The following is a 101,428-nucleotide window of genomic DNA, read 5'->3' as shown; positions in this document are numbered from 1 at the left end:
TTCAGTTGGGGGTCCAGAGGAAAGTTACTTGGGCCAGATCCCCAAAGAGAGTCTTCTCTCTTCCGTACGTTTGGAATACTGTGTACAGTTCTGTTGCCACATCTCAAAAAGGATATTGGCAGAGTCAGAAGAGGTTCAGAAAATGTCCACCAAGAGGTGACCTTGTAGACAAGCATAAAATTAGCAACTGGATAGTTTTTTTCCTCCCTGTTATACAACACTAGATTCCCTTCCTTCCTTGGACGCAGATTACCACCCTAGCCCCTGCACAAAGTGGATCTTGCCATCCCATCATCTTACCCCTTTCCAGTCCAAGGGGCTCATCTTCCCATCGCCATCCCAACCATTTTAGCTGATTCTTCCCCTTGCTTTTCCTTCTTCTCTGCTGCAAACACTGTCATGCCCCCTTATCCCACCCTCCCCTCAAGACTGTAAGCCGCTCTCAAACTTGGTACCGGGGTGCTTTGAAAATTAGATAGCCAACACGGTGCTTATTCAGATGTTTTGAATGCCTCTCAGTGGTCTCATGTGTTGGTAGTTTTACTGGCTGCTCCTGAGCTCATCAGGGGTTTAAGAATGAGATTGGCAACAGCAAGGGTGGCAAACTCTGAGCCTGTATCTATCTGCCTGTCAAATTGCAGAAAGTGGGCTTCCAATCTCTGCCACTTTTTTCTTCTCATCTACTACGCAAGCGAAGTGTCCATGTGCATTCTCTGGATCTGTGTTGGAACTGAACCACACAGGACCAAACAGCACCATTCATTAGCATAGCTGTCAACTTTCCCCTTTTTTTAAGGGAAATTCCCTTATTGCAAATACGATTCCTCGCAGGAAAAGGGAAAAGTTGACAGCTATGTTCATTAGTGATTACATTAATTACCCCTAAAGGACGGACCCATTCACACAGTCACTAAACTGCGTGACTGATATGCCACATTCAGTTTAGCCCTCAGTCCCAGGGTCTGATCAATTCCCCCTACATCAAATAATACATTCCCCTGGAAGTAGAAAATCAGAGTGTCAAGGCTGGACTGCGGGCTTCTTTCTTGATGTGTCAGCTTTTTACAATGCAGTGAATTTTCTGGGAGCTTTCAGTAGATGGAGAAGCATTTTTTAAAAAATGCACCTCCCTCTCTACTTTATAAGTGTTGTCGTCGTCGTCTCCCCCCCCCCACACACACACACACAAACAGCCTCACCACAAGATTAGTCTGACAAGCTCAGAAAGGGGAGAAGCCAGCAATGCTTTAAATTGTCACAGGATCAGGAATGCCCGATTCAGGTCGACAGGAAGCTTATAGCAGAGAAAACTGGAAATTTGCAGTGAAAGTATAAGAATCATGACATGTACATACAGGCAAAGAGTCTAAACCTCATTTATTCTGTTTACAAAAAAAGAAAACGTGGTCTGAGGAGCTGCCGAAACATTAGGCATCAAACAGCATCGCAAGGGATTTGGGATTATCTCTCGACAGGAACAGAGACTGCCCACGAGCTCTTGAGCTTCATTCAAAGCCGCTGCAGAGAGGGGAGGAAATGGGGAAAAATTAGGTTGGCAGTACCCAAATTAGCAGGAGATAAGAGCTGCACGGTGTCTAGAAATGGTTGCAGAACAGGAAATCGTTTTTAAGACAAAATGAAGCACAGTATTTAGGGTATGAATATGGAATTACTACAGCCTTTGGGCCCAGGGATACTAGATACATTTAACCATGTTCAGAATGTTGCTATGAGGAGGTTTGGTAAGTGGTCGCAGAGGTGTGCGTGCCTCTTGCTAGGAGCCAGTCATTCCCTCTAAAACCTGCATATTCCTTTCAAGGTTCATATATAAACACCCAAAACCTAGCTAATCTGGAGGGTCTGAGGCAGGGGGACCTTTTATACGCCGAGGGCCACATTCCCTTGTGGGGAGCTTTACGGGGGCCATGGATAAGATGCTCGCTGCCCAGTAGGCTAGAGGCCAAGCAAAGGTCAAGGAGGTTTCTACACACCCTTCTATAGGCATCATTGCAGTTCAGGGATGGCTTTTGGCCAGGAAAACACACTTGAGGGCACAGGCAAGAAGTTAATAAGAAACTTGGCCCAATGGCCCATCTAGCCAAGTGTCTGGTCTCACAGATCATGGCTGGTAGTGGATGTAGCATGCTGAAGAGGTGTGACCTGGGAGGAGCTCTAAAGGGGCTGGATGGCTCCCTGGGCAAGAAGAAGAAAATCTAGTGGCCTTTTCAGCTCCTGTTCCCAAAAGGACCATGTGAGGTGAGCCAAGCCAAGAAAATGTGAGCAGAACAAAGAGTTCTAGGATAATCTCAAAGATGTTATTCATTTAGTTTATTTCCCCATCTTTCATGCTAAGGTCCCAAGGCAGACGATGCCAATTTAAAAACACATGACTCAAACACAGTCCAAAACATGACAATCACAAAAATAGACCCTAAAAATGTGCTCGCAAGTGTGGTGAAGAGGCAAGTCTTGAGCCGAAATCTGCATAGCTGGCCTCGCCTCTGTGGGAAGCGGGTTCCACAACTTAGGGGAACAAAGGAAGCCCCTTTTGTAAGCCGCTACTAACCCCAAAACCTCTGAGGGAGGTGGAACTTCCATGAGGGCCCCCTCTGGTGTTCTTGACAGTCGAGGGGGTTTCTCTGAGGGTGTCCAGACAGTGCAGGGTCCAAAAATGCCACCTTCCCAAAGGTCATGTAGGTAGCTTGGGAGTTTTCCTGTACAGTGGTGCCTCGCAAGACGAAATTAATTCGTTCCGCAAGTTTTTTCTTCATGCGAGTTTTTCGTCTTGCGATGCACGGTTTCCCATAGGAATGCATTGAAAATCAATTAATGCGTTCCTATGGAAACCGACTTCAGACCAGGTCCGCTGTCCCCCGACCTCTTCTGAAGGCTGGCGGGGGGGGGGGGCAAAAGTCTTTGTCCCCCCTGCCTGCCTTCCCCAGGGGCTTTTAAATCGCCCCGGACAGCGGAGAAGTCCCCCGCTGTCCCGGGGTTTTTAAAAAACCTCTCCGCCCCCCCTGCCAGGCTTCGGAGCAGCCTTCGGAAGCCTGGCGCGGGGAGAAGGTCTCTCCGCCCCCCCTGCCAGGCTTCGGAGCAGCCTTCGGAAGCCTGGCGCGGGGAGAAGGTCTCTCCGCCCCCCCGCCAGGCTTCGGAGCAGCCTTCCGAAGCCTGGCGGCGGGAGGAGGTCCGAGGACAGTGGGGAAGACGCGCTGCGCTTCCCCGCTGTCCGGGAGATTTCCCTATGGGCTTTCGTCTTGCGAAGGAAGCCCATAGGGAAATTCGTTTTGCGAAGTGCCTCCAAAACGGAAAACCCTTTCGTCTAGCGGGTTTTTCGTCTTGCGAGGTGTTCGTCTTGCGGGGCACCACTGTACTGTGCCAGCCGCAAACTGCTTCATTTGAAAGCCCATCCAAAGGGAGGTGTGCTTACCTGACCAGGTGTGCTATTTCCCAGTTGGTCTCGGAGGAGATGGGCCCTTCTACTTCCACGCCTTTCTCTGTCACCGTCGTGAGCTCGTACTGAGAGAAAGAAGAGTGATAGGTTAGACCAGGGGTCTGCAACCCGCGACTCCGGAGCCGCATGTGGCTCTTTTACACCTTTGCCGCGGCTCCGGGGCGGATACAGTGGTGCCTCGCAAGACGAAAATAATCCGTTCCGCGAGTCTCTCCGTCTAGCATTTTTTTCGTCTTGCGAAGCAACCCTATTAGCGGCTTAGCGCTATTAGCGGTTTAGCGGCTATTAAAGGCTTAGCGGCTTAGCGGCTAAAAGGCTATTAGCGGCTTAGCGGCTATTAAAGGCTTAGCAGCTAAAAGGCTATTAGCGGCTTAGAAAAAGGGGGGGAAGCGAAAAAAATCGCAAGACTCGCAAGACGTTTCCGTGTTGCGAAGCAAGTCCATAGGGAAAATCGTCTTGCGAAGCGCATCGAAAAACGAAAAACCCTTTCGTCTAGCGGGTTTTTCATCTTGCGAGGCATTCGTCTTGCGGGGCACCACTGTACTAGCGAGGGGAGGAGGCGCATTGTGCGCCCCGACACTCCCCACTGTGGCAGGCGCTGTACTGGCTGTGACGTCGTATGGGGGCGGTGCGTGCGTTAGTCACACACCGTCCCGACGTCACCTTCCCGCCCGCCCGCTACATTGTAATGGGCATGTACGCTGGTCACTGCATTGAAAGGGGGCATGTACGCTGGTCACTGTTTTGAAGGGGAGTGAAGAACACACACACACAAAAAGGTAACTTGTTAATTTAATGTTTATTTCTATGAGGAGGAGTAATTCTGAGGGGTCAAACAAAGAAATAATTTAAAAAATGACAAAAAAGTTATTTTTATAATGATGAGTTTTGCAGCTCCCAGGTTTTTTTTCTTCGGAAATGGGTCCAAGTGGCTCTTTTTGTCTTAAAGGTTGCAGACCCCTGGGTCAGACCCTCTTGCCAGACACATTTGCCTTAAACAGGACCTCCTGATGCCGTCTACCAGCATCAGTTGTGACCTCTGGCCAGGGCTGGTGAGAGATGCAAATCCTGACATCAGGAAGGTCGCAAAGTCCCACCCTTCCATGGTTCTAAAGCCAAGATGCACAGTGGGAGACTTACCCTGTTGAACGAGCGGGCGTCTCTGTAGTAGAGGATTTTCATGCAGCGTTCAAGGAGGGTTCTGGCCTCCTGCTTAGACAGGATGGGCTTATTTTCCAAGGCTTCCCTCATCAGTGGCTGTGACAGAGCGGGAGAAATAAAACGGTCAGCTGTGCAGCCGCAAGCAGTGGGAACTAAGAAGGCCAGAAGAGTCCTGCCCATGGCCCATCAGGCATCCTGGTCTCACAGTGGCCAACCAAAAGCGGCTGGGCACAGACCGGATCTTTGGCACCTCTTAACATGAGACCGTGCGCCTCCTCCACCTGAGAGGCTTACCTGCGCCACGTAAGAACCGTATCCCGTCGCCAGAGAAGCGGCTTCATACGCCACCCCGAGCATGTCAACGTAACCTAGGAAACTGAGAGGGGGGGAGGCTTTAGTAGTAGTAGTAGTAGTAGTAGTAATAATAATAATAATAATAATAATAATAATAAAATTTATTTATACCCCACCCTCCCCAGCCAAGACTGGGCTCAGGGTGGCTAACACCAGGTATAAAAACAATTGATTACAATACAACTTAAAAACAAGATTAAGTACAACATTAAAATGCAGCCTCATTTCAGTAGAAACTCAAAAACTTTTTGGGGATGAAAACGTCAAGTCTTCACCAAGGCCAACTATCCAGACTGGTCCTACGTGGGCCAGAAAAAAGCCAGGGAAGTCCCCAAGTAGGAGTTCCATCAGAGAAGGAAAAAGGAAAGAGGGGAAGGGGATCAAGTTGATTCCAAGCCAAAGGCCAGGCAGAACAACTCTGTCTTACAGGCCCTGTGGAAATAAATCAGATCCAGCAGGGCCCTGGTCTCATGAGACAGAGTGTTCCACCAGGCTGAGGCCATCACTGAAAAGGCCCTGGCTCTGGTTGAGGCTAATCTGACTTCCTTAGGGCCCGGGACCTCTAGGGTGCTGCTATTTATGGACCTTAAGGTCCTCCGCGACGCATATGTATTGAGATATCAATAAATAAGTAAATAAACAAAACCAAAAAAAGGAAAATCGGAAGAGCCCTCTAGCTGGATCAGGCCATGTAGTCCAGCACCCTCTTGTCACAGCAGCCACCCAACTGCCTAAGTGGGAAAACGACAAGCAGGACTCCGGCACAAGAGCCTTCTCCCCTCCTGTGGTTTCCAGCAACTGGTGTTCAGAAGCATTCCTGCTTCTGGCTGGGAGGCAAGAGCAGAGCCAACATGAATAGTAGCCATTAAAAGCTTCATCTTCCAGGATGAACCCTCTCCACATAAAAAGGCAGGCAGGCAGGCAGGCAGGCAGGCAGGCAGGCAGGCAGGCAGGCAGGCAGGCAGGCAGGCAAGTAGGGCACTTTAGCCAGAAGTCTCATCCCATCCTATCTGAATGCTGATTCCAACAGCGCTCCCAACCTTTCTGCCCATCGCACCCCAGGATGACTTACCTTTCTCCGTTGCTGAAGCCGCCTATCACCACGGTGTTCCAGAGGGGGTTCATCTTGGACCGGCGGCTGTACATGGCTCGGGTGAGCCAGGAGTGAATGGCCTTGGGGCTGTAGTTGTGGCCGTCTCCCAGGAGCTCTTCGTCGATCCTGCAGGGCGGAAGCCAGATTAGATGCGGCACCTGGTGCTCTACAGCAAGGAGTGGGGACCCCCCATTTTGACGCCTGAATCCAGCAATAACCCAGACACACAGTCACAGACTACATAAGGGCCAGCTAAGGAACCAGGCCAAGTTCATGTCGGCGCACTATGCCAATCATTTGGGGATCCTTTTTCAGTCCGCAGTCACCCAGAAAGTCTTCCAAGCTCTTCTTTCTTGGTTCAGCTCATCTGCTGGTGAATTCCCATGCGGGAACAAACACCTCATCCATTCCTGTTCTTCTTAAAGTACCGTAATTTTCGCCCTATAGGACACACTTTTCCCCCTCCAAAAATGAAGGGGAAATGTGTGTGCATCCTATGGGGCGAATGCAGGCTTCAGGAAGCTATCCGCAAGCCTTGGGAGCCTGGTGGGAGTTCCCGCCGGGCTCCCAAGGCTTGCGGATAGCAGCCTGTTCTGGGGGCTGGGAAAGCTCGGGGGGGGGGTTCTTTATTCCCCCCCTCAAAAAAAAACTAGGTGCGCCCTATGGGCCAGTGTGCCCTATAGGGTGAAAAATACAGTATTTGTTGAAGAATTAACATTACAGTGGTACCTCTAGTTCCGAACTTAATTCGTTCTGGAGGTCTGTTCTTAACCTGAAACTGTTCTTAATTAGAGGCGTGCTTTTGCTAATGGGGCCTCTTGCTGCTGCTGCTGCACCACCGGCACAAGATTTCCGTTCTCATCCTGGGGCAAAGTTCTCAAACCGAGGTAACTCTTCCAGGTTAGCGGAGTTTGTAACCCAAAGCGTTTGTAACCTGAGGCGTTTGTAACTCGAGGCACAACTGTACAACTTATGCAACTACTGGTTTAAGAAAAACAAAGTAAAACTATATACACGGAATCATTCCATCTCTCTGCTTTTCAACCATCCGGACAAAGTAACAGCCACTATCAGAGCACGTCTAATATAGAAGTCTGTTGCTAAGGAAACCCGGCTGCTGGGAGGCAAAACTATGCAAGAATCATTTCAAGCCTATTTTTAGATTACGCTAACAGTTCAGGGCTCGGAGCTGGCTGCTGGATATCGGAGGGACACAGAGACTAGCAGACAGAAGCCCCCAGAATAACCTCCCGGACCCCCAGGGCCAGAGCTGGGACCCTCATAGGTGCCTCTGCCAGTCCAGCAGTGCAGGAGGTGCACCAGGAGGCAGGCTATGGGACAGAGGAGGAGGAGGAGTGTCTGTCTTCAGGTTTGTTCTTTAAGGTTCTACATTTCTCCAGGAGAGGGCAGAGCCTGGTGGAGGTGAATTAGAGGCTTAAAAGGCCTCCATCTGCTCCCAGCTCTTGTTGGGGGAAACTGCTCCCTGCCGTTGGTTTGGAGAACTTCAGACTTACACCATCTGCTCAATGACTTGCTTGAGGTACTGGAAGTCAGCGTAGTCGCCCGAAGCCCCCAGCACGGTGCTGTCGTTGACCTTCATAATCCTGGAGATGTTGCGGAAGCGGGCGAGCGACCCATAGGAGCCCAGCATGTCGGCCGCAATCATCACCCCACCGTTGAACTTCACCCCCAGGACTGAGGTGCCTGTCACCATGGGGCTCCTTTGAGGGGAAAAAGCATCAGAGGGTCAGCTTGCAGCTCCCCCTTCTCTGCGGGGGATAACTTGAGCTGGAAGAAATGGCAAAGCAGCCCCACATCTCCTGCCGTGTTCGAGTGCCTCTTCCTACTTGACTCCTTATCGGGGGAAAGGGCTGCAGCTCAGTGGTATCTGCTAGGCATGTAGAAGTTCCCAGATTTAATTCCTGGCATCCTCTGGCAGGGCTGGGAATGTCCCCTGCCTGAAACTCTGGAGAGCTGCTGCCAGTCAGTGTGGACAGCACTGAACTAAATGGAGCGACTTGGTATAAGTCAGCCTCCTGCGCTAGCATTTTGTGCTCTCCCCCTTTGAGGCAGTCAAATCTAACCCCACAAAATGCTGCTTGTTCACACAACACCTATTTCCCACTCTGCCCCCGCCGCCCTCGGACAGACACACCACCCCAGGCAGAGCTAACAAGTCCCTCCTAACAAATAATACCGAACTGATGTAGATGATGTTGTAAGAGGGTATTATTTTCTATTAGGCTTCTTAGCTGCTTATTACCTGGAAGTCTCCAAGTGACTAACAACACATGTAACTCACAATAAAGGTAAAGGGACCCCTGACCATTAGGTCCAGTCACGGCCGACTCTGGGGTTGTGGCGCACATCTCACTTTACTGGCCGAGGGAGCCGGCGTACAGCTTCCGGGTCATGTGGCCAGCAGGACTAAGCCGCTTCTGGCGAACCAGAGCAGCGCACGGAAACGCCGTTTACCTTCCCGCCGGAGTGGTACCTATTTATCTACTTGCACTTTGACGTGCTTTCGAACTGCTAGGTTGGCAGGAGCAGGGACCGTGCAATGGGAGCTCACCTCGTCGCGGGGATTCGAACTGCCGACCTTCTGATCGGCAAGTCCTAGGTTCTGTGGTTTAACCCACAGCGCCAATCGCGTCCCACCGGGTCACAATACCTATACCTAAAACCTTCACAAATAAAACTCACAATACCTGTACCTAAAACCTTCAAAATAGCTGCAGCATATCTCTATACCCTCATCCCCGCCAGATCATGATATGGTCTGTGAATTTGGTCCATTTATTTAGATGCTGATGGGCTAAATGGGGAAATCGGGATATAATTGAACCCTTGTTCCTTGGTTGGGGTGTGTGCTGGGAGTTGGAGTCCAGCAACGTCGGGATGGGGCCACAGAGGCCCCCACCTCTGAAATAAGTAAATGCCCATTTAAACAAGATATAATTTGTCTAATTTAGCCATTCTTCTCCCCTAACCCTCCCTCCTGCCCACCCCCAACCCAGAGACGTCATCAACCTGATGTGACGTCAGCAAGGTGACATCACAGGCGCATTTTCTCTCCCCCTCCCCCTTTGAGGCCTAACTGGGGGCGCTCAGCCTCCATCCCCCCCCCAGCCCCCTTACAGAGTCCTGGTGACGCCCTCGGCCTGGACCCCGGGTGCGTTTCCCGGGCAGGGCGGTGAGTAAAGCGCCCCCGGAGCGGGACCCCCGGCCCAAAACGGCGGCAGCGAGAAGGGCGACGGAACCTCCATCTTTCCCCGAAGAGCCGCAGCTTAGTCACTGAGCAGGAAGCGGCGCCGGCATTCTGCGCATGCGCGGCGCTCGGGGATGCGTTTTTTGTCCTCGGCGGCGAGCCGTACAAGAAGCCGAAGACCGTGAGGAGCCGCCATTTTGGGCGTGGCGGAACTGATGCATCTCTTTTAACTTTTTAAAAAGGTAATATAGCATACGTCCTAGCAAACGCAGACCGCCGAGAGTTACGAAAGTACTTTTTAATATTGGGAAGTTGTGGTGCGAAGGGAGCCGCAGGGGCGGATATAATTTAAAAGGGCATTTCCCCCTTCCCCGGTGTCGCCATCTTGAGTGTTGCTCAAAACTTAGCTAGAGCCCGTAGAGTAGAGCAAGCAGGCCTAGAGTGACAAACTCCGTCGCGGACTTTATGAGCACTTCCGCTATCTCCAAGGGAACTAGTTTCCCGCGCTTCCATCATAGAGATGCGAACGGCTAGAGCGACCACTGCTCTCTACGCTCACATTTTGCCGGAAGTTTCAGCTACACGTGTCGCTCTAGCCTTTTGAAACCTCTATGGGCACGAGTTTCTGAAGCTTTCTTTCCTCGAGGGGGCGCTCTTTCCCTGTGACTTGAATGGAGAGGCGCCATCTTGAGTGTGGCATCAGTTAATGCCACACCTCTTTTACCCATTTCTGTAGTATTTAAGTGTATATTCTGTAATTATTATTATTCCAAGAATTTGCTCATGTAATAGTAATGAATATATACATTCATTCTCTCTCTCTCTCTAATATTATGTCATTCCTTGCATTATACACCTTTTTATTTATTATTTATTATTTATTAGAATACAAATATTTTTTAAGAACATAAGGAAAGGTTCTTTATGTATGCCACTACAGCGGCCCGTGTTTTGTTAGCCCAAAAATGGAAAACAAGCGAGGTCCCAACTAAAGAAGAATGGCAACTTAAACTGATAGAATATGTGCAGCTTGCGGACTTAATATATAGAATAAGAGAACAAGGAGAACATTCGTTTAGAGAAGATTGGAAAATGTTTATTGAATATATGGGGGGGGAATTGTGTACGCTTGAAAACGTTGGCAGCATTAAGATAAATTCAACAGTGTAAACAAGTTTTGATGGATGTGATAAGGGAGTACTGAATGGTTTAGTTTATATAAAATATGCAGGGATTTATGTTATGCAAAATGAACCATGGAAAGAGAAGAAGGGAAGTCATTGATATTTTAAATGAATTTTCTAAATTGTAAAACAGAAAATGTAATAAAAATATCGCGGACGACTCTGGGGTTGCGGCGCTCATCTCACTTTATTGGCCGAAGGAGGTGGTTTACAGCTTCTGGGTCATGTGGCCAGCAGGACTAAGCCGCTTCTGGCGAACCAGAGCAGCGCACGGAAACGCCGTTTACCTTCCCGCCGGAGTGGTACCTATTTATCTACTTGCACATTGAAGTGCTTTCGAACTGCTAGGTTGGCAGGAGCAGGGACTGAGCAACGGGAGCTCACCCCATCGCGGGGATTCGAACCGCCGACCTTCTGATCGGCAAGTCCTAGGCTGTGTGGTTTAGACCCTATATATAGATATAGATATATAGTCCAGTTGGAGCAGGCCACTGATCCACCTAGTCTGACTTCCTGTTCACACCATGGCCAAATGCTCCTAATAACCTAGTAATCAAGGGAGACTGCTTTTGAACCTGGAGGTTCCATGGGTACATCAGAAGATCCCTCTCACCCGATCAGCACAGAGGCCCAAGTAGTTCGGCATCCTCTTCTCACAGTGGGCACAGAGATGCCTCAGTGGGAAACCCTCAGGATTCAACCACAACAGCCCTCTCCCCTCCAGTGTTTTCCTTCAGGTAGGTAAAAAGGTACAGCACCCCTGGACGGTTAAGTCCAGTCAAAGGCAACTATGGGGTTGCAGCGCTCATCTCGCTTTCAGGCTGAGGGAGCCGGCGTTTGTCCACAGACAGCTTTCCGGGTCATGCGGCCAGCAGGACTAAACCGCTACTGGCGCAGAGAAGACCATGACGAGTGCCAGAGTGCACAGAAACACCATTTACCTTCCCGCCGGAGTGGTACCTATTTATCTACTTGCACTGGTGTGCTTTCAGACTGCTAGGTAGGCAGGAGCTGGGACCGAGCAACGGGAGCTCACTGCGTTGCAGGGATTCGAACCACCGACCTTCTGATCGGCAAGCCCAAGAGGCTCAGTGGTTTAGACCACAGCGCCGCCCGCATCCTGTTTTCCTTCAACTGATATTCAGACGCATTCCTGCCTCTGATTGCAGAGGCAGAGTACTGCCATCACGGCTAGTCATCACTGATAACTTGATCCTCCAGGAATTCCTCTAATCCTCTTTCAAACCACCCAAATTGGTAGCCATCACTGCATCCTGAACTGAGGAGGAAGCCATACTAACATTTTGCTTGCCCTTTAAAAAAATATTTTCCAACTCTACAATATCCTTTATGGGGAGAGGTGCCCAGAACTATAGGAACAGAAGATTGATTTAGGGGTGTGTGTGTGGCTATACTGGGTAAAGTCATTTGCCGAGGGATTAGAGGCAATGCCAGGATTATTGGGAAAAGCAGACATTTCTCATAAATTGCGACGTAATTGTAAACTGGAAATTAAAATGTGTCTTGCAGTGGAGTTAAGTGCAAGCTTAACTCTGTCAAAACCAATACAGCTTCCTTCAGTCAAATAGAAAGCAGATTTGTAAGTCAGGAGCATCAATGAGGGAAATAGTTTTATTTCTGTTTTCAGAAATCTAATGTGGGACAAAACATGTGTTCCTCCTTTGCCTCTGCTGGGCTCCCCTCTCTCCCCACACACTGAAAATGAAGTCTCTTCAAATCTCTCCCAGATATGGGAGACTTCCTTTCCTTTTTTAGCCTTTAAAGATAAGAGGTGAATTGTCTTGATGCTTCTATCTGCTTATCCCTCTTTTGGAATGTGAGTGGAATGAAACCATCTTGATTTAATTTTAAGCGTTCCAAATATGCGAAATATACAGTACTTTACTGTAATAAAGAAATGAGGAATAACTTTCTCCTAGTAAAGATGATTGTTTACAACTAAGTTATGCTTATTGGAATGAAAAGGCCCACGTTAGTAACAACCTTTGTTTTTAATGGGGTCTGCTACTCTGAGGAGGACGAACACTGGGTTCAATCTGGAATATTTAAATTGGGTTTTTTGTGTTGCAGAATAAGTGCTTTTCTCCATTTCATCATACTAGAACCGGAAGGTGTTCCAAATGAGATTCTGGACAGACAAGAAGATGTCTTGTTTCGAAATGTTTACTCTTTCTAAATTGTTGTGTCTGATGTAGATTACCTCTATCTTTATACTTTTTGCACCATTTTTCTCTTTCTTTAAGCCTGCAAAGCTTCGAGGTCTTAGAACAAAGGAAGGAAGTCAATATGTGTATATGTACGTAATGATTAGAATGATGATATGGTTTTATTTGTAGGTGTGTGTTTTTGTTTTTTGTTCTTGTGTTTTTTTCTTATTTGTACTGCTTTATTTTGGATTCAATGTTTGTAATTTTTGCTGTAATTTTGCATTGAAAATAAAAGTTTAAAAAAGAAAAAAAAAGATGTCTTGTTTCACAGTCAAAGTCTGGAATTTGCTTACAGATGCATTCTAAATGGCTTTAAAATGGGGGATTAGATAAGTAAACTCACAGAGGATAAGGCTATCAATAGCTGCAAATCAATGGTTGCTTTATTATTAACTCCAGTGTCAGGAGGATGTCCCTGAATACCAGTTGGCTGGGGACTGTGAGTGACAGAGTGTTGTTGCGCTCATGTTCTCTTTGCAAGTTTCCCCTTGGGGCCGCTGTGTTTACGGGATCCTAGACTAGATGGGCCCCCTTTGGCCTGACCCAGCTGCAGCGTTCTGTGATGTCCTTGTGGTCCTTGTCCCAGGTCCAGAGGCAGTCTACCTGGGATGGGTAACTGTGCCCCTGAAGGACCAGGTGCGCAGCCTGGAAGTCATTCTGGACTCACAGCTATCCATGGAGGCGCAGGTCAATTCTGTGTCCAGGGCAGCTCCATCTGGTACGCAGGATGAGACCCTCCCTGCCCGCGGACTGTCTTGCCAGAGTGGTGCATGCTCTGGTTATCTCCCGCTTGGGCTACTGCAACGCACTCTACGTGGGGCTACCTTTGAAGGTGACCTGGAAACTACAACTAATCCAGAACGCGGCAGCTAGACTGGGGACTGGGAGTGGCCGCCAAGACCACATAACACCGGTCTTGAAAGACCTACACTGGCTCCCAGTACGTTTCTGAGCACAATTCAAAGTGTTGGTGCTGACCTTGAAAGCCCTAAACAGCCTCGGTCCAGTATACCTGAAGGAGCGTCTCCCCCTCCATCGTTCTGCCCGGTCACTGAGGTCCAGCTCCGAGGGCTTTCTGGCGGTTCCCTCACTGCGAGAAGCAAAGCTACAGGGCACCAGGCAGAGGGCCTTCTTGGTGGTGGCACCCGCCCTGTGGAACGCCCTCCCACCAGATGTCAAAGAGATAAACAACTACCTAACATTTAGAAGACATCTGAAGGCAGCCCTGTTCAGGGAAGTTTTTAATGTGTGACATTTTAGAGTATTTTAAATCTTTGTTGGAAGCCGCCCAGAGTGGCTGGGGAAACCCAGCTAGATGGGACGGGTACAAATAATAATAATAATAATAATAATAATAATAATAATAATAATAATAATAATTATTATTATTATTATTCCCAACATCTCAGGGGTATTTGGTCACTGTGAGAACAGCATGGTGAACTATGATCCTGCTCCTGTTTGTAGTCCTTTCTGCAACATCTAATACGTGGCCTACTTTTAAGGAGCGTTCACACCTGATAAATAACCATAGCAGAATAATACACCTGTAAACTGAACTGTGGAGGAAGCCACACTAGCAAGATTGTATCTCCACCCCACCTATTTCCCACCTGCTTTTCATTTCACATTTTACAACGCCCATAAAGGCGGCCCGGACACATTCCTTACCTGCAGTTGTGACTTTGTCCTTCCTGTCCAAGCAGGTGGGTAGGGCCTTGTGGAAGCAACTGGAGGAACCTGAATCTAACATTTTGTTTCACTTTCCCCTCTTGACAGGTAGGCAAAGGATACTTCCCCTTCTTCCTTGCACCCCCCCCCAGTCTTTATTATTATTATTATTATTATTATTATTATTTTAAAAGGTCCAACAGCGGTATTGCAGATATCCTGCTTACGGCCATAAGGAGACCAATTCATCTTTCTTTCTGGCTATTAATCAGACAAAAGACTTACATATTTTCTTTAATAGGCACCAGCGAGCCGAATCTGCTTGCTCGCTAGGTTTTTGGATGGCTCTTAGCCAACCACCTCGGCTAAGGCCTGGAAACAGCTTGTCTCTTGGAAGGCATCCAAAGAGAGAAAAAGAGGTACAGATTTCTGCAGCTGGCTCCAACAGCAGGCTGTTTTCCTGGAGGGGGGAACTGGCAAAAGTGCGTCAGCAGAGCTTTGCTGGATCTGACCAGAGGCCCACCTGGTCCAGCAAGCCTATTTTCGCTGGGGCTAATCAGATTTCCACAGGCAAGAGCCCTCCTTCATCAGAACAGAAAACAGCATCCTGGATCAGGCCCATCTAAGTCCCCCATCCTTTTCTAACAGTGGCCAGCCTGCAATCAGGACAAATAGGACTTTTTGCACACCTGTGATGCCCCTGGGTCTGTTTGCGCCTTGCTGTTGAACTTAGAGGCACTCGTAAGCAAGAAGGCAGTGCGATAAGAATTTAAAGTCTTAGATATGTAATAAATGTTCATAAATGTACCAACCAAGCACGTACATACATCAGCACAAGGAAGACTGACCTGAAACCATTTTTGGTTCCCAAACTGACCAAAATGTTTTTTTCTGCAAGGTCAAAGGAAAATGGAAAAGCCTCCCCATTGCCTTTTCCTTCACAAATCCTGTCTTAAGGGTATGTCTGTGTTTGAATACGGTGAGCTCAGGAACTAAGTACCATATTTTTCGCTCTATAACACGCACCCGACCATAACACGCACGTAGTTTTTAGAGGAGGAAAATCCGTAGGCATGCCACCCGTAGGCATTCCCTCCATAACACGCACAGACATTTCCCCTTACTTTTTAGGAGGAGTGTTATGGTGCAAAAAATACGGTATTTATCATTATGTCTGTGTTTGAATAGGGTGAGCCTGTGGCCTGGCTCAGGAACTAAGTATTTATCATTACAAAAGACTAGCCAGGCTCCCCAGGGTATCCAATCAAGTGAGCATTAACAGGTAACCTGTCAGACGAGATAAACAATGCACTCAGATTTCTGCTGTAGACCGCCTTTTCTGTGTTGTAGGTATGATGTATCTGGGGTGGTGGTCTTGGGTTACACCCCTTCTGTGATGTATGTATGATGTATGGAGGGGTGGTCTTGAGCTCCAGGGCAGGGAATTTAAAATGTCTATATAAGGGTGGGCACACCTTTGTTCTGTGTTCCTCCTCCTTTCCTGCGTGTGAGAGGGGAGCACCCTGTTGCAACAGCTCAATAAAGATCAGGCTTACGAGCTGCTTTGCTTCTCAATATTCTCTGCTTGGCCTCTGTTCTTTTCTCCTACCAACAGGGAACTTACGTAAGAACTTTATATGGGCTCTTGGATACCCCATAAGGGAAAAGGGCAGATTATTTTGTTTAGAACAGCAGAGAACTCTCTGCTGTTGGAAGCAGGGTGCCTCTGAACATGACAGAAAACCGCAGAAGGGGAGAGTTGCTGATGCTCTCAGCTCTTGCCAGTGGGCTTCCCACAGGGGCACCCAGGGGCATGCGGTGAACTTTTTCAAAGGAGGACAGTTAGGACCAGAGGCGCCAGCTTGCGAGGGTGATGTCACACATTTGAGCATCGCTCCTCCCTCCCTAGAAGGGTCGTGGGTGGCGCTGTGGGTTAAACCACTGAGCCTCTTGGGCTTGCCGATCAGAAGGTCGGCAGTTTGAATCCCTGTGACGGGGTGAGCTTCCGTTGCTTGGTCCCAGCTCCTGCCAACCTAGCAGTTCGAAAGCACGTCAAAGCGGGAAGGTAAATGGCGTTTCCGTGCACTGCTGTGGTTCGCCAGAAGCGGCTTAGTCCTGCTGGCCACATGACCTGGAAGCTGCACACTGGCTCCCTCGGCCAGTAAAGCGAGATGAGCGCCGCAACCCCAGAGTCGGTCACGCCTGGACCTTATGGTCAGGGGTCCCTTTACCTTTTACCTCCCTCCCTAAGCTGGGCAGAAACATTTAGGAGACTATTCTAGTTCCCAGTGCACTGACTGCACACCAATGGGGACATCGGGTTGGCCACTGTGAGAACAGGATGGTGGACAGCTTATATTATATTATTATTATTATTATTATTATTATTATTATTATTATTATTATTTATATCATTTATACCCCGCCCATCTGACTGGGTTTCCCCAGCCACTCTGGGCGGCTTCCAACAAAATATTAAAATACAGTAATGCATCAAACATTAAAAGCTTCCCTAAACAGGGCTGCCTTCAGATGTCTTCTAAAAGTCTGGTAGTTGTTGTTCTCTTTGACATTTGGTGGGAGGGCGTTCATAGAGCGGGCACCACCACCGAGAAGGCCCTCTGCCTGGTTCCCTGTAACTTGGCTTCTCGCAGGGAGGGAACCGCCAGAAGGACTTCGGTACTGGACCTCAGTGTCCGGGAAGAAAGATGGGGGTGGAGACGCTCCTTTGTGCCTGATCCCGCAGGGCTCTTCAAATGCCCTCTGTGCAGGAAAAAAGATTGCAGCAAACGCTTCAAAATGCCGTCACTGCAGAGAGAAGTGGGGAAAGCATAATGCAGCGTTGTTCTTATTTTGCTGATGCCTGCCCCCCCTCGGGGTCTCTCCCGTTGAACTTTCCCTGCTTCCAATTAGAGGATTGGCCTTCGCCATCCCTAGAAAAGCTGGCAGTGTCGCACGGAGGCATTCTCGTGAGTGATGGCGCCAAACATTTGTGGTTGGTCCGTTTCCGTTCCCCCCTGCACCCCCCCCCCCCGGCCGTCTTACACAGGCAGAAAAGAAAGTGACAGTGCGGTGATATGATTAAGGTTAACGAGCTGCTGATTACCCAGCGCAGAGCATAATTTGGGTGACAAGGTTTCTGGAACGATGCGCTGCAGCAAATCGCTTGTGGGGCTGCGGAAGAATGGGAGCTGGCTGGCTTCCACCCTTTACCCTCCAGGATCGTGGTTCCAAACTGGTGTGGTTTGGTACAGGATTCCCACAGCCTAAAGGGGGAAAAGTTCACTGACGTCTAATTGCTGCAGGGGGAGGTTGTCAATACAGGATGGTTTTGACCTTAAAAGTGCAGGTGCTATATTTTCTGTTCCTTGTTTATTTGTTTGTTTTGCAGCACAATAAAATCTTTAATAACAACTTTTTTAAAAAACCATTTGAACAGGGTGGCGTATCCGAAGAAGAGATTAACATTCCACACTCCGGCGATTCATATACAGTTTGTAAATTAAATGAATTGCAATTGCAACGGTGCTGTGGTCTAAAAAACGAGCCTCTTGGGCTTGCCGATTGGAAGGTCGGCGGTCCAGCTTCTGCCAACCTAGCAGTTTGAAAGCACACCAGTGTGAGTAGATAAATAGATACCATTGCGGCAGGAAGGTAAATGGCATTTCTGTGCACTCTGGCACTCGTCACGGTGTCCTGTTACGCCAGAAGTGATTTAGTCATGTTGGCTCCATGACCCAGAAAAGCTATCTGTGGACAAACGCCGGCTCCCTCAGCGTGAAGCAAGATCAGCACTGCACCCATTAGTCGAATTCGACTAGACTCAACTGTCCAGGGGTCCTTTAGTTTTACCTTTTACCTGCTTCCACGATGGTTTTGTTCGGTCTTCACTGTCAGAGGGAGTATTCCTTTGAATACCAGTTGCTGGGAACTGCAAGTGGCGAGAACATTATTGCTCTCAGGTCCAGTTTGCAGGTTTCAATCTACTTGGCTACTGCAAGAGAAGGATAACAGAATCGTAGAATTGTCCTCAGGGTCATCCATTCCAACCCTCTGCAGTGCAGGAATTGTGGCTAAATAATCTCTGACAGATGGCCATCCAACCCCTGCTTTAAAAACTCTAGATGGACCTTTGTCTCAATCCAGGAGGACTTTTCTCATGTTCTTGGCGTGTAAGTGTATTACAACTGCAACAATTATCAGGTGTCTTGAAAGAGCCAGCAGTTCACTGAACTGTTGTTGTTGTTGTTCAGTTGTTTAGTCGTGTCCGACTCTTCGTGACCCCATGGACCAGAGCACGCCAGGCACTCCTGTCTTCCACTGCCTCCCGCAGTTTGGTCAAACTCATGCTGGTAGCTTCAAGAACACTGTCCCACCATCTCGTCCACTGTCGTCCCCTTCTCCTTGTGCCCTCCATCTTTCCCAACACCAGGGTCTTTCCCAGGGAGTCTTCTCTTCTCATGAGGTGGCCAAAGTCTTGGAGCCTCAGCTTCAGGATCTGTCCTTCCAGGGAGCACTCAGGGCTGATTTCCTTCAGAATGGAGAGGTTTGATCTTCTTGCAGTCCAGGGGACTCTCCATGGGAGTCGCTGAACTACTGGATTGTAAAAGCTGCGCAGTCCACACTCTTGAGGGAGTTTTGGACTTTGGCTTCACCAGGGGTGGAAGAATAGTGTTGGTATTTCCTTCTGATCTGATCAGATCTACAGAGCTCTTGAAACACCTGATTAGGAAACGGACCTGCTGTTTGCTTTGGTTTGTGTACAAGCAAACAGAAGGCCTGAGGACTCCCCCCCCCCACCTCAAAATCAGACATTGACGTTTAAGCTCCTGGATTTTCTTCTGACTCTTGCCAGTCGCCTCCGCAGAGGGAGCAGTCCACACCGTCCAAGGTTTAAGTGTTCCCAGCAGACTGCTTAAGATGGCGTTGCCGCTGCTAAGATTTCTTAGTATACCCTTTTTTTGGTGCTGCCTTACTTTTACTTTACTTTTGGGACGCGGGTGGCGCTGTGGGTAAAAGCCTCAGCGCCTAGGGCTTGCCGATCGAAAGGTCGGCGGTTCGAATCCCCGCGGCGGGGTGCGCTCCCGTTGCGAGGTCCCAGCGCCTGCCAACCTAGCAGTTCGAAAGCACCCCTGGGTGCAAGTAGATAAATAGGGACCGCTTACCAGCGGGAAGGTAAACGGCGTTTCCGTGTGCGGCTCTGGCTCGCCAGATGCAGCTTTGTCACGCTGGCCACGTGACCCGGAAGTGTCTCCGGACAGCGCTGGCCCCCGGCCTCTTGAGTGAGATGGGCGCACAACCCTAGAGTCTGTCAAGACTGGCCCGTACGGGCAGGGGTACCTTTACCTTTTTACTTTTAAAACCGTGCAGGACCAATGACTGCAGAGTATATGAATCCAACTGGTGCAGCCACTGTTGGGATGATCGAAGAACTACATTCCCTACTTCCATCTGTTGTGGGAGCCAGGTTCAAACTTCCTGACTGCCGCTCCAGAGAGAGAGAACAGGCTCCCCTACCGCAGCGGCAGACAATAAACACTTGTTCTTAATTGGTTCTCTCCGGCGACGGGTCTGGCAAATTAGTTAGGGCCAAAGGAGAGGGATGTGTCGTTCTGCAGCGAGCCGTCCGGTTTCCGGGCAGTTGTGTGTATGCGAGGCCCAGGGCAGAAAAGCAGAGCAACTTTCTCCACCACCGTGAAAACACAGGCTGATCCAGATCGAATCATACCTGTTCTTTGCCCATCTCTGCCCTGTCGACCCGGCTGTTCTTTTCCGCCATTCTCCGCTGCTGCCTGGTGTGGAGGAAGGAGCCCTCCGGGCGAACGCTTGGCAGTGGCGGCAGGTGATAAAATGGTCAGCACAAGGGAAGGAGACAGGCCCGACAGGAGCCCAAGGTGAGAGGTGGCGTGCCGTCTTTGCACTGCCGCCCGGAAGGGGAATCGGTGAGGTGAGCTCTGCATCCAGGTGTCAGGAGCGGTAATGCTCAAACCAGACTGTGCAAAGCTTCTCCGCGGCTGTTTCAGCATCACCAACGGTTTGGAAACTGAAGGGAATGTGACGGGTCCAAATCGAGTGATCCAAATGTTCCCTGCTGTTGAGCATTATCTTCTTATTTCCCCCCTCTATGTTGACAGGCAAGTGACCATGGTGACCGGCATTTGTTCTGCTGGCCGTAAAGGGTTGCATGGTGATTCTTGCCAAACTTACCTGCAGCAGATTAGTTTCTGAACTGAGCTGGAAGCACAACTTCGCTTTTACACACACTTTCCACATATTTTAGAGCTAGTAAGAGTAGGAACTTCCCACGGTTAACGAGAGCATCTCCTGTATTTGTGGGCATGATGATGATGATAACAACAACAAAAAAATAACAACATGTATGTATACTCCGCCCATCTGGCTGGATTTTCCCAGCCACTCTGGGCGGCTTCCAACAAAAGATTTAAAATACATTAAAACATCAGACATTAATAATAATAATAATAATAATAATAATAATAATAATAATACTACATTATTTGTATCCCGCCCATCTGTCTAGGTTTCCCCAGCCACTCTGGGCGGCTTCCAACAAAGATTAAAAATACATCAAAACATCAGACATTGAAAGCTTCCCTAAACAGGGCTGCCTTCAGATGTCTTCTAAAAGCCTGGTAGTTGTTCTTCTCTTTGACATCTGGTGGGAGGGCGTTCCACAGGGCAGGTGCCACCACCGAGAAGGCCCTCTGCCTGGTTCCCTGCATCTTCGCTTCTCACAGAGAGGGAACCGCCAGAAGGCGCTCGGAGCTGGACCTCCTTATTTGAAGGAAGCAGAGCAGGGGCTCAGAACAGGAACTCTCACAGAGATGCAACAGGAGTTTTCTCCTCTGGCGGTGGCTAAAGGTGCCTTGCGCCTCAATCAGGAATAATGGACTGCTCCAATTGCACCTGACACATAACAGCGCAAAATTAGGTGTCGCTGGTTTGGTAGGCAGGGAGGCTGGAGAAGAGAATGAGAGGCAGTGGATCCCTTCCTTCATAGTGCTGCTGTTACTTCAGGTAGCACATAGTTGAGGGCTTTACAGGAATAGGAGACACAAAGGAGGTGGAAGTTAAATTTCTTGACTAGACCAGTTTAGGTCTGTGTCGTATTTTGGCAGCATGAAAGCTTTCGAGCTACACAGAACCCTTTTGCAAGGCAGAGCGGAGCAGCCTGCAGCAATCTGAAATGGACATGCAACCAGTTGCAGTTGCTTTGAACTTGTCTAGAAAAACAAGAATAAAAGGTTAGCAGCAAATAATGAAATGATGATAGACTGCTGAGCCTGCGGCATAGCAGACAGAGTCCTGAACCTGGGTTGCAAAGACCTGTGTTCAAATCCCTACCCCGTTATTAAACGAATGAGAAAAGCCCTGGGCAAATCGCTGTCTCTTAGCTTGGCCTCCCTTGCAAGGCTGTTGTGAAGCCAAACTAGACTGCACCATATGTTTGCTGCCCTGAGCTGTTTATTATGAACTGTGAGCAGTGAATAATAAAGATTGCACTTTTATATACTGTATATATCTAAAAAAAAACCTGAAATTAATGACCGGTTGAGCCAGGAAGTGTCAAGAAGAATCTTAAATCTGGTTGCAGTTTAGAGAGGATAATTGCCCAGGCGGCCGTAGCTGGAGACGTCTCTTTAAACTTCGCCTTCCCCCATCAAGGATCTAATCTGATCTCTCCGGCGCCCTCAGATGTGGCTCACGGCAATGTTTTCTTAACTTCTGGGCTCGCTACCCAAAATCAAATCGACATGCTATCCGAAAGGGGTCAGCTGCGGACATGTCTGAAGCGCTGTTTGTTTGTTTGCAGGAGGGTTGCAGAGTTCATACATCGATCTCCAGCGGAAAAGGCTTCGTCTTCGATGGCCTCATCCCTCTTGGGGAAGCGTCTCCCTCACCAGGGCCAGCTGTCCTGAGATACTCTTTGCCCGGACATAAGAAGTTTGGCGGCTCGAGAACTTTTCCTGCAGTCGCCCATGCAGCCATTTTTAAACAGGGGGTCGGGAACTGGCGTCCCCCAAGTCAAACCCGGCTTAATTAAGACAAAATGTCATTCTGGCCTCTTGGAGAGCCGTCAAGAGTCAAGGAAAGGGGGATATGAGGGAACTGAGTGGGGTTCTTCTTCACCCGCCAACCCTTCACTTTTTGACAGGCTGGTCATCCTGACCACACGTCAATCTCCCAGCTGTGGGGATTCGGCAAGGCTTCAGTTTTGACCCAGACAGCAGCCCAGCCAGTTTGTGAGGCTTTGACAGTGTGTTGTTGCAAAATGACAAAAGGGTCCTGTGTCACCCTGAAGACCTTTATTAAGTCTCACAATTTTGACTTTTTTAAAAATAAAAAATGGCCTGCGTTTTTAAAATGGATTATATATATACAAAGTCGGTCACAACTGGACTTAATGGTCAGGGGTCCCTTTATCATATATATATGCATATATGTGCGTGTGTGTGTGTATATATATATATATATATATACACACACACACACATATATATACATGTATATATATTAAACTGTATACCTACATATATGTATACATACATATATGTATACATATGTATGTATTTGCTTTATGTGTGTGTGTGTGTGTGTGTAATATAAATGGGCCAGACAACACAGCTATCTTTATTTCCAGTTTCTAAAAAGATGCTTTCTAGACTTAGCCAAAACAAAGGCTCTTTGAAAACAACACATTTTAAAAATTAAAATGCCCTTTCTTCTGAAAGGCCAAGGCCTGGCCTGGTTGCTAAGGCCGAGGCAGCCTCACTGCCCGGTTGCTAAGGGCTCCTTCCAGCCCCGCCCCCTCGCCCGAAACTCGGCGGCCATTTTTTATCCCCGCCCCGCTCCATTCCCGCCTGATGACGTGCGGACGCTTATGCCACGCCCACCCAGCTCCTGGAAGCGGAGAAAGAAGAGCGGGGGGGGGGCGAAGTGGAGAAGGAGGGGGCGTGGTCGCCCGGGGAGGGAGGGGCGAGCGAGGGGGCCGGGCCTCCCGGAGCGCCAGAGCCAATGGGGAGCGGCGTGGGCGTGGCCCCGGCGCCTGGCTCAGGTAACAGGTTGCGCCCGCCCGGGCAGAGGCGCAGAAGGTGTGAGAGGCGAGCGGGGCAGGTGGGGGCGGCCGAGGAGGAAGCCAGAGGGTGAGTCGGGGGCTGGAAACCCCCCTTTTGGCGCGTGAATAAGGCTCTCTCCTTCCCTTCCCACCCTCCTTTTGAAAGCAGCGGTCCCTGCCGTGCGCCCCACCCCATTGCCTTTTATGGGTATCGCCCCCCACCCCAGTTTCTGCCCTTCCCCAGTTCACTGTCCCCAAGCGAGGACGGCTCTTCCCCCCCCCGCCCAGCCGCTGCTTTTATTTGTGGGAGGGGGTGATTAGGGTGCTGGACCCCCGCTTTCTCATTTATGCCCTCCACCTTAGCTCCTATATCTCCTTTCAGTCCCGGGGGAGTTTGTGGATTATTAATTATTATTATTAATTATTAATTGTTATAAGCCCTCCTGCTTCCAGCTGCTATTGGTGTCCCCCCCCCCTCCCCGCCGCCTTTTAAAGAATTGCTATGTTTCTTTGGAAAGAAAGCCAGGCAGTATGTATCTCTCTTCGCCCAACTGCACTCTCAGTTTTGGGTTTGTACTCCTCTTCAACTTTTTCGGAGCCAGGACCCCCTTTTAAAACCCAAACGTGCATTCGATTGATCCGGGAATCGCTAGTGGCTCCAGATCTGGATAAAAAGATCAGTGCTCTCGGGTACCACGCCTGCCCACCCTCTCCAGTCCTCAGGGGACACTGTTGTCCGTCCCCAACTTTAAGTACCAACCTAACACTGATTTTTATCACTGGGATTTCTGGGTTGCATCCAACTAAGTTCCAGTTTGACCCATTAGAATTCATCGACTTGCGTTAGTCACAGGGGGGGATGGACTTTGGTAATCTGGTGCCTGAAGCAAGGACAAATTTGATGCCTGCCTCTAAATATTTATTATTTTCACAATAATTCCTTTTTTATGTATTGTTGTTTTGCGCCCCCTCGGCTCAGCGCCCTGCGCAGGGGAAGCACCCGGGTTGCCCTAAATCTGGCGCTGTTAGTGGAGCCTGTTAATTTCTAGAGTGGAACTAACATTGAATACAATCCTCTCGGTGCTGTTTCTGGTTTTATACTCCCACCTTCTAGGGGTGTGGTACACCATTTGTGATAAATACTTCCTGTGTGTACACACACACACAGTGAGTTTATGGTCACTGTTCCTGCCCCAGTGAATGCCCCCATAATCTGTCACAGCCTGGCACTTTCTCTCTCTCACACAGACACACACAAAACACAATTGCAATCCTGATTTTCTGCCCTGTGCACACGGAATTCCCCCTACAGCTACACCCCACCCCTGGAATTTTGCTCCCCCTTGTCTCAGATCCCTCCTCCCCTTCCAAGATTGCTGTCCCAGGGCGGGGCTGTGCTTCCTCTATCTTCCATTCTGGCTATATTTTCCCATAGTGGGACACCTTTAAAACACCAACTGAGATAACTCTGGGGAGGACTGCTTTGTTGGCATGCTGCATTCTGAACGGTGTGGACTAGCCTCTTTGTGGGGCTGACTAGCAAGAGCCGGCAGAAATTCCAGGAGCCTAAATGTTGATTCCTGGTTCTGGTGCCTGGGAACTTTGAAATCTTTGCTCGGTTTCCTTCCACGTAAAGTGGGAATAGGGATTGGAAGTGTTCCTTTACATTCTTTGGGATTTGCACCATGTTATTCCATCACATCTTGCGTCAACGTAGCTCTGTTTGCCTGATGGGTTGGTGCAGGATAGCAGGAAAGGAATTGGTGTTTTCTGCTGTCTAACTATAAACGAACCCAGAAGGGCTGGAGAAGGTTATAAGTTAGATGCTCCTTCAGAATACTGTGGAGGGAATCCACTAGTGGGTTTTTCTCTGGTGTAAATCAGGATTGCACTGGGAGCCACAAACCTCATGCGTGAAAGCCGCTCTGAGGCTGCCCTCTTGACCAAGGTTGGTGTACACAAGATGTCAGCCAAAAGCCGTATCTTAGCCTGTCATTACTTTTGAAATACTGTATTCTGCTGCAGCTTTGATCCAAATTGAGGAAAAAGAATAACCTAGCTGGTTTTTTTAAGCTGGTGGTGTATATCCAGCCAAAAAGGGACTTTGATCTTGGAAGGGGGTCTGTTTGTGTTAGCTAAGGCTTCAAACTTTGAACAGTTTTGGGGATGGTTTATTTTGATGCAATGTGTATGGCATTGGTGACCGATGGCTCCAAAAACCACCAACTCTGGATAAGATCCTCCTTTTATTCGCTCTCTGGTCATTGCATTCTTTTACAGCAAGGGAGGCTTTGATTGTGAAGGCAGGCCTGTCTCTCTCTTTTTCTTGCTCCAAGCTTGCTCTTCAATAAATAACCTCCTGTTAATGTTCCCATGCGTGTAAACTAAAGGGTTGCCTTTTTAGAGTCACATTGGTGTTGGTAATTGTTATAAGGTAAAGGTAAAGGGACCCCTGACCATTAGGTCCAGTCGTGGCCGACTCTGGGGTTGCGGCGCTCATCTCGCTTTATTGGCCAAGGGAGCCGGCGTACAGCTTCCGGGTCATGTGGCCAGCATGACTAAGCCGCTTCTGGTGAACCAGAGCAGCGCACGGAAACACTGTTTACCTTCCCGCCGGAGCGGTACCTATTTATCTACTTGCACTGGTGTGCTTTCGAACTGCTAGGTTGGCAGCATTATAAGGTAGGAGGTGCAAAATGAGTACTGTAAAACTAGATCAGGCTTCCTCAACCTTGGCCCTCCAGATGTTTTTTGCCTACAACTCCCATGATCCCTAGCTAGCAGGACCAGTGGTCAGGACAGATGGGAATTGTAGTCTCAAAACATCTGGAGGGCTGAGGTTAAGGAAGCCTGAACTAGATGCTAGAAGAGAGAGATGTGTGCAAGCCTTTGAGCATCACAGAACTCTTTGGGTGGAAGGGAAGAGTAACTGATGCATTTATGCACATAAACCCCTGTGGCTCAGGGGCCTGAAACAAAACGAATTAAGATCAGCCTTGCTGGGGTCTAATCCAGCACCCCACTTTCCACAGTGACTAGAAAGAGGGCCACAAAATCCCCCCCCCCCAATTGCCTGACTGCAGCATCTAGTTTTCAGAGGCAGTGTGTCTTGGAAGATGGCGGTGCCATTCCCAAGCGTTATATGGCTACTGAGAACGGGAGAGTCTTGCTAGATTAGACGAGGATGTCCAAGTTATGGCAATCAGAGGTATACTGTGTCCAGACATGGAGGCTCTATTTAGACTTATCTTCCATTAATTTGCCTCTCTCTTGCGAGGTTTCCTGCCTGGCTCCATAATAACCCCGATTGCAAGCTCCAAATCCCTCTTCTGTTATTATGATGATGATTATTCATTTGTTGCAGCATTTATACCCTGCTTTTTCTCCAGGGATCTAAAGATGATGAACATAGTTCTCCCCTCCATCTCCATTTTATCCTTACCTTGTGAGATAGGTTAGACTGAAATGCAGAGACTTGGCCCAAGGCCACCCAGCGAGCTTTATAGCTGAATAAGGGGATTTGAACCCTAGTTTCCCAGGTCCTAGTCCAACATTCCTAACTGCTGCACCTGGGGGATCAGGGTTCAAATCACCCACGCACTGTCTCTTAGCTTAATCCGTTGGGTCTGCACAAACCTACCTAGAAGGGTTGCTGAGAGGATAAAACCGGGAGATCCTTGCAGGGAAGACTATACATAAAATGAATAAAACAACTTTCTTCCTATCCAAGAAGCAGCAAAGGGTTCTTTTAAAAAAAACCACAACCCCGCAGTTAAAGGCAAAGCTGGTGTTGCTCCTTTGCCCCGGGAGGAAGGGATTAAAAGAGGCCTTTGACTACGTGACCTTTTGGAATGTGAAGGAATCCTATTATAAATCCCTTTGAGGTGGGGGTGGAGGAAGGAAGTGACCCCAGCTATATCAGCAATGCAAAGATTTGCTCTCTCTCTCTCTCTCTCAAAGGATAGGGAACCTGATGCCCTCAAGGTGTTGCTGAACTCTCATTCCTGGCCATTTGGCTGTGCTGGAGATTCGGAATCCCAACAACATTATATATTGTTATTGCATTCAACATTATATATTGTTATTGCATCCATACGCCTCCTTTTTCCAAGGAACTCAAGGTGCTCCTCCTCCCCATTTCATCCTCAACGACAACCCTGTGAGAGGTGGGTTAGGCTAAGAGATTCGTGACTGGCCCCAGGGCACCCAGTGGCTGCATGGGGATTCGAACCCTGGTCCCCCAGGTCACGGTCCAACACTCTAGCCGTTTGTACCACTGGCTCTGGTACACATGGCAGGCCTGAGGTTCCCTGATATATAGAGCAAATCTTTGCATTGCTGATAGATGGGAGTCATTTTCTCTCTCTACTCCCCCCCCCGACTTTTTCTAATTGGAAACAACCCCCCTCACCATGAAGCCCCTCTGTTGCTAAATCCGGCTGTGGTCATGTCCCCCTGCCCTTGTCCCACTCCCAAATTTGCAAAAAAATTAACTGTCTTTTGATTTGGAACAGTTTGGGAAAGTTATAGTGAAATAAAATTCCAGCCTTAAACTGCTAGCGCAGGCACACGTACAGTCAACATTATTGGGTCTTACTTCTGAGTAAGGGTGCATAGGGTCAAGCTCTCTCTCTCTCTCTCTCTCTCTCTCTCTCTCTCTCTCTCTCTCTCACACACACACACACACACACACACACACAGAAAGTGAACTACACTGAAAGTGAACTTGCATTGAAATTGACAATTGCTTTCCCGTAACACTGCCCCTTCTTACGATTAAAATTTAGAACGACCTTCTTGGTGCGATACATCTTTGCATTGGAAAACGCAGCTGCTTTTGTAAAATCTATACAGTGGAACCTTGGTTTCTGAACTTCATCCGTTCAGGGAGTCTGTTCGATTCCTGAATCAGTTTGGGAACCAAAGCGCAGCTTCTGATATAAGTCTGCTGCTTTTTTTCTGGAGGTGCTCAAGAGTACAGAGTACTGGCAATTTTTCTTTCTAGGCAAAAAGCACTGCATAAGACCTCCTGAATTCAGCCAGGCTTCCTTCCATGTAAGTAGGGTTAGGATAGCAGCCTTCGTTCCAAAGTGACTGCAAAATTCGTCTTTTCTCCTATTTTTGTATGTGCTTGTAGGAATTTCGACCACCATCCTCTCTCTCCAGGTATTCAGTTTGAGGTTTCCTCTTACACCTTCAGGGTGTACGTCCTCCTCTCTCCCTTCCATCACCTGATTGAAACTAGAGTAAAGGCTGAAATTCTAGTTTTCCCCATGAATGGAGAACAATATCCCAGTGTCCGGGGGCTGCTGCCTTTAAGTTGCTGGGAGCTGCGGTTTCTCGCATCCATCTGGGAGACCTCATTGCTTAATTGGCTATTTCTGCAAAGAATTTGCCCATTGTCGAATCCTGTTTGGATAAAGTAAGCGGGGGCGGGGGGCGGACTTAGATCTCGCTAAACCGCTGACCTTTTTCCTTTTCCTTTTTTGAATAAAATAAATAAATCCACAAGGGCCAGCCCCCTGGAGATTTCGGCTTCAGCAGGAGCTGCTGTCAAAGGTCAACGGCCGAGAGGGCAAACGAAGGGCGATCGATATCAATTCTTGCCCTGCTGAAAGGAAGGGTTTCTAAAAATATATAAAAACGAACCAGCGTGGCTAGCGAGTTCAAGTTTCTAGGCCTTGTGGCCTTAAAGAAACAGCCCCCTCCGGATCCAGAATCCTAAAATCCTGATGGAATCTTTTATATTAATGTCCTGACACATCACTGGTTTGCTAGATGAGATGGGATGGGGCTGTTCTGTGGGGAATGCAAGTCCAAAGTGTCCTTATACCACCACCTTAGGCATCTTGTATGAGTCATACAATCGGCACACACTCCTTTTAACAAGAGTGGCTGGGGAAACCCAGCCAGATGAGCGAGCTATAAATAATAAATTATTATAATATTATTATTACAGTGGACGCTCAGGTTGTGAACGTGATCCATGCGGGGTGCACGTTCGCAACCCGCAGCCATGTGTCTGTGCACATGCAAGTTGCGATTCGATGCTTCTGTGCATGTGCAAAGCACAATTTAGTGCTTCTGCGCATGCGCGACTGCCGAAACCTGGAAGTAACCCGTTCCAGTACTTCTGGGTTTTGGCAATCCATAACCCCAAAAAGGGACGCGGGTGGCGCTGTGGGTAAAAGCCTCAGTGCCTAGGGCTTGCCGATCGAAAGGTCGGCGGTTCGAATCCCCGCGGCGGGGTGCGCTCCCGTTGCTCGGTCCCAGCGCCTGCCAACCTAGCAGTTCGAAAGCACTCCCGGGTGCAAGTAGATAAATAGGGACCGCTTACTGGCGGGAAGGTAGACGGCGTTCCGTGTGCTGCGCTGGCTCGCCAGATGCAGCTTTGTCACACTGGCCACGTGACATGGAAGTGTCTGCGGACAGCGCTGGCCCCCGGCCTATAGAGTGAGATGGGCGCACAACCCTAGAGTCTGTCAAGACTGGCCCGTACAGGCAGGGGTAGCTTAACCCCAAAAAATGCAACCTGAAGCGTCTGTAACCTGAGGTATGACTGTATTATTAAATAACTTAAATGAAAGCTTGGTATGTTGTGCCTCATGCCTATGGTGTACGTGTAATAATAATAAAAAATAATAATTTATTATTTATACCCTGCCCATCTGGCTGGGTTTCCCCAGCCACTCTGGGCGGCTTCTAACAGAATATTAAAATCCAATTGTCTATTAAACATTAAAAGCTTCCCTAAACAGGGCTGCCTTCAGATGTCTTCTAAAAGCCTGGTAGTTATTGTTCTCTTTGATACCTGGTGGGAGGGCGTTCCACAGGGCGGGTGCCACCACCGAGAAGGCCCTCTGCCTGGTTCCCTGTAACTTCGCTTCTTGCAATGAGGGAACCACCAGAAGGCTCTCGGCGCTGGACCTCAGTGTCCGGGCACACATAGATTGGCAGATAGTCCAAACCCTGGCATACCCACGAAGGGCTGGAAAAGATTTCCTGCCTGAAACCCTGGAGAGCTGCTGCCAGTCCGTGTAGGCAATACTGACCTAGATGGACCTGTTTTCTGACTCCGTAGAAGGCAGCTGCTACCTGCGTCCCTGTATGTAGCATCTATGATTTTTTTTTCTGTACGCATCGTAGAGAATATGTCTGATCATTATGTGAGATTACATCCCACCTGGGGCGTCTCCGAAATCGCTTGCTAAAGACAAGAGCCCCCGTGTGCATCTACCTTGGTGGGTTTATTTTGTTAATCTCTTCAGTGCCAGGCTTGAGCGCTGGCATGAACTGAACCCTGCACCTCCCTTCTGTAATGCGATGCCTTTAAAATTTTAATGTTCCAACTCTCAAGTGGCAGTTTCCACGGCAGGCGATGATAACCTGAGCCCTTTGCGAGTTGTCGAAAATCTGAATAATTCCACTGTTCGCCTGCAACCTTGAGTGACGGGTCTGGTACTTCTGGTTAAGGGCGGTGTCCGAATGTCATACTTTCAGGGTGTCGCCAGCTGAAAAGTTTAGCCAGCTGTCAAGAAACGGAGAGGTGATTGAATTGAGGTCACCTGCTGGTCTTTGCGTTGACCTTGTCACAGATGCGTCATTTGAGAAACCTTGTCCCTGTCGCAAAAGTCCACCTCCGCAAACACCCCTGGTTTAAAATATACCCATTTCACAGATCGGAAGGCAGTGGCACCCAGGGACTGGCATATCCCTGTCTCTGATAATAAAAATGCTGTCCTTATTTCACCTCTGGGGAAGGTGTTGGGGATTACTGCCCTAAAAATAAAATAAAATGTAAAGTTCGCTGACGTTTGCTAGATTTTCCTGCTACTTTCCTTGATATAAAACCTCTTGCGTGGGGTTTGGCTGCATCATTGTGTAAGTGTGTGTACACCTGAGGAAAATATTCAGAACACACCTTCCCTTTCCAGATAGCACATTTCGTCAGTTCTGCCATAATCACAGCCAGATTTGTAATGTTCTTCACCCCATGACAATGCAATCCTATCCATTATCTACTCGGAAGCAAGCCCCACTGAGTTCAATGGGACTTGCTCCCAGGTAAGCCTAGGATCGCAACCTCAGGATTGGCTGCCAAGTTCTCGAGATCCTGGTGGGGAAAAAAATTCCCTTTTATACTGGCTTCACAGTCCAGTGTTTTGGCAAAGAAACTGACTTTATTTTCTTCCCAAACTAATTTCACCCCCTTTCCCTTATCCTACTCCAACCTGTTAGGCTGGTTTTTTTGCTCCTGTCCCCCACCAGGTTCAGGTTTCTGTTGGAAGAAAGTATTTAAAAAAGTCCTCTGTATGTGGTTAAAAAAAACACAACTTGGCTGCTGTTCGTGTCTCCAGGTTGGAACAGTGTGTGACCACAAAATGGTGGGTGGTTTTTTTAAAAGAATTGTTGGTGGTTACAGTATATTATACTTTTTTTATTTTAATATTTGCATATCCTCACCTGTTCCAAGGAGCCCTGAGTCTTTTTTTTTAACAGAAAGAGGCTTTAAATAAATTTAATAATACTGAAACTTAACTACGGAATTACCCATTTTTCGCCCAGAAACCTCCCCCAGCCGCAAATCTGAAATTAAATAGCTTCAGCCTACCTGTTGTGATGAGAAAGCTACTCCCTCCACCAACCTGAATGGCTTTCGGAGAGGTGTAGGCGCTGGTTTTTGGCCATGTTGACAGCTGGTCCCAGACCAGGAAGCTGGGGTTTTGAATGCCCTTTTCCCGGGGGTCAAAGCTCACCTCCTTTCCCCCATTGAAAGCCTCACCTTTGCAAGACACTCTTAATTGTCGGCTAGGAGATTTTGGAGCGGGCGGGGAAGGAGTGTTTTTTTAATGCTTTGATGGTGCACACTCTGATGAACGCTTCAGGGGCATCCGAAAAAGCAGGAAGCAATTTCTGTGCATTGTTTGTTTCTCTTGGGGAGCGTGGCTTATGATTAACGGCGCTCGGGGTTTTGTTCTTTTTTTGCTTTCCTTGCCTGCGGAAGGATAAAACCTGAAATGCACGCCCAGCACATCCTCCTAAACCAAGGCAGGGAACTGTTTTCAGGCTGAAGGGCTGTATTTTGGGTGGCCGTGTGGGTGGGGCTCTTAACTCTTGGTTTGGGATTCCCCTCCAAATGTCTGAGTTCAGTGAGCCGCTGAGGATCCAGGGCACGTCTGCACCAGACATCGGAAGCATAACCTACACACATTTAAAGCCCATGACTCCCTTCCCCAAAGAATTGTGTGAAGAGGCAAAACCGAAATCAAATGACTTCAGCCAACATGGCAAGGTTGCTGTGGTGGTGTTGTAGAAGGAAGCCAGGAACTGTAGCACTGCGAGGGGGGAAACTACAGATCCCAGGGTACACTGGGGGAACCCATGTGCTTTACCTGAAGGAGCGTCTCCACCCCCATCGTCTAGCCCGGACACTGAGGTCCAGCGCCGAGGGCCTTCTGGCGCTTCCCTCATTGCGAGAAGCCAATTTACAGGGAACCAGGCAGAGGGCCTTCTCGGTGGTGGCGCCTTCCCTTTGGAACTCCCTCCCACCAGATGTCAAAGAGAACAGCAACTACCAGACTTTTAGAAGACATCTGAAGGCAGCCCTGTTTAGGGAAGCTTATAATGTTTAATAGGTTATTGTATTTTAGTGTTCTGTTGGAAGCCTCCCAGAGTGGCTGGGGAAACCCAGCCAGATGGGCGGGGTATAAATAATAAATTATTATTATTATTTAAAGTTCTGATGTAAACTTGTCCCTGTCCCCATCTTGGGCAAGCGCTAGGCCAGGGGTCAGCAACCTTTTCCAGCTGTGGGCCGTCCCTCAGACCATGTGGTGTGCCAGACTATATTTTGAAGAAGAAAAAAATGAACGAATTCCTATGCCCCACAAATAACCCAGAGATGCATTTTAAATAAAAGGACACATTCCACTCATGTAAAAACACGCTGATTCCTGGACCGTCCGCGGGCCGGATTGAGAAGGCGATTGGGCCGGATCCGGCCCCCGGGCCTTAGGTTGCCTACTCCTGCGCTAGGCGGTCTCCTAGTTCAAGGGACAGGTTCCAGCCAGGTAAAATCACCTGAGGAACCTGCGGAGGAGCATGGCCTGAGGAGGGCAGTTGTGTTGTTGCCTGAGTCGAGTTAGAGAGGTCTGAGGTCCCTTGCTGCTTTCCTAAACAGGAAAATGGGAAATGGCTACTGCAGCCTACTGTGGAAGGGAGTTCCGCAGTTTAACTACGTGCTCTGTGCCGAAGTACTTTCCTCTCTCTGCCCTGAATCTTCCCACAGTCTTCAGATCCTGTGCCTGGAAAAAGCGAGAGCGACAGCAGGCCCTTCTCCTCCCCGCGTGGCAAGGACGTTCCTGCCGTCCCGATCGCTGCTATTTACCCGGGACGGCGAGTCCTTGCGCAACAGGTGAAGGGCTGCTCTCATGCCTCTGGAATTCCATTCCTTCCGCTGCACCTGCAAGGACGGATCGATGATGCAAGCCCGAGGTGTGGCGGTTTCAGGTTGTTCCCTGAACCGGCCCTCTCTAAGCACCTGCCAGCCTAAAAACCAGCAAACGAAAAAACACACAAGCTGCAAAACCCCAGTCTGAATAACAGAGTTTTGGGAAGGCTGGAACGTTGGTTGCTGGACCTGTGGCAGGGAGTTCCACAGGGCAGAGCCTGTGGAGAGAGCTGGTGTGCAGTAGTCGTTAAAGAGTGCCGGACTTGGACCCGGGAGGAGACCAAGGTTCGAATCCTACTTGGCAACATCACTTTGGGCCGCTGCTTATATCTCAGCCTAACCTGTTGTGAAGATTAAACGGAGGAGGGTGTGCTGCCTTGAATTGCTTTTGAGGTGCGGCGGGGGGGGGGGGGGAGAACAGGTGGGATTTTATTTTATTTTTGAATTTGCATTTTATTTATTTGTTAACATCCTTATATTACATCCGTAAACGTTGTCATATTCCATTACAGGACTTGCTATAATATAATTTCCAACATGTATACAAAAATTATATACAAATTTTATATACCTAGAAAGAAAATGAAACAAAAAAAGAGCAAAGAGAAAAAACAAAAACAATTCCCCCCCCCAAATCATATATATACCAACACACTAGACTTCCTGTCCATCCCGTTGTATATTCCTTTTTTACAAATGAATGTACTCTTATTATTGTACAGTATATTGCTTTACATTTTATCTAATACATTCCTATATCAATATGTGCTCTTAGTCGGGAACAGGCGGGATATAAATGCAGTAATAAAATAAAAAATAAAGTCTCAGCCCCTAGTGAAGGTTGCTCAAATCTTAGGGGCCTGTGGGCGACTGTATTAATTGCCCCATCAGATAATAAAATATAATAATTTATTATTTATACCTCGCCCATCTGGCTGAGTCTCCCTTCTGTTAGAGGATCTCTAACAGTAACAATTATCTTTGTCATAAGAAATAATCGTGTTGTGTTTGGGGTGTGTGTCCCGTGGGCCCAGCGGCTTTTAGTAGTGATGGTTCAGTGGAGCCTCCATGTTCAGTAGCAGCATACCTCAGAACACCAGGTTGCAGGGAGCCGGAGGAGGGCTGTACGTTGCCTTCCTGCCCTGCTCATGGTTTCCCAAATGGCCTCTGTGGGGAGCTGGACTAGACAGACCTTTCTGTAGAATCATAGACTTGTGGAGCTGGAAGGGACCCCAGGGGTCATCTAGTCCAACCCCAGCAATCTCAACTAAAGCATCCCTGGCAGATGGCCATCCAACCTCTGCTTAAAAACCTCCAAGGAAGGAGCGTCCACAGCCTTCCCAGGGAGTTCGTTCCGCTGTCTCAACAGCTCAGGTTCTTGGTTTTAAGTCAAAATCTCATTTCTTGCCATTTAGAACCGTTAGTTCCCGTCCTGCCGACTCGGAAAGCAAGCTTGCTCCATCTACAGATGTTCAAAGATGACTGCTCCCTCTTTTCTTTTGTAGGCTGAATTCAGGCCTCTCGTCTTAAATCCTTACGACTGATTTTCCTTTTTAAAAAAGAAATATGTAATATTTTATTAAGCTTGTTTGTTGTCGTTTAGTCGTGTCCGTCTCTTCGTGACCAGAAGAGACGCCAGGCCCTCCTGTCTTCCAATGCCTCCCTCAGTTTGGTCAAACTCATGCTGGTAGCTTCAAGAACACCATCCAACCATCTCATCCTCTGTCGTCCCCTTCTCCTTGTGCCCTCCATCTTTCCCAACATCAGGGTCTTTTCCAGGGAGTCTTCTCTTCTCATGAGGTGGCCAAAGTCCTGGAGCCTCAGCTTCAGGATCTGTCCTTCCAGTGAGCACTCAGGGCTGATTTCCTTCAGAATGGAGAGGTTTGATCTTCTTGCAGTCCATGGGACTCTCAAGAGTCTCCTCCAGCACCAGAACTCAAAAGCATCCATTCTTTGGCGATCAGCCTTCTTTATGGTCCAGCTCTCACTTCCATCCATCACTATTGGGAAATTATTAAGCTTAAGAATAGACAATACAGTACATTACATACAATACAGTCATACCTCTTGTTACCTTTGCTTCAGGTTAAATCTTTTCAGGTTGCGTCCCACGGCAACCCGGAAGTACAGGAAAGGGTTACTTCCGGGTTTTGCTGCTCGCGAATGCACAGGTGCTCAAAATGATGTCATGCGCAGAAGCAGCGAATCGCGACCCGCGCACGTGCAGACACAGGTTGTGTTCTGCTCACGTTGCGAACGGGGCTCCGGAACAGATCCTGTTCACAACCAGAGGTACCACTGTACATACAATACATAATTTACCTATATACATACGCAATGTGAATACACCCAAGTGTTTGACTTCCAACTATTCTCATTGTGCTATTTTACATTTTGGTGGTCTATACACATTTTTATTATTTAGGTTTCCACTTTTTTCCTCTCTACAATTTTTACTATATATTCCTCTATTTTCTAGATTCATTCTATATCTCTCAGGAGATTTGTCTTGTCCGTGTAGTTTTTAAGATATTCATTGAAAACCACTGATTTTCCAATATGCTTCGACAGCGCAGTCCCGCTAAGGCTTCAGGCTGGCATTGGGAAGAGGAAATTTTTAAGCCTTTCCCACTCAACATCCCACCCCCCCAGCAAATTTTTCCCTCCCCACCCGAGAAAAATGGAGTGTGCTTTTTTCCCATCTATTGCATCTCATCGAAGAATCGTACTCCGTGTATCGTGAACTCTGCTGGAGAGGTTATGCTCTTCTGCGCAAATCTTGTTGCGCTAATGATCTAGAGAGGATTGAAATAATGAGCTGTAGATTATGGGATTGGTCAGGCATCTGTATATATTTCTTCCCCAGGAGGGGGCTGGTTTCCTAGGCTCTGAGCTCCGGGGAATTTCTGGTGGCAGCCGATGGGCTGCAATTTTCCCCCCAGAGGCGCGAATCTGCCACGGCATGTGCAAAGATTTCACTAGGCTTCGCTGTCTTTGCAGGGAGTCCCTGGCATTTGCAAGGGGCTGGACTAGATGACATTTTGAGGTCCCTTTGGACACCAGAATTCTATGGTTGTTCGATTCAGGGAGGGGGACTTCCAGAGAAGTTTGGATCTGCTTTATTATTTTCCCCGTTGCTGGGAAACTGATAGGAAACAGTGACACCGTTGTGTGATTGACACCGTTGTATGTCCACTGAGTATGTTTAGTGGAAGGACAACAGTTCAGCGGCAGACCTCCAGGTTCAATATCCAGGTGAGGCTGGCAGAAGCACCTGCCAAAGCCTGGAGGGCCGCTGCCAGTCAGGGCAAGCAGTGCTGAGCTTGATGGAGCAACGGCCTGACTGCTTGAAAGGCCGCTTCCTATGCCCCTCTTTAAACCAGCCATTTTTGTCCGTAACCACGAGGACTGGAGTCTCGCTTTATTCCTGCCTGAGAAGGGCGTAGCCTCGTGGTGGAACATCTGCTTTGCGTGCAGAAGGCCCTAGTTCAGTCTATCACAAGTTAATAATTATAATAATAATTATAATTTATTATTTATACCCCGCCCATCTGGCTGAGTTTCCTCAGGCACTCTGGGCGGCTTCCAATCAAGTGTTAAAAACAATACAGCATTAAATATTAAAAACTTCCCTAAACAGGGCTGCCTTCAGATGTCTTTTAAAAAGAAGATAGCTGCTTATTTCCTTCACATCTGAAGAGAGGACGTTCCACAGGGCGGGTGCCACCACCGAGAAGACCCTCTGTCTGGTTCCTTGTAACCTCACTTCTCACAAGGAGGGAACCGCCAGAAGGCCCTTGGAGCTGGACCTCAGTGTCCAGGCAGAACGATGGGGGTGGAGACACTCCTTCAGGTATACAGGACTGAGGCCGTTTAGGGCTTTCAAGGTCAGCACCAACACTTTGAATTGTGCTCGGAAACGTCCTGGGAGTCAATGTAGGTCTTTCAAGACCGGTGTTATGTGGTCTCGGCGGCCGCTCCCAGTCCCCAGTCTAGCTGCCGCATTCTGGATTAATAACAGTTACCGGGTCACCTTCAAACGTAGCCCCACATAGAGCCCATTGTAGTAGTCCTAGCGGGAGATAACCAGAGCATGTGCCACTCTGGTGAAACAGTCTGCAGGCAGGGGGGTCTCATCCTGTGTACCAGATGGAGCTGCCCTGGACACAGAATTGACCTGCGCCTCTATGGACAGCTGTGAGTCCAAAATGACTCCCATGTTGCGCACCTGGTCCTTCAGGGGCACAGTTACCCCATTCAGGACCAGGGAGTCATCCACACTAGCCTCTCCCCTGTCCCCCAAAAACACTACTTCTGTCTTGTCAGGATTCAACTTCAATCTGTTAGCCATTAAGCCTGGGAAATGCTCCTAGATCGCTACTTTCCTAAAAAGCCAGTGGACTCTCATTAAAAACAAGTAAATCATGCGGAGCTGAAGTCATGAGTCTGTAGCCGGGGAGGGTCAGAGAGGCTTCGCATTCCTGCGGCTCTCGCTTTCCCAGCGATTCCGAAACCACGGTGGTCACTTGACCAGGTACATCGGCGGGTGGGAGGGTGGAGGTTCATGGGACCCCCCCTTCCCCTCTCCGTTTGCTGGGCCCAGGGAGTAAATGCCAGCCTTGGACGGGTACCTGACTCACCTCCTCTCCTCCTCCCTCCGCTGATACAGAGCTGGCGCCTGCCCAGCGATTGTTGGACGGAAACTGGCAGCCGCGTTCTGCCTGGGTTGCTTGCCATGTTCCAAGCCCTGTCCGTGGCCACGTCGGCTGCGTTTGCAGGAAAGCAACGGCCTCCTCCGTGTCAGATCTCCCGCCGCTGCTGATCCTTCTGATCGGAAAGGTGTGTGCTTGAGCCAAAGAAATGCGGGGTTTATTCTTATTATTTTGGCTCAGATCCTGAGAGCTGCTTGGGAAGTTTGCTCCCCTGCCCTGCCTCCGTAAATCCTGCACACTCGTTTCCCTCTGGTTGGTTGGCCGCTGTGAGAGGAGGATACGGGATTAGACGGGCCTTTGGCCTGATCCAGCAACCTCTTCTTGTCTTCTTGCCATCCCAGCTGATGTGGGGTCCAGATGTCCACAGACTTCCCACCCCCAAGTCTAAAATAAGAATTTAAGCTATTCCAGCCCACCGTGCTTCTTGCAGTAGCCAATCAGATGCCTCCCACACAACCTGTAAGCAGAGCATGATGGGAATATCCCGCCGCTGCTCTTTCTTCCCAATATTTGGGGGTAGACTGCGTCGGGACCTGGAAGTTCCACTTCACCCCCAAATTAATAGGCAGTGACAGATTTTTGGGGTCTTGATTAATCCCTCTTTCCCTTTCTGTTTTTTCAAATGTAAACCAGTGGACCTTGCCGCAGGGAGTTCCACAGATAGGATTCTTCTTTGTGGGTTATTTGTGTGCGTCAGGCGACCTGTAATTCTAGCCGAAGAGACAAAAACTTTATTCACCCTCTCCTGTTTTTCTTCTCCTCAGCATGCGTGATTTTTATAGACCTACATTCCCCCACCCCTTAATTTTCTTTCTATCCCTATCCCCTAAACTGAAATGCCTCCCACATCCCATTTTGAGAGACATGTTATATAATCTGTTTCAATCGTTTAAAAGTGTATAAACCACTTTGGCCGAAAGGCAGCGAATACTGTACTTAATAAATAAATAAGGTAGCTGGCTCATTCTGCTGCATTCAGTTTAATTTATTTCATTTTTAGCCCACCTTTTTCTCCAATGAGCTGTCCTGCCCCTCCTCAATTGATCCCCACAACAATCCTGTGAGGTAGACCAGGCTGGCCGAGGCAGCGACTGGCCTCCAAGGTCACCCCTGCCAGTGATCTTCATGCCAGAGGGAGGATTTGAACCCTGGTCTGTCCCAGCCTGACACTCTTAACCACTATGCCTCCTCTTAGCGCACAAACAGCATCCTTATCATGTCTGAAAACCCTCACCTCTCTCTGCAGCAGAAGCTGTTCCGCATGGGACAGCAAATCTTGTCTCCCAAAGACCTGAATCCCCAAATCTCATTTTCCACACCTCCTCCTCCTTCCTCCCCCCACCCTCAAACCCCTCCTGCTCCTCCTCCTCCTCCTTTCCCGATCTGTGATCAAACCACATGCACACAAACACCTTCCAGCTGATGTTGCAAATTCCGCATCCAGCCACCAGCCAGCTCCATTCGCTCGCCTGCCTTCCACTACCCAGAACACCCCCTTCTTGCCCCGGCTGTTTCTAATTCACTTTGCCCCTGCCTGGAGAAGGAAGAAGACCCCCCTTTGTGCTTGTTTTCCTGGCTCTCTTTGGAAGCCTGCGTCTGGGAGCAGGCAGGACAGCGGAGGGGAGAAAGCAGGCGAGATAATTGTTCCGGCTGACCGTTGGCTCAAGGACATCGCTCTCCCCCAGCCAGCCAGCCGGCCAGCCGCTCTCCTCCCCACGGCTCGCCGGGAAGCTTGCCTGATCTGCGGTGCCTGCGGCAAGGAAGGAACTGGCCGGCGGGGGGGGGGGGGGAAGCGGGGCCGTTTGGCTCTCCCTTTCCCTGCTCCCCGCCTGCCGTGGAACCGATGCCACGATGCAGCCCAGCCACTCCGCCACGTGCCGCCGGCGCCGCTAAACTGCCACCGCATTGCACTGCGCTCAAAATGTCAGGTCTTGCCGCCACCCGGGCGCGAGCGGGTCTGCGGGGCGGCCAGGTTCCCACGGCGTTCGGCCACGGAGGACGCTGGCTGCCTCTTTAGCTGCGTCAAACTTTTTTTTATTTGTTTATTTCTCTTCTCTTCCGCGCACACCCCTGTCCCTTTCTGGATGCACTTCTAACCCCCTCCTCTTTTCGGATTGCTCCGGTCGCAGTGAGTATGCAGCAGTAATCTGGCGGGCTGCAGAAAGCAAGGTGGGTTGGATTGCAGAGCAAGTACCCTTTTGTTTTTCCGCCTTCCCATTCGGCACGGCAGCCTGGCAGCGGGTGATGGACACAACGTTGGCAGCCTTGCAGCGGCCGATGAACACAATGGTACCCCTTCCCACTGCTCCCCCAGCTTCTCTGCTCGCGAGGTTCTGCCGGTCCATTTCCCGCTAACACTGCGTTATTGTCGTTTTGGTTTTTTTTAATTGATGCTCTTGACGGTCCCCGATCGCGCAATGCTCTGATGGAGTTGAAAGGAGCCAGTTTCTGAGTGAGACACTTGCGAAAACAATCGCCTGTATTGTTCCCGGCTTCCCTGATAAACCTCGCAAGCCCCCTCTCCCTTGCAGGCTCCAGCACCCTTTGAAATCCATTTCTGGTTTAAAGGTAGCGGCTTCGTTCGGCTGAGCAAAAAGGGAGCGTGCCGGCTGGTCGGGGAGCTAAGAGTGCGAGGCAGGAAGTTTCCTCTGGGAAACGGCGAGCGAGAGATTTCCTCAAGCTGTGAGCTGTGTTGGCCAGTTTCTCCATCTCTCAGAATGCTTAAGGTAAAAGGTAAAGGTACCCCTGCCCGTACGGGCCAGTCTTGACAGACTCTAGGGTTGTGCGCCCATCTCACTCAAGAGGCCAGGGGCCAGCGCTGTCCGGAGACACTTCCGGGTCACGTGGCCAGCGTGACAAAGCTGCATCTGGGAAGCCAGCGCAGCACACGGAAACGCCGTTTACCTTCCCGCCAGAGCGGTCCCTATTTATCTACTTGCACCCGGGAGTGCTTTCGAACTGCTAGGTTGGCAGGCGCTGGGACCGAGCAACGGGAGCGCACCCCGCCGCGGGGATTCAAACCGCCGACCTTTCAATCAGCAAGCCCTATGCGCTGAGGCTTTTACCCACAGCGCCACCCGCGTCCCTCTCAGAATGCTTAGAACGTGGGAAAACGATGCTGGATCAGGCCAAAGGAGGCCCAATCTCTCCCAGCATCCTGCTTTCACAGGGCCAACCAGATGCCCTGTAGGGAGGCCACAACAACTTGGCATAAGAACCCCCTCTCCCCTCCTATGGTTTCAGAGGCATTGCTGGAGGCAAAGCATAGCCATCATGGCAAGAAGCCATCAGTAGCCTTGTTTTGTTGTTGTTGTTTAGTCGTGTCCGCCTCCTGTCTTCCACTGCCTCCCGCAGTTTGGTCAGACTCATGTTCATAGCTTCGAGAACACTGTCCCACCATCTCATCCTCTGTCGTCCCCTTCTCCTTGTGCCCTCCATCTTTCCCAGCATCAGGGTCTTTTCCAGGGAGTCTTCTCTTCTCCTGAGGTGGCCAAAGTCTTGGAGCCTCAGCTTCAGGATCTGTCCTTCCAGTGAGCACTCAGGGCTGATTTCCTTAAGAATGGAGAGGTTTGATCTTCTTGCAGTCCATGGGACTCTCCAGAGTCTCCTCCAGCACCAGAATTCAAAAGCATCCATTCTTCGGCGATCAGCCTTCTTGATGGTCCAGCTCTCACTTCCATACATCACTTCTGGGAAAACCATGGCTTTAACTATACAGACCTTTGTTGGCAAGGTGATGTCTCTGCTTTTTAAGATACCGTCCGCGAATTTGTCTAATCCTCTTTTAAAGGCATCCAAATTGGTGGAGACATCAGGTGGCATCCTGGCACCTCCACTTGGTTGCAAGGGGCCGGTGGCCAGGTGCGAAATGTGCCTGACGCCTGGCTAATTTCGAACGCTGCTGGACATGGCAGAGGTTGAACAACGGACCTCCTTACTTCAAAAGCATGTGTTCTGCTCCTGAGCGACTTCCTCATGTGCATGCGCTCCCAGGGCACACCTGGCTTGCCCCCAAAGGGCTTGAGCCATTCCTGGGTGTGAGGCAAGCTGCTCAAACCCTCCTGAGGACTAGAAACTTAGGCTGATTTAGAGGCATGGATGCTCCCCGCCCCCTTGAGACGCCCGCTGCTCACCAAGGGTGTACCCACGACAGGCAGGTCTGCCAAGTGTGAATCGGACAACAACCTGCAATTATTTGGCCGGATAGGTGGAGCGATGCTGTCTTTGCGAAAATGTACTCTGGGATGACACCCTCTGAATGGTCCTGCTGTGTAAATAAAAATCCTGGATTGTTCATGCATTCCTGATGGTGAGGTCATTCTGGCAGGGCTCTCATTGGAACATCTGGTTGGCCGCTGCAAGAACAGGATGCTATCCTGAACCCCTTTGGCCTGATCCAGAAACCAGGCTCTTCTGACATTCTCCAAGTCCAGCAGCAGTCTATCCAGATTTCTAGGTTCTTCAGGGCATTTGGCCTGATCCTATATGGATCTTACGTTTTTATTTTAGAATCTCACAGGGTGTGTGTATGTGTGTGGTCTGGCCTCCACCACACTTTCCACCCATTTTACAGACATGGACGACTGAGTCCTTGCAGGTAGTCTCTCTACTGGGATTCGCACCCTGCTCCCCACGTTCTGCTGGCGTTATTCACCCATGCTCTCGGTCTCCTTGCATTCCTGCATGGCGGCAGATTTCTGACGGCAGCCGGGTGTGTTTTTCCACTTGAAACGCTTGCAACCTGCACTCTGCCTTGACCCGATAAGAGCGCTTTGCATATTTATTTGTTTTTCCCTGCTCACTCCCCCATCGTAAAAGGGAGTTGCCGGCCGGGGCATGTTGTGTAGAGGTGAAAGTGCAGCTTTGCTGCTGGTCTCTGAGAGTGGAACTAATCCCTGAATTAATGCAGGGTTTTAAATCTCTGGCCAGGGCTGTAGCTCAGTAGCAAGAAGGTCCCAGGTAAAATCTCTGACATTTCCCGGTAGAGCTGAGACTGTCCCCTACCTGAAACCCTGGCGAGCTGCTGCCAGTCTGAGCAGGCAGTACTGGTCCAGGAGGACCCTGTCTGCCTCTGCTCCTGTTTAAATCCAGCCTTTGGCTCAGAACCATGAGGACACGGATATTTTAATTTGAGGCTCAAGGGTAGAGCGTCTGCCCTGCGCACGAGGCTCCAGGTTCAGTCCCCGATGGCTTTTCCAGGTAGGGCTGGGAGAGGCTGCCTGCCAGCCTGAAGCTGCCAGCCAGTGTGGGCAGTACTGAGCTCGGTGGAGTTGTTTTCAGACTTAGCGCAAGGAAGGCAGGTTCCTAAAAATCTTGAGAGCAGGAGATCAAGCGGAGGAGGATGGCGGCGGAGGAAATAATCTCAAAACCCAGGAAGTCGTCTCTCTCTCTCACCCCCCACCGCCCCCTCTGGGTTCAAATTTCACCTCTACCATGAACCCCCCTCCCCCCCCACGCTCTAATCCACAATAAGAGGACAGTACTTTCCTACCTTTCAGGGTTGTTGTAAGTATTTACATTATTTTCGATTTATTTCCCGCTGTTCACCATAACCGATCTCAGAGCAGGTTACAGAAATTAATAGTGCAATGTTATTTAAAAAATCCTGTTGAGTTGAAGTTGTGGTTATATACAGAGCTAGGATTTTGCAGGATTGGCCCCACTGCTCAGCCTCCTGAGACATCTCCTCCCCAACCGCCTCATTAAAATGTTTGATTATTTTATATTGTTTGCTATTCATTCATTTATTTATCTGTTACATTTACATACCGCCGCTCCAATGATCTCAAGGTGCTGCACGTGGTTCTCGTCCAAACCCCGTTTCACCCTCACGACAACCCTGGGAGGTAGGTTAGGCTAAGACAGCCTTTCTCAACCTGCGGGTCCCCAGGTGTTGTTGAACTACAACTCCCATCACCCCTAGCTAGCAAGGCTAGAGCTTAGGGATGATGGGAGTTGTAGTCCAACAACATCTGGGGACCCACAGGTTGAGAACCGGTGGTCTAAGAGGTGGTGACTGGCTCAACCCCGCTCGTCTGAGCTCTCCCAGGGTTCGGCTTCCTTGGAAAGAAGGGCAGCAGAGGCTGCGGTGCCTTTGGGATGTAGATATTTGTATTTGCGCGCGCGTGTGTGTGTGTATATATATATATATGGGATGCGGGTGGCGCTGTGGGTTAAACCACTGAGCCTAGGACTTGCCAATCAGAAGGTCGGCGGTTCAAATCCCCGCTACAGGGTGAGCTCCCATTGCTCGGTCCCTGCTCCTGCCAACCTAGCAGCTTTGAAAGCGTGTCAAAGTGCAAGTAGATAAATAGGTACCACTCCAGCAGGAAGGTAAACGGCGTTTCCGTGCACTGCTCTGGTTCACCAGAAGCGGCTTAGTCCTGCTGGCCACATGACCCGGAAGCTGTATGCCGGCTCCCTCAGCCAGTAAAGCGAGATGAGCGCCGCAACCCCAGAGTCGGCCACGACTGGACCTAATGGTCAGGGGTCCCTTTATACACACACACACACACACACACACACACACACACATAACCTGAGCCTAAGATGTAGGGGCTCGCAGGTGTTAGCTAGCACAGGAACATCAGAAGCCTGCAGGATCAGGCCATTGCGATAGGTAAAAACAAGTCCTGCATTATTCCAGTATTGCAGAGTCGTTGGGCTACATGACTCGCAGAGTCCCATCCAGCTCTATAATCTAGGATTCTGAGCCTGTGTTCTCTCCCCCCCTTTGCCAGGATCCTTTCAAGGCCCCAGACCCGCAGAAGATGGACCACCACGTGAACGGCACCCTAGCCGAGAAGCCGGGCCCCATGGACTACGGGGTCCAGATCCGCTTCATCAACGACTTGAAGGAGCCCAGCAAGTCGCAGAAGATCCGCCCCAAGCCTTCCAAGCCGGGCTCCTACGGGGTGGCGGTGCGGGTGCAGGGCATCGACGGGCAGCCCTTTGTGGTCCTCAACAGCGGCGAGAAAGGGGGAGACTCCTTCGGGGTGCAGATCAAAGGCGAGAGCAAGTACGGGCCCCCCGCCCGCAGCCCCCAGCGGGAGGACTCCTTCCCCGCTTCCCCCGGGGCTGCATCTTCCAAAGATGCGTCGGGCTCCTTCAGCTCCGATTCAGACCTGCCGGAGAACCCGTACGGTGTCAGGCAGTCCCGGCACGGCTCCCGCTACAGCACCTCGGACGAGGAGCCCGGCCCGCGTCGGACCCCGAAAGCCGGCAGCTTGGAGGGGCGGCCCGTGCCGCAGCACCGCGCCGGCGGCTACCGGACACTGCCGCACAAAAAATCCTTCGGGGAGCAGCTGCGGCGGACTCAGTCGCACGGCTCCTTGCTCGACCCCGAGCTGGACGAGCTTCCCGCGCCCAGCGCCCCGGGGGCCGGTTCCCCGGACACCCCCCAGCCCCTGCCTCCGGGGGGCGCTGTGAGGAGCGCGAGCATGATGAACCTGCCCGGTCGCCGGCAGCCCAGCCCCAGTGAGGACTCTGCAGGCAGCCTGTCCGGCCTGAGACCCGTCCGCAGGCCGGCGGTGGCGAGCTCCCCTGAGCCCGCCGCTCCGGCCGGCGACATCGACACCAAGCCCCTGTCCTCGGTGGACTCTCTGATCCACAAGTTCGACGCGAAGGCGCAGCAGCGGGGGCGGCCGTCCCGGAGGAACCGGCTCTCTCTGGACGAGCGGAAGCGGTCCAAGAGCCTCGACGGAAGGGTGCCTTGCCATGACACGGCCGACGGCCGGGAGCTGGGTCCCGGGGAGCCCCAGGCGGGCTCCGGAGGAGGGGCAGGGGGCTCGGCGGCCGACCCCGGCCCCCCGGGAAGCAGGAGCCTCGGCCGGGCCTCTGGGCGGCCGGTGAACGGGCTGGACAAATCGACACTGACCCGGGAATGGGTCAATAAGAGCCTGGAGGTGCCAGCCTTGGAGAAGCAGGCGAGGAAATCACAGCCAGACCTGCAGGTGATTCTCTTTCCTTGTGTTTTTGCGGGGCTGTCTGTGCCAATTTCTCCTGATGGCAGCCTGCGGGGCCCAGCGTCTTTAGAAACAGAGACCGGGGGGCCCGCCCGGAAGGTAGTCAGATCAGCACGCTTGTCTTGAGAAGGTTGCCGTGATTGTCATCAGTTTGATGCACCTCCGTGGCAGAACAGCTGCCGTGCGTGCAGAAGGTTTAGTTCCTAGTGGCATCTCTGGGTAGCGCTGCGAGGGGCTCATGCCAGAGACCTTGAAAAGCACCTGCGCACCAGCATAGACCTGTAACAAAGGAAATCCCCTGCGTTGCAAAAACTTTAAGCAATAGCAGGCAACACATGGCTAAAATGTTGTAACAAAATATATATAATATAATTATTTATTACCCTGGGCGGCTTCCAATTGAATATTCAAAACAACACAGCATCAGACATTAAAAACTTCCCTAAATAGGGCTGCCATCAGTTGTCTTTTAAAAGTAAAATAGTTGTTTATTGCCTTGACATCTGCTGGGAGGGCGTTCCACAGGGCGGGTGCCACCACCGAGAAGGCCCTCTGTCTGGTTCTCTGTAACCTCACTTCTCGCAATGAGGGAACTGTCAGACGGCCCTCGGAGCTGGACCTCAGTGTCCGGGCAGAACGATGGGGGTGGAGATGCTCCTTCAGATCTACTGGGCTGAGGCTGTTTAGGGCTTTAAAGGTCAGCACCAACACTTTGAATTGTGCTTGGAAACGTACTGGGAGCCAATGTAGGTCTTTCAAGACCAGTGTTATGTGGTCTCGGTGACCGCTCCCAGTCCCCAGTCTAGCTGCTGCATTCTGGATTAGTTGTAGTTCCTGGGTCACCTTCAAAGGTAGCCCCACGTAGAGCGCACTGCAGTAGTCCAAGTGGGAGATAACCAGAGCATGCACCACTCTGGCGAGACAGTTCGTGGGCAGGGAGGGTCTCATCCTGCGTACCAGATGGAGCTGGGAGACAGCTGCCCTGGAGACAGAATGGACCTGCGCCTCCATGGACAGCTGTGAGTCCAGAATGACTCCCAGGCTGCGCTCCTGGTCCTTCAGGGGCACAGTTGCCCCATTCAGGACCAGGGAGTCCTCCACACCTGCCTGCCTCCTGTCCCCCAAAAGCAGTACTTCTGTCTTGTCAGGATACAACCTCAATCTGTTAATTGCCAGCTTCCAATTTAAACGAGAGATATCATCTGCATATTGGTGAACACCCGTTTATAAGGTCCTGGGTTCAATCTTTGGCGTCTCCTGGCAACATGAACATGTCCACTGCCTGAAACCCTTGGGAGCCTCTGCCCATCAGAGTGGTCAGCACTGATCCAGATGGACCAAGGCTGTTTCCTATGCCCTAGTCTAGCCCTGTGTTGTCTACTCTGGCAACAGCTTTTTGAAAACACGGCTTCCCTCCCTCTCAAAAACGCTGGGGTTTAATCTTTGGGGTTTTCCTTCCAGCTGAAGTCCACCCCAGACCTCCTGAAGGACCAGCAAGAGGTGTCTCAGCCCGGAAGCAGCGACCACACCAAGGAGCTCATCTACAGTATTCTGAAGGATGGGTAAGCGTTGGGGCGGGAGCAGAGGAGGGGCTGTGACCAATCGGATGTATGGGAGGGGCATGGAGGCAACTGCGCCTGGTAGATTGCTCCTGAATCTGGAAGCTCCACTTAGTCATCATACCCATTCATTGGCCTGTTCTTCACAAATGGGGGTTTAATCCCTTAAAAAAATACATTTAAAAAAATTGCTATTTTATTTGAAAAGAAATTTCACAGGAGCAAATTAAAATATAATACGATGCACAGATGACTTATTTATTTGTGTCTTGCCAGTGTGTGCCATATTTTAACCCTATCTGGTAAAAGGTAAAGGGTAAAGGGACCCCTGACCATTAGGTCCAGTTGTGGCCGACTCTGGGGTTGCGGCGCTCATCTCATTTTACTGGCCGAGGGAGCCGGCGTACAGCTTCCGGGTCATGTGGCCAGCAGGACTAAGCCGCTTCTGGCCAAGCAGAGCAGCGCACGGAAACGCCGTTTACCTTCCTGCCGGAGCGGTACCTATTGATCTATTTGCACTTTGACATGCTGTTGAACTGCTAGGTTGGCAGGAGCAGGGACCGAGCAACGGGAGCTCACCCCGTCGCGGGGATTCGAACCGCCGACTTTCTGATCGGCAAGCCCAAGAGGCTCAGTGGTTTAGACCACAGCGCCACCCGCGTCCCTAACCCTATCTGGGTCTTCTGTAAAATTTGTTGTAAATGTTTGGATTACATTTTAGGAGCACACAAACACACATGGGGCTCTGCTGGATCCTATTTAGAATAACAGGATCTGACATGCTGGCGGTTTTCATTCTCAGCTGAGCTGGTGGGTTTGATTTGTTTTTTTAATGTTTTTGTCACTTTCAGAAACACGGAAAGCGACGCCGCGGTGAAGAGAAAGACCAACCTTGTCTTCGAGAAGGTCCAAGCGCTATCCGTAAGTACCTGGCGAAGAACAAAAATGTCACATCTGTGGTACAAAATCATTTCCTCCATGGTGTGATTCCTGCCCTCTTTCTGGTCGATGCATCCCAGTTCTGGGGGCGGGGGGGGGGACAAGGATGGACCGCTGAACCCACATCCGTTCCTTCTGGATGCCAATATTCCTGGGCTTAGCTCCAGAACAAGGAGGACTAGGAACTTACCCTTGGATTCTCCAGAGCCCGAGAAGGCTACGGTTTGTTTGACTGTGGAGATTTATTTACTGTGTTCTTGGGAGACCATGCCAAGGCGGTCACGAGGGGATTAAGGGAAAGGATAGGCCTTAAAAGCCTGCCTTTTAAGAAAGGAATAGCTAAGCTCTGCATTAATCCCAATGCACACTATACAAAGAACATAAGCAGAGCCCAGCTTTCTAGATCAGACCAATGGCCCATCTAGCTAGCATCCTGTTCTCACAGTGGCCAGCCACTGTGGGAAACCCGAAAACCGGATTTTCCCAGAGTTTCCATTTGTAACTGCCTTGCACCAAGCGAGAAACATCGTCCCTTGAGACTAATATTGTCTGCTAACCTCTGATGGGCAGGGTCTCTGGCTGAGAAAGGCTTTCTCTGCTATTGGCTGCTAACTAGAGACGCCAGGAATCTAACCTGGAGCCTGTGTGCAATAATAATAATATAATATTAATTTATTATTTATACCCCGCCCACCTGGCTGGGTTTCCCCAGCCACTCTGGGCAGCTTCCAACAAAACACTAAAAGACAATAACCTATTAAACATTAAAAGCTTCCCTAAACAGGGCTGCCTTCAGATGTCTTCTAAAAGTCTGGTTGTTATTTTTTTCTTTGACATCTGGTGGGAGGCAGTTCCATAGGGCAGGCACCACCACCAAGAAGTCCCTCTGTCTGGTTCCCTGTAGCCTCACTTCTTGCAGGGAGGGAACCACCAGAAGGCCCTCGCCGCTGGACCTCAGTGTCCGGGGAGAACAATGGAGGTGGAGACGCTCCTTCAGGTATACTGGACCGAGGCTGTTTAGGGCTTTAAAGGTCAGCACCAACACTTTCAATTGTGCTCGGAAACGTGCTGGGAGCCAGTGTAGGTCTTTCAGGACTGGTGTTATGTGGTCTCGGTGGCCGCTCCCAGTCACCAGTCTAGCTGCCGCATTCTGGATTAGTTGTGGTTTCCAGGTCACCTTCAAAGGTAGCCCCACGTAGAGCACATTGAAGTAGTCCAAGCGGGAGATAACCAGAGCATGCACCACTCTGGCAAGACCATCCGCGGGCAGGGAGGGTCTCATGGTGCAAAGCATGAGCTAAGTGCTAGAGTCCCCACTCTGTTATACCAAACCTCTCCGACCCGATCCCTGGTATCCCCAGCTAGACTGGGAATCTCCCCGCTGCCTGAAACCCTTCTGCCAGCCAGTGTTGGCAATGCTGAGCTAGATAGGCCCAGTGGCTTGTATTAAGTTAGCTTCCTCACCTTTTTAAACCAGCCTTTTATTTGGAATTACGAAGGCTGGAGCCCTAATTTCTTTTGAGAGGCAGGACCCGAACTCAGGACCCCAGTCCCCCCAGCCTTAATAAGACTTCATCTTGTGGTTGTCTAGAGTTGTACACAGTGCTTTTTTTCTGTGGGGACACAGGGTTACACATACCCCTAAACAAATCTAAGTTTGGCCTCATTGAGGGGCAGTATTTTAATATGAGTAGGAAAATGAGAGTACCCCATAACATTTCTTTTAGGGGAAAAAACCACTGGTTGTACCAGCCCTGGAACGACAATTGCTCTCTTTGCTGGGAAAGTGATTATTATTATTATTAATGTATTTTCTCCAGAAAGAAAGAGGATTTTCCTTTTGATATGGGGGGCAGAGCTTTACCATTGCCCTATCCAACCAAAACTAGTCTCCCTTCTCCCCACTTTCCCCATGAGACAGATTAACTCCCGCCTGCCTGTCCTCTGTGGGGCAAAATAGATTTTCTTTTTACAGCAAATGTCTTGCAGAGGAAAAACAATCCCTGTGTCAGCAGGAGTTTGGATGAAACCATTTCAAAGCCCAGAAGCTTTGATCTCTGCTCAGCTTCAGATAGTGATGAATTCCTGCTGTGCATCTTCCGGGGGGGGGGGGGGGGTGGCCTGTTAGCACTTTTTCAAACATGAACCCAAACATCTTTCTTTCTGCAAACTTCAGTTCTTTTTTGAAAGAGCTCTCCCGGCAAATCTTGCTCTCTCTCCTGCCCTCCCTCCAGCCCTCATTTCTTGACAGGGATCTCTTTCTCTCTCTATTGAAACTGACACCTCATGAGGACCGGCTCCTTGAGGGCGGAGGGAGGCCACGAACAGATGACTCTCCGGTTGAAGGGATGTGGAAAGGGCCTCGGGTGCAAGAAGGCTGCTTGCCCAAGCTTTACATTTCAAAGCGGGGTGGGGTGGGGTCATGCTGCTGCCTCGTTCTCGGTCCCAGGGGGGCTGGGGCAGACGATATGATACAATATCTTTATTGTCATTGTCCCATACAGAACAATGAAATTGAAAAATCTACATAAGACATTCAAAAACCCCTAAAAACTCTGAAACCCCATCTTATAATGCAATATACTATAGAGACTAATTATACAGTGGTACCTTGGGTTACATATGGTTCAGGTTTCATACGCTTCAGGTTACAGACTCTGCTAACCCAGAAATAGTACCTTGGGTTAAGAACTTTGCTTCAGGATGAGAACAGAAATTGTGCTCCGGCGGCAGCAGGAGGCCCCATTAGCTAAAGTGGTGCTTCAGGTTAAGAACAGTTTCAGGTTAAGAACAGACCCCCGGAACGAATTAAGTACTTAACCTGAGGTACCACTGTGCTGTGTTAAAAACCAGAATTGCATTTGGGTAGAAAGTGTTTCTCAGGTGGCTAGTCCTGGTCTTTATAACCCTATACCTTCTTCCAGAAGGCAGAAGCTGAAAGAGATCATTTCCGGGGTGCGCACTATCCTGCGCTATCTCTGCAGCTTTCTTATGGCACCTGGAAGCATAGATTTGATCCAAGGTGGGAAGAGTGCACCCAGTTATTCTCTCCGCAGTCTTTACAACTCTGGACAGCACTGTTTTTCCCCTGGCCGTGCAGCTCCCAAACCACACACACAGAGACCATAAGTTAATACACTCTCCACAGTACAATGGTAAAATGCCATCAACAGGTCCTTTGAGAGATTGTTTTTCCGGAGGATTCTCAGAAAATATAGCCTCTGCTGTTCTCTCTTCATCAGGTCTTGGCTGTTTTCTCCCCAGGTTAGGTCATCTCTCAACTCCATTCCCAGAAATCGAAACACCGAGACCTGTTCCACGCACTTCCCCTCAATAATAAGTGGCTGAATATTCAATTTACATTTCCTAAAGTCCACAATAATCTCTTTTGTTTTCTTTTAAGTTAAGGAGTAAGTTGTTTTTCCTGCACCACTCCCCCAACTGCTCAACTTCCTTCCTAAAGGCCGCCTCCCCCTCTCCAGCCGTGACTAAAACAACCACCGTTGTATCATCTGCAAACTTAATGATCTTATTACTGGGGTATTTGGGGGCACAGCCAGCTGTATAGAGCGTAGATAAAAGCGGGCTCAACACGCACGTCCAGGTAATGGGTTTTTTGCGATGGTGGTGTTTTCCCACCAGAATTCCAAGGTGCCGACCGTATTCCATTTCTCCAGCATCTCCCCATCTGATTCCCTTTGCTTCTCTCCCCCCCCCCTTCTTTTCTGGGAAGGCTGCCCCAACGGCGCAGTCGACAGCCTCTCTCCCCCCAGCGGGTGAACTGACACGGAAGGTAGAGGAGCTGCAGCGGAAGTTGGACGAGGAAACCAAGGTGTGTTGGCACTGTTAACGGAGAAACCTGAGGGCTCCCTTGGACAAAAAACAAGGACACCAGCCAGGAATACCAGAGCAAAACAGCAGCCAGTAGGCTTGGTCTTTATTGAAGACTGTCGCAACAGGACTCCCACCTGCCACCAGGTGGAACAGGATGGAAGCCCCAAACAAAAGAGCCCCCAAACTTTTATTAGCTGCTAATCCCCATGTTTATGGGACGCAGGTGGCGCTGTGGGTAAAAGCCTCAGCGCCTAGGGCTTGCTGATCAAAAGGTCGGCGGTTCGAATCCCCGCAGCGGGGTGCGCTCCCGTTGTTCGGTCCCAGCGCCTGCCAACCTAGCAGTTCGAAAGCACCCCCGGGTGCAAGTAGATAAATAGGGACCGCTTACAAGCGGGAAGGTAAACGGCGTTTTCGTGTGCGGCTCTGGCTCGCCAGAGCAGTGATGTCACGCTGGCCACGTGACCCGGAAGTGTCTCCGGACAGCGCTGGCCCCCGGCCTCTGGAGTGAGATGGGCACACAACCCTAGAGTCTGGCAAGACTGTTTGAAACTTTAATAAATGTCTTTTTAAAAAAAAATAGAGTCTGGCAAGACTGGCCCGTATGGGCAGGGGTCCCTTTACCTTTTTAATCCCCATATTACATCCCCCCAAACTACATCACTAATACATCACAGTTACATCATGAAAGGGGAGGTCTGGTGGCAGGAATCTGAGCATCCTGGACCCTGCCCCATGGTTCCCCTTGCCCTCCACCAAACACCCATCAAGTGTAACAAAAAAGATATTTACATTTCCCTCTTTCCCAGCCTAGTTAATCACACCCTTTTGTCTTCATCTGGGTTTGTTGTTTCTGGAATGGCTACATGTCTGGCACTCAGGTATCAGGATGCCAGGGATTATCCCTCAGGCAGAGGGGCTGCTGAGTAGCTGAGCTCACGTGTCTATATGAATTTCTGAAGTTTTCCCAGTGAGCCGGTACATAGATACATTGATCAGTGAATTCTTACATTTGGTATCGTGCAGCAGAGGCCCTTTGAATAGATAGGAAGGAACTGCGATGAGGTGTTTTGTGGGGACAAATCACAAATGTCACAAAAGTGATTGTGCTGGTTTTGGTAGTGGGCTGCGTGTGCCTGATATCTGCTGGAGGGGCAAACCCCCCCCCACCTATACATAAATTCCTGCAACAGCACCTCTTCCCCTTTTGTTGGAACAAGAGCCTCACCTGTATTGTCTTTCCCCTGAGGACACACGGTCCTACTCAAAACAAACAAGAAACAGAACACATGGGGCCATTGTTCTCCTTCCTCACTTGCAGGCAGGAGGTCCCAGATTCAGTCTCCCAGAAAAAAGGAGTGTCTCCTGTTCCCTGTTTAAAATCAGCCCTCGATTCAGAACCATGAGGACCAGAGTCTTGCCCTTATCTTTAGGGAGAGAGGTGCTGTGCCTCCAGGGGCAGAACATCTGCTTTGCATGTAGAAGGTCCCAGGTGTCGTCGGGTATCCCTAGGAATGTCCCCTGCTTCTGCCAGCCAGTGTCGGGCAGCCCTGAGCTGCATGGGCCAAGGGGCTGGCCCAGTACAAGGCAGCTTCCTCTGTTCCCATTTAGTACAGCCATCTCCTTAAAACCACAAGGACTAGAAACTTAACACATATACCGTATTTTTCGCTCCATAAGGCGCACTGGACCATAAGGTGCTCCTAGTTTTTAGAGGGGGAAATCAAGAAAAAAAAATTCCCCCCGCCTCCCAGAGCTTCTGGGGCTGCCGGGGGAAGCCCGGGTCCCACCCCACCCCCCAGCTCTAAAGAGCAAAGAAGCCAAGACAGCGAGCGGGATCCATCCTGCTTGCTGTCTTGGCTTCTGCCATAGCCGCACACAGCCTCTCCTGGCCGTAGGTGCTGCGTGTAGCTAAAGAAGCCAAGACAGCGAGTGGAATGGATCCCGCTCTCTGTTTTGGCTTCCTCTTTAGCCGCGCGCAACCTCTCCGGCCGGGAGAGGCTGCGTGCGGCTAAAGAAGCCATAGCCGTGCATAGCCTCTCCCGGCCAGAGGGGCTGCACGCGGCTATGGCAATACCCCCACCACCCACAAAAGCCCACAGGAGCCGTGCATCCTTTAAGGAGCGCACGGCTCCTGCGGGCTTTTCTACAAGGAGGAAGAAGGGACTGACCGGCCGCACGGAGCTTGTGTGCGGCTCTTGGGGGCTTTTCCTGCCTGCCTCCCCCCCTGCATTCACTCCATAAGACGTGCACACATTTCCCCTTACTTCTTAGGAGGGAAAAAGTGCGTCTTATGGAGCGAAAAATGTGGTATATCTAAAATGCGGCATGTAGGTCGGTAGGTACTTGGCATGCAGAAGGTCCCAAGTTCAATACTCAATATCTCCAGGTAGGCCTGGGAGCATCCCCTGCCTGAAATGCTGGAGAGCTGCTGCCAATCAGTGTAGACAATACTGGGGTTAGGTGCCTGGGGTCTCTGCTCTTCCCTCCCCTCCCCACTGCTCCCCAGTCAGTGGGTCTGCGGCCGCCATCTTTGTCACGCCTTCCCATCCAAGCTGTGGAAGCAGAGGCTTCTGGGTAATGCCGGAACATCTGGAAAAAAAACCTGTAGATGGTTGCATTCTGGGCCTATTAATTTTCTTTCTTTCTTTCACCCCCCCCCCCAAACGCAGCTTCGTCAGAGGTTGGAGCTGTTGCAAAACGGCCACAGGAACGGCGCCCCCCACGACCTGGAGGTCCAGCTGGAGGAATTGGAAGAGGAGTGCCACCGGCTGCGGGTGGCCTTTGAGAAGAAAAGCCAGGAACTGCAGGGCAGCGTACAAGAGTAAGTGCAAATCTGTGGGGGGTTTTGTGGGGGGGAACCCTCCCCCCCAAGTTAACTGCAAGCCCACCCTTCCCTCCAGATCTCAAGACCCCCAGGTCGCACCTGAATCCTGCCCTCCTTCAGGTGGGGATCTTGTCACCTGAACGTCTCCAAGCGACTTACAGCAAAAAAGGATATACCGTACTGTACATAATACTCTTGGGGAAAAGAGGGAGGCGGGGCTGCTGCACAGAGGTAAAAAATTTGCATGTGTTGCCCCTCCCACTTTTGCCTCTGGCCCCGCCCACCACCACCAGGTGGCTCCCAGGAGGAAAGGGTAGAAATATATCACATAGCACCTGGGTGAAAGAGGGGTGGATTTGAGCCTTCAGCCGCAGCGTCCGGATCTGCCGTTTCTGGATCCAGAGGGCTGGGGGAGAGGGAGCAGAGTTGGCTGCGGCCGAATCGCAGCTCTTGCCACTGTCGCCGTCATGCAGCCTCACTGTGCTGGGCCCGGGGGTAGCCCGAGTGACGCGGTCCAGGTCCGGTCCCGAATCCAAGGGTTCCGCGAGGAGTCAGTCCGACAGGACACAAGGCAGGAAACCAGGCAAGGTCAGGTACCGGATCACAGGCAGCTTCTGGCAAACAGCAACATTGCTCCCGCAACCTGGGGCAGGGTCCAGCAGCCTTTTATCTGTCGGGGTAACGGCCAGTCTTGATCTCCCTGCGACTCACCTCCCTGTCTCGCCCGAAGGCGAGCACTCCTCCTGCGAGTACTCAGGTCTCTCCTTCTCTCAGACCTCAGTCTCTGCAGCTCTGGAGACGTCGGTGGGTTCCTAGACCCAGAGGCCGCCTCAGCCTCTCCTGACCCAACCGGTAGTGGAGCAGCTGTAAGTGATGGCCCAGCTGAAGGCAACGAGGTCACCCCCGCATCTGGAGCCAGGGCAGGATCAGGCCCCTGACTCGGCCCAGGTGTTTGTTGCAGGGGAACCTGTGCAGGCTGGGGTTCTTCAGAATGAGGTCCCAGACTAGGTTCAGATGCCACCTGAGGCAAAGGATCTGGTGCGGACTGAGACTCCTCTGGCTCTGAGTCTGAGCCTGAGTCCCGGGCCATCACACTTGCCTGTGTCACTTGCGGTCTCAGTGACACTTGTATTGCAGGCTCTATATAGCTCACGGGGTGAATAAACTTTGTAGGCAAGGACACAGCAGAAGGAATTTGATTTAATCCTCTACTCCAGTGGTCCCCAACCCTACAAAAAGCATTATTCAGACTAGCGGCTTGCACGTCCCACTAAGGAAGATGATAACAGCAACACAATCAAGTTCAAAACTAGCAATGAATTGCGATCCAATGGAAACTTGTTTGGCGTAATTGATTCGACAAAATTGAACTTGATCAAGTCATGCCGGCTTTTCAAAGTCTGATAGTTACCCTCGTACCTACGGGACTGCCTCTCCTGGTATGTCCCTCGGAGGACCTTACGGTCTGCAAACAAAAACATCTTGGAGGTCCTGGGCCACAGGGAGGTTAGGCTGGCCTCAACCAGGGCTTTTTTGGTTGTGGCCCCGACTTGGTGGAATGCTCTGTCACAAGAGACTAGGGCCCTGTGGGACTTGACATCTTTCCGCAGGGCCTGCAAGACAGAGTTGTTCCGCCTGGCCTTTGGCCAGGGCACAGCCTGATTCCCTCCTTTGGTAATCCTCATAGAACTCTAGCCCAATGGTTGCTATTAATTTGATTTTGAATTGATTTTAGAATGAATTGGTTTTAGAATGCATTTCAATCAATTGATTGTGATTTTATGTAAACTGTGTTACTTTCATTGTTGTTAAATAAAACAACAATATTGTTGATTTATTGTTGTTAGGCTTCGGCTGGGGAGGGCGGGATATAAATAAAAAATTATTATTATTATCATCATCATCATCATCATCATCATCATCATCATTGTAATCCTTACAGAACTCTAGCCCAGTGGTTGCCATCAATTTGATTCTGAATTGATTTTTGAATGAATTGATTTTTGAATGCTGTGTTACTTTTATTGTTGTTAGCCGCTCTGAGCCCGGCTTAGGCTGGGGAGGGCGGGATACAAATAAATTATTATTATTATTATTATTATTATTATTATTATTATTATTTATTATTAATGCCTCTAGCCCTACCCGGCACAGTTAAGATGAACTCCCACCCATCCTTCTCTTTCCTCCTTTCTGATTCTTAAGGCTGAAGGACGTGAAAACCATCAAGGAAGAGACAGAAGCCAAGTTGGCCGACTTGGAAGACCAGCTGATGGAGATGCAGGAGGAGCTGGACCGGTTCCGGGAGCCGATGGGAGATTCTCCGGACAGGGATGCTTTGCTGAAAGTAAGTGGCTCCCTGGATGGAGCCTCTGCGTAGCTCCACAACGTGCCGGTGTAATAGCATCACAGAGTTGTAGGGGTATATGGGACCTTGGGGATCATCTAGTCTGACCCCCTGCAATGCAGGAATCACAGCTCAGTAATTCCTGACAGGTGCCCCTGCTCCCAATTTTGGATTTAAAACTTCCAGCATAGGAGAGTTCACCGCGTTCTGAGAGAGTCCATTCCACGATTGAACAGCTGTTGCTGCATGACGTTGTTGTAAATAAAAATTGCCCTTTTCCCTTATGGGGTATCCGAGAGCCCATATAGAGTCCTTACGTGGGTTCCCTATTGGTAGGAGAAAATAACAGAGGCCAAGCAGAGAATATTGAGAAGCAAAGCAGCTCGTAAGCCTGATCTTTATTAATCTGTTGCAACAGGGTGCTCCCCTCACACGCAGGAGAGGAGGAGGAACACAGAAAGATGGTGTGCAAGACATTATAAAGACTTTTGAAAATGCCACCCTGTAGATCAAGACCACCCCCAGAAACATCATGCATACATCACAGAAGGGGTGTGACCTAAGACCACCCCTCAGATACATCACACCTACATCACAGAAAAGGCGGTCTAAACAGAAGTTTGAATGTTGTTTTTCTCCTGTCCTTGTTTATCTCCTGTCTGGCAGGTTACTTGATTGGATTTCCTGGGGAGCCTGGCCAGTCTTTTGTAGTGATAAATACTTAGTTCCTGGGCCAGGTCACAGGCTCACACCCTATTCATATCTTAAATGTGTTCTTAAGACAGGATTTGTGAGGAAAGAGACAATGGGGAGGTTTCCCACTTTGACCTTGCAGAGAAAACATTTGCTCCGTTTAGGAATCAAAATGGTTCTAGGTCGGTCTTCCTGTGCTGATCTATGTATGTGCTTGGTTGGTACATTTATGAACATTTATTATATATCTAAGACCTCAAAATTCCTATCACAACGACAACCTTACATTTTTATGTGTATAGGAAGACGCGCAAAACCACTTTTGTGGTTAAGAGTGTTGGACAAGGGCCAGGTGTGGGGGATCTTTCGCCCTCCAGATGTTGCAGCAGCTGATGGGAGTTGTAGTTGGTCGGCATCTGGAAGGCAAAAGGTTCCCCCAGGCCTGGGGGACCAGAGTTCAAATCCCCTCTCAGCCATGAAGCTCGCTTAGGCGTGATCTTGGACCAATCGTTGTATTTTGCCCTAACCTACTTCACAGGGTTGTTTGTGAGGATGGAATGGGATGTGGTCTGGGGGGATTCCTGAGGGCCAGGTAGATTATCTGTGCCTGAAGTTGCCCACCCCTGTTCTAAGAAAAACTCCCAACTGGGCGCAGGCTTTGTCTTGCAAATTATTTATTTGCTTATTTAGAGCATTTGTACCCTTGTTCTTCATGGGATGCGGGTGGCGCGGTGGTTAAACCACAGAGCCTAGGACTTGCCGATCAGAAGGTCGGCGGTTTGAATCCCCTTGACGGGGTGAGCTCCCGTTGCTCAGTCCCTGCTCCTGCCAACCTAGCAGTTCGAAAGCACGTCAAAGTGCAAGTAGATAAATAGGTACCACTCAGGCAGGAAGGTAAACGGTGTTTCCGTGCACTGCTCTGGTTCGCCAGAAGCGGCTTAGTCATGCTGGCCACATGACCCGGAAGCTGTACGCAGGATCCCTCGGCCAATAAAGCGAGATGAGCGCCGCAACCCCAGAGTTGGCCACAACTGGACCTAATGGTCAGGGGTCCCTTTACCTTCACCCTTGCTCTTCATCCAAAATGGCTAGCAGAGTGGCTTATGTTTGACAGTCCCTTATAATCAAACTTATAATCTTAAAAACAACCACCACCAATCTCTAAACGCTAGTCCAATTCAGTGCCAGAAGGTGCCTGATGGAGCCGGCCTGGCAAGGCTGAGCCGATGGGGTGAGAGCCAGTTCTGCCCTCTTTCCCCAGGAGCTGCTGGAGACCAGAGAGGAGCTGGAGGAGGTTCTGAGGGCCCGGCAGAAGCTGGAGGACCACCTGCGCCAGCGGGAGAGGGAGCTGACAGCCCTGAAGGGGGCCCTGAAGGAGGAGGTGGCCAGTCACGACCGGGAGCTGGACCGGGTGCGGCAGGAGTACCAGCACGACATGGAGCAGCTCCGGCGCAACATGGAGGACATGTCGCAGGTGAGCCTGGCTGAGCACACTTCCCTGCAGGGGCCTCCAAGAATTGCAGCCTAGCTAGCTCTCTGCGAAATGCACGCGAGGGGAGCGTGTGCGTCCACCGGCTGTCGAGCTTTGCCATCTCCAGTTGCAGATGGGAGGCCCACGTAGATGGCTTTCTTTCTGTGAATGAGAACGAAACCCCTCGCATTTAGAAATCTAGCACATCAGGAAAAAGGGGCCTGTCCTCTCCTTGACATGCTAGCTTTCTGTGTGCAGGGATACCAGGCAGGTTATGGGCCCTCACCCACAGTCTCGGTGGCAAGACTTAGACCCTCACCTCTGCTTTGACGTGAACTCTCCACATCGTTTTGCCCAGACACTGAGATCCAGTGCCAAGGGCCTTCTGGTAGTTCCCTCCCTGCAAGAAGCGAGGTTACAGGGAACCAGGCAGAGGGCCTTCTCGGTGGTGGAACCCGCCCTGTGGAACACCCTCCCATCAGATGTGAAGGAAATAAGCACCACCTTCTCTTTAAAAGACATCTGAAGGCAGCCCTGTTCAGGGAAGTTTTTAATATTTAACGCTGTACTGTTTTTAACACTTGATTGGGAGCCACCCAGAGTGGCTGGGGAAACTCAGCCAGATGGGCGGGGTATAAATAAATAAATTATTATTATTATTATTATTATTATTATTATTATTATTATTATTCTGCCAGTCAGAGCCATTTGGTCAGAGTTGGAGATAAGGCAGTTTGTTAGAAAAAATTGGCACAATGGGTCCATCCTTTATAGCCCACGGACCATTGTGCTGATCCAGGCCATCACTTAACTTGACATCTTATCCAGGGACCGGTTCTGCCATTAGGCAGAGGGAGACGACAAAACATCCTTTGTGCCCCAGAATCATCTTCCCGACACCAGTCGCTGCTGACAAACAGGTCCAGTCCTACTATTAGGCAGGATAGCAGCAGGCATCATACTTCCTAGTGTGGAAGACTCCCTGGTCCTGAATGGGGCAACTGTGTCCCTGAAGGACCAGGTGCGCAGCCTGGAAGTCATTTTGGACTCACAGCTGTCCATGGAGGCGCAGGTCAATTCTGTGTCCAGGGCAGCTGTCTACCAGCTCCATCTGGTACGCAGGATGAGATCCTCCCTGCCCGCAGGAAGTGCATGCTCTTGTGCTTATCTCCCGCTTGGACTCCTGCAATGCGCTCTACCTGGGGCTACCTTTGAAGGTGACCCGGAAACTGCAACTAATCTAGAATGCGGCAGCTAGACTGGGGACTTGGATCAGCCGCCGAGACCACATAACACCGGTCTTGAAAGACCTACATTGGCTCCCAGTACGTTTCCGAGCACAATTCAAAGTGTTGGTGCTGACCTTAAAGCCCTAAACGGCCTCGGCCCAGTAGACCTGAAGGAGCGTCTCCACCCCCATCGTTCTGCCCAGACTCTGAGGTCCAGCGCCAAGGGCCTTCTGGTGGTTCCCTCATGCTACAGGGAACTAGGCAGATGGCCTTCTTGGTGGCGGCGCCCACCCTGTGGAACGCCCTCCCATCAGATGTCAAAGAGATAAACAACTACCTGTCATTCAGAAGACATCTGAAGGCAGCCCTGTTCAGGGAAGTTTTTAATGTATGACATATTAGTGTTTTTTTTGGTCTTTGTGGAAGCCGCCTAGAGTGGCTGGGGAAACCCAGCCAGATGAGCGGGGTACAAATAATAAATTATTATTATTATTATTATTATTATTATTATCATCATCATCATCATCATCATCATCATCATCATCTCCCGGGCCGCTCCCCCATCTGTTTGAGTCCAGAGCTGTGCATAGCGCACACATGCGCCGTCCAAGCTATCCTGCCAACTTTGCTAGACGACGCTGCCTTTTGCTGCAAGCTTCAAGCGCCAGCCTGCTTTTGCACGTGGGGGAAATCGTAGCTTTGCTTCTCCTCGTCTCTTGCCAGGATCAGGCCAGCCTGGAGTCGGAGAGGCAGAAGATCAACACCGTGGTGAGGAATCTGCAGAGGGAGTTGCAGGAGAGCGGCGAGGAGGCCGCCCATTGGAAGGAGATGTTCCAGAAGACCAAGGACGAGCTGCGAAGCACCAAGCAGGAGTGAGTCGTCCCGTCCCCGTTCCCCCCCCCCCCCGATTCCTCCCCAAATCTTTAAAAATTGAGCCAATTGATTTTTATGCGCAAGGCAGCGGGTGGGTTGCTGGTGCGTCCTGCGTTTGTGCCTCAGCCTTTTAGGCTTCTGTAGGGAGGGGCAGCCTAGACAGCGCTTTGATTTGAGACAGAGAAACTCTCATCTCCTCGTCAGCACAAAGAAGCCTTTGTCTTTTCTGACCTTTGGTATTTGTCTCAGAGTTGAAAACCCCTGTTCGAAACAATATGTCGTGGAGAACTCTGGGAGGATAGCCAATGCTTTTGAATATCTATCCGTATTCTGCAAATTAAAAAAATACCCAAATATTTTGATACTACACTACACTGAAAGGTTTAAATGTTTCCTTGATTGCCCTTGACTCTTCATGCCACAATCGCCGTCATCGCGTGCCACGCCAGTGTGGCGCACTGCCCCCTAGGTGATCTCACTGCCCCCCATAGGAACATCTGTCCTAGCAGCTTTTAGATCAGCCTTTCTCAACCTGTGGGTCCCCAGATGTTGTTGGACTACAACTCCCATCACCCCTAGCTAGCAAGGCCCCAGCTCACGGATGATGGGAGTTGTAGTCCAACAACATCTGGGGACCCACAGGTTGAGAACCGCCGTTTTAGATGTTTCACTTATCTTCCCTTTAGCGGAAGGGCGGGTGCGAATTTGGCAAATCGCAATTAAATGCCTCCTGTTTCTGTCTCTCCTTCCTTTCACCGCCTCCAGGCTGTTGCAGGTGAAGGTGGAACGCGAGGACTTTGAGGAGGAGCTGAAGGAGCTGAGGGAGCGTTTCGCGGCCGTGCGGCAGGAAGCGGATCAGGCCCGGAACGGCGCTGGCGATTCCGGAGAGGCCAGCGCCCTCAGAAAGGTGCGCTCGGTTCACGGGGGTTCCTAGGGCAGACTCTGGCTTGCAGCAGTGTGGGTGGGCTTATGGGGAATGTTCAAAGGTTCTGTGGGCGGGGCCAGGGGCAGAAGGAGGCGGGGCTTATCACAGAAGCTTTTTGTTTCACTCTAGTGCTGTAGTCTAAACCACAGAGCCTAGGACTTGCTGATCAGAAGGTCGACGGTTTGTATCCCCGCGACGGGGTGAGCTCCCGTTGCTCGGTCCCTGCTCCTGCCAACCTAGCAGTTCGAAAGCACGTCAAAGTGCAAGTAGATAAATAGGTACCGCTCCGGCGGGAAGGTAAATGGCGTTTCCGTGCGCTGCTCTGGTTCGCCAGAAGCGGCTTAGTCCTGCTGGCCACATGACCCGGAAGCTGCACGCCGGCTCCCTCGGCCAATAAAGCGAGATGAGCGCCACAACCCCAGAGTCGTCCGCTACTGGACCTAATGGTCAGGGGTCCTTTTACCTTTACCTAGTACAGTGGTACCTCTGGTTACGTACTTAATTCGTTCCGGAGGTCCGTTCTTAACCTGAAGCACCACTTTAGCTAATGGGGCTTCCCGCTGCCACCGCACGATTTCTGTTCTCATCCTGAGGCAAAGTTCTTAACCCGAGGTACTATTCCTGGGTTAGCGGAGTCTGTAACCTGAAGCGTATGTAACCCGAGGTACCACTGTATTTATTAATTTAATGGTCATACCGATCTCTTGTAGCTCGAGAACTCTTTTCTTCCACGATGGATGCTTGCTATTCTTCCACCCGGCTCTGTGGATTTGTGTGTGTGTGTGCACGGCTTTCTAATTCTCTCCTTTCCCCTCATCCTGGCAGGAGCTGCGTGAGGTCCGGGATCAGCTGAGAGACTTGACGTTGTCCAAGCAGACCCAGGACGACCTCCTCCGCCAGCGGGAGAGGGAGCTGCTGGCCCTGAAAGAGGCTCTGGAGGACGAAGTGGGCGGCCATGACCAGGAAATGGCTGAGCTGAAGCAGCAATTCCAGCAGAACGTCCAGCAGCTACAGAAGGATTATGAAGAGGCCTTCAAGGCAAGGATCCCTGGTGTTTTTTTGCCGGGGTGTGTGTGTGTGTGTGTGTGTGTGTGTGTGTCTTTGCAATCAGCTCCCTGCCCAGAATTCGCACGGTGATGTCAGGTTGATTGACACGCGGCTGATCCCACCCCCCTGTTGAAGTTTGGCCCTTGGGCATGGGGTGGCACATCCATCCTGCCCATCTAGGCCCAGCTCCCCCCACCCATCACATAAGAACATCCCTAAGAAAGTCAGATTATCCTCCACCAGGGCCAGGGCCTTCTCAGTGGTGGCTCCGACCTGGTGGAATGCTCTGTCCCATGAGACTAGGGCCCTGCAGGATTTAACTTCCTTCCGCAGGGCCTGTGAGACAGGATTATTGTGATGGAAATGGTTTACTGAATATTTACAGATCAATTGCAAACAGATAAAATCATTGGCAGGATTATTGTGATAACCTGCAGTTTTATAAGAGTATCTATTTACTCTTAAAATGAGTAAATTAAATGAGTACGGATATGCAGAAGATAGGAAAAAATCAATTTAAGGAACCGCAGAAAGAGGGGGGAGGAGGTCAAATTTTGAAACGTTGAACGGATTGTAAAATTAATGAAATGTATAAATTTGAAAAGTACAGATAAAAAACTTAAATGCCTAACTCTTTTTTTAAAAAAAAAATATATTAACCTATTTGTCTCTTTCCTCCGTCCCCCCACCACCAGGTAAAGGCCTCATTGGAAGGTGAGAAGGAGGCGACCGAGCAGATGAAGAAGGCCGTGGAGTCCACCTTGAGGGAGACGCAGGAGGAGAACGACGACCTTCGGCGGAAAATCCTTGGCCTGGAGACTCAGATCAAGGAGTACAGGCACTTTGCAGACAACTGGCAAGGGACAGAGGCCAGGCTGAAGGAGAAGATTGCTAAACTGGAGGTACCTTTCTTTCTTTTTTTATCTTTTCTTTTTTTAAAATAATTTTTATTGAATGATTTTATGTTACAAAAAACAATACAGCCATACTACCACTAAATATAATTAAGAAATAAAAATTACATGCATCGATATTTGGTTTGTTATTTGTTATTTACCGTCTTATTTCCTCCCAAACATTGCATACAACAACACACATTTGTGCAGACACCCACACACCCGCACACAAAATGATAATAATGAAAGTAAATATTTTCCCCCCTTTTATCTTCCAAAATCTTTTCTTCAGCTTTGACTTCCTGTCAAGTCCCTTTGCATATGTTTTATCTTACATTTGAATGCACACAAAACGATAAACCTTTCTGTATAATTTTTCTAATACATCCCGAAAACATAATAAATCCTTAATTGTTATCCACCTCCTTTTAGTTCCTTTATCACTCGAATGCTAGCACGGAGTCAAAACTATTATTATATTTGTGAACATATCTTCTATAACCATCCCATTTTTCTGCAAATTTTTGCTTTGAGTTTCCTCTGAGTTTACTAGTCAATTGAGCCGTCTCCACCAATTCCTGTAGTTTGATTTGCCAATCTGTTATTTTTGGAGCCTCGTGAGGTATCTTTCTTTCTAGGGGTGCGGGAGAAGATCACAAGGGAGAGTTTGGCGCAGTTTCTCGCAAGCCTCTTAATTTTCCCACCGTGGCGGCGAACTGTATCCCAACCCAGACAAAGGTTTTCCATCATTGAACCCTTGGCTGCCAGTTTGCTTAGCCCCGGTGCAGAGCCCTTCAAAGGGGGGGCCATCAGGTGTCAAACAGATAAATAACTATAGGACCACTGCAAGACACCTGAAGGCAGCCCCGTATAGGGAAGTTCTTAGTGTTTAGTGTTTTATTCTGCTTTTATATTTTGCCGAAAGCTGCCGATCTTGTCCTGCAATGCAACTGTGGCATTATCAGCATCGTGCTGTAACCCGTGGGTAGGCAAACTAAGGCCCAGGGGCCGGATCTGACCCAATCGCCTTCTCAATCTGGCCCACGGATGGTCTGGGAATCAGTGTGTTGTTACATGAGTAGAATGTGTGCTTTTATTTAAAATGCATTTCTGCGTTATTTGTGGGGCATAGGAATTCATTCATTTTCCCCACAAAAATATAGTCCGGCCCCCCACAAGGTCTGAGGGACAGTGGACTGGCCCCCTACTGAAAAAGTTTGCTGACCCCTGCTTAACCATCTGACCTATCCAGGCCGACTATTACAGTGGCACCTTGGTTGTAAAATTTAATCCGTTCCAGGAGTCTGTTTGACTCCTGGAACCGTTCGAAAATCAAGGCGCGGCTTCCGCTTGTCTGCAGGAGCTCCTTGCACTCAATTGGAAGCCGCGTCGGATGTTCGGCTGCTCCCAAAAAACATTTGCAAACCGGAACACTCGCTTCCGCGTTTGCGATGTCGAGTAGCGGATTTGTTTGGGGAGCCAAGCCGTTTGACAACCGAGGCACCGGGCTTTCTGAACTTTGGGTTCTCAGATGTTGTTGGACTACAATTCCCATCGTCCAGGATTTGGGATCAGGACGATCAGAGATTCCAGGAAAGTTGGAGTAAATTTATGGTGCATTTAAAGGATAATTGTAAAACTCTAAAAACACTGGCAGGGTTGAAATACCTCCTACAATGTAAAGATAGACAAGAAGTTTAGTATTAAAATATGCAATTTAAAAGAATAAGGGATAGCTGTTGAAGTGAAGGAGGGAAGTTACAAGCTCGGCAGAGTATATACAGTGGTGCCCCGCAAGACGAATGCCTCGCAAGACGGAAAACCCGCTAGACGAAAGGGTTTTCCGTTTGTGATGCGCTTCGCAAGACAAATTTCCCTATGGGCTTGCTTCGCAAGACGAAAACGTCTTGCGAGTCTCACCATTTTTTCCCCGCTTCCCCCCCCTTTTTCTAAGCCGCTAAGCCGCTAATAGCCTTTTAGCAGCTTAGCCGCTAAACCGCTAATAGCGCTAATCCGCTTAGCCGCTAATGGGGTTGCTTCGCAAGACGAAAAAACCGCTAGACGAAAAGAATCGCGGAACGGATTCTTTTCATCTTGCGAGGCACCACTGTATGTTGTTTGATGTATTGTATAAAACTGTGTTAAGAAAATAATAAAAAATTATTGGGGGGGAATACAATTCCCATCGTCCATAGCCAGCAGGGGCAGCAATCAAAGATGATGGGAGTGGTAGTCCAACGACACCCTAGAACCCAAGGTTGAGAAAGGCTGCCTCAAACTGTAGGTGGACAGGGACCGATCCGACGTGCCCGCGTCCTTAAGTAATAGGGACTTGAAGGAGCAGCCGCAGATCTCTTGAGCTATGTACTACCGCAGTCTCCCTTTTTGACGTGAGTTCCTGCGCTGTTGTCCCCCCGTTCCCAGTCCGACCGCAAGCAGATGGAGGAGTCTCTGGGGGACGCCACCGACCAGGAACAGGAGCTGCTTCTGGTGAAGCGGTCTCTGGAGAGCCGCCTGGAAGACGCCCAGAGGAGCCTCAACCGCCTCTCCCGGGAGCACCAGGACCTGAGTGCCTCTCTCCACGAGGAGCTGGCGCAGAAGGAGCAGCTCAAGCGCGCCAAGACCGAGCTGGAGGAGGAGAAGCGCCTGCTGGACAAGAGCATCGGGAAGCTGACGAAGGAGGTGGGTGCCCCCCACGCTGGCTGGCCGCTGCTAATTAACCAGCAAGCGTCTATAAAAATTATTCGTTGCATGGAGAGATTGGTTTTCTCCCTCCTAACACTAGAGCTCACGGGCATTCAGGGAAGCTGAACGTTGGAAGATTTGGGACTGGTGAACGGAAGGATAACTTGACGCAGCTTGTAGTTGATCTGTGGAACTCCTTTCTGCAGGAGGCAATGAAGCCCACTAACCTTGTGTCTAGTCGTTTAGTTGTGTCCGCCTCTTCGTGACCCCCTGGACCAGAGCACGCCAGGCCCTCCTGTCTTCCACTGCCTCCCGCAGTTTGGTCAGACTCATGTTTGTAGCTTCGAGAACACTGTCCCACCATCTCATCCTCTGTCATTCCCTTCTCCTTGCGCCCTCCATCTTTCCCAACATCAGGGTCTTTCCCAGGGAGTCTTCTCCTGAGGTGGCCAAAGTCTTGGAGCCTCAGCTTCACGATCTGTCCTTCCAGTGAGCACTCAGGGCTGATTTCCTTCAGAATGGAGAGGTTGGATCTTCTTGCAGTCCATGGGACTCTCAAGAGTCTCCTCCAGCACCAGAATTCAAAAGCATCCATTCTTCGGCGATCAGCCTTCTTGATGGTCCAGCTCTCACTTCCATACATTACTACTGGGAAAACCATGGCTTTTACTATACGGACCTTTGTTGGCAAGGTGATTTTCTCTGCTTTTTAAGATGCTGTCTAGGTTTGTCATTGCTTTTCTCCCAAGAAGCAGGCGTCTCTTAATTTCATGGCTGGCTTTAAAAGAGGATGAGAGACATCCATGGAGCAGGAGAGGGATATCAATGGCTCTTGGCCACAATGGCTTTGCTCTGCCTCCACGGATGGAATCAGCAATGCTTGTGAATCCCAGTTGCTGGAATCTGCAGGAAGGGAGCCTTGCTCCCATGCTCAGATCCTTCTTGTGGGTTTTCCTTGAGGGCATCTGGTTGGCTCCTGTGAGAACAGCAGGCTGGACCAGATGGGCCATTGGCTCTTCTTACGTTCTGCTGCCATTTTCTATTTTTGTAGAGGACCTGCTGGAAGCTGCCTAATTCTCATTCTCAGACCATTTCCCACCTAGTTAAATGTTTTCAGCACTGGCTGGCAGCAGATCTCCAGGGTTGCAGGCAAGGGATCTTCCCATCCCTGCATGGAAGATTGTGCCAGGGCCCTTCTTTGTGCAAAGCAGATACTCTACCACGGAGTTAGGGTCTCTAGGGTACCAGGCCTCATGGTCAGACGTAGAAAAGGCTGGTTTAAGCCCTGTTCACTTTGAAATTATCCCATGAAGGCCCAACGAAGCAAATGGCAGTCGCTCATGAGCACCAACTGGCTAGCAGCCATGACCTCACCAACCAACTGTCATTCTCTTTATTTGGCTCCTGTCCTTTTTTGAGAAGGCTCTGTGCTCAGATGACTTCGAAGTGGGTTGTCCCCCAGTGGGGTTAAAGCTGCCTGTCCTCCTGGTGTCCTTGATTTGATCGCTTTTACAGTGGATGCTCAGGTTGTGAACGTGATCCATGCGAGATGCACGTTCACAACCCGCAGCGTTCGCAACTCGCGTCTGTGCACACACGGGTTGTGATTCGGGGCTTCTGTGCATGCGCAAAGCACGATCTAGCGTTTCTGCACATGCGCAACTGCCAAAACCCGAAAGTAACCTGTTCCAGTACTTCCGGGTTTCGGCAGTCCGTAACCTGAAAAAACACAACCTGAAGCGGATGCAACATGAGGTATGGCTGCATATTTTTAAACATGAAATACTTGGGACTCCTAAGGGACGCGGGTGGTGCTGTGGGTTAAACCAAGCCTAGGATTTGCCGATCAGAAGGTCGGTGGTTCGAATCCCCGCAATGACGGGGTGAGCTCCCGTTGCTCGGTCCCTGCTCCTGCCAACCTAGCTGTTCGAAAGCACGTCAAAGTGCAAGTAGATAAATAGGTACCGCTCCAGCGGGAAGGTAAACGGCGTTTCCGTGTGCTGCTCTGGTTCGCCAGAAGCGGCTTAGTCATGCTGGCCACATGACCCGGAAGCTGTACGCCGGCTCCCTTGGCCAATAAAGCGAGATGAGCGCCACAACCCTAGAGTCGGCCATGACTGGACCTAATGGTCAGGGGTCCCTTTACCTTTACTTGGGACTCCTATCAACGTCCTCACCCAGGCACGGGCCTCCTCAGCTTTGGCAGGCCTGCAAAACCAATTCCTCGGTGTGTCTCTGCCTTGCCTTGCCTCATGTTAGGACTCTATGTGGACTGAATTCAGCTCCCTCTCAGGGTCTCTGCTGCAAAGCCGGCTGCCGCAGCACTGCGGAGGGAGGTGGCGTTCCCTCCCAGCCGGCCATGAGAAGACAGCCAGATCATTAGGCAGCAGGCCCTTGCTGCCAGCTCCCATTTTCTGCTGAGGTTTAAGGAGCTGACACCAGTGATCTGGCGGGGCTTTTAACAGAGCAGCAGGATTGTGACAGGGTCCGCGAGGGTGGACAAGGTGATGACAGCAGCAGCCAGCAGATGATGCTTTGGCCTTCGCTGGTTCTGAGAGGGAGAGACGCAGAATCTTGGTCAGGCTGTGCAGAGAGATGCCCAGAGACCCTGTATTTCGTGTGTGTGTTAGAGAGGACCTTAGATGCTCTACCACTGAGCTATGGCTCTTCCACAGCTGTATATATACATGTATTAAAAATGCAAAAGGTTCTCCATCCCTGCTCTGGTCTTAGGAAATAGGAGGCAATTGGGGGAGCCAGCCATCCTCCCACTTCTTGGAGACGGGGGGAAATTGGGAAGGGTGTGAACCATCTTCCTGGTCCTTATGTTGGTAGCTTCGAGAACACTGTCCCACCATCCCATCCTCTGTCGTCCCCTTCTCCTGGTGCCCTCCATCTTTCCCAACATCAGGGTCTTTTCCAGGGAGTCTTCTCTTCTCACGAGGTGGCCAAAGTCTTGGAGCCTCAGCTTCAGGATCTGTCCTTCCAGTGAGCACTCAGGGCTGATTTCCTTCAGAATGGAGAGGTTTGATCTTCTTGCAGTCCATGGGACTCTCAAGAGTCTCCTCCAGCACCAGAATTCAAAAGCATCAATTCTTCTGCGATCAGCCTTCTTTATGGTCCAGCTCTCACTTCCATGCATCACTGCTGGGAAAGCCATAGCTTTAACTATATGGACCTTTGTCGGCAAGGTGATGTCTCTGCTTTTAAAGATGCTGTCTAGGTTTGTCATCGCTTTTCTCCCAAGGAGCAGGTGTCTTTTAATTTCGTGACTGCTGTCACCATCTGCAGTGATCATGGAGCCCATGATTAAAACATGGTTGCAAGAACCAATGATCCCTATATTCTGAACAAAATGCTTGCTTGACCCGGAGGTAGGCTATATGAATTGTGTATTGCTTTGTAACGATTTGTTGGGTCTCTGGACCGTAATAAAGGTTGATGATGATTAAAACATCCTCCTTGAGGTTTCACCTGGAGTCCCTCTCCTCTCCTCCAGCTAGATCAGATGGCTCAAGAGTCCCACAGCGCCCTGTCCAAGCTGCAGACTCAGCTGGAGGAATACAAGGAGAAGTCGCGCAAGGAGATCACGGACTCCCAGAAGCAGGCCAAAGAGAGGAACACCGAGGTGGAGAAGATGCAATACAACCTGGGGCGGTTGCAGGACGAGGTACGATGGGGTGGGAAGAGGGCCCCGCTCCCCTTTTCTCTGCTTTCAAAATCAAGAGGCGAACACAATTCAAGGAAGGGGCTATGGAATGAGCAGGGGGCTGCAAGACCCCAGAGGTAGCAGCGGACACTGGGCTAGGTGGGGCCATTCGTCTCGGCCAGGTGAGCTGTCCGTGGCTGGCTTCTTCCTCCTCTTTCGTCTCCATGAGACTCAGCAGGAGGGACAAGGATGGGGAGGAACTAGAGTTAGCTGGCTCTGCCTTTCATTGCCACTATAATATAATATTATATTATATTATATTATATTATATTATATTATATTATATTATATAATATATAATATATAATATAATATAATATAATATAATATAATATAATATAATATAATATAATATAATATAATATAATATAATATAATATAATAATTTATTATTTATACCCCGCCCATCAGGCTGGGTTTCCCCAGCCCCTCTGGGCGGCTTCCAACACAATATTAAAAGACAGTAATGCATCAAACATTAAAAGCTTCCATAAACAGGGCTGCCTTCAGATGTCATCTAAAAGTCTGGTGGTAGTTGTTCTCTTTGACATCTGGTGGGAGGGTGTTCCACAGGGTGGGCGCCACCACCGAGAAGGCCCTCTGCCTGGTTCCCTGTAACCTCACTTCTCGCAATGAGGGAACCGCCAGAAGGCCCTCGGAGCTGAACCTCAGTGTCCGGGCAGAACGATGGGGGTGGAGACGCTCCTTCAGGTATACAGGACCGAGGCTGTTTAGGGCTTTCAAGGTCAGCACCAACACTTTGAATTGTGTTCGGAAATGTCCTGGGAGCCAATGTAGGTCTTTCAAGACCGGTGTTATGTGGTCTTGGCGGCCGCTCCCAGTCACCAGTCTAGCTGCCACATTCTGGATTAGTTGTAGTTTCCTGGTCACCTTCAAAGGTAGCCCCACGTAGAGCACATTGCAGTAGTCCAAGCGGGAGATAACCACTGGCTCGGCCTACTCTTTGGTCCCCGCGCCTTCCGCCCCACGTTTCCCAGTGGGCTCTGGATGCGCCTCTTGCCCTGATCCATCACCCTTATTCACTCCCGATAGCTGGGGGCAGAACCTCCCTCTGCAGGGGCAGTCTATCTCTGACACTAGATGAGGAGGGCTGCCTCTTTCGTTCCCGCCTTGTGGGTTTCCACCAAGACTGCCTCCGGCAGGAGAGTCAGTGTGGCCGTAGGGCAAGTGTGGACTTCAGCTCCCAGCAGCCCCAGCCGGCAGCCAAGGGTGATGGGAGATGTAGTCCAGCAACACCCAAGGGTCACGGGGGTTTCCCACAGGGGGAAAAGCACCAGGTTGGAGGCAGGGCCTGGGTTCGAATCCCTGACTCCTCCAGAAAGGCATGCTGGTCTACTCCCTCGCAAACCCGCTTCCCGTGACCTCCCTTCCAGGTGATGCGTCTCAAGCAAGCCCTGCAGGACGCCCAAGCTGAGCGTGAGAACGCCGTCCTGGACAAGGAACTGCTGGCCCAACGCCTCCACAACTTGGAGCAGGAGATGGAGTCCAAGCGGAGGTCGCAAGACGATCGATCCCGGCAAGTCAAGGCCCTGGAGGTTTGCATTTCCACCCTCCGCTGCCTTCCTCTTTCCTGAGCTGAGAATCCCAGCAGACCTCCAGACCCATGGCTCCAGCACACATTTAAAGCGGTGCAATGCCTCTTCGTAAACAGCCTTCGGCTTCCCCCAAAGGATTCTGGGAGCTGTGGTTTGGCATGGGTCCTGACAATTGCTGGGAGACGCCCCCTGCCCCCATTTGGCTCCCAGTGGGGCCGAAGAATCGCTCCCCCTTCACAGAGAACTCTGGGAATTGTAGGGGAATAGAAAACTGGAAACAAGGGAGGGTTCCTTTCCTTGTCAAAGCAAGAAAAAATTGCAATTTGTGCCTTCTGGCCTGGGTCCCCCATGCATGCAATGCCTCCTAGCCAACAGCAGGAGGCAGCAGTGCTGCTTTCCAAAAAGTCTCTGTCCGTCCCCCATACAGCGGTTTGGTTAGTCTGTCTCTGCTACAAACACCCCACCCCCAGTACAGAGCAATTTTGGTAAAACCTGATGATTTTTGCATGTGCTTAAAAATAGCAACGCAGCACAGATGTGTTTTCCAGCTCCTCCTGCTGCAACACGTTTGCAAACACTGCATTTTTCCACATAAAGCGCTTTTTTTTTTTGTAAAACAACCACGGCAAAAACCTATTTTCCAAGTTTAAGCAGGCAGAAATTAAACCAAGCATTCTGATGGCTTAGTTTTTTTGCGATCAGAAGGTCGGCGGTTCGAATCCCCGCAATGACGGGGTGAGCTCCCGTTGCTCGGTCCCTGCTCCTGCCCACCTAGCAGTTCGACAGCATGTCAAAGTGCAAGTAGATAAATAGGTACCACTCCGGCGGGAAGGTACCGTATTTTTCGCTCTATAACACGCACCAGACCATAACACGCACGTAGTTTTTAGAGGAGGAAAACAAGAAAAAAATATTCTAAACAAAACAGTGGATGTATGATTTTTGTGGTTCATGCTGTGGCCACAGACATGTGATCTGACGGTGAGTTTGGGGTAGCCCAATGCAAAAATCCTGAGGATCCATGTGGATCCATGCTAAAGTCGCCCTAAAGTCGCAGGGGCGCTGGGGGAGTGAACAGGAAGCAGGAGGAGGAGAACAATCCCTCTCACACACACACACACACACACACACACAGAGTATCAATCCTAAAGTCGCAGGAGAGGCAGGGGCGCTGGGAGTGGGAAGCAAGAGAAGGAGAACGATCCCCCCCCCTCTCTCTCTCACACACACACAGTATCAATCCTAAAGTCGCAGGAGAGCGCAGGGGCGCTGGGAGAGTGAAGGGGAAGCAAGAGGAGAACGATGCCTCACACACACAGACACACACACACACAGAGTATCAATCCTAAAGTCGCAGGGGCGCTGGAAGTAGCAGGGGCGCTGGGAGAGTGAAGGGGAAGCAAGAGAAGGAGAACGATGCCTCACACACAGAGAGACACACAAAGTATCACTCCTAAAGTCGCAGGAGAGCGCTGGGGCGCTGTGAGAGTGAACAGGAAGGAGGAGGAGGAGAACGATAGCTCAAGCACACACACACACACACACACACACAGCCCCTACAGTGGCTGATCCAAAATCGGACAGCAAAAAACTGCAGGCAGGGACACGGGGTTGTTTTAAAGCAACCAGCCCCGATCTGCTTCTCTCCCTCCTCCCGGCTAGGCTGGCTGAAAAGCTTTGCTGCTACTTAGCAGCTCAGTGGAGAAGAGAGAGGGACATAGAGCACGGGGTTGTTTTAAAGCAACCAACCCCGCTCTGCTTCTCTCCCTCCTGCCCGGCTCGGCTCGCTGACAGGAGCCGCTTACACCCGCTTTGCAGTTTCAAAGAGAGCCACGGACTGCTCACAACTGCAGCGGATTCCCCTGCCATCTGTAGGCATTCGCTCCATAACACGCACAGACATTTCCCCTTACTTTCCAGGAGGAAAAAACTGCGTGTTATAGAGCGAAAAATACGGTAAATGGCGTTTCCGTGTGCTGCTCTGGTTCGCCAGAAGTGGCTTAGTCCTGCTGGCCACATGACCCGGAAGCTGTACACCGGCTCCCTTGGCCAGTAAACGAGATGAGCGCCGCAACCCCAGAGTCGTCCACGACTGGACCTAATGGTCAGGGGTCCCTTTACCTTTCCTCCAGGGAGCTCCAGGTGGCTTGTAGAATTCTTACCTCTGCTGATGTTATCTTCTCAGCAGCCCTGTAATGCCAGGCTGAGAGACTGCGGGTTGGCCCAAGGTCAAGATTTGAACCTTGGTCTCCCAGGTGGTAGTCCCACACTCTGGCCACGGCACCCCACTGGCTAGGGTTGTAAGATTTATGACCTGGGAGACCAGGGTTCAAATCTCTGTCCACAGCCAGGAAGCTCACAGGAAGCTAATTATAATAATAATAATAATAATAATAATAATAATTAATAATGAAAATAAAAATTATTATTATTATTTATTTATTTATTTATTTATTTATTTATTTATTTATTTATTTATTTATTTATTTATTTATTTATTTATTTATTTATTTATTTATTTATTTATACCCTGGCCAGAGCTGGGCTCAGGGCAGCTAACACCAGTAAAATTACAATAAAAACATAATAGGGGAGGAAAACCAATTTAAAATACAGGTTAAAATACAATTTAAAAATTAGCTCCTTGGAGGAAAAGTTGGTATATAAATGAGATTATTATTAAAGTCATACTTTCTTTTATTCTGCTCAGGGTTGGGTTCCCCCCCCTGCAAACAACATTTTATTGTGGCCTTTCCCCACACAGTTCCAAAGCTTCAGTGACATTTCTGAAGCCAGCTCAATGCGCCGCCTTTATGTCATTGCCTGAATGATACCTGCACTCACGGGCGGGACAGCAGATAACGTTTGATTAAACGCGTACAATGGCCTTTTCAGGACAAATCGAAACGCCTCGAAGTGGAGCTGGACGAGGAAAGGAACACGGTGGAACTCTTGACGGAGAGGATCAACCGCACGAGAGACCAGGTGGGGGAGATGGTGCCTGTCGACATCTTGGCTGCTTGCAAAACGCGGGCTGCGTCTAAAGCAGCGCTGTGCCACTTTAAACCCCAAGGAATTCTGGGAAGTGTAGTTTGTTGAGGGTGCTGAGAGTTGTTAGAAAATCCCAGGCACCCACAACCTGCGGCCCTCCAGATGTTTTGGCCTACAACTCCCATGATCCCTAGCTAACAGGACCAGTGGTCAGGGATGATGGGAATTGTAGTCCAAAACGTCTGGAGGGCCGAAGGTTGGGGGTGCCTCATGGAACTACACTTCCCAGAGTTCCCTGCGAAGAGGGCTCTGAGAATTGTAACCCTGCGAGGGAATTCGGGGTCTCTCGGCAGCACAGACTACAACTCCCAGAATTCTTTGGGATGCCCGCTCCTGTCCATTGTCAAACTGCCCTTAGGGAGGCTGCAATCACACATCCATTAAAATAGCTTTTATTATACCGCCTTATTATTATTATACAGCCACAGCTCCCCACCCCAAGAAACCCGGGAACTGTAGTTTGCTACAAGCGCCAAACGTTGTTAGGGAAACCCCTGTTCCTTGGCGCATCAATGCAATAAATAGATAAGTATTCAACGACTTGTGAAAATAAAATCTTTGGGTTGTATCAATGCTAACCCTACTCAGGCATATACAAATTGTGCAAAATACGAGCTCAGCATAACAAGGTTTGTCCCAGTCAGATCTTTAACTCCAGAGGAAATCAATTTGCGTAAATAATACAATACAACACTACCACATCACCGATCAGTTGAGAACCACTAAATCTCTTTATAATGGCCCAGTCTTTCTACATGGACAGCACTCAAAAAATTCAGCCACTATTAAAGTAATTTGATCATTCCTGAACCGTTGGTAGCATAGAATTCAGCCTATTGAGTTGTAAGGCCTCTAATAATGATCTTCTGCTGACAACCCTGTCCCCTATCAAAACCTTATGCTCATCATCATCATCGTCATCATCATCATCATCTCTGTCTCCCTCCAGATTGACCAGCTGCGGGCCGAACTCCTCCAAGAGCGCTCCGTGCGGCAGGACCTGGAGTGTGATAAGATCTCGCTGGAAAGACAGGTGAGGCTGCCGCTGGCGTGTTCGGTCAGGTCTGCATCTTCTCTTTGCCGACTCAGCGATCGGAGGCTGAAGGGATCGTCTCACTTTCCTCCTCCCACTGCCACTGCGTATAGTTTTAAAGTTATACAGATAATAACTGGCTGATTCTGCTCCCCCACCACCCAAAGAATGGAGAGTCCACAACTTCCTGAAGGTGCCCGTTCCACTGCCAAACAGCTCTCACTGTCAGGAAGCTGTTCCTGATGTTAGATGGAATCTCCTTTCTTGGAACTTGAAGCCATGGATTCGAGTCCTACCCTCCAGAGCAGGAGAAAACAAGCTTGCTCCATCTTCCATGCAGTAGCCCTTGAGATATTTGAAGGTGGCTCTCATATCTCCTCTCAGGCTCCTCTTTTCCAGGCTTAAACGTACCCATCTCCTTCAACCATTCCTCATAAGGCATCGTTTCCAGGCCTTTGACCATTTTGGGTGCCCTCCTCTGGACACGTTCCAGTTTGTCCGTGTCCTTCTTGAACTGTGGTGCCCAGAACTGGACACAGTACTCCAGGTGAGGTCTGACCAGAGCAGAATACAGTGGCACTATTACTTCCCTTGATCTAGATGCTATACTCCTATTGATGCAGCCCAGAATTGCATTGGCTTTTTTAGCTGCCGCGTCACACTGTTGGCTCATGTCAAGTTTGTGGTCAACCAAGACTCCTAGATCCTTTTCACATGTACTGCTCTCAAGCCAGGTGTCACCCATCTTGTATTTGTGCCTCTCATTTTTTTTGCCCAAGTGCAATACTTTACATTTCTCCCTGTTAAAGTTCATCTTGTTTGTTTTGGCCCAGTTCTCTAATCTGTCAAGGTCGTTTTGAAGTGTGATCCTGTCCTCAACTGTTCAAAGCAGTTGTTGTCCGGAATCGGGTTTGGACCTGGAAACTTCCCCAGCAGTCTCTTTCCCCACCAGATCTGCCTTCGGTGTCTGCAGGAGCCCTGCCTGTCTGGGCTTGTAGCGGGTGGGGGTGGGGTGACAAGACAGGTTATGTAATTTGCACCATTTCTAAATCCAACCCCCCTGAGTCATTTCAATAAATGAGCTGCTGTTGCCGTGCAATTAACGAGGGCGAAAACAGCCCCGGCGACACTCTGCTTGGACACCGGCCACGTGCGGCTCAGAGCGTTCCCCGTAGAGACCTTTATTGTAGAATTGCAGAGCTGGAAGGGACCCCACAAGGTCATTCAGACCAACCCCCTGCAATTGTCCTTTGCAAACAGACTTTCCTCTCCCAGGCCCCCAGGTTCACGAGAAGCTGAGCTACGTCTTGCCTGTGTGTGTGAAGCCTGCTTCTTTCACAACAGGGACGGGACTACAACATCTGCGGTCCTCTGGGCGCCGCCGGACTACAACTCCCAGCAACCCCAGGGGCTGCTGGGAGTTGGAGCCCTGGAGAGCCACAAATTTTAGACTGGCCCATGTGCCATACATTCAGAGCACATTATTTCCACCCAGAGGATCCTGGGAACTTGCAAAGCTACAGTTCCCAGCACCCTCAAACTATAGTTCCCAACATTCCTTTTTGCGGGTGGGGGGGGGGAATGGAAGCTTTCTTACAGCGCCGAAAACCAGCAGTTGCAGGATGGCTCTTGTTTGTTTTTTAAAGCGACAGATCAGAAGCTTTCTTGCATAAACTTCCACTCTGCTCCGGGTTGTATGGGAAGAGGCCTGCAGCCGTAGGATTTTATAGTGTTAGTCATGTTCCGAGGAGGCCCATTGACATTAATAGACATGAGTCACTCAGCCCATTAGTTTCAAATGGGTCTACTCTTGTGTATGACTAATAGTGCCTGCAGAATCATAGAATTGTGCAGTTGGAAGGAACCTCAGGAGCCATTTAGTCCAATCCAGGAATCACAGCTACCATGCAAAGAGTTTTGGTTTTTTTAAGTTCTTGCATTTGAGCCAAAGTATGAAAAAGTAGGGACGCGGGTGGCGCTGTGGGTAAAAGCCTCAGCGCCTAGGGCTTGCTGATCGAAAGGTCGGCGGTTCGAATCCCCGCGGCGGGGTGCGCTCCCATTGCTCGGTCCCAGCGCCTGCCAACCTAGCAGTTCGAAAGCACCCCCGGGTGCAAGTAGATAAATAGGGACCGCTTACCAGCGGGAAGGTAAACGGCATTCCGTGTGCTGCGCTGGCTCGCCAGATGCAGCTTTGTCACGCTGGCCACGTGACCCGGAAGTGTCTGCGGACAGGCTGGCCCCCGGCCTCTTAAGTGAGATGGGCGCACAACCCCAGAGTCTGTCAAGACTGGCCCGTACGGGCAGGGGTACCTTTACCTTTACCTTTATGAAAAAGTTGCAAGGGACGTGGGTGGCGCTGTGAGTTAAACCACAGAGCCTAGGGCTTGCTGATCAGAAGGTTGGCGGTTCAAATCCCCATGACGGGGTGAGCTCCCGTTGCTCGGTCCCTGCTCCTGCCAACCTAGTAGTTCAAAAGCACGTCAAAAGTGCAAGTAGATAAATAGGTACCGCTCCGGCGGGAAGGTAAACGGAGTTTCCGTGCGCTGCTCTGGTTTGCCAGAAGCGGCTTAGTCCTGCTGGCCACATGACCCGGAAGCTGCAAGCCGGCTCCCTCGGCCAATAAAGCAAGATGAGCGCCGCAACCCCAGAGTCGGTCACGACTGGACCTAATGGTCAGGGGTCCCTTTACCTTTTATGAAAAAGTTGCAAGGGGTGCGGCTGGGTGCTTCCGATCCCTTTCCTTCCTGGAATTTTACTGGATTTTAAAATTGCATTTATTAAACCACCCCCTCTCACACCGCGAGATCTGTGGATGGTGGAAGCACAGTGATTAACTTAAGCGACATCAGTTAAAGCCACATTAGATAGCGAAAAGCAAATTGGTGGCAGGCATTGCATGCTCTGAACTGCTTTCTCCACCCTTTATGAGAGTCCCAGGGGCCAAGGGAAGGGGTCTGGGGGCCACATTCACACCTGGGCCTTTTAAAAAAGACATTGCGGGGGATTCGGCTAGAGTTCCTCCAGACTCTATACTTCTACTATTCTATGTGAGGAATAAAACTGAATTTGGGGAGCAAGGAAGGGGATATTTGAGCCTGTTCCTCGCCGCCCCGTTTTCTCGCACTCGGAGCCCTCCCTCTTCGTCCCCGGGGAAGGAAGACAAGGGCGTGAACAGGCTCGTGCCTCGTTTGGCCCTTAATTGGGCCAAATGACCAAACGCTTACTAATTAACGCATTACATTACTCCTAGTTTTAAGCAGCAACAGGACGGGTTTGTTTCGAAACATTGCAGAGCGGTGAGCAAGCCTCTGAGCTCAGCAGAGCGCTTCTTCATTTCTGGATGTTCAGAAAGGGAGGGATCGCCCGGAGAGGCGTTCTGTGGAACAGGGAAGCTTGCCTGCTGCGGTGTCAATTTTTGTAGGGGGTCCTCATTTCACTGCAGTTAATTTAGGATTATTATTCATATTACCATTTCCCTAATAGTCCAGCCTGCCTGCCTGCCTGCTATCCTTTTGCACCAGCCGTGGAGTATTAGCCCAAAACTCAGGTTGCTTTGCGGCCTGAAACAAAGCCTCTTTCCGATAGGCCCCTGCGTTTTTCTCGGCCACCATGAGGACTAGCCTCTTTCCTCTTCCTCTTATAATAACAATAATAATTTATTATTTATACCCCGCCCATCTGGCTGACTTTCCCCAGCCACTCTGGGTGGCTCCCAATCAAGTATTAAAAACAATACAGCGTTAAATATTAAAAACTTTCCTAAACAGGGCTGCCTTCAGATGTCTTTTAAAGATAGGATAGCTGCTTATTGCCTTGACATCTGGTGGGAGGGAGTTCCACAGGGCGGGCGCCACTACCGAGAAGGCCCTCTGCCTGGTTCCCTGTAACCTCACTTCTCGCAGGGAGGGAACCGCCAGAAGGCAATCAGCGCTGGATCTCAGTGTCCGGGCTAAATGATGGGGGTGGAAACGCTCCATCAGGTATACAGGACCGAGGCCGTTTAGGGCTTTCAAGGTCAGCACCAGTACTTTGAATTGTGCTTGGAAACGTACTGGGAGCCAATGCAGATCTCTTAGAACCGGTGTTATGTGGTCCCGGCGGCCGCTCCCAGTCACCAGTCTAGCTGCCGCATTCTGGATTAGTTGTAGTTTCCGGGTCACCTTCAAAGGTAGCCCCACACAGAGCGCGTTGCAGTAGTTCAAGCGGGAGATAACCAGAGCATGTATCACTCTGGCGAGGCAGTCTGTGGGCAGGTAGGGTCTCTTCCTGCGTATCAGATGGAGCTGGTAAACAGCTGCCCTGGACACATAATTGACCTGCGCCTCCATGGACAGCTGTGAGTCCAAAATGACTCACAGGCTGCGCACCTGGTCCTTCAGGGGCACAGTTGCCCCATTCAGGACCCATTAAACAAAAACCGGATTTCTAATGGGATTTGGCAGAGGTCTCTCGGGGCTGCGCTTCCCTGTCTGTGCTACTGTTTGGGAGCTGTGGCCCAAAACATGTCTGAACACAGATGAGAGAGAACAGGAGCTCTTTTTTGCATTCCTCCTGAGGCTTTGCGCTCTCTTTCTCTCATAAAGAAAAGCAGCTAAACACGGCCTCCCACTATCACCCACCTTGGCTGCACTGCAAAGCAAGGGGAAAGCAATTATTACTGTTATGTAACTCTGCTAATCAAAATTCCTGCTTTCTGAAGCGGGGAGGGGAATTTTGTTCAGCCTGGCCCGGGACGTTACATAACCCTGTGCAGCCGGAGTTTGTGTTTGTGTGTGTGTGTGTGTGTGTGTGTGTGTGTTTCTGTGTTTGCTCTCCATCTTTTTGCTTATAACCTCAAGTTGCTGATTCGGCTAGAAGCCGCCTGAAAGAGGCTCCCCCCCCCCAATTTTTTTTATTGATTTTCGCATTTATCACGTAAAAAGAAAAACCTTACAAAAAAACACACAACAACAAAAAATAGCACAAAGAAAAATTATTACTTCAAATTCCTAATTTCATTACATTAATAACTGACTTCCTCAAATCCCCTCTAACTGAATTTCATTATATTGCCTGTTTAGCAGTTCTCCAAATTCTTATTTCTAATAATATTAACTTCTTTCATTTAACTTCTTCTCCTTTATTAATACTGAAATCCAAAATAATTACTGACATATATTCTTATTCTGCTCCTAAGCCTATTTGTTACTTCCAGGAATTTTCTGTTTATCTTACATTACAATATTTAGCTAGCTATTCTTTGAATTTCTTCCAGTCCTCTTGTGTCGCCTCTTCTTTCTGGTCGCGGATTCTTCCAGTCCGATCGGCCAGCTCCGAAAAGTCCAACATCTTCATCTGCCATTCTTCTACTGTTGGTGTCTCTTGCGATTTCCAGTTTTTGGCCAGTAAAAGTCTTGCCGCTGTGGTGGCATACGAAAACAACCTACCATCTATTTTGGGGCAATTCCAATCCTATTATTCCAAGTAGAAAGTCTTCTGGTTTCTTAATTCTGCAAGAGGCTTTTAATGAAACTATTGGTCCAACACAGATCAGAGCACTGTGCTTTCCAGTCCTTTTCTGCCTCAGTTTCCCCATGCATGCAAAGACCTTCTGAAAGGCTGGTCCCCTCATCTCAAAAAGGATATTGTAGAGAGTGTTTTGTCAGAGCAAAGGTGGCAAAAGGTGACTTCCACAGAAGTCCCTTCCAGATTGTTATGTACTGAAGTTCTCACCCTGGGCCAGCAGGGGGATACTGTAGATAGTTTTCACTCAGGTCCACATATGCAAATAAGGGATTGAAAGTGACATTCAGTGATTGGATAGTTACAGAAAGTGGTTACAGTTGTGTTGTAGTGGAGCTCTATATAAGCAGGCTGGCTGAACCCTTCAGTTCAGTTCTGTCCTGGCCTGTGAATAAACAAGAGCTGTTTGAAGAATCGCTGTGTCGTCTGATATGTTCACCCACAACTTAATACAGGTCATGCGGGAACTTGTCCCTGGCCACTGGTCATTTCCTCTCTAAATATCCCCACTTCCAAATCTCTCTTTCCAGAACAAAGACTTGAAAAGCCGCCTCGCCAGCAGCGAAGTCCTTCAGAAGCCCAGCGCCAACGTCTCCCAGCTGGAATCGCGCATTCAAGAGCTTCAGGACAAACTCCAGGCTGAAGAGAGGTAAGTCGCGGAGAGGCAGTGTGGGGTAGCGGTCAGAGTGTCATGGGGGAAACCGGGGCTCAGATACCCTGCTCAGTGATTAATAATAATAATAATAATAATAATAATAATTTATTTATATCCCGCCCTTCCTGGTTCAAAAACCAGGCTACGGGCAGCTAACAACACTTTTAAAACACTTAATTGACCTGCACCTCCATGGACCTCTGTGAGTCCAGAATATCTCCCAGGCTGCGCACCTGGTCCTTCAGGGGCACAGTTGCCCCATTCAGGACCAGGGAATCCCCCACACCCGCCCGCCCCTTGTCCCCCAAGAACATTACTTCTGCTTTGCCAGGATTCAGCCTTAATCTGTTAGCCGCCATCCATCCTCCATCCGCCTCCAGGCACTCACACAGGACCTTCACCGCCTTCACTGGTTCTGATTTAAAAGAGAGGTAGAGGCTGATGGGAGTTGTAGTTCAGCGACACCCCGAGAACCGAAGTTTTCCCCCTTCTGTGCCTCGGACAAGCAACACAGCACCTGCCTTGCTTGCGGAAGACCCCCAGAACCTCCATTGTTGTTGTTGTTTAGCCGTTTAGTTGTACCCCACTCTTCATGACCCCCTGGACCAGAGCACGCCAGGCCCTCCTGTCCTCCACTGCCTCCCGCAGTTTGGTCAGACTCATGCTGGTCGCTTCGAGAACACTGTCCCACCACCTCATCCTCTGTCGTCCCCTTCTCCTTGTGCCCTCCATCTTCCCCAACATCAGGGTCTTTTCCAGGGAGTCTTCTCTTTTCCTGAGGTGGCCAAAGTCTTGGAGCCTCAGCTTCAGGATCTGTCCTTTCAGTGAGCACTCAGGGCTGATTTCCTTCAGAATGGAGAGGTTGGATCTTCTTGCAGTCCATGGGACTCTCAAGAGTCTCCTCCAGCAGCAGAATTCACCTCCATGTTTTGCTGGAAATGTCCCCTGCCTGAAGCCCTGGACAGCCGCTGCCGCTCAGTGGAGGCAGTGCTGAGCTCAGTGACCAGACTCTTCAGAAATCAGCTCCCCCCTTTTTCTTCCCTGTCGCCACAGGGAGAAGAGCGTCCTGGTCTCCTCGAACCGCAAGCTGGAGCGGAAGGTCAAGGAACTGACCATCCAGATCGATGACGAGAGGCAGCATGTCAACGACCAGAAGGACCAGGTGAGCTGGGGTGGGGTGGGCAGGGGGGCTCAGAAGACCCCCAAAGGCATCTCTAGGCAGGACTGTAAAAAGATGTCCCTCTCTGAAATCTTGGACCACCGCAACTAGCCTTTCTTGTTGTTGTTTTTTAAAAAAAATATTTTTATTAGACCATTTCAACATAACAAATTATCAATCCAAATATTCAATTACATTATTTTCTCCCCTCTCTGGTTTCTTTGCACATATTGTTCTCTGTGTATTATAAAATTGTCCCTATTCTTGCCTTATCTATCATGTATTCAACTAATAAGTTTGTGGGTGTTTATTCAAAACCTGCCAAGGAGTCCAGATCTTTTTGTTGTCTTTTTAGATAATTTGTAAAAAGTTCTTCCTTGAAGTCACGATTGTCCTTATCACGCAGTTTGTATGTCAATTTAGCCAGTTCCGCATAGCTCATCAGTTTTTCTTGCCACTCCTCTTTCGTTGGGATTTCCTCATTCTTCCATCCTTGTGCTAACAAGACTCTTGCTGCTGTTGTAGCATACATAAATAAATTCTATGTTTTTCTTGGCAGGTCTTGTCCTACAGTCCCTAACAAAAATGGTTCTGGTTTTTTTTACAAATGTCATTTTAAACATTTTTTTCAGTTCATTATATATCATTTCTTTTCTTTTTTGGGGGGGAGAGGGAAATTGTGTGGGGGGAATAATGTGGATGATGTATTTTTGTTAAAATTGTTATGTTGGAATCCCTAATAAAAATATTATTTAAAAAAAAGAGTTCAGCGAAGGCTGCCTCCCTGGTGTCCATTGGCAGGGAGTTCCAAAGGACAGGTTCTGCTGCAGTGGAAAGTTTAAAGGCAAAAGATCCTGCTGTATGATGATTCCACTCCTTACGGGGGGTTTAAATTAGCCAGCATGTATTTATGAGGTCTCCGCTGGGCCCTTCAGTTGCCAGGGCATCCCAGATCTCCCTGCTGCTACCCCTGAGTCAAACTGAGCAGGCCTTCCTTCCTTCCTCCCATAGCTAAGCCTGAGGGTCAAGGCGTTGAAGAGGCAAGTGGACGAGGCAGAAGAGGAGATAGAGCGGCTGGAAGCTGCACGCAAGAAGGCCCTGCGGGAGCTGGAGGAGCAGCACGAGACCAATGAGCAGCTCCAGAGCCGCATCAAGTCCCTGGAGAAGGACCTCTGGTAAGGAAGGCCGACCCTTTGTGGGTCCTGAAGAAATGGGTCTTGCTTGGGGGCCTCTCCTGGTCTGCCCCGCAGAGGACCTTAAGGTCCATGAACAACCATAGTTTATAAGTCCTGGGCCCTAAGGAAGTCAGACTATCCTCCACCAGGGCCTTCTCAGTGGTGGCTCCGACCTGGTGGAATGCTCTGTCCCATGAGACCAGGGCCCTTCGGGATTTAACCTCCTTCCGCCATGCCTGTAAGACAGAGCTATTCCGCCTGGCCTTTAATTTGAATTCAGCCTGATCTTTTATTTCCCTTCTTTTCCCTCCCCTTTTATGAAGATCACCCGCTCTGACCCCACAGTTAATTCTCCCCTGGCCGCCTCGCTGGCCCAAGTAGGACCAATTCAGCCAGCTAGCCCTGGGGATTATTTAATGCTTATTAGATGGATTTCCCCTAAATTGATTTCTGAACTTTGAATTTTATTGTTATTCATGTTTTTATACTGTATTTTATGCTGCTTTTACAATTAAGTCTTTTAAATTTGTTGCTAGCCACCCTGAGCCCGGTTTCTGAACCGGGAAGGGCGGGGTATAAATAAATTATTATAATATTATTATTATTATTATTATTATTATTATTATTATTATTCTTCTCTTTGGGGCGTCCGGTTGGCCGCTGCAAGAACAGGATGCTGGCCTAGATAGACCCCCTTTGGCCTGGCCCAGGTGCATGGCTCTTTGATGTACCTATGGAACCTCCAGCCCCAGAGGCAGTCTACCTCGATTCCCAGGTTCTTAGGGAATGGAAATCTGGCCCCTGACCTTTCTCTCCCTTCTCCACCAGGCGCAAGGCAGCCCGGTCCACAGCCGAGTCCTCCCTGAAGGACGACCACCTGAGCTCCGATGAGGAGTTTGACAGCGCCTACGGCCCGTCCTCCATCGCCTCGCTTCTGACGGAAGGGAACCTCCAGACCAGCTCCTGTTAGCAACTTCCGGCCGACCCTTTTTGCGGATCCCGTCGGAACGCCTGAACTTTTAAAACACTTCGAAACCCGTCCGAAGTGCCGTCCTCGCGTTTGCCGGTCCCTGGCGGAGCAGCCGGAAGATTCTCCTCCCCGAAATGTTGTGTGCCTGAAGATGGAAACAGACCTCTTTATCGAAGTGAAGGATATATTTTTATGTTAATTCTTTTTCTTTGCTTGCTATGGGGCAGCGAGAGGCCGGTCGTAAAACGGAAATGATGACAGAACTTTCTCTCTCTCTCTCTTTTTAAATCCCCCTCGATCTGGTTCTCAGGGCAACTGGTGAATGATTAAGAAATAGAATCTTCCAGTTTTTTGCTTTTTCTAAACCAAAATTTTAATTTTCTGCATATGTATGTGTACATAGATATATATAGATATAGATATAGATATATAGGGCCTGTGTATGTATGTCAATTCTGCATGTGTTCCAAATTTGGATGTGCAATAATGTTTTATGGAGGGATCTGGGGAGATAGTGGAATGTGTCTGGGGGGAGGTGGGGACCTGGAGCCGCCCCCCCTTTGCGGTACATGTATATATGGGTCTGCAGAAAACAGATCCTCAGGTGGCCTTAACTACTGATTCTGATCGCTGTGCCCTTGACCCTCCTATTGAGTCTTCAAGACCAGGTGCTTGGGATGGGAAGAGATGACTTGTGACTTTTCCGCTGGGCAGCTATCTCCGCTTATAGATTTTTCTCGCCACCGAGACCCTCGAAGCTGATCCCTGCTTCATCTTTGGACATCTGCCCTGCTCCTCTTTCCGGAATTTCCCGTTCACATCCTCGGACGACCTCTCCTAAATGCGTCACCTGAAACTGTCTCGCCCAGGAAGTGAAGATGAATCTTTCAGCAACGGGATTCTGAAACGTCGTTTGGGATTTTCCTCGGATGGCCCAGGGATGGCAACACGAGCAACGGCCTTGACGCAGAAATTGGGCAAGCAGCCATTGAAGCGACGATGGCGAGGTCCATAGGACTTACCTCCATTTTAAGCTTCTTGCTGACTGGAGCAGCGTAAATTAGAACCAGCTTGTGTTACCACCATCCCGGGTAACCAGCCGCCATTTCGCAGAACTGGAGCTCTGTTCCGAACCGTTCCCAAAATGTCGGTCCTTTCATTTTGCAGGGAGAGAGGATCTGGCTGGGGCCACCAAGCGATGGTAGCCGACTTGGTGCCCTGCAGACAGCTCTTTGTCACCTCTGACCCTTGGCCATCCCAGCTGGGGCTGATGGGAGTTGTAGGCCAATAAGATCTGGAGGGAACCGTGTTCCCAGTTTCCATCGGTGAAGCACCAATCCTTGGCTTTCTCTTCAAGGCGTTTTGGGTTCTGCGTTGGGAACGAGGCCAAGACTAAGCCTGAGGAACCCCTTCCAGGGATGGTGAACCTCTGAAGGATGTTGGTGGACTCCAGTTCCCATCGGCCAGGACCGACCCTGCTGGATGGTGGCTGTGTCAGACGACCTTCTTGGCTGCTGATGAGCGCATGAAATCTGCCGTCTCCAGCACGGAAATTTTAAAGAGAGGGAAATCTCCATGGTCTTCTCCATGGTGGGAGCCAGGTGTTGCTGGACTTCCCATCAGCCCCAAATGACAGATTTTGGGAGTCCAGCGAGATCTGGAGAAGCCATGGGTTCCCCGTTCCCTATTTGTATATAAACTATGTCCCATCGTGGCTGTGGGGTTTTCCACTCCTGATTCCTAAAGCAACAGCAAAGCCAGACTCTGGTCTCGCAACCCTGTTGGGACGGCCAGTTCTGAAGATACTCTTCTCGGATCCATGCTGACAGTTTCCTCTGTCAGGGGGACGGAAGAACAGCAATAGCTCTTTTTTCTGATTGCCGTTTGGAGCCCTCGCTTGGCTAAGACGCTACCTAACAGCCGAGGGTACGATATTTCCCCCGCTGCAACCACTGGCTCTGTTGGAGGCACCGCACGCAATCCTTCGCGCGCGACTGTCGGCGTGTTTGCAAAATGCACACCCCTCTGCCACTTTTCTTCCCGGGCCGATCGCTGTGCCGTGTCTTCAGTTGGGGCGTGGCGAAGGAGGAACGTGAGCACCGAACTCCGTGGAAGAACGCCTCCATGACAATTTCAGGTTTTCTGGACTTCTCCTTGGGAAACCTCTGTTTCGCACAAGACTGGGCGTCGGAGGATGCAACTGTTGTCGCTCAGCAGAATACGGCTGCGTTATCAAACCTTAGTAAGGGCTGCTTTTTCCACCCTGTCCCCTTAACACAGTGCGTGGGGAACCTCTGACCCACAGGCCAGATGTGGATGTGGCCTGGCGTGGATCTCCGTTTAGCCCCCGAGGCTGTTTCCGCCCCAAACCGCAGCCACCTGTGACATCAGGTGTGGGGCATGTCGATGTGGCGAGGTCGCAGAAGAGTTCCTTGTAGGGGGAACTTGATTGCACAGCCAATCTATGGGGTGGGGAGGCTGAATCGCCACACTTCACAGCTGCGTTCCCCGTGAGGCAAACGGGACTGCGCAGCCACTTCCTGCAAAAAGCGCTTTTGCCAGACCTCGAGAAAGGCCAAGTTTAGATATCACAAAGGGCTTTGCGCTCCCCAAACTCAGTCAGGCGCCTGGGAAGCACTGCACAAGCAGCTCTGATGGGTTGGGTGTGACTGCCCACCTGTCAAAGCCCGACATCAGGGGAATTGACAGGAGCATTGCCCCACCCATATGTCAGAGCTGGTCTGCTGGGCCAAAAGGATTCCCTACGCCCTCTTTAACAGTACCCAGGTGCCCCAATTTAACCTCTGCAGGCCTTGCACCAAGTGCCTTATCATGGATGTGTCCCAGGAGAAGGGCTCACTCTTAATGTACTCGTTTCACGCGGGAACCGACTGGCTGTGCCATGCTTGGAATGGCACTATCAAAGGCATGATGTGCACCTCTGCCTTTTATACTTCTGCATACACATGTGCCGGCATCGAGGTCTTGCTAGGTCCCATCTTTGCTTGCCTTGTGGCTCCCCCTCTCAAAAGCAGGCGCTGTGCCGTCATCGTCACAATGGCGCTAAAAAACAGGGATTTCAACACGACTTTAAAGTGCTGGTTCCTGGCTGGCCACCCTGTTTTGCACTGAAACGAGCCCTTCTTAAAGGGCTGCGCATTTTGCGGGGAGGGGAAATTACACCTTCAGCAGGGGGGAAAAAAGTGAGGCAAGATGGTTTCCACCACCCCTGGCTGGCACCACCTTGTCCACAACTATTTTGGCAGTCTCTGGAGGCTCATCCCTTCTGCCAGCACAAGTCTTCCAAATACACCCTGGGTCAGAGGAGAGATCTTAGCTTCTTTGCTTCAGTGGTTGCAGAAACGTCCAAGAGGTTTTACTGGGTGTGTTGCCGAAAACACACAAGGCATCTAGTCCTCAAGAAACTCGTCTGCATTGCAGCCAGCATCAAAAGCAGAGCGACCATCTTATTTGTGGAAGATCGCTCCCCTTTCCCCCTCTACTGCTCGACCAATATCTCGGCTGCTGGCTTCCCTGTATTTTTTCCTGCTCATTCCTCCCTCCACCTGCCCCTAAATGCAGCAAGGCATCACCTTTGCCAGAACATTGACAGGTTGCACAAGCTCGGTGGGTCTTGGAGACAGAGGCCGCTGAGCCGTTGTGCCCATGTTTTCCACTTCGTGTTTGACTTACGACACGTTTTCGAGCCGCAGATTCCATTCCCAGTTGGTGGGTCTTTTGTTTTGGAAGTTTTCTCATGCAAATGTCTTTGAACCAATTATTTCTGCAAATCTTTCTCTTGGAAGAGCTTGTGTTTATATTTCGTCGACACCGTCCATGTCTTTGAGCTATAGTCATGGCAAATAGGGGTGGGGATAACGTCTTGTTTGCTCCCCACAACCCTCAACATGGCTTCGGACTGCGGAAGTCGCTGGGCGTCAGGAATTCGGTGGAATGAGTTGATCTGCAGTGTCCACCGGCAGCTGGATCAATGCACAGCCTTGAAATCAGCCTCCTGTGTTGTCAAATTTAGCCATTACATTGCAGATCGGGTGTGGAGACAGTTTGACCATCCAAAAGTTGCTGGAGTACAATTCACATCATCCCAGGCCATCCTCACTAAGGCTAACGGGAGTTCGGGAACATCTGGCGGGCCAAAGGTGTGGCAGATCTTTCAAATGTCATTTGGCCGAGATGGGGAAAAAACTCCTGCCTTGTTTTCGTCCTTTTTATCCAACTTCTGGGCTCAGATGAGTTTCCCGCTTTGCCTCTCCCTCTCTTGAAGGTTGCATGAAGTGATTCAGACCGGTAATCGTCTTGTGAAGGGGTCCGCAGGCCGCTGACCACCCCGCTCAGATTTACGGAGAGCAAAAAAGGAGCAGGGGTCTCTGAGGCCGTTGCATCTTCAGGCCTCAAGCCGCAATAACAAAATAAACCGCCCGGTTCTACCTTCTGGGTACATGAAAACCCAATCCGGATTCAAGCGTTTGGTAGCAGGCGCCGCTGTGTCCGTCAGGGCAAGACGGACGGCATTTTGTTGGAACCTGGTTCTCAAAACTGGATGTCTTGAAAACGCGACCTTGTTTTGTGTGCCCCCCACCCAGCCTGCCCCGTTCCGTTTCCCTGGGGGGCAAAACCTGAGGGTGAGGTTTTTATACCTAGGTCTTTGGAGCTGTGATTCTCTCTCTGTCTCTCTCTCTCTCTCGTTCTTTTTTAAACAGTAATGCAATAATTTAGAAGCGTCTATATTTGGGGGAGGGAGGAAAACCTGATCTTAGAGGATTGTTTCGTAACGAGGGTTCCCTCGTCCCCAGCACAGTGGGTTTGTACAGTTTTAAATGGCTGCTATAATATACGATCTGGGTTGGTTTTTATTATTTGTAATTTTTGATTTCCCTCCAGATTTATTTTCCTTTAATAAAGAACAAAAAAAAAACCCACACCACAATCGCGTAGATTGATTTTTTTCCAAAAAACACCCCCTAAAGTCCTATACGAATTGGACTTTCTGACCACCCCCACTCTCCCACCCCCCAAATTGGTATGTGGTAAAGGCCTTGGGTGAATCTATCCTTTCATCATTAAAATGCCTGATTATAATGGTTTAAATTAAAACATTTAAAGAAAAGTTTAAAAAATAAAATTAAATGTCAACATCTATTTGTCTGGATAGGTTTGCTTAAACCAAAATCGCTTTCAGTCCATGCTGAAAAGAATACGGCAAAGGCTAAACATCAACAGGTAGGGAGTTCCAAAGATCAGAGAGGCTGAGTGGCCATGCATGGGGCAAGGTAAAACTGGTCCCAAGATCATTTAAAACATGGGTAGGCAAACTAAGGCCCCGGGGCTGGATGCGGCCCAATCGACTTCTCAATCCGGCTCACGGACAGTCTGGGAATCAGCGTGTTTTTGCATGAGTAGAATGTGTGCTTTTATTTAAAATGTATCTCTGGGTTATTTGTGGGGCATAGAAATTCGCTCATTATTTTTTTCCAAAATATAGTCCGGCCCCCCCAGAAGGTCTGAGGGACAGTGGACCGGCCCCCGGCTGAAAAAGGTTGCTGACCCCTGATTTAAAACAGAGTTGTGAGTGGAGAAGCGGTGCTGCTTGCAGAGGTTAGATGTTAGCTGCTGTCATCACTAACTATTGGCCATGGTGCCCAGGGATTACAGTGGTACCTCGGGTTAAGAACTTAATCCGTTCTGGAGGTCCGTTCTTAACCTGAAACTGTTCTTAACCTGAAGCACCACTTTAGCTAATGGGGCCTCCTGCTGCCGCCGCACGATTTCTGTTCTCATCCTGAAGCAAAGTTCTTAACCCGAGGTACTATTTCTGGGTTAGCAGAGTCTGTAACCTGAAGTGTCTGTAACCCGAGGTACCACTTTATAGGAACTGGAGTCCAATGTTACAACTACGCCTTGTTTTAACAGATAAGCATCTCTCCCAACTCTGCAATGACTCTGTGATCCCACAGGAGCTCAATTCAATTCAGCTACAGCATTGAAAACAGAAGGGAGGGAGTCATTGACATTGAGTGGTAAGGTGAAGGGTAGACCCCTGACCATTAGGTCCAGTCGTGGCCGACTCTGGGGTTGCGGCACTCATCTCGCTTTATTGGCTGAGGGAGCCGACGTACAGCTTCCGGGTCATATGGCCAGCATGACTAAGCCGCTTCTGGCGAACCAGAGCAGCGCACGGAAACGCTGTTTACCTTCCTGCCGAAGTGGTACCTATTTATCTACTTGCACTGGCGTGCTTTCGAACTGCTAGGTTGGCAGGAGCAGGGACCGAACAATGGGAGCTCACCCCTTCGCAGGGATTCGAACCGCCGACCTTCCCAAAAACCCAGAGGGGAAGAATTGCTGGGCACCTAAAATGACGACAACCGCACTGGTGCCCAACAGTAATCCCCAAGAACATGGGTCTCAAGGCCTGGCGCTGTCCCTTGCCGGTCCCTAAGCTCTGAAGTGACTGGATTTCTCCCTATGTGGCCCTCTGGTTCTTTGCATCGGCCCCCAGACTTACCCTGGTGCATAGGTGTATTAAAACCTCTCACTTTTGCCTTGTTGTTTAGTCGTGTCCGCCTCTTCGTGACCCCCTGGACCAGAGCACGCCAGGCACCCGTCTTCCACTGCCTCCCGCAGTTTGGTCAGACTCATGCTGGTAGCTTCAAGAACACTGTCCCACCATCTCGTCCTCTGTCGTCCCCTTCTCCTTGTGCCCTCCATCTTTCCCAACATCAGGGTCTTTTCCAGGGAGTCTTCTCTTCTCATGAGGTGGCCAAAGTCTTGGAGCCTCAGCTTCAGGATCTGTCCTTCCAATGAGCACTCAGGGCTGATTTCCTTCAGAATGGAGAGGTTTGATCTTCTTGCAGTCCATGGGACTCTCAAGAGTCTCCTCCAGCACCAGAATTCCAAAGCATCCATTCTTCGGCGATCAGCCTTCTTCATGGTCCACCTCTCACTTCCATACATCACTACTGGGAAAACCATAGCTTTAACTATACGGACTTTTGGTGGCAAGGTGATGTCTCTGCTTTTGCCTAGCGGTTGTACAAAGGTAAGCTATGCATTGCCCCTCCCACTTTTGCCTCTGGCCCCGCCCACCTCAGTAGCAAACTTCTGCACCCTTGTCGGCGCTATAACTCACCTGGGCCACCAGGAAGTCCCAATATTTGCGACGTGTCACTTGATCCCTGGCCCACGCAGAGCAGTTCTGCAACCTGGTGCATCTCAGTCATAACGTATTTTGCTGGGGAAATGTCACAGAGATTTGTTGCATAACTCAAAAGAGTGAAGGGAGTTTGCTGGAGAACTGGGCTGGGTGCCTAGGAATGGGTTTCCGGCACGCCCTGAAATTGAATCCTCCTCTTCTGGCCTACATATTGAGCAAAGCTGGGGGAAGCCTGTCTGATAAGCTGATAAGTTTCCCACACCCTCCTGGTGATTATTCTTCCCAGTCCTTTAAAGGAGCAGAACTCCACCCTGTGGTGTGTGGCTCCGGCCTTTGGGAACTTAGGAAGCTGTCTTGTATGCAGTCAGATCATTCATTCATTCATAGCTGTCAACTTACAGATTTGAAAATAAGGGACCAGCAGCCTCGGAAATAAGGGATCAGCAGCCAAAATAAGGGATTTTCCAGGCACAGGTATGTTCGACTTCTGAGCCCCTCCGAGCCAAAGGCAGAAAGCCCAGCCAGCAGCCAAACGAAGCCTCAAGCGGTGGTTCCCACAGCGCAGCAACCCGGCAAAGGGGATGCAGCAAGGGAAACCACCGTCACCTCTCCGCTGGGAAGCGCTGAGCAAAGGCGAGTCCCCAGACAACGCGGCCAATTTGATTGGCACAAGGCATGCAAGCTCCACCCCCCAGTCGTTCTCAGACTCCTTATTGGATGAGCAACACAGTTGGAGCCTCCCTCCTGCCTGGCCGGCAGGGAGGGAGGGAGAGGAGCTGCTTCCTTTGAAACCCGGGAAATTTAAGGGACATCATCAACAAGGGACAGCAGCGGGAGACGGCACTGGGATAAGGGACTGTCCTGCCAAATAAGGGACTGTTGACAGCTATGATCTGGAGATCAAACCCGGGACGTTCTGCATGCAAAGCTTGAGCTACAAATGGTTTCAGATTGGATTGGGGATTGTGGGTTGAGATTCCTGCATTGAACGGGCTTGGGCTAGATCAGGGGTAGGCAAACTAAGGCCCAGGGGCCAGATCCGGCCCAATCGCCTTCTCAATCCGGCCTGCAGACGGTCCAGGAATCAGCCTGTTTTTACATGAATAAAATGTGTCCTTTTATTTAAAATGCATCTCTGGGTTATTTGTGGGGCATAGGAATTCGTTCATATTTTTCCCCCAAAATATAGTCTGGCCCCCCACAAGCTCTGAGGGACAGTGGACCGGCCGTCTGCTGAAAACATTTGTTGACCCCTGGACTAGATGACCCTACTTTACAATTCTATGATTCTCCCAGGGGTCATGGGGAAAGGTTTAGCTAGGCGGCCCATATATTTGCCTAGTGTTGTTATTATTATTATTATTATTATTATTATTATTATTATTATTATTATTATTATTATTTATTAATCTTCATATTAATTTATTGCATCCATACCCCACTTTTTTCTCCAAGGAGCTCAAAGTGGCATGCATGGTTCTCATTTAATCAGCTGAGGCTGAGAGGCAGTGACTGGTGCCAAGGTCACGCAATGAGCTTCGCAGCCGAGTGGAGATTCGAACCCTGGTCTCTCCTCCTGGGACCACAACGCCACGCTGGCTCGTTTGCACGCCCTTGGCTTTGAAAGAGGATTAGACAAATTGATAGAGGGCAGGGCTATATGTGGATACGGCCAAGTTCACCACTGGATGAGGTAGTAACAGTAATAGTAATTTATTATATGTACCCCGCCCATCTGGCTGGGTTTCCCCAGCCACTCTGGGCGGCTTCCAACAAAAATCCATTAAAATGTCACACATTAGAAACTTCCCTAAACAGGCTTGCCTTCAGATGTCTTCTAAATGTCAGGTAGTTGTTTATCTCTTTGACATCTGGTGGGAGGGCGTTCCACAGGGCGGGTGCCACCACCGAGAAGGCCCTCTGCCTGGTTCCCTGTAACTTGGCTTCTCGCAGGGAGGGAATCGCCAGAAGGCCCTCTGAGCTGGACCTCAGTGTCTGGGTGGAACGATGGGGGTGGAGACGCTCCTTCAGGTATACTGGATCGAGGCTGTTTAGGGCTTTCAAGGTCAGCACCAACACTTTGAATTCTGCTCGGAAACGTACTGGGAGCCAATGCAGATCTCTCAGGACCGGTGTTATGTGGTCTCGGCAGCCGCTCCCGGTCACCAGTCTAGCTGCCGCATTCTGGGTTAGTTGCAGTTTCCGTGTCACCTTCAAAGGTAGCCCCACGTAGAGCGCATTGCAATAGTCCAAGCGGGAGATAACTAGAGCATGCCCCACTCTGGCAAGACAGTCCGTGGGCAGGTAGGGTCTCATCCTGCGTACCAGGTGGAGCTGATAAACAGCTGCCCTGGACACAGAGTTGACCTGCGCCTCCATGGAGAGCTGTGAGTCCAAAATGACTCCCAGGCTGCGGACCTGGTTCTTCAGGGGCACAGTTACCCCATTCAGGACCAGGGAGTCCTCCACTCCCACTCACCCCCTGTCCCTCCAAAAAAGTACTTCTATCTTGTCAGGATTCAACCTCAATCCATTAGCCGCCATCCATCCTCCAACCGCCTCCAGACACTCACACAGGACCTTCACTGCCTTCACTGGTTCCGATTTGAAAGAGAGGTAGAGCTGGGTATCATCCGCATATTGATGGACACCCAGCCCAAACCCCCAGATTGTCTCTCCCAGCGGCTGCAGGTATGCTTCTGAACACCAGTTGCTGGAATCGCAAACAGAGACCATTGATATTGTGCTCAGGTCTGGCTTTGGGCTTCTTCCCAATGGGGAATTTGGGAGGTCACTGTGAGAACAGCGTCCTTATGGAACCTGCAGGTCCAGGAGCAGTCTATCACGTTCGCAACCCGAGCGCCCACTGTATTGAGAAGCAAAGCGGCTAGTAAGCCTGATCTATTTTAAAGGAAATAAACTGTTGCAACAGGGTCCCCACTCACCACACGCAGGAGGGAGGAGGAACCCGGAACAATGGTGTGCCAGCCTCTATAAAGATTTTTTAAATTGCCCACCCTGCAGCCCAAGACGACCCCTAAAAAACATCATACATACATCGCAGAAGGAGGCGGTCTACAGCAGAAATTTGAGAGTGTTGCTTCTCTCCTGTCTGCCAGCATCCCTGATAATGCCTTACTTGATTGCATTTTCTGGGTAGCTTGACATTCCTTTGAGATGGTAAATACTTTAGTTCCTGAATCTCTTATGTATATTGATAGTTTGCTCAGCTTAACAGATACTTGCCAGACTGTATCTGAAAAGGGAGGTATAAGCCCCTAGAGTCAAAAGACAATTGGAAAGCTTTTCTCATTTCCTTCCTCCTTGCAGAGAAAATTTTGAAGTCAATTTGGGAGAGTCAAAATGGCTTCAGGATTGCTCTCAGACACTATACTTATGCATGTGTGTTTGCTTTATACGTTTATGAACATTTATTCTGTATTTGAGACCTTAGAATTCTTATAACAACACCCATTGTATTCAATATTCAATCTTGAGTTATTTAACCACTTCACGGTCGCTTCTTTTGTTTCTTAGATTGTGTTTTATGGCGCAGCAAATTGAATTCTATCAGCGATTTGCATTCTGTACAGGACAATTTCTAGAAAATGAAAGAGGCAATTAAAAGGCAATTAAGAACCATCCAGCGTCGCTTAGCACGGCCCATTAACAATGGCTACAATAAGCAGGGAAATCATTAAGGGGTCTGCCAATAACCTCAGCCATTTCCCAACGCTTTAAAATACGCGCTAAGATGCTGGCAAATCATCGTGAGGACTTTGAACATTGCAAGCTGGTGCAGATAAGTCTCAAACTGCAGATGGCAGCCGAAATTGACAGATTTGTCCATTCCTAAGCCGTCCTCCTTCTTAAAAAAATTCCATAGCACTGGGCATATTTTTTTAAAAAATATTTTATTAGTTGAATATAAGAACAACATGTCTGTGTATGAATAGGGTGAGTCTGTGACCTGGCTCAGGAACTAAGTATTTATCATTACAAAAGACTGCCCAGGCTCCCCAGGATATCCAATCAAGTGAGCATTAACAGGTGACCTGCCAGACAGGAGGTAAACAACGCACTCAGATTTCTGTTGTAGACCGCCCTTTCTGTGATGTAGGTATGATGTTCCTGGGGGTGGTCTGGAGTTTGAGGGTGGGCAATTCCAAAAGTCTATATAGGGGAGGACACACCTTTGTTCTGGGTCCTCCTCCTTTCCTGCGTGTAAGGGGAGCACCCTGTTGCAACAGCTCAATAAAGATCAGGCTTACGAACTGCTTTGCTTCTCCATATTCTCTGCTTGGCCTCTGTTATTTTCTACGACCGATGGAGAACCTGCAAAGGACTCTATAAGGGCTCTTGTGTCCCCCATAAGGGAATAAGGGCAGATTTTTGTTTATTACAGTATAAATGCTGAACTCGGAAGCGACAGCATGCTAGGAGCTATCCAGAACGGGTGTCGCCTCATCTGTTCTGCTCAGGCTCTTCTTAGCCCAGGGAAACAAATTTCAACCAGGTCGTTGTTTTGATGGCTTTACAAGGAAGGCTTGGTGGCAGGACACCTGCCTGGCATGCAGAATGTGCTGTGCTTCCGACAGAAACCAGTCCTTTGTTCAGAATCTTGAGGACTAGGGACTTGCGTCGTTTTTAGGGGAAGAGCTCAGTGGCAGGACACCTGCTTGGCAGGCAGAAGGTCCCAGATTTGATCCTCAATGGCCTCTGCAGGTAAGGTCGGGAATGTCTCCTGTCTGAAACCCTGGAGAACTGCTGCCTGTCCGAGCTGGCTGGATGCTGGGGTCTGACTTGGGAAAAGCGGCTTCCTTCATTGCTAAGTCAGGCATTTCTTCAGCGGGTTGCGCTGACATTAGCTGGTGAGAATATTCGCCTCCTTCATTTCCCGGTTCTCGGAGGATTGTGGCTGCTGCTGCTGCAAAGCACAAGAGCGTGCTGAGTGTGTGGGTGTGGGTGTTGTTTTTCCCTGGTCAGTTGGCAACCCAAGAAGGAAAGATGCAGCCAGACATTGCAGCAACAAGGCTGATATCAGATTTCTCGCAGCTCCAGTTTATCACCTCCTCCCAAATGCGGAAGTTGGGGCTTTGCAAAAACCCACCTTTGGAACAAAAAAAAAACGGTTGATCAAACGCCACACCCTTTGACAGAGTAGCCGTGAATTTTCCAGGGCAGGCGGAACTCCATGCCACATGAAAGCATCCCCTGTCACCCAGAGGCACAAGTGCAACTCAGATGAACAGCCAGCACCTGAGGCTCCTTCCAGAAGCTCACGGCTTAGTCAACAGCCCTTTGGGAAGGAATCCAAAAAAAGGATGACTAATCCCCTCCGCTTTTTAACACAAGGGAAATGGAGACAAGCAAGGTGCATACTACATACCATGAGTCAGTGGCACAGAGCCCTGAAGAGACCCCCTGAGGGCATCCAGCTCAAAATGCAAAGCTTCACCTGTGGGATTTCTGACTGTAACACTCCACTACAAAACTTTTTTGAATTCTGCCTGTAATTAAAAGGCACAGAGCCTCTCGGCTGCCTTTTAAGGATGGCAGCCATAGGGAATGTCTGCACATCCTCAGAGGCACTCTTGGTCATGAGGTTTGTTTACTACGGATGACACTTCTCACACACTGGATGGGCTTAAGGGCCGAGTGAGGATTTGAATCTGGGTCTCCCGGAGCCTAACTTGAGATGCTAAACCAGGAGATGGGATCCTGATAGCCTCAACCTCCCCCAACCCCCGCGAAGTATCTGTGGTTTATTTAAAACTATAAGTGCCATGGAAAAAAATAGACAATTGAACATTTCCCCCCCTTTTCTTAGTAAAGGTAGCTCTGCCTTCACATTATTTCTATTGGCTTTTCAGTGAAAATGCCTATTATATAACGTTACCAAACAGAAATGGAATATAACAAGAAATAAACACACACACACACGTTTCCAATTTTTAATTTTGATTCTATGTTGTTTAATAATAATAATAATAATAATAATAATAATAATAATAAAGAAATACAAAAACGAAGCAGCCTCAGGCATATTTCAAAGGGCCGGTTTGGACCCTGGGCAAGAGAACCCTGTGACCTCTCAGGGCAGAAAGGAGAGAGAGAAAAAGGTGTCTCCTAGAAAGAAGAGCTTGGCAGTGTAATAAGAATTTTAAGGTCTTAGATATATATATAATAAATGTTCATAAATGTACCAAGCAAACACGTACATAAATATATAAACCACATGTCTGAAGCAGCACAGGAAGACAGTCCTGAAACCATTTTGACTCCCAAACTGACCAAATGTTTTCTCTGCAAGGAGGGAGGAGGTGAAAAAAACAACCTTCCTTTTTACAGGAATTAGGTAATCACCGTCTCAAAGGAACGGGCAGACTACCAGGAAAGGCAATCAGATAAGGCATTATCAGATAACCTGGCAGACAGGAAAAACAACACACTCAAATTTCTGTTGTAGACCGCCTTTTCTGTGATGTAGGTATGATGTTGTCTTTGTCCGAAGTGAGAGCTGGACCATAAAGAAGGCTGATCGCCAAAGAATGGATGCTTTTGAATTATGGTGTTGGAGGAGACTCTGGAGAGTCCCATGGACTGCAAGAAGATCAAACCTCTCCATTCTGAAGGAAATCAGCCCTGAGTGCTCCCTGGAAGGACAGATCCTGAAGCTGAGGCTCCAAGACTTTGGCCACCTCATGAGAAGAGAAGACTCCCTGGAAAAGACCCTGATGTTGGGAAAGATGGAGGGCACAAGGAGAAGGGGATGACGGAGGACGAGATGATGGGACAGTGTTCTCGAAACTACCAACTTGAGCTTGACCAAACTGCTGGAGGCAGTGGAAGACAGGAGTGCCTGGTGTGCTATGGTCCAGGGGGGTCATGAAGAGTCAGACATGACTAAACGACTAAACAACAGGTATGATGTTTGTGGGGATGGTGGTCTTGGGTTACACCCCTTCTGTGACGTATATATGATGTATGGCGGGGTGGTATGTGGGGCAGAGAGTTTAAAATAAGGGCAGGCACACCTTTGTTCTGGGTCCTCCTCCTTTCCTGTGTGTGTGAGGGGAGCACCCTGTTGCAACAGATCAATAAAGATCAGGCTTACTAGTTGCTTTGCTTCTCAATATTCTCTGCTTGGCCTCTCTTATCTTCTCCTACCAATAGGGAACCCACGTAAGGACTCTATACGGGCTCTTGGGTACCCCTTAAGGGAGAAAGGGCAGATTTTGTTTACAACAGCAGCCAGAGCAAGAAGACAGAAGCAGGATACGGAAAGAGAGAGAAAGCAGATGAGCTTTGTGCCTCAAGTCTTCCGTCCTCCTTGTTGTGATCCTGTAAACACCACCTTTGGCCAGATGTTGCGTGTCTGCCGGGTGACTCACAGGGCAAAAATGATCCGCTCAGCCATCTGCGGTGATGGAACCTCTCTGAGACGGCAAAGGAATCGCTCTGTAATTGGACGCCTGGGTTTGCAGAACTCGCCTCCCTCCTGCTCAGGTGTGACATCATACCTGCGGCGAGACGGAAAACATGACCGTGTTGGGTATAGAGAAAGGGC

General features: G+C 49.8%; 2 protein-coding genes across 3 annotated transcripts; one reads left to right on the top strand and one right to left on the bottom strand.

The window, feature by feature from the left end:
• Positions 1 to 1,360: 1,360 nt before the first annotated feature.
• On the bottom strand, positions 1,361 to 9,364 carry PSMB4 (proteasome 20S subunit beta 4). The gene is made up of 7 exons (XM_028710442.2): positions 9,198 to 9,364; positions 7,574 to 7,780; positions 6,039 to 6,185; positions 4,907 to 4,988; positions 4,592 to 4,708; positions 3,428 to 3,516; positions 1,361 to 1,518 (listed from the first exon to the last, which is right to left on the bottom strand). Exons 1-7 carry the CDS (start codon positions 9,323 to 9,325, stop codon positions 1,506 to 1,508), a joined length of 783 nt encoding a protein of 260 aa, XP_028566275.2. The 5' UTR covers positions 9,326 to 9,364; the 3' UTR covers positions 1,361 to 1,505.
• Positions 9,365 to 23,390: 14,026 nt separating this feature from the next.
• CGN (cingulin) lies at positions 23,391 to 91,626 on the top strand. Of its 2 annotated transcripts, none has more exons than XM_077920497.1 (21): positions 23,391 to 23,514; positions 45,329 to 46,540; positions 48,014 to 48,114; positions 48,963 to 49,032; positions 52,784 to 52,882; positions 55,554 to 55,705; positions 57,914 to 58,055; positions 60,010 to 60,222; positions 62,172 to 62,320; positions 63,087 to 63,228; positions 64,072 to 64,284; positions 64,989 to 65,195; positions 67,614 to 67,871; positions 71,374 to 71,544; positions 72,978 to 73,139; positions 76,035 to 76,124; positions 77,140 to 77,223; positions 83,256 to 83,374; positions 84,434 to 84,542; positions 85,551 to 85,714; positions 86,543 to 91,626. In XM_077920497.1, the coding sequence occupies exons 2-21, from the start codon at positions 45,359 to 45,361 to the stop codon at positions 86,682 to 86,684; spliced, it is 3,969 nt and encodes a 1,322-aa protein (XP_077776623.1). In that variant the 5' UTR covers positions 23,391 to 23,514; positions 45,329 to 45,358; the 3' UTR covers positions 86,685 to 91,626. The 2 variants fall into 2 exon arrangements, with proteins under 2 accessions (XP_077776623.1, XP_028564808.2); XM_028708975.2 differs by lacking the exon at positions 23,391 to 23,514 and adding an exon at positions 40,638 to 40,757.
• Positions 91,627 to 101,428: the final 9,802 nt, after the last annotated feature.

This window comes from Podarcis muralis, chromosome 16, assembly GCF_964188315.1.
Source record: "Podarcis muralis chromosome 16, rPodMur119.hap1.1, whole genome shotgun sequence".
Classification (NCBI taxonomy): domain Eukaryota; kingdom Metazoa; phylum Chordata; class Lepidosauria; order Squamata; family Lacertidae; genus Podarcis; species Podarcis muralis.
This window is presented reverse-complemented; position numbering and strand designations above follow the sequence as displayed.

What these genes read in the sequence shown, in the direction of transcription:
- PSMB4 (XM_028710442.2), bottom strand. Translation starts at nt 9,325, where the DNA reads ATGGAGGTTCCGTCGCCCTTCTCGCTGCCGCCGTTTTGGGCCGGGGGT. An exon ending in CAAGTCATTGAGCAGATGGT is followed by an intron (nt 6,186 to 7,573) that starts GTAAGTCTGAAG and finishes TCCGCCCTGCAG; the next exon opens with GATCGACGAAGAGCTCCTGG. An exon ending in ACGCCCGCTCGTTCAACAGG is followed by an intron (nt 3,517 to 4,591) that starts GTAAGTCTCCCA and finishes TCTTTCTCTCAG; the next exon opens with TACGAGCTCACGACGGTGAC.
- CGN (XM_077920497.1), top strand. Translation starts at nt 45,359, where the DNA reads ATGGACCACCACGTGAACGGCACCCTAGCCGAGAAGCCGGGCCCCATG. An exon ending in AGAAGGTCCAAGCGCTATCC is followed by an intron (nt 49,033 to 52,783) that starts GTAAGTACCTGG and finishes TTTTCTGGGAAG; the next exon opens with GCTGCCCCAACGGCGCAGTC. An exon ending in CTGCAGGGCAGCGTACAAGA is followed by an intron (nt 55,706 to 57,913) that starts GTAAGTGCAAAT and finishes CTGATTCTTAAG; the next exon opens with GCTGAAGGACGTGAAAACCA.